Source organism: Cyprinus carpio, chromosome B22, assembly GCF_018340385.1.
Source record: "Cyprinus carpio isolate SPL01 chromosome B22, ASM1834038v1, whole genome shotgun sequence".
In the NCBI taxonomy this organism is placed as follows: Eukaryota; Metazoa; Chordata; class Actinopteri; order Cypriniformes; family Cyprinidae; genus Cyprinus; species Cyprinus carpio.
In genome coordinates, this window is record NC_056618.1 from 27,260,493 (window position 1) to 27,404,671 (window position 144,179).

Sequence of the window (144,179 nt, forward strand, 5' to 3'; positions counted from 1 at the left end):
AGATGGCCTGAGGGTCTGTTCCGATAAAGAAACAAACTCATCTACAATGCTAAATCGCCCTAAGCAATACCCCAATATTGATTTATATCAAGTACACTACTTGTGTAAGTATTAAAAGCTCACCGGACACAGTCCACATGGTGTTTTGACCAGGCCAGTGGGCTGAATTATGGGATTCACACCCCTGTAGAGCTTCATCTCCCCATCTACACTCCCCACCGTCCCCTCTTTAGCAGCGATTATGGTCATCTCCACCTTGCCGTCAAAGATCAATGTGTTTAGAATGGTCTCAATGTCCTCCATGGACAAATCCACCTGCACACAACATATTAAATCTATTCAGTTCATGTTTAAAAATCTTGTAGTGTTAAAAGTACAGTTCACCCAAAAAAAAAAAAAAAAAAACCTGAAAATATACTCAATGCTTAGGCCATTCAAGATATAGATGAGTTTGTTTCATCATCAGAACAGATTTGGAGAAAATCAGCATTGCACTATTTGCTTCACCCTCTGCAGTGAATGGGTGCCGTCAGGATGAGAGTCCAAACAGCTGATAAAAACATCACAATAATCCACAAGTAACCCACACGACTCCAGTCCATCAATTAACGTCTTGTGAAGCCAAAAGCTGTGTTTTTTTAAGAAACAAATCCATCAAGGCATTTTAAACCGTCGCTTCCGGTTTAAATACTAGTCCATAATCCATAATAACGCTTCCTCCAGTGAAACAGTCCATCCCTCTTGTGAAAAAGTCCCCGTTGTCCTTGCACATCAAAATCCACCGACATATTTTATTATAAACACTCACAACTGCTGATCCATCTGCACAAGATTCATTTTTGCCTGAACTATTCTTTATGGATATTATTCACACGCACTTTGCTGATGCCGAGCGCACAGATGTACTTCCACACTTCATGAGAGGTGGCAAATGAGCTGTTTCTTTGCACCATGGGGCTCTGCTTACTGTCTCTCGCAGCTTCAGCCTGAAAATCCACACATTTCTATTCAATTCAAAGCCTTAAATCTTCGAGATCATAAAGACGAATATGAAATATCACAATCTCACCTTACTTTGCAGGAACTTAAAGCACTGTTGGTTGAGAACCTCAACAAACTCCGACTCAAAATCCTGATCGCTGTACCAGGCGCCTCCTGTCACATATCTCCCCCTCCACATTTTACACAACATATACACCCTCCTCTAAGACCCCTAAATACAAATTACAATTTACTAACAACTTAAAAAATTAAAAAATAACGTTTGGAGATCAACTCAGCGCAACAGACTTCACTGCTTTGATGAGTTTCTTACTCTCGAGATTCTTGAGGATTTTGTTGATTTCTGTGAGTGGGAGGTTACTCTTATATCTGATGTCTCCGCTCCAAATTCCTTTATGATTTAAACAAGCATTCATCAATATAAGTAAGTGGTTTGCTGAAAGATAAAACAAAGCTAAATGAAATGTATCTTTATTCCCGGCATCTTCTATGATCTGGTAGACTAGTTTTACTTGATTGTCAGAGCCTTTAACTTTACTGTCAAAAAAGAAACAGTAGGCTATATAATTTTAATTAATACTCATATATATACTCTTTTTTTTTTATTTGCGTGTGCAAATATATGTGTGCACACATAGACTATCAGTCAAAAGTTTTTGGACTGCAAGATTTTTAATGGTTTTTAAAGAATTCTCTTCTGTTCACCAAGCCTTCATTTATTTGATCCGAAACATCACACACACAATATCTTGACTATCTTTCGCGCTCTTTTACATCAGATATTCCCAGCAGTGAATCTCGCAGAGCTTTGAAAGGCCCTTGATTCCTGTCACAACGCCTCGGCCTCGGCCTCAGTTCATCTGCTCGGCTGATGCCTCAAAAAACACGCAAGTAACGTCAATGTTTTCAAACAACCCTCACTATGACGGTGATCACTGTTAAAGGTCCACTGGTCAAAGGCTGCCCCCTACTGAAGGAGGACAGGTACAGCATATTATACACTGATAATCAGATAACCACAGCTGTCTGACAGTGCAAGTCTGCAGCCAGACCCTATTGGAAATTCTTGCTGTTTAAAAACATTTGACTGGTATGTGTATTTCTGTTCATTTGTGTTGGGCTTTATATTTTCGGTCATCTAAAAATATAAATGTAGTGTGCTCAACTAGTTTTATGTGCAACTTTTAACATATTTAAAAAGTGCTGTCACCCACCAGGAATTTATGCAAATTTCAGAATAAGAATGCCCCTCCCCCTCATTAACATCTTTTTCTGAGTAGCAATTATAAGTTAGCATATGAAGCATATCTATGGCAGGATACAACATTTTTCTTTGAGCCCCAAGTTTCCGAGTTGGGGGCGTGTCCATGAGAAAATATGTTGCACACAATGAATATAGCATTTCTATTAGTTACAGTACATTTGTTGAAATTAATCAAAACTAACTAGGTTGGATGTACGATATATTATACTACTGTGCAGTTATGATAGAATATATCACAATTCAGTGACACAGATTCAGCGCACTGAACAACAGAAAGCTGCTTTGTTTGAAATTTTGCCAAAATTTCACAATTGTGACCACATGTTAAGACTACATAAACAGCACCAACTAGAGCCTTTTGATATGTACCACCTCAACTTCCTGTTTCAATAGGAATTGCATCAATATATGAAAGAAAACTTAATCGTCATGTGTTCTTTATGTCCTTTTCAAACTGTTCTGTCACTGAAAGTTTTTATGGAACTGTATATTTGGTGTAAATTATAATATGGAGATTCAGTAAAAATATCATTGCATATATTTGGCAATGTTTGTGTAAACTGGAATGCCTTGTAATTTTGTGTTTATGCTTACAGCCCGGCCACAAAGCCAGCTCTGTGACTTGTTCTCAGTGTGGAGCTAGCATCCATCCTTATTCTACTGCGGTGGCTGTGGTGTCTTCCTGGACAGCCCACCGAGGACGCCCTCACATGTAAACCAGGGACAGGACACACAGGACGCTGATCAGGTACAGTACACAGCCTGTTTAGTGCTCATTAAAAGTGTACAGTATTATATCGTCCTCATCATCGCTCTTTCTCATACAGTCTTCAGCGTCCTGCCAGGCAGTTCAGGCACCTGAATCAACAACTGAGCTTCCAGCTGCGGGTTTGCGCATGTGTGCAGATGCACAGACGCAGACAGTGGGTCTGTTTTTCCATTCCAGCACTGAGCTGAAAAAAACAGAGCCAGCAGAGGGAGGCGGAGCTTTACAGACAGGAGCAGATGAGTGACAGGAAGCCCCTCCTCACTGCCATTAGTCCCGGTCGAGGTAGACTATTGTACAGTTAACCTTTTCCAAATAAATAAGCATGACTTCTACAGATGTTTATGTGGTGTGTGTATGATTTAGGATACTGAAGGAAGCAGCTGGATCACATTTGCGCTCATCTGCGCAGTTACACTCAGAATAATAATGAGTTTAGAGCTCTGATTGGAGAACCTCGCCTGGGCAAAGAGCAGAACTATCCACTACACGTGTATATATATATATATATATTAACGCAGTCAATGCACTGGCCGTGCCCCTTGACCCGTACATCATCTTATATTTCATACAGTTGACTGATGACAAATATGATGCAGGGCAACAACTACATAAATGCAGTTATAGCAAAAAAAATAAACCTGAATTAATATAACTCTAAAACATATATAACACCAAAACAAACAACAAACGAGAGCAGTATTACACGAGTGCTGATTTTGTTCCAAATATAACGAGTGAAAATGTGATTTTATGCAGCAGTTCAGTAAATAAGAAGTTGATATTGTGTTATATTTTAAACACAATATTGGCAATATTGTTTGCTCAATTTTTCCAACAAAATATTACCTAGAGCCACAACAGAATTGTTGTGTCTCTGAGTTTCTAAATGAATCCGCGTTTTGAACTAATCATGTGGACCAGTGATCCAAAGACCTATTCATAAAGTGAGCCGTTTACTGAATCCCTGAATGAATCAACTGTTTGAACGAATCAAATGAATGAATGACATTTATTTCCACCTGCTGGCAGATTTAGTGTCTTATTTAGAGGATAATTTCATTAAATAAAAATAATAATAACAACAAAAAACATTAAAGGGATAGTTCACCCAAAAAAAATAAAAAAAATAAAATAAATGTAATTCTGTCATAATTTTCTGTCATTTCAAACCTTTCTTTTGTGGAACATAAAATAAGGTATTTTAAAGACTGTTGATAACAAAGCTGTTTTGGTCACTAGTGACTTCCATTATATTATCAAAAATTACTGAGATGTTTTTAAATGATCTTCTTTTATGTTCCATAGTTTATGTTAGGCCATCGTACCCTAAATGCTTTATGTGTAAGGAATTTTATGTTGAATCAAATATTTCTTTCTAAAGCCACTATTTGTAATGTCTACTTGATACTTTCTCATTGAACACAAAAATAGCTTTAAATAATCTTTTGGGGTCTTTTTATTTCTTAGACAAAGAAACATTACAACAGGAATGTTAATGTCTTTCTCAGGAGTCTAAAGACAGTCTGCTTCTTAAGGAGGTGGGGCCTGAGGGGCGGGGCCAGATCTCAGCAGTGCAGCAGCTAATGGATGAGGTGAAGAACCAATCACAGCTCCAAAAACCCCACAGCAATTTAAAGGGGACCTTTTATGCTTTTTTAGTCTATATCTTTTTAAGTGTGTAGTATAGATATTTGTGCATGTAATCAATCTGCAAGTCCACTCCAAAATTAGATGATCTATCTATCCACGTCATGCTTGCCATATGCACCGGTTATTGTAAAGGGCAATTACGTTTCCAACATAAGCTATAAGTAAGGGGTTCCTCAAATCTTACCCTGGAGGGCCAATGCGCTGCAGAATTTAGCCCCAGCCCTGATCAAACTCACCTACCTGTGATTTTTTAATGATTCTGAAGACATTGATTAGCATGCTCAGGTGTGTTTGATTAGGGTTAGAGATAAACTCTGCAGGAAAGTGGATCTCGTGGGCCAGATTTGAGGATCCCTGCTATAAGTGGTAGACTGGGCCAACTGACCAATCAGAGCAGACTGGACTTTTCAGAAGGCTAGTTTTAAAGGAATCAAAACTAAAATGGAGCATTCAGATAAAGAGTGAAAACAGGTGGTGCGCACAATGTAAATTGTACAACAAAATAATGTTTTGAACATCAAATCATGTAAACATTCAAGTAGACCACTGCACAAAATTATCAACTAGTAAATGAGCTAAATAAGAGCCCTTTAAGTATAATTAATATCATTATTTTCCAAAATATTTTTCAAAGAAATATATTTTTTTCAGTAGGAATCCACGTGATTTTGCAAAAGATTTCGCAAACAGTTTTCTCAAGAAATTCAAGTAGACCCCGCAGGTCTTTTCCTTCATACATCACTAGACCTTTTTAAAGGGATAGTTCACCCAAAAATGAAAACTTTAATAACTCACCCTTGTATCGTTCCAAACCTTTAAGACCTTCATTCAGCTTCTGAACACAAGTTAAGATATTTTTGATGAAATACGTCAGCTTTCCGACCCTGCATAGACAGCAATGCAACTCCCAAGTTCAAGGCCCAGAAAGGTAGTAAGGACATCATTAAAATAGTCCATGTGACATCAGTGGTTCAACCTTAATTTTATGAGCTTGAAGGTGGTAAATCATTTACTGTCTTAGCAGGGTCAAAAAGCTCTCCGATTTCATCAAAAATATCGTAATTTGTGTTCTGAAGATGACCGAAGATTTTACGGGTATGGAACGACACGAGGGTGAGTAATTAATGACAGAATTTTCATTTTTGGGTGAACTGTCCCTTTAACTGTGAAATTTTGCCAACATTTCTCTAATGTGACCACTCTTTTAGATGTACTTGGAATCTTTTGTGTAGCTGTATATATTTATAGGTGTGTTTATAATGATGGCGTATCTCTGCAGGGTGCTGACCCAGCATGTTTGGGAAGTGATGGCCGTCCCGCTCTGGTTGCTGCAGTGCTAAACGGGCATCATGATGTCATTCCTGTGCTGGTGCAGAGAGAAGATGATGTTAACCACGCATCTGGACCGTGAGTTTGAAACAAGTTCATTTCAATTTCCTTTTGATATGTCTAGTAATAATCCGAGGCAAATTAATATTATTAATCATCTATGTTGGCCACAGGCTGAATAACACGGTGCTGCATGAGGCTGCAGCTCTGGGAAACGAAGGTCTGAGGAGCGCTGAGATACTCCTGGGGTGAGTTTCACAAACTTTAATGGTGAGAACGTTACAAAGGCATGTTTAAAAAATATCTCATTCTTGTGCAGGTGTAATGCAAGTATCAGAAAGCAGAACAATCATGGACAGACGGCGTATGATATGCTGTGGCCGCCGGGAGAAGGTCTGTGGTCTCTCTGATGGCAGCTCACATGGGACAGGATCTGCTACAGCGCCACACCAAGGCCAGGAGCCCATCTGGACTGGATACGTTCTCTTGAGACAATCCACATCTTAACCAATCCAAATCTCAACTGACATATTCAAGTGAAAGTATTGATTATTAATTATATATTTATGTCATATACATTTAAAATGCACCATGGAAGCTTGGTACCACCACAGCATAAAAAAAAAGTAATTGCAACTTTTTTTTCTCACAATTCAGACTTTTTTTCTTGCAATAAAAAAAAAACGGAATTGTAAGACAGTACTTTATATTACCTTTTTATAAACTTTTTAAATTAGTACCAAACCACAGAAAGCACTTTTGACAACGAAACATAAATAAAAAAGAAGCAACGCATTATGAAATATTTTGATATTTAATTAATAGGTGGCAACATTTTTATCTGTGCAACTGTGTGAATACAAAACAAAACAAAAAAGTGATAGAAAGACATTTTTAAACTACGAAAAACTAATTTAGCTGCGTTTATGGTGCAGAAGGAAGAGACTTTTGCTGGTGTATGTATGCAGAGAAACAAATCCTTCGCTTTGGGTTAAACATTGAACCAAATATAAAATAAATCACACTAAGCCTCAAACGATTGTGATATGATTGTGATAACACTAACAAACACTCCCTGACTGACATCTGAGTCACACGACAACAAAGTTACATGACGTACAAAACCCAAAGCTTAGGCTCCTCAGCGGCGTAAGCGCAGAAAGAATGCATGCCTGCACTCTTTGCTGTCCACCGGGTAATATTTATCATAAAAGTCCAGGATGTACTCCTCTGTCTTGAAGCCGAACTTCTGGTAGAGCAGCATGGCAGGGTTGCTCGCCGATACGTGAAGGGTCACATCCTTCCCCATGCAGGTCTACAGAGAGAAGAAAAGAAAATTCCTGTATCAACTGAAGCTTGTTAACTCAACGTGGTTGATTTATTTCTGACTCACCTGAATGAGATGGTAGATCATGAATGTGGCGATACCAGCTCGCCTCCATTCAGGATGCACCAGCAGGAAGGAGATGTAGGCCTCGTTGTATTTCACATCTGGCACCATGAAGCCAAATCCGATGACAACTTTCTTGTAAAGCACCACCACGCTGAAGTCTGGGTACTGGAGGCACTCTGATAGGTCAATACCTGATGAACAGAAGAACCTATTACTCCATCGGGACCTAGCTTCACCCAAAATCTTACACAGGATGAAAAGATGATTACCAGGCCAGAAGATGTCTTGGCACATGGAGTTGACAGAAGGGATGTGATTGGGCCGTACATAGCAGTAGTCTATAGGTGCGTCAGGTTCAGCAGCCCAATTTGGGTCCTTCTTGTGAGGATACGCACGGATCTCTGAGAGCAAACGCAGCTTCAGCGGCCGACTCTCATAGTCTCTCCTACACACAATAATACACATCATCATAAACATACACATGGGTCACCATGGGGTTTGTAAACATGGATGGTCGTACGTTAGTGTCCTCACGGCTCATAGCCACAACTTTTCCTAAACAAGTCTGTTTTGCAGCATAGCTTCCATAATATCTGATTTATTTGAACACTAGAGTATATGTGTTTACACACATTTTTAAGAAAACTTCACTTTAAAAATAGACTACTGTTCAAAGGTTTGAGGTCAAAACTTTTTTTTCTAAAGTAATACATATTACTTTCATACTTTTAATTAGCAAGAATGCATTAAATTGATCAATTGTTGCAAAAGATTACTATTTCAAATAAATGTTGTTTTGAACTTTCTATTAATTAAACATGTTTTTCAGCATTGATATTAATAACTTCAAATTACTTAAGCAGCAAATCAGCATATTAGAATGATTTCTGAAGGATCATGTGACACTGAAGACTGGAGTAACGATGCTGAAAATTCAGCTTTCTATCACAGAAATAAATTACATTTCAAAATTTACTAAAATATAAAATAGCTATTTTAACTAATTATTTAACAATATTATAATTTTTTACTGTATTTTCCCAATAAATGCAGTTTTGGTGAACTTAAATGACATCTTTCAAAAAAAAATCTTACTGACCCCAAACCTTTTAACAGTAGTGTATACTTATAAATAATATCCTAAAAATTTAATCTATAAAAATACTTTATAAATCTGAAATAAAACATGTATTTTGATAGTCTTGCCCATTTACAAAGTTTTGTTCCTGTACTACACATAGATTGTTTTGAAATTTGTATGTACCTCTTCTGGGTCAAAAGTGACCCGGAAAAACATAACATTACTTAATATCTATAATATCTATTTTATGTAAATAATAATAATAATAATAATAATAATTTCTATGATTTTTATTACTCAAACATTCATGTTATCTAATACCTAAAGTACTTAACATTCTCAGAAATTAACAAAATCCATTTCACGGACATGAAGTGTACAAAATTTTATTCATTTCAAGACAAGACCTAACACTATTTTGTCCTTTCATCTCAACTCTTATTTCAAAAGAGTAAAAATCAAATCTTGTCTTCCACCATGCATCAAATCCCAACAGCTCGTAATAGTAAGAAATGAAGTTTGTGTAAATGTTCAGAATGTGTACCTGATGTACGGCTTGAGCACTCTGGACGTGTAGGGACTCTTGATGGTCTGATCCATGCAGGCATCAGAACCCATCAGCCTGTGCCAGAACGACACTGTGTGCTGATAAAACCCCTTTCTTACAGTCACTGTTGACTGAGGAACAAAACAAAACTTTGAGTTTCTCAACAGAAGTAACAATACATACTGTAGCTACATGTTTTCTTCTGGCTTACCTGAAAGCGATCAAGTATTCGAAGGTCCTTGCTGGTGGTTCTGTATTTCTCCTCTTCGCTTCTCCTGTGGCTGGCCAAACCCCCTTGTGCCCCGTACACACCCCCCACTAGACTGAGCGTAGCGCTCACGGCCTGATCCACATCCAGCAGGGGGAGCCCTCGCTCTCTTTTCGCCTGTCGCACCAGTAGCTTGCGATGCAGTCTTTTGGCCTGTGGCGTGACGGCCAGCGCTTGCGGACACGCCTCCAGCCTGTGCAGCAGCATACGCTCCTCGTAAAGGCTGATGAACGTGTAGCGCGGGGTGGGCAAAGACACGCAGCCCTCGCCCTTATCCTGGAGAACCTTTCTCCGCTCAATCCCACGCCCCCGTCCTGCTGGCAACAAGCCTTCATCCTGGCCCTCGTCTTCCTCACCATCTCTACCCCGCTCTTCATCTTCACTCTCCAGTTCTTGTTTGATCAGCTCTGCTGGACGTATCTTTTTCCTGACCATGATGGTGCCGGTGGCCAAAGGCATGCTGGGAGGGGGAATATACTCCATTCCGGGGTCAATAACGCCCTCGCCGTCCAATTCTTCATCGTCTGATGGAAAGTAACACAATGTATGCAGTCAATAAACAAGATGCTGTGACAAAAAAACCTAATAGTTTTTCTGTTCATTACCAAATATGAATAAACTATCAATATATAAAACTATAAAAATAGGCGTGGTTGGTGGGGCGTTACTAGGTGAACTCTGAAGCGTCCAACAGCAATGTCTTTATGTGCGGCTTTTACAACGTCAACAACCGGTGAATGAAGGACATGTGATCGGAGCTGTTTTTGTTGTGTGTCTCGTGATGACGGAGATTGAATGTAAATGTACAATTTACGCGATAGAAAGAGCATGAAAATCTGACTATATCTGCTATGACAACTTTCAGTGTTACATATCATTGAAGATGAGAAAAGAACAACAGGTAGCTAAATGCTGTTATTGCTGTTTTCCATGTTTGTGGAGTAAATATTTTTACACGGCCGGGTAGCCGGTGTTTCGTATGTGTTTGGCCAATCAGCGTACACTTACGTCACTGATAGTTTCTATAGAACTGTTTTAGACCCTACTCTGAAGCAGGAGCTAATTTAGTTCCTCCAAATGGAGTTCCTAGAACTAAAACCATTCCTAGTTCCTGTTGGTGGGACCACACCAAAAAAACAGGAGCTTCTGCAATTAGTTCCAGGAAACTATGAAAAGGTTCCCTCGGTGCGAAAGCCCCTATAGGTGTTCTAGTTGGGTGCTTGGGCTTTACTAGGGAATTATGGGTGGTTACAAGAGCATTTCTAGGGTGCTCTGGTTGGTTGTTAGAATGTTGCTAGGTGGTTGCTAGGCTGTTCTGGGTGATTGTTAGGGTGTACTGAGTGGCCGTTAAATGATGTAACTTTGTGGCTGGCTCAAATGTTCCGCATGGTTATTAGACTGTTGCCAGGGTGTTCTGGGTGTTCGTTAGGATGTTGCTGTGTGATTGTTACAGTGATCTGAATGGTCATCAATAGGAAGTTGCTACAGTATGTGGTTGCCAGGGTGTTTTGTTTGGTTAGGATGTACTGAATGGTCATGTACTGAATGTTGATTGTTGAAGTGATGTGCGTGGCTGTTAGAATGTTGCAAGGATGCTTTGGATGGTAATTAGGAAGTGGTTATATGGTTGCCAGGGTGTTTTGTGTGGTTATTTAAATTCATGTTTATGCATTTGGCAATTGCTTTTAATCAGAGCAACTCTGAATTCACGGTATGCATTTTATCTGTTTTTAGATTTTAGAATCTTGCCAGAATGTTCTGAGTAGTTTGTACGGATGTAGCTATTTGGTCGCTAGGGTGTTCTGGGTGGTCATCAATAGGATGTTGCTATGTGGCTGCCAGGATGTTTTGCAGGGTTGTTAGGATGTTGCTAGAGAAGAATGGGTGGTTACAAGGGCGTTCCTAGAGTGTTCTGTGTGGTTGTTAGTATGTTGCCAGGGTGCTTTGCATGGTTGCTAGGAAGTGGCTATGTGGTTGTTAGGGTGTTTAGGTTGGTCATCAATAGGATGCTGCTATGTGGTTGCCAGGGTGTTTTGTGTGGTTATTAAAATTCATGTTTATGCATTTGGCAGTCGCTTTTAATCACAGCAACTTTTAATTCACGGAACACATTTTGTCCATTTATGAATGTTAGAATGTTGCCAGGGTGTTTTAGGCAGTTTGTACGGATGTAGCTATTTGGTCGCTAGGGTGTTCTGGGCGGTTCTTAGAATGTTGCTATGTTGCTTAGACTAGTTTATCTAATTTGATTAAAGTGAAAGTGACGTGACATTCAGCCAAGTATGGTGACCCATACTCAGAATTCGTGCTCTGCATTTAACCCATCCGAAGTGCACACACACAGAGCAGTGAACACACACACACTGTGAACACACACCCGGAGCAGTGGGCAGCCATTTTTATGCTGCGGCGCCCGGGGAGCAGTTGGGGGTTCGATGCCTTGCTCAAGGGCACCTAAGTCATGGTATTGAAGGTGGAGAGAGAACTGTACATGCACTCCCCCCACCAACAATTCCTGCCGGCCCGAGACTCGAACTCACAACCCTTCGATTGGGATCCCAAATAACAAACCAAAATCACACGAAATCCACAAACAAAAAGTTAGATTGGCCCATAAACTGCTTAGACTAGTTTATCTAATTTGATTTCTTCAAGAATACTTGTAAGTCATATGTAAGTCAGTTACAAAAAGTTAGATTGGCCCTTGAATCGAAAAAAATAAGACTGATTTCCTCTTGGATATCTGCTAGTTGGCCAAACTAGTTCTTGAGACAGTCTTAACATTGTGGCTTTATGCAACTGACCCCTGGTGTGTACATACAGACCCTCAGGGAAAGTCTATGGCATCTTTTCGCCCATTTTAGCATCTATCAGCTGGAAGTCTGATTGCCTAGAATAGTGACCATTAGTAGGTGTTTGGTCAGTTACCAAGTGCAGCATCTCACCGTGGAAAAGAGCCTGAGGGGGCATGACATCTGGGATGAGGTCGGCCTCTGACAGCAGACTGGGCGTAGCAGACTGTGAGGCGGGCGTTCCAGGGGCGGAGAAGTCGGGCGAAGGGGAGGGAGAGGGAGAGGTGAGCGGGGTTCTGTCAGAGGAACTGAGAGAGGAAAAGTCAATGACTTCACCCTTCTCCAGATACGGCTCTGACCGCCGCACACGATTGCCCAGTTTGACAGGTGTGGATGAGGCACTGCGGTCTAGAAACCCGGCCGCCTCCTTCTGCGCACGCCGGATCTCTTTAGCTTCCTGTGTTCGGGAACGCTTTTCTTTCAGCTGCATGGCATTCTCCACTGGGTTCCGACTCCCACGCTTCCTCAAACCATACACAATCACTAATACCAACAAGCAAATATTCCATTTTGAACTTAAATGTATGAGGCTTCCCAAAAATTTTAGATTTACATTTCAAATTAAGGAAAAATACTGCAGTACAAAAATGATATTTAAACACTGATACCAATAAGCCCATAGGCCATTTTGAATTTTAAAAGTATGAGGCTTCTGGTTTCATCCGCTAACAGTCATTTTAGGTATACAAAAATAATACTGCAAACGGTTATTTGATATCATCATATTTTTATGTATTAGAATCATAAACACACTGGTTTGTATCCCATAACACTTTAAAACAACTTTAATACTGCTATACTTCAATTACCTAGAAAATCTCGCACATTCACAGAAAATGGCTTACTTTCACACTGGAAAATAACGTGAATACTGCTATACTTCAATTTCATCTAAATAAATTTAAAATAATCACAGGATTTACACACTACAGTTTTTTATTATTTTAAAATCTGCTACAAATTACAACTACTACAAATTACATTAATAAATACATAATGAATAAAAAAAAAAAAAAAAAAAAGATCTGTTGGTAGTACTTCTGTTACATTGCGACTTCAACATCATTTTTTTAATATAACCTAAATCAGTTGACCACTATTCAAAACATGCCAATCCAAGCATTAATTGTAATTCAAAATATGAGTACCTTTGGCTTTAAGTGAAGCCGCAGAGCTTTTCTCCCCCTCGGGCCGTAGAGTAGGCGGCCGATTCTGGACTAGCTTCCACCAGCCAGGTTCTCCGAACTCCTGTGCTCCTGAACGGAAAAACGTCGGGCTGCCGACAGACAAACATCCTGCCACAGTGCTCCACCATGTCGACGTCTTCTTCCTAAGAGTGTATAATCATAAAACATACTTACTGGCAGCAGCTATTTGCACTAAGTGTAAATAGCATATTTTCTTAGCGATGGATGCTATTTACAAATAGCAATGGATTCTGTTTACATTATGTTAAAATAGCAGTATTTTTTAGCGATATGCTATACTAGTTAATGCAAATAGAGGCAATTATCTGCACCTCAGTATTGTAGTACATTATAAAACAGTATGCAACTATAACGTATTGAGTGTGAATTATAATTTTAATTTAAATTATTAAATGGATGCCACCTTATTTGGACAATAAAGCCCTCCCTACACCTACCCTAAACTTTATTTTCAACTTTTTGATTATTTCCTTCATTTTTATTGAAAATAAATGCTTTTTACTTTATTGAATATAAATGTAAATAGACATTCTGATACTTATTTGTCTTTTATAATCACTTTATATTGATTCTAAAACAAAATATAAGGTTTGTGATATACTTTTGATACTCAGTCTCACCTAGAACCAAGCAGGAAGGTCCAGTGCCGACTAATAAATGCACATATATCTTCCTTCCATCTGAAGTAACCTTGTCGTCCGGTGCCCTCCAAAGACAGGTTATACATGGCCAACATCACCACCTAGAAGCATAAAATCAAACAATATTGACTTTTTTTTTTTTTTGCCAGAATACAGAATTATATCACGTGTCATGTCTCTTTATTTGGATATTATGAGATTTTTAAAACAGTTTGTAAAACAGATTTTCTTCAAGGAACGATACTGAAATTTTCTTTAAGACAGCTTTTGTGTAGCTAACTAAATATGGTTTCATTTCTTTTAACTGTTCCAGGTTAAATACCTGCTGCCAGGTCAGCCTCATCCTCTCAAAACTCTCCTTCCTGTCTTCGGCGCAGTCCGAGCAGGTGAACTTGAAAAAGTTGTCTCCTTTCAAATAGCTTGGCTGCTCTCCGCGTAGCTGGCCTGAACCATACAAGGAGAAAGAAAAGAAAGACAGCTCTGGGACTAAGCACTTTTTTTTCAGACCAGTCTTTATTGAGTGAACAAATTCATCACAAGTCAGACATCAGATCTTAATCTGGTCACATGAGGGCGTATCAGACGTGCCATCCCCCGTCATTGGTCTTCTCACCAGCTGGGATCCACTTGTGGCACTTGTCACAGTAGAAGGACATATCCTCGTTCCAGCTTCCTTCTCCGTCTTCCCCGACGTCACTGTTCAGAGAGTCTCCGCTCTGGTCGTGAGACAGATCCACAGACGCCTGGTCTTCTGATTCCACAATGAGGAGAGTTTCTCCCTCCACCTCGCCCTCCTCCAGACCCTCAGAGGCTGACGTGCACATGGTCTCCTCATCCTGTGCCGCAAGAGATAAGAGGAAACCGATTACAACTAAATAAAACACAAGATGAACCTACCAGATCCAGGGCCAGCGTGAAGGACTCTCAGGACACTCTTGACAATTTAAACCATTCAACCGCAGTAAGATGCGAAAGAGAACTGAATTCAGTATTTTTTACTTGTCTTTAAAAATGTTTGAACATTCTATTAGTTACGCTAGGAAGAATATAGAATATTGAAATAGACAACTGTGAAGTTTTACAGGTATCTAAAATTTGATGCTCTTATTAATTAGAATACAAGATTACATGGGTTACAAACAATGAAAACAATAACAGTTATTTATTATTTTTTGACAGGGCCAGTGAAATTCTGGGCCAACTGAAATAAAACGTTTTATATATGTGTGTATAATATATTATATAATAAGATGCATTCATATTTAGCCATGGTGAATGATACTGAAATGGTAATTATCAAAAGTACATTTTGTTATTACTCTTACCAAAATAAACCCTGGTTTTATTGTACAAAAATTACAACACTTACGAAAATTAACCATGGTTTTATTGTAGTAAAAGTGTAGTAACTATGTTTTTTTTGTTGTTGTTGTTGATTACCATTTGTATAACCACAGTTTTACTAGAAATACCATGGTTAAACTTCGGTTAATGTAGCGAAATCATGGTTAATTTGTGGTTACCAAGGTTTAATTATTGTAACCTTTTTTGGTTTTATTTGTGGTGAAACCATGGTTAATTTTCGTAGGGGCAAAAAAATTACCAGAGTTGTGAGAGAAACCCGAGTAAACGTTATACAGCTGTAAATTAGCTGTAAATAATAATAATTAGTTTTACCGGTCGGTTTATGAACTGTGTGGTCGCGCCGCGTCTGCCTCTTGTCTGTCGCGCTCGTTCACGAGCTGTCTCGTCAGCTGGATCTGCTCCTCGAGTACGCGCAGGTTCTCGCGCTTCCGCTCCACGCGCTCCAGATCCCGCAGAACTCCGTCACGCAGCCTCTGCGAATGTGACAGATGTGTTAATTAACATCTAAACACTCCACATTTATACTACTCATACGTGCCATTTGAAGTAATAACCAAAGGCATAGCTTCTCTGTTGGGGAAAGTTACTTTTAAAAGTAATGCATTGCAATATTGCGTTACTCCCTAAAAAAGTAACTAATTACAGTAGTTACTTTTTTATGGAAAGTAACGTGTTACTTGCTTTTGAGTTACTTTAAAAAAACCATCACACCAAAACCTAACTTATCACAGAACATACATAAAAAAATTTAAATAACAAACTTAAAAGCAATATCACAACAAAAAAAAAAATAGCATGTAAATTCGCGTCTGTACAGTAAGAGGGCGCTGCTCAAACAAATTTCATAAATAATGTGACGCAGGAGAAGAAAGTTCAACACTATTTCAGCAGTAACAAAAATGTCATTAATCCGTGTATCATTCATTGTTTTTTTTATTTAATATTGAAATTAGAAAAATGAGAAAACGGCTCATTTTCCGTATTTTTTTTCCCACTGCTCATACCAAAAAAAAATTATTATAAAACAGTAGCTTGAACACTCTTATAAACTGCAACAACAGCAACTGACAGTTAAAATAATCGTTTAGTTAAAATAAACATGCTTCTCCGAACGAAAGCATTTCAGCCAAAATAACACTGTAATATATTAATATATTAAAATAACTTTAATACGTTTTTTTGTAGGATGAGACTTGATGCATTAGATAAAAACCTTAAAACACATTCTCTAGCACATCTTTTCTTGTTTTGATAGCATGCATACTGCACACTGCAGGTAAACAGTAATTAATGCATGAATAATAGTGCCTCATAAAGGCATGGTGCTCATATGGCTAGAAGGGCAAGAGTGTTTTACCTGCCTGTCCCAGTTCTGCTTGATGTGAACGCCTGCGACGGTGCTGATAGTGAGCACTACCGATACTCCCAGGACAACCTTAGAGGCCTTAGACATAGTTATTGAGCATTACTGGAAGATTTTACTGCAGCAGAATGATAGATGCTAGGGCACTTTGAAAACAGAATGGAGTAGATTCTTTTGTGGTGATTTCAGTAGGATGTCGGGCGTTTTACTGTCGCCTACCGGTCAGGAGGGAGAGCAGATTATTGCGCATGCGCAGTGCTCACATAACATCAGCAACATTGCGTGTTTTATTCATAGACAGTAAAAGAAATGGACACAGCGACCCCATTGGAACTCAATTGAGACAAGTGAAGCCCGTTTTTAGCGATTTTTAGCACTTCCGTTTCTGACGCGCAGACTCAAACTAAACTTGATGACGTCAGCAACCTGTCTGACAGATGTAAATCTTCTAGTAGCTGTGCGTGCAAACTGCCATCGTTAATCTTGCAGAGACGGAGAGCTTGAGCGGGGAGTTCTTTGGCCTGAGTGAGCAGGAGTAAGTATTCTGATTAATTATTTTGTATAGTATTTTAAAATGTAACGCCAGTACGCCATATCTCTTGACGTCTCCCCGATTGCCTGCGAGCTTCTCCTTCTGTCTGTACGGTAATTTCTCTACTGTGCGACAGAGAGTCGAGTGGTTATGACGCAATCGTTAGCCTATTTTTACAAAAACTGTTTCTACGGGGCCCTAATGTAACATAGAAGGTAATGGAGCCCTTTATACATTGTCGTGTATTTTTTAGAAATAAATAATGGACAAATGGAGTCTTTAAACGCCTCAGATGTAAAGTTATTCGCTGTCAAAGTGACGCCAAAATGAATGGGGAGTCAATGGGATGCTAACGCAAGTGAAGTTCTGCTACAAGATGGCGGCACGCAGCCGACTTCAACTTCCGGTCGACTTCCTTCCCCCCTGGTTTTATTACTTGATCGGACTGCCACGTTTAGATATTTTGCACAGACATGAATTGAAAAATGTATCACTTTGATTTTCAATGCATAGTATATAACATTACAATCCAAACATGATCAAATATTATTATGCAACATGTTTTCGGATATAAAAACGGTGATTTTGCGCGCGCGTGCACGCGTGTGAGTGTGTAAAACACCTTAACTCTTTGCGTTATAAAGGAATAATGACCAACATGGTAAAAAAAAAAAAAAAAATGTTTTTACAAATCATAGCTGATGCAAAAAATTTTCATAATATAGCCTACACATTATACATGATGCCTAATTCATAAATGTGACAAGTAGCACGGGTATATTTGTAGCAATAGCCAATAATACATTGTTTGGGTATGTTCCATGAAGATATTTTGTAAAGTTCCTATCGTAAATATATCAGCACTTAATTTGATTTGATTACGAACCTCATTTGGACAACTTTAAAGGCGATCTTCTCAATATTTAAAATTTATTTTCATTTATTTCATTTTATTTTTTGCACCCTCAGATTCCAGATTTTTAAATAGTTGTATATCAGTCAAATATTGTCCAAATTATAACAAACCATACATGAACTGAAAGCTAATTTATTCAGCTGATGATGTATAAATCTCAATTTAAAAAAAAAAAAAAGATCCTTTTGACTGGTTTTGTGGTCCAGGGTCACAAATATGGTAGTGTAGGCCTACTATCCCAAGCACAACTGTTGATTCCAGTCACTGAAAAAACTGCTTATCTTTAGTACTTTGAATATAGTCCAGCATGGTTTTATCAACTCGAAGGTTCCATGTCTGGTGTAAAGACCGATTATTGATCTGCCAACAAAAATCAATCAGGCAATTGCTTTAAAGCAAACACTTTTAAAGCAAAGATGTTGTTTTGTTAAATAAAATCTTTGCTTCCTCAGTAGGTCTTTTTTTATTTTTCATTTCCTCTCTTCCTCTTGCCTCAAGTCTGAATCCACATGTTAAGAGTTATTATGTATTCCGCTCATCATCCTGTGCCTCCTTGTTCTCTGTCCTCATCTCCTGCAGAAGTGTATTGGACTCCTCAGTGCAGAACACGATATACTGGTCAAAATTCCAGCATCTGAAGCACAGTGTGTGTGTGTGTGTGTGTGTCTATCTCTGAGTGACAACTTACACAAGGAGCAAGTTATGAATAGTTTTTTTCGGTTTTATATATATATATATATATATATATATATATATATATATATATATATAAAGCCAGGGTCGTGTGCCATTAGAAATGAATTGAGAATGTCTTTTGAATTCAAAATCAATTCCTTATTTTGAACTGAGGAAGAAAACAGGAAGCAGAATTGTAAATCAAATGTGAATTCAAGTAGAATTAAAACTGAATTAAATTCAGCTGTGAATTTCTTAAAATTCTATTACAAAGTGTTTTTTTTCTTCAGTATAAATCACCCATGAACATGTTATCATACACATGCTATTTTCAGAAATAATAGAATTAATCAATGTTTGAAATGTCAACTATGGATTTATATTTTATAATTTTTTATAAATTAACTTTGATTTTATAGATAATGTATTGATCTTTGGTGTAGGATGTACTTTGAGACAAGTCTTACATATAACTGTTGAACATTTCACAAATTATAAAAAAATGACAAGTAACATTGAATTAAATATGATTTTATTTTAGAATGTTCTAATTTACCCTTTAAAATGGACTACTGACATATTCAACCATTCTAATTTAACAACTCAAAATTAAAAAAAAAAAAAAAACTTTATCTGAAAACAATTTTGATGTCCTGTACAATTAAAATCTGTTATGATGGCTGTGTTTATAGTTTTGACATTAACAGTAATTTTTATGCCAACACAGTTTAAAGAAAAAAAAAAAAGAAAGAAAGAAACCCTGCATGCATCCCCACAATGCAACCGTCATTATGGTCAATTGTTTAACTGTGGAAAATATCTCTGTTTCTGCATCTGAGTCAGAAGGATGAACATGCACATCTGGTGTTTGGAGTAGCTCAGCTGCATGTCCTGTGGGGTTGCCATAAAGGTTTGTTTGATGGAACACCCCTCGTCAGTGACGGCTAAAGCAAACATCCAGCGTACTCCACCCCCTCACCTCCACGGCTCTGTAATTGTACTTACCGCTGCTGGCAGGTGTGGTTGTTCCCAAAGACCATAAACCAATGGGGCTCAAACAGGGAATTTGGAGCCTAAACAAATATGTTACCTTAGCATTTTCAATTTGCAAGTGTTGGCGGTGAATATAAGGAATCTTATCTCTGAAATGCGGTCATTGCATGTGTTGACACGTATTAGCATTTTGGTGTATTGAGTGGCTCCTGTCTCCATTTTTCATTTTTTGATCTGTCTTATGCCGTTTTGATGCACCGTCCCATCAACACACCTTAAAAGTAGACTTATCAGCTGGGTGCTACTCCTGTAAGAAATCAGCATAGGAATGGATGTCTCGGTACTAAGTAAACAGATTCCCTGGCTGTTTGTTGATCTGTAGACCATCCTTTTCTTCATCAGGTCTGGAAATGATGTGTGAACTGACTCCCACCTGATGAGCTACTATGTTTTACCTTGCCTCCCATTAAATAGTTTCTGAGAAAAGGAAACATTCGGTGTTGGTGTGAGTGGGTGGATGTGTACAATGTTAACAGTGTTTTAGACAAATCTTCAAAAGTTCCATGAACTGTGGAGCAAAGCTTTGGGGGAACATGGACTGATGCAAGGTTTTAATGAAAGATGATGGAATAAAACCTCTCGAGTATTATAATAAAAAAAAAATAAATACAAAATAATAACACACAAAAAGAAAAAAGCTTTCAAAAATAACACTAAAATACCACAAAAAAACCATAAAAAAAAAAAAAAACATTTTTTTTTGTCTTTCTGCTTTAATTCAATGTGCTGCTTCTTTGTAATTATTTGTGAAATTTATAAGCAATTTCTGACCACTTTTTTCAGAAGCCAGTTTGCACTTCAGATTAAGGTCTTACTCACACTTGCTATACTATATTTCTGATAATTGTGAATTTTTTGTCTCTCAATGTCACTGTAGTTCTCTGATTATATATATGGAAATCTGACTTTGTTTCTCACTATTTTGGCTATATTTCTAATTTATTTTTTACATATTTTTTGCAGTGCGACTATATCTTGCAATTGCACATTTATCGCAAAACAACTACATCTTTTTCCCCCTCATAATTGCAACTTTATTTCTCAAAGTAAGACTTTATGTCTTGCAGTTATGACTTTGTTTCTAGTAATTGTGATTTTGTATCTTACAACATGACTTTTTATTTTGCAACTGCAAATACTTCTCAAATTTCAACATTTTATCTTGAAATTGCGAATTAATTTAAAAACGGACTTTTCTCTAATTTATTCTAATTTGCCTAATTTATTCTTTGTTTTGTCATTCGCACTGTTTTGTTATTTTGACTTTCTTCTAATTTATAGTGCTGTCAAATGAATAATCGTGATTAATCGCATACAAAATAAAAGTGTTTGTTTACAAATATATGTATGTGTGCTGTTTATATTTATTATAATACGCACAAATGCATGTATATTTCAGGAAAATATGTTATGTTTATATATTTATTGTATAGCTATTTATTTATTATATAAAATATATTAATATAAATATAGAGATGTACATACATGTAAATATTTTCAAAATATATACTGTATGTGTGTATTTATATATATATATATATATATATATATATATATATATATATATATATATATATATACAAATAATAAATATACACAGAATCGCGATTAAACGTTTGACAGCGTTACTAATTTATATGTCAAAGCATCACTTTATGCTTTACAATGTGACTTTATTTTTTATTTCAAACACCACTAATAATAATAATAATCATACAAAGATATACAGTATACATTTGTTCTGAGCAAACAGATAGCAACAAAGGGCTTTATTCCAAAAACAAACAAATTAAAAACAGATATAAAAAACCAAAACCACACTTTTTTCAGTCAGATATTTCTTTTTTAAGGCCTTCCAATACACATACAGTACAACCTACATCTTAACAAACTCTAGCACTACATATTGTGAACTACTGATTTTGTAAACATTTCTTTGCCCTCAGTGTAAACTGCAGTTATCTCAGATTACTGGAACTCTTTCCAGAGCTAATAGTTGCATCACCTACACACATTTGAGAGAAACATATTGCTATTTAAGCTTTATTCAGGCTGATAGGGGAAAGATAATGGGTTTTGCAATAGCTAGGCTAGCTAGCACACTTCCCACATATCTCCCCTTCTTGTCTTGTTTAGTCAAGGCTGACAGTAAATGCTTTCTTGCACCTTAACTCAAATAATAGTGTTATTTTTTTGCTATGGCAAGCATTTAATCAACAAACGACCCTAAGTAATACTTTCGCTCCATTTGTGCTACATACATGAATGATGATGAACATGTGGTTTTGATAATTGTGCCTATAGTGGAGTATTAAATGGGGGTAAAATTAAAAAAAAAAAGTGTGATAACTAGCCCAGTCTTCCTGAAACATCACACTACCTTAGCATTACTGATGTTTCCGTATGATACCATACTGTTTTAAGGGTAATATTAGAAAATGTGTGTCTTTAATGTTTAAATAATGCTTTTAAAGTATTACATACGATATTTTTTGTGTATATTTCAAGTACTTTCATCATTCTAGATCTCACCGAATACTCACACAGTCCTCAGCGCTTCCCACCGCATGCTTTTGGATACTACGCGTGACGCGGTTGGTTTAAAGAGTGTTGATTGACAGGCGTTTATCCAATCAGATGTTAGCATGAGTTCGCGTACCGCCTTCACAGGTGGGCGCTGTGCCAACTCGCAAAAAGTGCCACGACTCCAAAAGTCAGCGGCGATTCTTTATCACTGTGAGTTTGACCGCAGGTAAGCGCACGCTTTTATCACTCTTGTGTGTTTTTTCACCACTAAAGCAGTTGTTATGTTCTCTGGCTAAAGTTTGTCAGTCTGACTGATGGTGTTGTTGAAATTATCCTTGTTTTAGGTTAGTTGTGTTTTAAAATAATTTGCATTCCTAAGTAGTTTGAAATGATCCAAAGCGGGTTTCTTCTGCGCGAGAGTATGTTTTCATTTACTTTATAGATTCAGACTTTCTTTTTATGTCTTGCTTTGCTTACTGGCTTTGTACCCTTTTGAGTACCTACAGTTAGACTTTAACCTTTTAACACTTAATAAGCCAAAATGCATGTTTACTTTTTACAAAGTTTCCTAAAACTTTAACCTTTTAACACTTAATAATCCAAAATGCATGTTTACTTTTTACAAAGTTTCCTATTGCCTTTCTATTTTTAGACTTTAACCTTTTAACACTTAATAATCCAAAATGCATGTTTACTTTTTACAAAGTTTCCTATTGCCTTTCATTCTATTCTTCATGAAAATGTATTTAATATTCTCCTTTGATCAGTGAGGCTTAAGTGGCAGAGAGGGTTAAAAAAAAGAAAAGAAAGAAGATTGTATCAAACCAAAGAAATAGTTAAGTTAAAATTGGGGGATATTAGCCCTACTTTGTTTAATAAGTTTTAAAAAGAAAGAGCAGAAGAGCTGGAATTCCTTTGGAAGTTATTATGTAACGTCAGCAATGTTCCTGAAAGGGTTAATGTCCGGCATAGGAAAGCAGCCCCCTTTCATTCAGATGTGGAGTATGTGTCCTGCATATAGGAACTCTGCATTTCCTGTCTGCCAAGTCCTCTCTCTGCTGGTTGTCACATGTGTATCCATAATTGTGTTCATTTCAGGAAAATATTTGCAGGAAAATATGGTTTTGTAATTGAGAGGGAAAAAAAGAAAAAAAAAGTTTGATGTGTTAATACAGTTTTCTATATTTTTAGCACAGCTAGATCTGAGATGATCACATTTCACAAGTGTTCACTAACAAACCAGTAGCATGACCTTTTTTTTTTTTTTTTTTTTTTTTTTTTTGGACATGCACCATGTTAATACTATGGTGTTCTTTGAAGTACCTTATGAATACCATGGTAATTGTTCAACACCATCTGATATCAACACTGTGCTATAGTTCTACCACAGGGCCTTTTGTATGCATTCCTTAAGGCTATTAAAATGAAAGAAGTTTATAAATTATAATGCTTATGTTAAGTTATATGCTGTAAAGAGTATTCCCTTTAAGCCCAGTCAGCTTTCCCCCTTACCTGAGTGCCTGAGGGAGACATTTAGAGACCCCCTCTATAGAAATTCCAGGCAAGAGTTGCACTGGCTAGTGCAAACGTGAGGTTGGGGGAAGGTTATTGTGGTCTGCTGCACACAGACATGTCCCCTGGAAACTGAATGTATGCCTTTCTGTGTAAGAGAGAGTGTTGAGGAGTGTAGTCTCGGTTGCTTGTTGTATAACCTGAACTAGTGGGCAAAAGTTATGGAGTTGCTGGCTTAAGTGAAAAGAACTTTTCTCAAAATTTGCAAGAGGAAGAGATTTTTCACATCGTCTCAAGGGCAAGGCATCATTTTTTACAGCCATTCACTCAACACTGCGCAACCATGTGGTTTTTGTATAGTTCCTTAATTATTAGTCTTCTTTTTTGTTTTTCATGTAAACATGTAAGCTGAATACATGTCCAGCCAAATGAATAACACACAGCCAAGCAGAAATTTTTGTCTTGTAGTGGACAAATATGCTTATAGGATATTTTTGTCAGTAACTGAAAGCTTTTGCTTTTTCTTGATGCTGCATCCATACATGTAGGTGGCAGTATCAAGTCCAAAAGGCCAGTGTAACAAAACTTTTATGTATCTTTCGTGTGAAAATATTCTAAATAATTCATGAAGAATATTATGTATTTATTAAAGATATCTTCAGCTGGACATAAATTAATGATTGGGGCATTTATCTGAGTGTAAATGTTAGGATACATTTTAGCATTGCTTTTTATGTCTTCCAAAAAACAAGAAGTTCTTGTGTAAAATGGTTCTTGGCACTTGTATGAAATGCTAGGATGTTGTTGTTAACATTAAAAAGTCCCTAACATTAAATAGTCCTTATTTACATATTTGTAGGATCAGGATTAGGAAGGACGGGACTGAGCAAAGATGGATGTGTACGACCCTCAAACTCTGGGAATTGTGGTGTTCGGTGGCTTCATGGTGTTCTCTGCCATTGGCATTACACTTGTGTCAACTTTTTCAATGAAGGAGACCTCTTATGAGGAAGCCCTGGCCAAACAGCGGGAAGACTCGGGCAAGATTCAACCCCAGCGCTCTGACAAGAAGAAAAAGGCATCTGAAAAGAAAAACAAGGCCAAGAAGAAGGAGGAGAAGCCAAATGGGAACCTTCCAGAACTTGAGCCTGAGCCTATCCTTGAACCTGTGGTTGAGAACAGTGAGCCCAAAGCAGTACCCCAAGTTGAACCAGAACCCCAACCTGAACCTGTGCCTGTTCCCAAGCCTGAACCTGAAGTTAAACCCAAGCCTGTTGTACCTGAACCAGCTCCTAAGATTGCTGAGTGTCCTGTCCCTCCCACTGTAAGTGCTGTGGTGGCCCCACTTGCTCCTGCCCTGAAGGAGAAGAAAAAGAAGAAGGTGGCCAAGGTGGAACTGGCCCCCGTCAAACCTGTGGAGGTCCCAGAAGTTGTAGTTAAGGTGGAGCCAGTGGTTGCAGAGGTGGCGGTGAAAGCAGCAGTCGCCCCTGAGGTTGCTGTTCCCCCTAAAACTGAAGAACCCAAAACTGAAGCTCCGACCAAGAAGAAGTCTAAGAAGAAAGCTGAGCCAGGTGAGTATCCTTTGGACATAGACATCTAGGACAGCTGTAATAGTAGATGCTCAAACTTGCACTCTTTGCAATACCCTCATCAATCTATCCTAATTTTGAATTTCTTTTAAGTCGCTTCTGTGGAAACGGTCAATGTCCCCCAGCCATCAGCATATAAAAATCTGGTCTCCAGTCTCAATAGTGCATCGTTCAGCGAGTCCGAGACCCAGAAACTCTTTGAGATCATCAGCAAGAAGGCAGGGAAGGACTCCTGGCAACTGGTAAAAAATCTACATCTGATCAACCCCTCTTCAAACCCCTAATACTTGTCTCTTTTTGTTAGCACACACATCTCTTTCATTCTTATTTGCAGGCATCTCAGAAGGGTGACCCATTGGCAGCACTGAAGAAGCAGCTGGAGGAGAAGGAAAAGCAGCTGACCGCTGAGCAGGGCAACATAGCTGCAGCCAAGACCCGTGTCAAAGAGCTTACCAAGGTGACACCTGCCAGCGTGCAGTTAAAAAAAAGAGGTTCAAACTAGTTTCTACTCAAGATTAAGCTTCAGAGCAGGGTCTTGAGTAACTGTTGAAAAAAAAATGTTGTTGGTCCTGGTGCAATCTTCTATGATGGATTGGCTATCCATCCAAGGTGTTTCCCTGCCTAGGATGCTTGAGATTATGAGACAGGCTCTGGCATCCCCACAACCCTACAAAGGACTAGCGTTCTGGAAGATGGATGGATGGAGCAATGTTCCTGTCAAACTCTAGTCGTAACAGTATTCCTGTACCATAACCATAACTACTTTAAAAACAGATATGATTATGAGATATGATTGGTTGTGATTACCCTATCCTCAACTGTAAGGCCTTAATTCTGACTCTATCCCCTCCCTATTTCGAAAATCTGATTGGTTGATAGGAATGTTGTCCTAGGACCACAAATGACATTGATCAAGAACATGTCCTATTTGCTAATTTGACATTAACCTTGAGGGTCTGGCTGGTTAACTGTATCTCCAACTCTCATTGCTCTGGCTATTAGGAGCTGAGTTCCACAAAGAGCAAGATGACATCCGTAGAGACCCGTATGAGCTCTGAGCTGAGCTCCCGTGGCCAGGAGATTGCAGCTCTTCAGGCTCGTATGCAGGCTTCCTACCAGGAGCATGTCAAGGAGACACAACAGCTCAACAGCAAGGTCAGAAGAGGTCACCAGCCTCTTACACTTTTCTTCTCACTATGTTGGGTATGTTGGCAGGTTATTGAATGTTTTGGTTGTGTGTGTGGCCACAGATCCAAAGCCTGCAAGAACAGTTAGAGAATGGACCCAATGCTCAGCTGGCCCGTCTGCAACAGGAGAACTCTATTCTCCGAGATGCACTCAACCAAGCCACTAGCCAAGCAGAAAGCAGGTATTGGACATGAAGACCCATTATAACATTGCATTGTAACCAATGAAGTGAAAACTTTGGAGGAACTCTTTCTACTCCCCTATGGACACGAAGAAGGTATACTAACAATTTCGACTGGTGGATGCCAAACTGGGTGGGGAAAATTCAATAACCTGAACAGAAAGAGCCATATCTAGGGACCAGAGACCTGAGCATGGGTTTCTTTGAATTGGAAATACACCCCAAACTAACATTTAACATGCCTCTAGGTATAAAGTGTCTTATCTAACCATTTCTTAAATGCAAAAATGGTTTTTCACGCACACAGGCAAAATGCAGAGTTGGCAAAGTTGCGTCGGGACTGTGTGCGTCTCATCCGAGAGCTGAAAGAACGCACGGCCGCTCAGCATGCTGAAGAAGAGCGCAGGAAGTCTCTGGAAACCAAGATGGCGGCTGCCGAAGAACAGTTAGTACAAACAAAAGTAAGCCCTGACCCCTGACCTCTTTCCTGTTATTTCATCTCTTTGAGGTGGTTGTGGTCTTTGTACCATGATAATTCTGGGAAGAAATTTCACCATGTATCCAACCTTTAAAAGCAATGCCTGTCTGTCTTTCTGGTGCCTTGCAATTCTCTCAGGACATTTTGTCTGTTTGTGTTTATCTGTGTGTGGGTGGGTATTTTTTTTAGGGGTTTCTTTTTTTCTTAGCTTAGCTATGTATGAAATGTAAACCCCTGTGGTTAAAACTCCCATGTTGAATGTTTAGTAATGATACATTCTTTGATATTAAATGATAGTTTACTAAAATTGAATCTGTTATAATTTACAGTTTGTTGGTTCAAATCAACATGACTTGCATTATCATATACAATGAAAGTAGATTATGAACAGTGACTGTCAGGTTCCACAAAGGACAAAAAAGCACTACATTCCAAATGAGGTTGTACAGTAGCTTTAGATTTAACTTAAATTTTGGCCTTTTAAACAAAGTATTGTATGACTGCTTTGAGGTGAACCATTCCTTTGACTACCCTCTATGTCTGTGTTTAGGCATCCCATGTGGAAGCAGAGCAGGCTCTGCAGAAGAAGTTGGATCGCATCAGTGAGGAACTCCGTGAGGCTCAGCACGGCAGCACCATTTTTCAGGCTCAAGTAGACGAAGCAAAAGAGCAAGCCAAGACTCTCACTGGTCAGTACACACAAACACACACATCTTCTTTCATTTGATTTGAATATGAGTGTTCCTTTGGCTCAGTTCCCAGATGGAAACAGTGAGTTGTAGAAGACATTAAAGTAGTCGTATCCTATTTGTAGCATTTTATGTTTTTGTAACTTCAAGGCGGAAATTACTTCTGTTTACAGAACTCCAGGAGCGAATGCGTGCCACAGAGACAGAGCTGAAAGACAGATGTGAAGAGCTGGAAATATTGAGAGCACAGCTGTCTCAGACAACAACGGTTACTGAGGAAAAGCCCTCTGTGGAGACGGAAGCAACAGCACAGGCTGAGATCCAGGTACAAATAGGCTATTTGACACTCTCTGATACGGTTACCTTTTGCAATGCACCAACACTAGGTTAATATCAGATACTGTACTGTATATAACTTTCGGAATGAAAAATAATACCATTCTTATCTCTGTTTTGATTCTGTACAGAAGGAGGTTGAACAGTTGAGGAACAGGTAATGTGAACTCTGTTTGGATTCATATGATTGAATCACTAAGTTAATGGTAACACATGAGTATTTTGATGTATTTGTTTGCAGTCTGAAAGAGAGGGAGGACCAGCTGACATCACTGGAGGTGGAGTTTAATCAGCTGAAGGAGGAGCTTGACACAGTAAAGAGAACTCAGGCTGAGGAAACTCAGAATAGGTATGGTCTTTGATGTTGAATTTAATTAATCTTCAAATTAAGATGGAATTAATCGCATCTGTTGTTACTAGAATTTCAAGTATATGTGTATATGAATTTCTCAAGTCTCTGATCCAAGCATGGACCTGTTTTTCAGGGTAAATGTGGCCGACACTGAACGGAGGGAATACACCGCAGAGATCGACCAACTTAAAACTAGGTACACAATACAGCTGATGCTTTCTTTTAGTATATTTTGTGGACAATTTGGATTTATTTATTTTTTTCCTTTTTATCCCTCAGTCTAAAAGAAAAAGAGGATTTGGTGGCATCCCTACAGACCCAGCTGGAAAAGATGGAAAGTGTGAGTGGAGCATTTAATAAATGAATAATATTTGCATGTGTGTAATACATGTTAATTGATTTATAATTGTATATCAACAGGCTGATAGAGCTGAAGCAGAGCCGCCATTTGAGAAGTAAGCAATGCTACTTCCTCCAAATTATTTCTACTATAACCAAATTTGGTTTTGATAATGACATTTGGTTTTGCGCTGTCAGTCTGGAGAAGGATGCGCGCATGATCTCACTGGAGGAGGAACTTCAACAGCTTAAAGAAGAGATGGAGAGAGTCAAGGCCAAGAGCAATGTGAGTCCATCTCTACTCTACCCTTCCATCCATACTTAACCAACTTGTCCATATCTGCCTGCCTATCCATTCACATCTAATTACCTTTCTTGTCATATCTACCCAACTCATTGGTCCATGCCTACCTCTGTCCATATCTAACCAGTCTGTCTGACCAAATCTACCCTACCTATGCATCCATATCTACCCATTCATTTCCCATATACCTATTTGCTATCCATTTCTACCTACCCACTTGTCCATTTATATGTACCTGTCCATACAATTACTTTGCTGTTTATATCTACCAAACCTGTCAGTCCTTATCTATCCAGCCTGTCTGAACATATCTACCTAGTACATCTATATAAACCTACTCATCCATCCACACCTGCCTATGTGTCCATTCATATCTACCCAAACTGTTTATATCCCTACTAGTCTATGTAAATCTACCTTTTCATATCTACCCAACTTGTCAGTTTGTCCATAGCTACCCAATTAGTAGGATGTACCTACATGTATATCCATATCTACCAACCTGTGTCTCTCCATATCTACCCAGCTGTCCATCCATCCATATCTACCAAACCCATTCATATATATCTTCTCATCATCCATATCTGCCTACTTTTGTGTCCGTCCATATCTACCCAGCCAGTCCATTCATATCTACCCAGACAGTTTATATATACCTACTTATCTATCCATTTCTACCTATTCATCCATCTAAATGTACCTACTCCATCTATAACTACCTCTCCATTCATATCTAACTACCTTACTGTTCATATCTACCCAACTCATTGGTCTGTTCATATCTACCCAGCCTGTTTGACCATATCTACCTAACTAGTTTATATGTCCCTACTTGTTCATCCATATCTACCAACCTGTGTCCCTCCATATCTACCCAGCTGTCCATCCATCCATATCTACCAAACCCATTCATATATAGCTTCTCATCCATCCATATCTGCCTACTTATGTTTCTGTCCATATCTACCCAGCCAGTCCATTCATATCTACCCAGAGAGTTTATATATACCTACTTCTCTATCCATTTCTACCTGTTCATCCATCTAAATGTATCTACTCCATCTATAACTACCTCTCCATTCATATCTAACTACCTTACTGTTCATATCTACCCAACTCATTGGTCTGTTCATATCTACCCAGCCTGTTTGACCATATCTACCCAACTAGTTTATATATACCTACTTGTTCATCCATATTTACCTACCTATTTGTCCGCCCATATCTACCCAGCCTGTCCATCCATATCTACTAAACCTTTTCTTTCTCATCCATCCATCTATATATACCAAACCTGTCCATTTCAACCCATCCTTGTCTCATCCATCTAAATCTTTCTGTCAGCCATATCTAACCACCTGTCTGTCTGCATCAACTCACCCCATCTGTCCATCCATATCTACTCACTCATCTATCTATGCCCATCACATCTGCTCTACAGATCTGTCCATATCTAACCAAAATATAACTGTCTATCTATCCCTTAATCCAGTGTTTCCCAATCCTGGACCTGGAGAACCCCCAACACTGCACATTTTTGGTGTCTCACTAATGGTGTCTCAAGGTCTTGGATTCTTCACTAATGAGCTGATGAGTTGAATCAGGTGTGTTTGAATAGGGAGACATCTAAATGTGCAGTGTTGGGGGTTCTACAGGACCAGGATTGGGGAACACTGCCTTAATCCATCCATCTCTAAATTACACCTCTATCCACATCTAATTGTGGTGTGTGTTCAGGAACTGCGTGAGAAGAACTATGCTGCAGTGGAGGCTCTGGCTGCTGCTGAGAGGCTGCGTGAAGAAAGACTGAGCCAAGCCAAGGCCGCACAGGTAACCCTGATATACTCTCACAGGATAAACACACACTTAATTGTATATCTACACAATACACAAAAACCATGAAGAATGGGGTGTTCATTATCAACAAAATGCTGTAGTTGGCAAAAACCTACCACTTTCTTGTGGCATTATTCAATTTCATTTAGTGATCAAAGGAATTTGTGTGTGTGTAGAGTGAAACTGAGCAGCAGCTGAGCTCTTTCCAGACAGACACCAGAAACGCCTTCCAGAAGCTCTTTCCTCACATCAGCATAGAAACACACCAGGTTAGAATTATAAAAGTATAACTTTTAATAGTTTTTGAGCAGGTATGGGTAATTTAACTTGAATACGTGTTTTGTAGTCAAACTGGCTGGAAGCATTCACACATGAAGCACAGAGGACTCTGACACACAGTCAGCAGAGTCCAGCAGAACAGCAGCACACAGTGTCAAGCTCAGAATCGGCGGTAAGATATTCTCTCTATGAACACAAACCTGCAATCCACGGTTTTTCCTCTTCTCATGTCTCATGTTCATATGTGTCAGGATCTGCAGCAGAAGCTCGATGTATCAGAGGAGAGCCAGAGGTCACTACAGGCCGAGTGTGAACAGTACAGATCAACTCTCAGTGAAACGGTACAGTGACGCACACATCATTTCTAGTGCTGGGCAATGATTAATCGCATCCAAAATAAACATTTTTGTGTACGTAATATATGTGTGTATATTTGTTATTGTAATATTGTAATAATATTGTTTGTTATTTTTTTTGCGTGTGTGTGTAAATGCTGTTTTATACAGGAGAGCATGTTGAAAGTTCTGCAGAAGAGTGTGGAGGACGGTGAGCTCGAGTGGAAGTCAAAGATTTCAGATGCTGAGCAGCAAAAACAGGGGGTAAGAACATCCTACACTGATTCTGGATTTGTGTGACATCCAAGTGGTTGTGCTTAAGTTATATGGATCTCCCACAGGCCCTGGATCAGGTGAAGGTCCTAGAGGAAACAATAGAGAAGATGAATGTGGAAAGACAGGACACGGATCAGGTGCATGCCTACATTTAGCACTGTTCTTCAGTTTTGGGGACTTGTTTTCGGGTTTCTGACTCATGTTGCTTTAAAACCAAATGGGTTTTCTTTCTTACAACATTTGTGGTTTCTCTGTTCTCTGCAGCTGAAGAGGCAGGTGATGCTTTTGGAAGCACAGCTGGAGAAACAACTGGAGTCCATAACCATCAGTCAAACGTATGCAGAAGAGATGTCTCAGGTAAAACCACTAACTGACTTAATAAGGTTTTTGTGTTGACCCCCCCGCCCCCCTGTTTGAAGGGAAGTGTATTTGATTAATTTTAATTTGAAATAAAAATTTATTTGAATGTTTTTTAGTTGTACATTTAACAGATTTTGTTTTAAACTATTAGAATGTAATATGGATTTAATTAGAATTTTTTTTATCACAATTTAGATTTTTCATTTTATTTTAAATTATTGTAGTTTTTTTTATGTATAATTTTATTTACACTTAATTCAATTTTGATTGATCTTGATTGATGTTGATTTAATTTTAAATGAAACAGTTAAAATTAAAACCATTTTAATTATTTAATTCCATTTTGGCTGATCTTGGTTTATTTTGAAGGGATTTTATATTTAATAAACAATTTTATTTCTTTCATTTCATTTTATTTTATTCTGATTTATTTGGGAGTATTTTTTTATTTTTTTTTTAATTACGAGTTTGTACTTTAGTTTTTTTTTCTGTATTTTCTTTTATTTTTTATTCTGAACTGAATTTAATTTCTTTTTTTTTTTTTTTTATTATATTAATGTTTAATTAAATTTAAATAAGTATTATTTGAGAAGTATTTACTGAGAAGTCTCAGTCTTATTTAAGGTGCTGTTTTTCATGGTTCGGTTATCGTTCTTTATATTCTTCTTAGCTGACGGCACTGCTATCAGAAACTCAGGTCCAGCTGGTATCAGCCAAAGCGGAGGCTCAGCAACAGAGAGCAGAACTTTCGCTGGTAAGTTTAACATCAGTTTGTCTAAGGTTGCACACGTGGCTTTCTACTTTGAGTGACCGCTGTGCGTTACAGGTCAGGCAGGAGCTACAGGAAGTGACTCTGCAAGTACAGAAACAGGAGAGTGCACAGTCAGCTCAGGTCAGTACTGCTTGTGCGTGTATTAACTGCATCTGTTTTCATTTCTCAGTGTGTGTTTTGTGTATCTTGTGTTCTTTGTCTTTCATAAAAGCCTGTTGGTGAAGGAGGGTGTAGTATGTCTTATGTATTATTTGCTGGCTGGCCTGAAAACAGCTCTCTGGCATGGTTTTTTTTTTTTTTTTTTTGTCTTGAGCGGTTAAAGTACATGCACACGTGTACATGTATATGCTGTTGTGTCCTGCTGTGTGTGTGGGTATTGTAACTGCAATCAAACTTACATCTGATACTCACCGATGTCTAACTTTACAGGTGAAAACACAGCTGGAGGAGGCAACAAATGAACTGCAGACAGAAGAGGACATTCGACAGCAGGTTGCAAGCAACTATGAACAGGTGACACATTTTAGAGGGCTGTTTGTATCTCTTCATGCTGGATGACAATATAAAAGCTAGTCCATTTAATATTAAGGACTCTAATAAACAAACAAAAAGCAAATCAATAAAAATGCCTAAAGGACCAAAATTAATAAAATTTTAAATCAAATTATCAGTTTTTGTTTTAATTTAATTTGATTAATTTAATTTCATTTTGGGTTTATTTTGAAAATTTCAGTTAGTATTATGGCCTCTAATTGAAGTTTTTCTTTTTTCTTTTCTTAATGATTTTCTTTGATATATAATTTCATTTTAATTAAAAATTGATTTTGATCTATTTCAAATAAACTAATTTGTATTAAATTAACTTGTATTTTATTTCAGTATTTTTTTTTATTTAACTGAATTTTCTTTTTTTTTTCTTTTTTTACTGTTTACTTTACATTTCAATTAATATTATGGCCTCTAATTTAGGTTATTTTTTTCTTATTGATTTTCTTTTTGATTTAATTTGTTTAATTTAAAATGAATTTAGATACTAAAATTAGATAACTTAATTTTTTATTTGAGTTTTAAGTAATTTGATTATTTTAAATTAATATTTTAATAAATTAAAATATATAAAATTAATACATTTGTTAATATTTAATAAATTGCATTTTTATTTTGGTTTGAATAATTGTATTTGTTTTTATTTCATTTCATTAATTTTATCTTAGTATATGAATTTTATTTAGTTTTTAATCAAATTTAAAGGGATTGTTCACCCAAAAATGAAAATTCTGTCATTAATTACTCACCCTTATGTCGTCCCAAACCTGTAAGACCTTTGTTTATCCTCAGAACATAAATTAAGATATTTCTGATGAAATCCAAGAGCTCTCTGACCCTCCATAGACAGCAAGGATCCTAATACGATCAAGGCTCAGAAACGTAGCAAGGACATCGTTAAATTAATCCATGTGACATCAGGGGTTCAAACATAATTTTACAAAGCTACGAGAATACTTTTTGTGCTCAAAGAAAACAAAAATAACGACTTTATTCAACAATTCGTCTCTCAGTCACCCTATAGTGCCATTTTGGAGAGTGTCCACTGAACGTAAACAGCGGATATATTGTTTATGTTCAGATCAAAGCATAAACAAAGTATCTGTATGGCGCAGCTGGCACAGAACAGCACACGTTGTTTATGTATGTGATATTCTCTAAAATGGCATTATAGGGTGACATGTAGCAGACACATTTTTTTTAATTAAGTTATTTTTGCTTTCTTTGCGCACAAAAAGTATTCTCGTAGCTTCATAAATTTACAGTTGAACCCCTGATTGTCACATGGATTATTTTAACAATCTCCTAAATGCGTTTCTGAACCTTGATCGTGTTCGGATCCTTGCTGCCTATGGAGGGTTAGAGAGCTCTCGGATTTCATCAAAAATATCTTAATTTGTGTTCTGAAGATGAACGAAGGTCTTAGGTGTTTGGAACGACATGAGGGTGAGTAATTAATGTGTTTATATATATAATTTTTTATATAATTAGCCTTTATTTAGAAATAATTTTATTTATTTTTTATTTTTTTATTTTTTTAATTAGCCTTTATTTAGAATATATGTAGATCATTATTTACAATTGTGTTTCTCCTCTCAGGCTCAGAAATGTGTCGGGGATCTCGAGGCTCAGTTAGAAGAATTGAAAGCTGCTGGAGAAGGACCAACTGAAGAGCTTAAGGTTCCTACAACACATCTTCACCATCTGAAGTTCAAACCAGCATATACAGGATCTTTGCTCTCTAACAGTATGTGTCTGTATCAGGAGAGACTGGAGAAAGAGAAGAAGCTGACACGAGACCTCGGCCAGGCAGCCACTAAACTTCAACAGCTGCTGAAGAGCACTCAAGAAGAGCTGGACAAAGAGAAAGAGACGGTGAAGAACCTGCAGGAACCGTTACACGGCAAGGTACATTAGAAACACGTTCCAAACAATCACAAATGTAGGGCTGTCAATCTTTGCCAAGCATAAATTTTGTATGGAATGTATCAGTGACATTTATATTTTTATTTCTGTAAACAGGAAGCCGAAGAGTCAAAAGAAGGGACGTCTGTTTGACAGAATAAACCCGACAACCCAAGTGCCTTAATTGTTCTTATGCATTATTTACTTTTGTATTCTCTGCTACTGTAGCGAATATGCTGACTGTTTTTAGCAAGTGAGGCTTGTTAAGTGAGGAAGCATAACAATATATTTGTTACTTTTGTCGGAGCCATCGTGAGGTGACTGAACACATCTCCTAAAGTTATCACAAAACCGCTCGCAGTGTTAAAAGAAAGCAGTGCTCAAGTGAAAGACACTTGTGCAATCGCTCTTTTTAACTTTGTTTGCATGTTCTCATGAGGGTCAAAGGAAGGAACATTTCATAATGCAGCAATGCAACACAAGCTACTACACTTTTGTAGTTGGCTGGTAACAAATGTGATTATATTATAATAAACTATATACTTTGACTTGTGGGTTGGTGTTTTCTTATAAAGTAGTTTATATTTATCAAGTAGTTTAAACTTTGGCTACTGTTGAAAAGTTTTGGGGTCAGTCAATTGTTTTTAAAGAAATTAATACTTTTTTAACAAGGTTGCATTAAATTGATTAAAAGTGACAGAAAATACATTTAAATTATTATTCTGTCATACTATTCTATTACAAATAAATGATATTTTTTAAAAGTTGTATTTGTCAAAAAAAAGAAAAAAACTACAAAAATAGGAATGTGCACAACTGTTGTCAACAACATAATTGAAAATATATTCAGATAGGATATGAATATATATTATATATATAAACTGACACCACATTTGATTAAGTAAAATATTTCAAGTAATTATATATATATATATATATATAAATAAACATAAACTGACACCACATTTGATTAAGTAAAATATTTCAAGTAATTTACTGATCTTATTTTTATTTATTTATTTATTTTTGGTTGATGTGGTTCATTACGTATGTTCCTGTTGAGGGCCGCAGTAAATATTTTTCAAGATTTCATATTCATAGGACACCAAGATGTTTAATAACATGAGTGCATGAGCACTGAGCTATAAATTGAGGTTGATGCATTATTTGTTTGCTTTAAAAGCTTACAAAAACTTACCATAAAATCCTACTAGTTACTACTATATCATATTTTTTATGTATTTTCTATGCATAACATTTATATACATTTGAAGTGTTCTATTTTTATATATATATTTTTATATATTTTATATACATTTTCAGCTCACTGCAGCATTTTTGTCATATAGTTACGTTTTATATATTATTTATTTAGAATATATTCATGGTCATGTTTAGTTTCAGTTTCATTCTCGTCGCTGATTGGATGCTGCTGTTTGACGTTGTGACGCGGCAAGATGGCTGCGCGCATAGGGCTGGTGAAACGGCTCAACTGTGTGCTTTTAAATACAAAATTAAGCGTTTTATCTGCGGGTGTAAGACGGTGCTCGGCTCTGTCGTACTCAGAATCTCATAAAGAATTCACCTCTAAAAGAGTACGGCGGAAGTTTATCGACTTTTTCAAGGAAGGTCATGAACACCGGGTTGTGTCGTCCTCCCCCGTGCGTCCAAGAGGAGACCCGAGCCTTCTGTTCGTCAACGCAGGGATGAACCAGGTGCACAGTCAACAATCACATCACATGCACGATAATGCAAACATAATAACGGAACAACCACGTCAAAGTACAACGGTTCTACTGTGTTTCTGGGCTCGTTCCATGTAGTACTAATGTATGTGTAGGGAGAAATATAAGGTTTGCGCTTTAAAATATCATATTGTGAATGGTGATAAAATCTATTTCGATTAAATGATTATATTTGCTCGTTATTATGTTCATTAAGTCTTTTGAAACAATGCCTATATTTGAACAATTTAAAACTTTGGAAAGCATAGCTATATGGGGCGGGCCATTCTACAGAATTGGTCCAAAGTCAGAGTTGGAAACGTCTTGGAAAAAAAATATATTTCCAAAAAATCTGTATGTATGCAAATTGATAATATCCGAGGTACGCATTTATAGTAATGGTGCAGTTAATTTTTGTGTTGTATTTTCAGAAAGTTTTGAAATATTTGTCTTCTCCCCAAATTTGTCACTACCGGAACAGTAATAATAATTTAATTAGAAGGGTTATATTGACCTATTAAGATTTAGCTTACATCTAGATTGTAAATATATATTTTTTGCTATTTTATTAACATTTTAGTTAATACAATTAAATATTGTAATATCTAGAGTGCAATTAATGAAATTTGTTGCATTTTGAATCCAGTTTTCTTTGTAAAAGGCAAAAAATTGAAAAGTTCAAAGTTAAGGATTCATTAACTAGCCACCAAAAACTATCATTACATCTCAGCTGATAATTCAGGATACTTTATTTGTGACGAAACATCCCATGTTTTGGTAGTGACAGCACATTTTCGATAGTGACAGTAATGCTTTGGTAGAGACCACATCACATTACAGATTTTTTACTCGCATACTAAAACACCACTACAACATACCAAAAAAATAAAAAATGCATAACTGTACTAAAAAAATTTTTTTATTTCCTCCAAATATGAGGATTATGTTTTCCCTTTTGTCACTACCAAAACAATGATGACATGTTTCGGTAGTGACAATTCTATGGGATAACAACCAAAAAAACAAACCAAATACAAACACAAAGATGTCACTGCCGAAACTCCACCAAATGTTTCAGTAGTGAATGTTTCAGTAGAGACAATTTTAGATACTTTTTAGAAGATAATTTTAGAAGCTAATTAGCACATGGTTAGCTAGCACAGTTCTGAACAGTGGTATACGTATAAAAACTAAATGTTATGGAATAACTCCCAAAAAAAGTTTGCTTTATTGCAGAGAAAAGGTGTTCGGTAGTGACCTTACACACAGATTTTTCAGACTTTTGAACACATTTACCTCAAATAGAAATAGAATAGAAAGTGCCCAATAAATGACTAAATAAAAAACAAAAATCTTAACAATATTTTAAATATTATTGTGAGTTTCAATAGATAATAGAAGGATCTTAATAAACATCTAAGATTTGAATACTTAAATGCTTTTTAAATGTGTTTTTGGGTTGTGGGACAGCAGTTTGAACCAATTCTGTAGAAAGGCCAAAATAAATAAAATAGTAGAGACTCAATGAATAGATATAATTTACTAGTCAAATATTGAAATATAGATAAACACTGTGCTTTTATTTACAGCCTGAAAAATTGTTTTAAGAAAGATTTAAGTGCTTTTTGGGGTGACTGTCTTCTGTAACAGTAATTTTGATGGTAGGTTAACATGGTCTGTGTTGTCCTGTAGTTTAAACCCATTCTCCTGGGCTGTCCGGACCCCCGCAGTGAGATGGCATCGTACCGGCGGGTGGTAAACAGTCAGAAGTGTGTCCGCGCTGGAGGCAAACACAACGACCTGGAGGATGTGGGGAAAGACGTGTACCATCACACCTTCTTTGAAATGCTGGGGAACTGGTCATTTGGTGATTACTTCAAGGTTTGGTCAATTAGTTCATTTTTTTCTTTATTATGATATCTGGATGTTTCATGCCCCCTTGGCAAAACTATTGTGTTCGTACAGTAAAGTTTGCATTCTCTTGCAAAAGTATTGCATTCCCCCCAGAAGCTTTATCATTCTTTCGCAAAAGTATTGCATTCCCCTGAGAAACTGCATTTTCTCGTAAAATGAATGCATTCCACCGAGAAACTTTTCTCTCGCAAAAAGTATTTCGTTCCCACAAGATACTTTGCATTCTCTCACAAAACATCTGTTCCCTTGCAGAACTATTGTGTTCCTCCAAGAACTCAAGCAAATGTCGTTTCTTGGAGGAAACCAATACTTTTGCATATTTTTGAATTAATTAATAATTCATATTCCAGGTGGAAGCCTGTGCAATGGCTTGGCAACTTTTAACGGAAGAGTATGGCATTCCCGCAGATCGCTTGTACGTCTCGTACTTCTCTGGAGATGTGGCAAATGGACTCCCTGCCGATGAGGAAACGCGACAAATCTGGCTCAGCATGGGGTAAGTGCAAAGCAAAGTTGACACGCATTTGTTTTCTGTTGGAGATGCACTGGATTGTTGTGACGTTCACACGCAGAGTGCGGCCGGATCACGTGTTGCCGTTCGGAATGAAGGATAACTTCTGGGAAATGGGCGAGACGGGTCCATGTGGCCCCTGCACAGAGATTCACTACGATCACGTTGGGAATCGGAACGCCTCCTCACTGGTCAACGCAGACAGTCCAGATGTAGTGGAAATTTGGAATCTAGTATTTATGCAGTATAACAGGTTAGAAAAGCTACTTCAAGGATTATTTTACTATTTATTTTAGTTTTTATAAGAAAAAATTTTGAATTAAAATTAACATTCAAACTTTAAAAATACTATTAATTTTTTCATATATATGCAGTACAGACCAAAAGTTTGGAAACATTACATATATATATATATATATATATATATATATATATATATTATATATATATATATATATATATATATATATATATATATTATTATTATTATTATTATTTTTTTGATTTTTTTCAGTTTTTAGTAATCTTGTTGTGTGCTTATGTCATTTTTATTAGATATTACCAAAATTATATTAAAAAAGACTTTGAAAAAAAAAAAAAAACTATTTAGGTTCATTTTATTTTAGTTTTAGTTCAGTTCAAAGCAAATATTTCTAATCGTCATTTAATTAAGGTTTTTCATTTATCATTTATATTAAAGTATATTTTTCATTTTTAGTAATTTTATCATGTGTTTTTGTCATTTTAATTCGTTTTTTAGTATTACTCTTTAGGTTTTAGGTTTAATATATTTTTATTTCAGTTTTAGTAATCTGGTTGTGTGCTTATGTCATTTTTATTAGTCTATTTATGTATTATTAATCAGTTCATTCTTTAATTATTAGTTTATTATTTATTTTATTTTGCTTTAATTTTTTTTTCAATCAAGGCAACATTTACTATTTTCATTTCCGAACATTTATATTAGCTTTTATTTTTATATTTTCAGTTTTTATTTAAATTTTTTAGTAATTTTATGTGCTTATGTCATTTTTGTTAGTTTATTTAGTTTTAATCTTTCATCTAATATTTATATTTTATTTCAGCTTTATTTAAATCAACAAAATGTTTTAAATAGTTGTAGTTTTAGTTTCCGATAATAATGCACACGAGTGAATATGTCACTAGTCTCTCTCTGTGATGCAGGGAGGTCAGTGGTAGCCTGCGACCTCTGCCCCAGTGCAGTGTGGATACTGGGATGGGTTTAGAGCGGCTGGTGACCATCCTGCAGGGGAAACGCTCCAACTATGACACAGATCTTTTCACACCTCTATTGACCGCCATCCACCAGGTCTCTAACCTTCATTTAAATTTTTACAGGAATAATATTGCAGGTTCAATACAAACTCAACCACATTGCCTCTATTGTTTGTGCATGCAGTGCTCTAAGGCTCCTGCATATCAAGGCAGGACTGGAGAGACTGATGTGGGTCAGGTCGACATGGCCTATCGGGTCGTGGCCGACCACATTCGGACGCTTAGTGTGTGCATCGCTGATGGAGTTTACCCAGGCATGACAGGCGCTGAGTGAGTCTGACTTCATCAAAGTACACAGAGTCATTTAAAGTATAAAATTCATGCAATATGCCCTATCTGTGATAGGCTGGTGCTGAGACGTATCTTGAGACGTGCTGTAAGGTTTTCTACAGAAGTGCTGCAGGCCCCTGAAGGTTCGCTGGCAAGTCTAGTGCCTACTGTAGCTCATATACTGGTGAGATGATTACGACCAGGTTATTACTGGTATCACTGCATTGTGTGTGATGTTTACATTGAGTTTCATATTTCCTTTGTTTTCCCTCTTTTCTCAGGGAGATGCCTATCCCGAGCTGCACACAGAGTCTGAGAGGGTAAGCGTGTTCAAAAGGAACCACAGTTTTACATTTATTATTATACATTTATTAGTAAATTCTTACAAAAATATACATTAGTGTGTTTTTAAGAAATTAATACTTTTATTTATCAAGAATACATTATACCTACCAAAAGTGAGAGTAAAGACATTTATGTTGCAAAATCAGCATATTAGAATGATTTCAGAAGGACCATGTGGCACTTGCAAAACATAAAAAAAATAACTTATAACAAAAAAAATTAGAATGATTTCAGAAGGACCATGTGGCACTTGCATCACAGGAATAAATTATGTTTTAACACAGAAAACAGTTATTTTAATTTGTAGAATTATTTTTGATCAAATAAATGTAGCCTTGGTGAGACTTTTTTCAAAAACATAAAATAAATCTTTTTGAATGGTATGTGTTTCCGTGTTCTAAAATGCAATTGAAGTAAATATTAAAGTAAAACACTAATAATTCAATAACACAAAAAGGTAATCTTTAGCAAATCTCAAAATGAAGCTTAAAATTATGACTTATGATATATAGCAATGTACCATTACACTTCAATTTAGGAAAGCTGCTAGAGCAGATACTACATTTTGTTTTCTATACATGATATGATAAACTTTGTTCTTCCTCTGTAGATCATGGATCTCATTAATCAGAATGAAGCCCAGTTCCTGTCCTCACTGAAGCAGGGCAGGAGGGTGATTGACAGGACCCTCAGCAATATGGACAAAGACTTAGCCGTTTTTCCAGGTAAAGCCTGCAAAGCTATGTAATTCGCTTTTCTTATACCTCTTTATTATCTGAGCAGGTTCATTTATTCTTATATGCTGATATTTCTCTCTGTGTGTTTTTCTTTATATTTGTTTTAATCTCTGTGTCCATTGTGTTGTTGTTTCTTTCAGCTTCAGTCGCCTGGTCGCTACATCGTAACCTGGGCTTCCCTCTAGATCTCATTGACCTGATGCTGGAGGAGAAGGGCAAGATGGTTGATAAAAAAGAGATGGCAGTGCTTGAAGATGAATATGAGAGGGTACTTGTGATAGCATTTTGTTTTCCTTAATGTAATATCTGATTTATGGATGAATAATGGGCTCATTTATTAATAAGCTCTGTTTTTTGGGATATATCTAATTTTGTGGGGGGGGTTTCCTCAGTTGAGGTCTCAGCCAGAGGAGGATGATGAAGATCGGGTTGACCAGCTGGATCTTCATAGTCTGGCGGAGCTACAAAGTCAAGGAGTTCCTCACACGGACGACTCCCCAAAATACTGTTACAGTCTGGGGACTGATGGAAAATATGGTACTGGAGGGTGAAAAGATAATGTCTGGCAGTTAAATATTTAAAACCGTGTCTTGTCCAGATGTGAGACTGAATCTTTTTATGACTGAATCTCAGTAACCGTACAGCAACATGCTAAAAAACACCAGGAACACCTCAGTAACCACACAGCAACACGCTAAAACACACTCGGAACACCTCAGTAACCGGACAGCAACACACTAAAACACACTCAGAACACCTCAGTAACCGCACATCAGCATGCTAAAACACACTCAGAACACCTCAGTAACCGCACATCAGCATGCTAAAACACACTCGGAACACCTCAGTAACCGCACAGCAACACACAAACACACTCGGAACACCTCAGTAACCGCACAGCAACACACTAAAACACACTCGGAACACCTCAGTAACTGCACAGCAGCACGCTAAAACACACTCAGAACACCTCAGTAACCGCACAGCTACACGCTAAAACACACTCAGAACACCTCAGTAACTGCACAGCAGCACGCTAAAACACACTCGAACACCTCAGTAACCGCACAGCAGCACGCTAAAACACACTCAGAACACCTCAGTAACCATACAGCAACACGCTAAAACACACTCAGAACACCTCAGTAACCGCACAGCAGCACGCTAAAAACACACTCGGAAACACCTCAGTAAAACCACACAGCAACACGCTAAACACACTCGGAACACCTCAGTAACCGCACAGCAACACGCTAAAACACACACTCGGAACACCTCAGTAACCATACAGCAACACGCTAAACACACTCGGAACACCTCAGTAACTGCACAGCAGCACACTAAAACACACTCGGAACACCTCAGTAACCGCACAGCAACACGCTAAAACACACTCAGAACACCTCAGTAACCATACAGCAACACGCTAAAACACACTCAGAACACCTCAGTAACCGCACAGCAGCACGCTAAAACACACTCGGAACACCTCAGTAACCGCACAGCAACACGCTAAAACACACTCGGAACACCTCAGTAACCGTACAGCAACATGCTAAAAAACACTCGGAAACACCTCAGTAACCGCACAGCAACACGCTAAAACACACTCGGAACACCTCAGTAAACCGCACAGCAACACGCTAAAACACACTCAGAACACCTCAGTAACCATACAGCAACACGCTAAAACACACTCGGAACACCTCAGTAACCATACAGCAACACGCTAAAACACACTCGGAACCACCTCAGTAACCGCACAGCAACACGCTAAAACACACTCAGAACACCTCAGTAACCGCACAGCAGCACGCTAAAACACACTCGGAACACCTCAGTAACCGCACAGCAACACACTAAAACACACTCAGAACACCTCAGTAACTGCACAACAGCATGCTAAAACACACTCAGAACACCTCAGTAACCATACAGCGACACGCTAAAACACACTCGGAACACCTCAGTAACCGCACAGCTACACGCTAAAACACACTCGGAACACCTCAGTAACCGCACAGCAACACACTAAAACACACTCGGAACACCTCAGTAACCGCACAGCAACACACTAAAACACACTCAGGACACCTCAGTAACCGCACAGCAACACGCTAAAACACACTCGGAACACCTCAGTAACCGCACAGCAACACACGCTAAAACACACTCGGAACACCTCAGTAACCATACAGCAACACGCTAAAACACACTCGGAACACCTCAGTAACCATACAGCAACACGCTAAAACACACTCGGAACACCTCAGTAACCATACAGCAACACGCTAAAACACACTCGGAACACCTCAGTAACCGCACAGCAACACGCTAAAACACACTCGGAACACCTCAGTAACCGCACAGCAACACGCTAAAACACACTCGGAACACCTCAGTAACCATACAGCAACACGCTAAAACACACTCGGAACACCTCAGTAACCGCACAGCAACACGCTAAAACACACTCAGAACACCTCAGTAACCGCACAGCAGCACGCTAAAACACACTCGGAACACCTCAGTAACCGCACAGCAACACACTAAAACACACTCAGAACACCTCAGTAACCGCACAACAGCATGCTAAAACACACTCACTCAGAACACCTCAGTAACCATACAGCGACACGCTAAAACACACTCGGAACACCTCAGTAACCGCACAGCTACACGCTAAAACACACTCGGAACACCTCAGTAACCGCACAGCAGCACGCTAAAACACACTCGGAACACCTCAGTAACCGCACAACAACACGCTATAAAACACTCAGAACACCTCAGTAACCGCACAGCAACACGCTAAAACACACTCGGAACACCTCAGTAACCACACAGCATCACGCTATAAAACACTCAGAACACCTCGTAACCTCACAGCAACACGTTAAAACACACTCGGAACACGCGAACACCTCAGTAACCGCACAACAACACGCTATAAAACACTCAGAACACCTCAGTAACCGCACAGCAACACGCTAAAACACACTCGGAACACCTCAGTAACAGCACAGCAACACGCTAAAACACACTCGGAACACCTCAGTAACAGCACAGCAACACGCTAAAACACACTCGGAAAACCTCAGTAACCGCACAGCAACATGCTAAAAAACACTCGGAACACCTCAGTAACAGCACAGCAACACGCTAAAACACACTCGGAACACCTCTGTAACAGCACAGAAACACGCTAAAACACACTCAGAACACCTCAGTAACCGCACAGCAACACGCTAAAACACACTCGGAACACCTCTGTAACAGCACAGAAACACGCTAAAACACACTCGGAACACCTCAGTAACCGCACAGCAACACGCTAAAACACACTCGGAACACCTCTGTAACAGCACAGAAACACGCTATAAAACACTCAGAACACCTCAGTAACAGCACAGCAACACGCTAAAACACACTCGGAACACCTCAGTAACAGCACAGCAACACGCTAAAACACACTCGGAACACCTCTGTAACAGCACAGAAACACGCTATAAAACACTCAGAACACCTCAGTAACCGCACAGCAACATGCTAAAACACATTTGGAACACCTCAGTAATCTAAGAAACAACATGCACACTTTCACTCAGAACACCATAGCAACTCTAACACTCAAAAACACACAGAACACCTTTTTCCTAAATTAAACAATCAGTCATAACACCTTAGCAATCAAATAGCAATGTTACAAAATAATCCAAACACCAAAAATATTAAGAAAACATCTCAATAATTGTATAACAACATACTAAATCACTTAGCATAGCAACACCCTGGCAGCCACTATTGGTGCTTTTCCACTGCATGGTATGGCACGGCACGGTCAGTTCAGTACGGTTCACTTTTGGGGGGTTTTACACTCTGTACAGTACCTGGTACCTGGTAATTTTTTCAGTAACACCTCAGTTGAGGAAGTACAGCTGTTACTCTCGTTGATAGCCGAGAAGCAGATCCAGCAAGAGCTTGATGGGGCGACGCGGAATGAAAAAGTTTTTCAGGACTTGTGGCAGTAGAGCCGGTGCAACTATGACATGTGAATAATCCTGCCCACTCTAAAGCAGTACTAAACTGCTGTGGAAATGCAAACTGTGCTGAGCTGTGCCGAGCCATACCACGCAGTGGAAAAGCACCATATGTAGCTAGGTTGAGCAGGATTTGGACCAGTGAGCTAGCATTTCAGGTGGTTAGAACAAAAACTATCATTAATATGAAAGTGATAGGATTTATTGCTTATCACTTAATGGCATCACAACTGGTTTGGACACCGTATAAGACTGAATGAGGATCCTGACCCATTTTTCTCTGTCAGTGTTTCAGCCTTGCAGAGCGTCAGTCCTGGCACTCTACTGTGATGGGTCTTTGGTTTCAGAGGTGAGTGAGGGTCAGCGCTGTGGTGTGATTCTGGACCAAACCAGCTTTTACGCAGAGCAGGGTGGACAGGCGCATGACCAGGGTTACTTCACCAAGGATGGACTGCAGGTTATTGATCACATTCCATCTGAGATGTCTTATTTTTATGTATAAGCACAAGATTCACCATTGTGGTTATTCTTTGCAGGATGTGCTGTTCCCTGTAAAGTCTGTCCGTCTGGCTGGGGGTTATGTGGTACATCAGGTCACAGCAGCAGAGACTTTGAGAACTGGAGACCAAGTGCAACTTAATTTGGATGAGGTGGGAGTAGTAGGAGCAAATGTACCAACACCATGTTAATACATAATGCAGATACCTTACAGTAAGTCTTGCATCTCCAACTCTAGGCTAACCGTATGGGCTGCATGGTCAAGCACACGGCCACACACTTGCTAAACTTCGCTCTGCGAGAGTTGCTAGGTCCTTCTGTTAGCCAGCGAGGATCTCACTGCACCGCCAACCGGCTCCGCTTTGACTTCAGTGTGAAGGTACAATGGCTAAGTGACTGTCTTGGTGATTTAATGATTTCCAAAATGTTTAAAACATGTGTATTTGCTTGTTTAAAGGGCTCCCTGAGTGTGTCAGATCTACAGCAAGTTGAGGAGTTGGTCCAGGACATCATTCATCAAAATGCAGAGGTGTATGTAGAGGAGATCCCCCTGTCCAAAGCTAAACAGATTACGGGTCTGAGAACAATAGATGAGGTAAATGAGGATGACTCAGTATCACTTTCTCATTTCCAATACTGCAAATACAAAACCAATTCAACCAAAAATCATATCCATATCAAACCAATATTGAATATTAGATTGTAGTATCCCTAGAGATATATATATTTTCAGGGTGTAAAATGGGGAGTATATATATAGATATATATATATATATATATATATATATATATATATAATATATATATATATGCTCCTGAAGTATTCAGGGTGTAAAATGGGGAGTCCAGTCCTGCTCCTGGAGACCCAACATCTAGGGATGTCCTGATCAAGTTCATTGTGTCCCCGATCTGATCCAAGTCATTTATTATTGAGTATCTGCCAATACTGAGTCACCATCCTATACCTATACCCACATAATCCAATGTACACAACTTACCAATCCAATGTATACAAGCACATACAGAGAGTTCTGCATGGGCTCAAATGTAAAAAAGGGGCATCTGTAACTAAGGAGTAGTTCTGATTTAACAATTACACTTACTACAGTGGTTTTTTAACAGGTTCCTGGAGCCCAGCCTGATTTAGGCCATCATCTATTTAGTAGAGACTCTGCTATATAAAATAGAAGCAGAAAAACAATAGTGGAGATAAGGTTAAAATAGATGAACCTTGTGATGTTAGAATGGCAGTCCTTCAGTCAAGTCATCTACACATGACAGTTGACATGAAACAAACTATCGGACATCCAATACCAAACACCAATAACTTATAAAAATTGCTTAATCGGAAACCCTGAAACTGATCCTTGAGATCAGCTTGGGACATCCCTACCAACACACTTGCTTAAAACATTCTAGTCCTGAAGTCCAGAAAATCATGATCCTGAAGTCTTTCACTTGCTGGTTCAGGTGTTTTTAAGTAGGACTTGAAATAAGCTCTACACCAGGGATAGGCAACTCTGGTCCTGGAGGGCCACTGTCCTGCAGAGTTTAGCTCCAACCCTAATTAAACACACCTGAACAAGGCAATCAGTGTTTTCGGGATTACTAGATAGATACAGGCAGCTGAGTTTTTATGAGGGCTGAAGCTAAACTCTGCAGGATAGTGGCCCTCCAGGACCGGAGTTGCCTATCCCTGCTCTACACTATATTGGCCTTTTAGGAGCAGAATTAGGCAACCCTGATTTAAAATAAATGGACTATGATTTTCCACTCCAAAGTTCTGGTCCTGTTCCCCCCAGTCGAAAAGGACATTTTGGTACCCTGCACCCTGTTGGTGGAAGCAGTCTTTATGTGAAGTTTTGATCTGTTTTTGTTTTAGGTGTATCCAGACCCAGTGCGAGTAGTGTCTGTGGCCGTGCCTGTTTCAGATCTGCTTAACTCAAACAGCACTGAACAAGCTTCAGTGGAGCTTTGCTGTGGCACGTAAGGTTCTTCCGAAACTGCTGGAACCCTTTGGAAACAAGGGTAGCCTGCCCTATTCCTGGAGAGCTACTTCTTCCTGCATTTCCAGCTTTGCTCCAACACACCTGCCTGTAGTTTTAAAAATATAGTAATAAAGTCCAGAACATTTTGTTTAGCTGGTTCAGGTGTGCTTGGCTTGGGTTAGCATTACACTCTGCAGGATAATAGCCCTCCAGGAACAGAGTTGGCAACCTGTCCTTTGGGCAAACCACCAAAACATTTGGCTTTTTCCAAGCTGAAGCCTAGGTCACCAATATATTGTTGTTTTTATCAGGCATTTATTGAGGACGGGAGCAATTAGGGACTTTGTTATTGTGTCTGAGCGACAGATGGTGAAAGGCATTAGCCGTATCATTGCCGTTACTGGAGATGAAGCCAAAAAGGTTTGAAAATCAAAATCTGCTTTTGCGTACCAGTTCGATATCTGTGATACTAACTGTTCCTGTGATGCAGGCTCGTGAGACGGCCCAAGACATGCAAGAGGAGTTGGAGTCTCTGGCGGTCCAGGTAGGAGCTGCAAGCTCCCTGTCTATACCAGCAGCACAGAGGCTCTCTAAAGAAGTTGGCCTCCTAATGAATGTACGTAGCTCTCCATAACTTCTTGTCTTCATGGCAGATTCAGTTTGTGATGTATGAAATTCATTGGTCTATATACTATGTGTGATGTGATTTAGGTAGTTGATATCACACCTATCCCACAATGGCAGAGGCGAGAGTTGCAGACTCGGCTGAAAGCAATGCAGAAGACTAGCAACAATACCATCAGAAAATTGGAGATCAAAGAGGTAGACATGTCTATAGGCTAAAAATTCAGTCTATAGCCCTATTCGGACGGGACTGGTTTTCTAAACTATGTTTGAGCTTCGATTTTTAACACCTGACGTCTGTCATTTTCATGTACTAATTCAGATGGGACTAACATCTCCATGATTATTAGGTGTGAGGGTCTGTTTTGTACATCTGGGCATTGCAGAGATCACACAAGGCGCGTTTCCATTACCCTTCAATTTGCGCAAATTGAAATTGCGAATTGAAAATACACCTAATAGAAATGTGTCAATTTCGCAAAAACGCCCATATATGGCAAAAAAGTTTTTACGCTCGCATGAGGTGGTTTTTCAGGCAATGCTAATAATAATAATAATGATTCGCAAAACTGCAATGGAAACCTGTAATATTTTTTCGCATTTACAGGTCACATGGCTTGTGTAAAAAGTCATATGGTCATTCTTCAATGTCCTATAACCTCCAAGAAACACTTCATACGGGGCTGCTCTCCAGTATAAGGGGCTTTCCCTACCATTAATGCTTAGACAATTTACACTGCACACGTCTGCGGTGCAGTGTTGCTCTGATACGGCCACTGAAGCTGATTGCGACCACTCTAGTCAATTCTTGTATTTATTCCAGCCGTGCCATGCATGTTTCTGAAGCGGCGCTCTGTGCTGCTTCTGTAAAGATACACACATACGCCTCCTTTGAATAAATATAGCCAAAATGCGTCAAAATCCCACCAAAATCTGTTGCCACGACTTATCGCGAGAGGCAAAAGTTTACGTTTTAGTCACATAACATTGGTTAATGGAAACGCTGTCATTTCGTAAAACTTTTTATCAACATTTATAAATTATCGCCAAAGTTTTGTGCAAATCTGTAAAGGAAACGCACCTACAGTCTGTATGCGTGCATTGCGTATAATTTGGATTGATTACTATTACTATTGATATGTTTAATTTTCATAAAGGTACATATGTAATTAAAACTATGTAATTGAGTGCAGGAATGATATTACAGTCGATATTATAGTCTTAACAGTTTAAGTTACGTGATTTGACTCTTGATATTTATTATATTAATTTTTATTTATTTTTTTTGCTGGGAGGCAAACATATAAAAAATGTGTTCGGTAAGAGCGTCTACGATAGTGAACAAATTTTGAAAAAAATTATATTGTTGGTAATCACAGACATTTGCATTCGGACTGGATTATAGTTTTCTCAGAGGATCACTGAGTTTGCTGAAAAACAGTGGGTAATTTGCTCTCGAATTATTACAGGGGTTGTATGAGAAAAAAACACAGACGTGGCAGATTCATACAGGATTAAAATCGCAAAATACGTCTGTGAAACAAAAATTTCTTTAATGACCCCCTGTAAAACTAGTCCCATCCGAATAGGGCTTATGATGCCCAGAGTTGAGTATAACGTGTTACATGTATACATGTTACTGTATTCAAATTACTTTTCCTGGTAACGCAGTAATGTAATGCATTACATTTTAGGTTAATGTAATTTGATTACAGTTACTAATACAGTGTACTAGTAAATAAAACTAAAATTGTTATAAAAATGCAGTGTTAAGAAAAAGAGATGCTGGGTAGTCATTCTTGTCACATCTGCTTTCTGAGGTTTTGTTGATGTAATCAGTTGTTTTTTTTTTCTGCTTCAGGCTGCCTTGAAAGCCAAAGAGCTGCTGGTCAAACACTCTAATAAACCTGTGGTGGTGGACTTGATCCATACGGACTCAATATCGGTAATTACTACGTTTTGTGGTGATGTTTGATGAATGTATTTGTGTCAAATGTAAACAATTTGTATACATGCGATCTTGTTTAGGTGCTGATGAAGACTGTGCTCCAGCTGAGCAAGAGTACTCCAGACTCCATGGTTATGTTGTTGTCTCACCTGCAGTTCTCAGGGAAGGTGCTTTGTGCCTGCCAAGTACCTAAGGTACAGCACACATAAAATTTCACAACTATGATATAATTATCAACAGGTATGTGATTGTCTTCATACTCTCTTCCTAGGGCTCTGCCAGTGGGTCAGCACTTAAATGGGCTCATTCTGTGTGTGCACGCTTGGGAGGAAATGCTGACGGCTCAACCGATGTGGCTAAAGGCGAAGGAAAAGCTGCCAAACTCACAGATATTACAGACATCTTGCACTGGGCTGAAGAGTTTGCCCAAAACAAAATCCGAAAGGCATCCTGAACAAACTAATCTTGGATACCACAATGGATATGCTTCATCAAAATGGTTAAATCAATCAAAAATATACTTTATGTTCCTTTGTTTTAAAAGGTTGGGATTGTGAAATTTTGTGAAAGATTGTAAAAGTTATTTATTGCTCTGTTTTGGGTACACTATAACAGAAGGTTTGGTTAAAGAAAATGATATTAAATTCAAGGAATGCCATTGCTTTGTTAACAATTTATAATTATTAATACATGATTGATATAATTTCTAATCTGTCTGATTGTGTCAGTTATATGTTACAGTCATGGTGTTTGAAATACTGTAGAAGCCAGGTTCACAGAGCCACACCCCCACCCTCCTGCTATAGCCACATTCACCTTAAAATCACAACAACTACATTGAGCAACCAGAGGGTGATAAAAGAGCTCTAGTTTTGTTTAGTTTATTTTGCACAAGAATAAGAAAAATACAATTAAAAATAAAACAATCCCTATACAGTACTATATGCAGGGAGAGGCAGAAACCCCTAAGGGCTTATTGAGAGACTCTACCTAAATAATAAAGAAAACACAAATAACTTATGAAATTAAAGAAAGAGCTAAATTACAAAACCCCCATAAATGTTAATGACTACAAATTGATTACATATGTCAAAAATGAAGTTTGATCAGGTTGCAATCCTATGCTTCTGAAGGATTAGAAAAGAGTAGTAGGAGAAGTACTCACCCAAACTACATTACAATATGAAAAATACAGATAAAATAAGTTATAGTAAAGCGTAAGAATTTTTTTTTTTAAAGTTTACATTTTAGTGCCCACAAAACACTGTTGTGTAAGTGATCAGCCAAAATATTATTAAATATTATTAATAAAATATTATTATTATTTTTTATAGATAAGACCAGTGTCATGTAAACACCTTTAGTTTTCACTCTTTCTGTAGGTGCATGCCACACTCTTCACATCTGATAATTTATCAGTTTCTCATAGTCCCACCAATAATGTTATCTTTACGACATCAGGACATACAGTAACTACTTAAGATTTGTATGAAGAAGTATGAACTGGTTATCCCAGTGGAACAAAGTCTCAGCAATGAATCCGAACTGTCTACCAATGAAATCACACCACCAACACATTACCTGTACAGCAGTACATTTTTTACAATATTTATTATAACCTTTCAATGTTATTTCATGTTAGCTCAACTTCTTTGTTAGTTTTTGTTAGCTCAAGTAGCCTACTTATATTAACAAATACAACTTTTAATAATTTATTAGTAAATGTTGAAAATTAATGCTTTAGAAGTATTGTGTACACTTATGTACACTACTGTAAAAATAAAGCTTCCAAAAGAGACTTCCACTTTCCTTGAAGAAGAAATATATACAGTATATCCTATATTAAGCGGGTAAAATACCTTCCTCGGCTGTGTTTGGGATCATTGTCTTGCTGATCACTGTCAATGCTTCCTTTGGCCAATTTACTTGTGTGATGGAAATATTTCATGCCAAAAGACAACACCAAGTCATTAAAAATGTAAAGGTTCAAAGATATAAATATGCTGAGGATGAAGCCTACTAGTATGAATAGATGCTCATGAAACTCCAAAAGACAACACCAAGTCATTAAAAATGTATAGGGGCCTTGTTAGGGTTGAAAGAGATAATGGGAATATCATATTTATTCTCCCACAATTCTGAAAAAAATAAAACAGCTGAACAAAATAGCATGTAATTTACTAGAGGTTCTGAAAAAATGCTAATTTCCGCAGTCTATTTATAATATATATTAAATATACAACGAATTGTTAAAAATGTAAGTTGAATGAATGATTCAATAACTTACTAAAGATAGCTTCATTTCCTGAATGAAAGCGTATTTTTTGTCTATTTTGATCGCTACTGTAGACAACAGTGTTTATATTCAAACTATAACACTTTTATCCTAGTACGTCGGTGATTATTTTGCATGTTTGTAACACAGAAATAACGATACAAAAGTCTTTGTAAATATGTTTCACATAACTGCCCTTTCTCATTGGCACTGCGAATGCAGATTTGAATGTTATATTCCCAACATACTAAAAAAATCAATTAACAATTAAATAATCTGACAGAACAAAACAAGACCAAAAACTATATAATCAAAAAACTAAATCATAAAACGAAGGCTTCAAGGTGCGTTTAGTGAAGGTAAGCGGTAAATCTACCACAGTCAGCAGCACACTGCAGTCGGGCCAGCCTCCACTTTAAGAAAACACGGTCATTTTAGCCGCCACGTTATTTTGTGGTGGGCGCAGATACTAGGCTCGTTACGCAAATAATACGAAAAAACACAGATCAGACGAAAAGTGATCTTTGGCTTTCATTTATGGAGCCACTTTCTCTGTCAATGACGAATGAATGAATGAATTAAAAAAAGGTCTGATATTAATGACATAAATAAATTTCAAAAGGTCTATAATAAATAAACAATAAAAAAACTCTGATAACATGAAAATTAATTTGATGAGTTATATTACATGTAGAATCGTCTGATGAGAAAAAACAAAATAAAAGCCTTTTAAAAACTTGCAAAAAAATTTTTTTTTCTTTAAATTCACATTTAAAGAAATAAAAAGTTATAAAAAGACAACAAGGAGTTTTCATTTTAGAGCTATTCAAAATTAAAGACAAAACTTCCATATATGAGTTTTTTAGCTTTTATTTTGTAATTAAACATCAGATCATCCTGAAATGGGCTGAGTGACACCCTGGGGTAGTGGGCTGTCAATCTGAATTGAAACTGGTTTGTGAAACAGGGAGTTTTCTTTTTAGAGCTATCTGAAATCAAAGACAAACTGGTCATATATGAGGACATCAGTCCTGACACTGGGGGGAATGACATCCTGGAGTGCTGTACTGTTTATCTAAAGTGAAGCTTTTTTGGGGAGGAACAGGGAGTTTTCTTTTTATAACTATGTGAATTTACAAATAATTCTAATAAGTTTTTTAAAAAGCTTTTATTTTGTTATTTCTCATCAGACAGCTGTTTTCATATTACTTGGAAATTCTACATAATACAACTCGGCAAATAAATTTTCATGTTATCAGACCGTTTTTTAAAACTTATTTATTTATCATTCATATCAGACCTTTTTAAATTAATTAATTAATAAATATATTTATTTATTTAATATAAGACCCTTTTTTAAACAAATATATATACTAAGCGGAGGCTGGCCTGACCGCAGTAGCAGCACAGACTGCTTTTCATCACGGACAGGTGGATTTCTAGCACTTGGAAAATAAATTAAAATTTCTAAAAACATTTTATTTTTGAGGTGAATGGTCCCCAAGCTCCCTGTCGCAACGCCACTGTTGCTATATGCTATGTGTCATATTTTAAGTGAACAGATTGAAGAGTGAAACTGAGAAAGGGGAGGGAGACTAGTACTGTTTTACAGTATTCCATAAACACACATGTACGTCAAACTTTTTTTTTTATTCTATGCTGAACTTTTTTTTTTTTTTTTTAATGTGGGGTGACAAATGCATTTCGAACAACCACCTCTCAAGTTAAAATGTTCAGTTTAAAATGACTAATATGCATTCAAACATGGTTATCAAATTTAATTTACTTCCAATTACTTAAGTTATATTAAATAATACTTGATTATTATAAAGCTTCCAAAAGAGACTTCCACTTTCCTTGAAGAAGAAATATATACAGTATATCCTATATTAAGCGGGTAAAATACCTTCCTCGGCTGTGTTTGGGATCATTGTCTTGCTGATCACTGTCAATGCTTCCTTTAGGCAATTTACTTGTGTGATGGAAATATTTCATGTAATGGCCTCAGTAGGAGTGAAAAGGGTATGTTCAACATAGAATGTTGCACATGCTGAGGATGAAGCCTACTAGTATGAATAGATGCTCATGAAACTCCAAAAGACAACACCAAGTCATTAAAAATGTATAGGGGCCTTGTTAGGGTTGAAAGAGATAATGGGAATATCATATTATTCTCCCACAATTCTGAAAAAAATAAAACAGCTGAACAAAATAGCATGTAATTTACTAGAAATTCTCAAAAAAATGCTCATTTCCGCAGTCTATTTATAATATATATTAAATATACAACGAATTGTTAAAAATGTAAGTTGAATGAATGATTCAATAACTTGCTCATAATAGCTTCATTCCTGAATGAAAGCGTATTTTTCTATTTTGATCGCTACTGTAGACAACAGTGTTTATATTCAAACTATAACACTTTTATCCTAGTACGTCGGTGATTATTTGCATGTTTGTAACACAGAAATAACGATACAAAAGTCTTTGTAAATATGTTTCACATAACTGCCCTTTCTCATTGGCACTGCGAATGCAGATTTGAATGTTATATTGTGATCATACTCAAGCTGTCATTTAGGAATGAGATCATGTGGGTGACTGAATCGTGTTCGCGATCTGGCTATTTAAATATCCAAATCATAAAACGAAGGCTTCAAGGTGCGTTTAGTGAAGGTAAGCGGTAATCTACCACAGCCAGCAGCACACTGCAGTCAGGCCAGCCTCCACTTTAAGAAAACACGGTCATTTTAGCCGCAACGTTATTTTGTGGTGGGCGCAGATACTAGGCTCGTTACGGTAATATTGTGTAAAAACCATAGACTGTAAAAAAAAACCCAGATCAGACGAAAAGTGATCTTTGGCTTTCATTTATGGAGCCACTTTCTCTGTCAATGACGAATGAATGAATGAATTAAAAAAGGTCTGATATTAATGACATAAATAAATTTCAAAAGGTCTATAAATAAATAAACAATAAAAAAACTCTGATAACATGAAAATTAATTTGATGAGTTATATTACATGTAGAATCGTCTGATGAGAAAAAACAAAATAAAAGCCTTTTAAAAACTTGCAAAAAATTTTTTTTTTCTTTAAATTCACATAGTTAAAAAAAGACAACAGGGAGTTTCCATTTTAGAGCTATTCAAAATTAAAGACAAAACTTCCATACATGAGTTTTTTAGCTTTTATTTTGTAATTAAACATCAGATCATCCTGAAATGGGCTGAGTGACACCCTGGGGTAGTGGGCTGTCAATCTGAATTGAAACTGGTTTGTGAAAACAGGGAGTTTTCTTTTTAGAGCTATCTGAAATCAAAGACAAACTGGTCATATATGAGGACATCAGTCCTGACACTGGGGGGAATGACATCCTGGAGTGCTGTACTGTTTTATCTAAAGTGAAGCTTTTTTGGGGAGGAACAGGGAGTTTTCTTTTTATAACTATGTGAATTTACAAATAATTCTAATAAGTTTTTAAAAAGCTTTTATTTTGTTATTTCTCATCAGACAGCTGTTTTCATATTACTTGGAAATTCTACATAATATAACTCCACAAATAAATTTTCATGTTATCAGACCGTTTTTTAAAACTTATTTATTTATCATTCATATCAGACATTTTTAAATTAATTAATTAATAAATATATTTATTTATTTAATATAAGACCCTTTTTTAAACAAATATATATACTAAGCTGAGGCTGGCCTGACCGCAGTAGCAGCACAGACTGCTTTTCATCACGGACAGGTGGATTTCTAGCACTTGGAAAATAAATTAAAATTTCTAAAACATTTTATTTTTGAGGTGAATGGTCCCCAAGCTCCCTGTCGCAACGCCACTGTTGCTATATGCTATGTGTCATATTTTAAGTGAACAGATTGAAGAGTGAAACTGAGAAAGGGGAGGGAGACTAGTACTGTTTTACAGTATTCCATAAACACACATGTACGTCAAACTTTTTTTTTTATTCTATGCTGAACTTTTTTTTTTTTTTTTTAATGTGGGGTGACAAATGCATTTCGAACAACCACCTCTCAAGTTAAAATGTTCAGTTAAAATGACTAATATGCATTCAAACATGGTTATCAAATTTAATTTACTTCCAATTACTTAAGTTATATTAAATAATACTTGATTATTATAAAGCTTGACTGACTGATGTTAAAAGTGTATTTAAAAAAACTGCTCCATTTTACAAATATTATATATATATATATATATATATATTAGTCTGTTCTAATGTAAATAAAATAATGTAAATGTAAATAATATTGGTATATGAGAGAAAACTGACTGCTAAAATAAAAAGTAATTTTGTAAAAATGAAAATAAAAGATAATAAAAGTAATCAGCCTTTAATTATGTTTTTGAGAGTGTATCTATTAGTTAATCTATAAGCAACCCCACTGGTGCTCTGCTGCAGAGCAGGCCTGTGAGAATAAATGTGTGAGTGTTATCTATGGTTTCTGTTCCTCTTATTTTTCTGACAGCGTAGAGCACAAGATATCAGAACGGAGGTGTGAAACCAACCAGAAAATATGATTTTTACAAATTTTACAAATAACAATTATTACAAATTTCAACAGTTGTTGCCCATGAATCCATATATATATATATGGTTTCTGTTCCTCTTATTTTTCTAACAGTGTAGAGCACAAGATATCAGAACTTGAATATCATGTGAAACCAACCAGAAAATATTATTTTGTCAACATTTGAATGGATTAATGCAACAATTGAATAATAATAAAAAAAATCTTAATTTAAACAATTATTACAAATTTCAACAGTTGTTGAAATTGCCCATGAATCCAAATATAAAAGTAGCTAAATATTATATCTGAAAGACTTATTAAATGTACCATTTTTAATTTATGGATCCATAAATTTGATATATAATGTGACAATGCAGTTGAATGAGGATAGCAAAGTAAACCCACTAAAGGAGGTAGAGCGCTTTCATATTTAGCTGTGGAATAACATTCGTGACCCAGTTCAGGGCTCAGACACACTCGAGTTATATCAGATTAGCGATTTGTTTGAAATGTTCTGAACAGAAGCTAATGATTCTCTTTGTTCTGTGTTGCATCTGGGGTCTGAAGAGCCTCAAGTGTGTGCATAATAGTTCATAATATTTCTGCTACAAAGGATACATGAAACAGAATCTTTGAAAATCAACATTTGTCTTTGTTCGGTTATCTAGTCAATACTGCTAAGATTAAAAAAAAAATACTATTTATTAAATACTTTTTACCATGATACTGTCAATACAGTCAGAATATGTCCAATATAACCAAGTTACCCACAATCTGAACACTTTCAACAATCAAACCGCTTACACTTTTTTTGAGCTTAATTGGCAGCTGCTAGTTTCTGTTTTGTTCACCTCAGTCAACTCCAAGGTAGTGAAAAGCATAGAAATAGGAATGAAGTAAAATGAATACATTCGAATTTCCATATCTGTTAAAAAAGCTTCCTTCACCATTCTTTCAAACATATCAGTTCACTCTGTGTTTTAAGGTAGACATGTGCTGAGAAGGAAATGCGGTAAGACACAACTGCAACAGGAAGTGTGCTTACTTTGCTCAACTCATCTCTGACATTTACAAGAAATTTTTAGCCCCCCTAGTCAGCTCATAGGAAGGCACTTATCTTGGCGTTGTGCAATATCATGCAATAAAGTAGCAGTTTCCTCAGGAACAAACCTCAATGGTGGCAACTGCCATGATTAGGCATAATCTAACATTTAATATCATCAGCTGCCAATATATATTCAAGATTTATTTATACAGAAGCCAAGTAGAGCTTACTCCTCTTGTGGGTCTTTCTCTTCCTTTTCTCAGTATTTTTCATAATTTAGCCCCACCCCGGTTAAATGATTAAGAGAAGTAACAAAGAAGCTCAGGTAATTTAGGGCAAAACAACTGACTCATCTGTCATTGGTTCTTTAGATAAGAAGTCAAACACGCAGTAATGGCGATCGAATGCATACGGAAGAGGTACGTTCACTCCTGTCTTTTTTATATGCGGCTTAACCTCTGATTTTCATACGAAGACTCATTCAGTAGGGCATGTGTTTTCATATGTTGTGTTTAGGCAACAGTTCATTTTATAGTGTTAGACTGTGTTGATATCTTACTGACCAAAAATGTTAGATCAAGTCATCATGTCGGAAATGATAAATCCAATACCTTTCAGAACACATTTTGGATGGTACACAAAACTGGGTAACACTAAGTATTGTTTGATACCCAAAATGGTATTAACAATCTTTTATCAACATTGTGCTGTGATGTTAAAAACCTTGAAGTTAGGGCAGTCGTCTTCTCTGGTAATGGTGAAGACAAATATCCCTTGGAACCACACAATCATAAGTGAAAGAGCAGGGAAAGGAAATAGATCACATAATTCATAAGCATAATAAAAAGAAAAGAATGATTATATGGTTAAATGCTAAATGATATAAATGTATAAAACAAAGATGTATATGATGAAAGTTTTGATGTTATGTGTTATGCAGTTCTTCTTTTACTATGAAAAAAACAGTTTAGCAGATGGTTAAGCAATATTACCTAATAAAAACCAGTCACTCAGAGTCTACACAAAATCAGTACGAGTTCAAGTGCACTGTTACTGTATTCAAGGGTGTAAAAAGTAATCAAAAATTATACTCAAGTGAAAGTACAAGTATCATGGCCAAAAACATACTTGAGAAAAGAAAAAAAAGGTTAAATTTTACTCAAGTATTAAAAAAGTAGAGGTAACCTAGCAAAAAATCATACTGAACCATAATCTCAATGCAGAGTGAAATTAATAAACAGTAACAATGTTGACTTTTTGAAAAAGCTACTTTTTTTGTTGTTGTTGTTGTTGTTGTCTACTCGGCTCCCCCTCTGTAACAATAATTTTTCTTTCAATTGTTTATTTGGGGCTTTTATTTTTTTCTCAGCAGATATTGATATATAATTATTTATGAATAATTAGATTAATTAATGAGCAAATCATGTACTTATTTATACTAAATAATAATTAACTGACAGTCCTAATTGTTACTCAATTTCCAGGTAAGAATTATCACTAAACTTTATGTACAATTAATTTAACACATGCTCATCAAAACAAAACAAAAATAATGAATAAACTTAGCTACCTTAATATGCTTCATCACATTTGATGGCAAAGAAATTTTGAAGCCAGACATTTACACGATGAAAGTTATATTCGGAGCTAAAATGGATGTGCTTGATGCATGACAACAAGCCTCATTAGCATGCATGTTTGAGCTTCCATGTTCCATATTTAATGTTAGATAATATAAAAATGCAAAAAAAAAAAAAAGTACTTTTCAAGTTGAAATAAAGTCTTAAGGAGTAAAAAGTGCTGTTTATCTATTTCCATTTAGTCATTTATCTGAAATTTTTATCCAAAGCTATTTACAAATGAGGATAGGCTGCAAGTGTTAGAGCAGGGGCCGGTAACCTTTTCAGCATGACGTGCCATTTTGAATTTTTCTGGTTAACCACTGTGCCAATTCTCACACTTTAACAGAATAGCTGTTAACAGGCTGAGTGACTATGAGAAGTTAATAACTCAAAATGTACAGTCGTGGCCAAAAGTTTTGAGAATTACATAAATATTAGTTTTCAAAAAGTTTGCTGCTAAACTGCTTTTAGATCTTTGTTTCAGTTGTTTCTGTGATGTACTGAAATATAATTACAAGCACTTCATACGCTTCTATCGACAATTACATGACATTTATGCAAAGAGTCAGTATTTGCATTGTTGGCCCTTCTTTTTCAGGACCTCTGCAAATCGACTGGGCATGCTCTCAATCAACTTCTGGGCCAAATCCTGACTGATAGCAACCCATTCTTTCATAATAACTTCTTGGAGTTTGTCAGAATTAGTGGGTTTTGTTTGTCCACCCGCCTCTTGAGGATTGACCACAAGTTCTCAATGGGATTAAGATCTGGGAGTTTCCAGGCCATGGACCCAAAATTTCAACATTCTGGTCCCCGAGCCACTTAGTTATCACTTTTGCCTTATGGCACGGTGCTCCATCGTGCAGGAAAATGCATTGTTCTTCACCAAACTGTTGTTGGGTTGTTGGAAGAAGTTGCTGTTGGAGGGTGTTTTGGTACCATTCTTTATTCATGGCTGTGTTTTTGGGCAGAATTGTGAGTGAGCCCACTCCCTTGGATGAGAAGCAACCCCACACATGAATGGTGTCAGGATGCTTTACTGTTGGCATGACACAGGACTGATGGTAGCGCTCACCTTTTCTTCTCCGGACAAGCCTTTTTCCAGATGCCCCAAACAATCGGAAAGGGGCTTCATCGGAGAATATGACTTTGCCCCAGTCCTCCTTTTTTTTGGAGAGAAGTGGCTTCTTTGCTGCCCTTCTTGACACCAGGCCATCTTCCAAAAGTCTTCGCCTCACTGTGCGTGCAGATGCGCTCACACCTGCCTGCTGCCATTCCTGAGCAAGCTCTGCACTGGTGGCACTCCGATCCCACAGCTAAATCCTCTTTAGGAGACGATCCTAGCACTTGCTGGACTTTCTTGGACGCCCTGAAGCCTTCTTTACAAGAATTGAACCTCTTTCCTTGAAGTTCTTTATGAACCTATAAATTGTTGATTTAGGTGCAATCTTAGTAGCCACAATATCCTTGCCTGTGAAGCCATTTTTATGCAACAAAATGATGGCTGCACGCGTTTCTTTGCAGATCACCATGGTTAACAATGGAAGAACAATGATTTCAAGCATCACCCTCCTTTTAACATGTCAAGTCTGCAATTCTAACCCAATCAGCCTGACACAATGATCTCCAGCCTTGTGCTCGTCAACATTCTCACCTGAGTTAACAAGATGATTACTAAAATGATCTCAGCAGGTCCTTTAATGACAGCAATGAAATTCAGTGGAAAGGTTTTTTTTGGGATTAAGTTAATTTTCATGGCAAAAAAGGACTATGCAATTTATCTGATCACTCTTCATAACATTCTGGAGTATATGCAAATTGCTATTATAAAAACTTAAGCAGCAACTTTTCCAATTTCCAATATTTATGTAATTCTCAAAACTTTTGGCCACGACTGTACATCAGTATGCAGTTTTCCCTATTGCTCGCATGTCAGCGATTATCCCTCTGCATGCCACTGTTGGCACGCGTGCCGTAGGTTGCCGACCCCTGTGTTAGAGAGTCAAGTGTTTTTGTTTTTTAATAAAAAAGAAAACAAATAGATAAAACAGAATTAGAACAGAGAATGCTATAGTTAGAGTGTCAAATAAAGATGGAAGAGATGTGTTTTTAGCTGATTCTTGAAGATGGCTAAGGACTCAGCTGCTCGGATTGATCTGGGCAGGTCATTCCACCAGGAAGGAACAGTTAATTTAAAAGTCTGTGAAAGTGATTTTGTGCCTCTTTGGCATGGCACAATAATGCGCCGTTCACTTGCAGAACACAAGCTTATAGAGGGCACATAAGTCTGAAGTAGGGAATTTAGGTAAAGGGGTGCAGAGCCAGTGGTAGGTTTGTAGGCACACATTAATGCCTTGAATTTTATGCGAGCAGGCCAGTGCAAACTGATAAACAGAGATGTGACATGCGTTCTTTTTCGGCTCATTAAAGATTAATCTTGCAGCCGCATTCTGGATTAATTGTAGAGGTATGATAGAACATTGCATTAGTCCAGCCTGGATAGAGCAAGAGCTTGAACAAGGAGTTGTGTTGCGTGTTTTGAAAGAAAAGGCCTGATCTTCCTAATGTTGTATAAAGCAAATCTGCAGGAACGGGGAGTTTTAGCAACATGGTCTGAGAAAGTCAGCTGATCACCAATCATAGCTTCAAGGTTTCTGGCTGTTTTTGAAGGAGTTTTTGTTGATGTGTCTAACTAGATTGTGAAATTATGATGAAGTTATGGGCTTGTTGAAATCACAGGCAGTTCTGTGTAGGCAAGGTTGAGCTGAAGGTTATGGTCCTTCATCCAGCATAAAATGTCTTTTAAACATGCTGAGATGCGAGCAGTTGTCGTCAGATCATCAGGATGGAATGAAAGGTAGAGTTGAGTGTCATCAGCATAGCAGTGATATGAAAAGCCATGTTTCTGAATGACAGAACTTAAAGGGTTAGTTCACCCAAATATTAAAATTATGTCATTAATGACTCACCCTCATGTCGTTTCAAACCCGTAAGACCTCCGTTCATCTTCGGAACACAGTTTAAGATATTTTAGATTTAGTCCGAGAGCTTTCTGATTCTCCATTGAGAATGTATGTACGGTATACTGTCCACGTCCAGAAAGGTAATAAAAACATCTTCAAAGTAGTCCATGTGACATCAGAGGGTCCGTTAGAACTCCGGGATATTGGTTTATTTTGACTCAGAGGGAGTGTCAGCCACATTAAAAAAGTTAACAGCTTAAGTCATTTGTGGATTAATGCTTATTGTAGACACGAACCGTTTCAAACGATTCAGTTCGATTTGGTGAACTGGTTCAAGAAGATCCGGTTACATCGAGTGATTCGTTCGCAAACCGGATATCACTAAACTGCAGTGCTGTGAACGCGCTCACAACAGACACGGAAGAGAAGACAATGCTGAATAAAGTTGTAGTTATTTTGTAGTTATTGCTATTTTTGGACCAAAATGTATTTTCGATGCTTCAAAAAATTCTAACGGACCCTCTGATGTCACATGGACTACTTTGATGATGTTTTTATTACCTTTCTGGACGTGGACAGTATACCGTACATACATTCTCAATGGAGGGGCTGAAAGCTCTCGGACTAAATTTAAAATATCTTAAACTGTGATGAACGGAGATGAACGGAGGTCTTACGGGTTTGGAACGACATGAGGGTGAGTCATTAATGACATAATTTCAAAATTAACCTTAAAAAAACCACTAAAAACTCTATGTAGACAGAGAAGAGAAGTGGTCCAAGAGCTGAGCCCTGAGGCACCCCAGTAGTTAGATGTTGCGACTTGGACACCTCTCCCCTCCAAGATACTTTGAAGGACCTATCTGATAGGTAAGACACAAACCACTGGGGTGCGGTTCTTGAGATGCCCTTTGCCAATAGGGTTGACAGGAGAATCTGGTGTTTAACCATGTCAAAAGTAGCGGACAGGTCCAGCAAGATAAATATTGAAGATTTGGAAGCCACTTTTGCCAGTCTTAGGGCTTCTCCAACCGAGAGCAAGGCAGTCTCAGTTGAATGTCCACTTCTGAAGCCAGACTGCTTGCTGTCGAGGAGTTGGTTCTGTGTGAGAAAGGCAGAAACTTTGTTGAACATAACACCAGGAAACCGGTCTGTAGTTCTCTAAAAGAGTTGAGTTAAGAGTGGGTTTCTTAATTAGTGGGGTTACGAGGCTGTTTAAATGTTGAAGGAAAAACATCAGTGTGGAGGGATATGTTAATGATGTGAGTGAGTGTGGGTACAACTGCAGGAGAAATGGCTTGAAGGAGATTAAATGAAATAGGATCATGCAGACATGTAGTAGGATGATTGGAAAGGATGAGTTTAGAGACTTCTGCCACAATTTTAGGGGAAGGAAGTGAAGATGATTCTATAGTAGACAGCTGGGAGGGTGAGAGATTATATGTTGTGTCAGGAGGATCTATGAGGTTAAGCGTGAGGAGGAAGTGATATGAGGAGTGCAGAGAAGTAACTAGCACATGATTAGTGGATCAGTTTTGTGTGTCAGGAAAGTCCAGTTGGTTACATCTTTCCTTCAGAAATGTAATCTATCAGTTTTATTTTTTCCATTTAAATTTTCTGGATTCAGTTTTTTTTTCTATTTTAATGTTAATTAAAACAGATTAGTTTTAATATGAATTCATATTAAGTAACTGAACTCAAGAAACTTATAGAATTTAACAGCAATTTATTAAAAGTTTAACAAACGTTACATTTTTGTAATATTTTATTTTTTCTCAAATTTAGTTCTATTTTTACCAAATTTGTTAAGTAAATATGTTTTCCATTAATTTTCTGGATTCCATTTTAATTGTTTCATAAAATTTTCATAACCAAAAGCATCACTAATTAATTGATTTTATTAAAAAAAATATACATTATTTTATATATTTATTTCAGAAATATTGTGTATTTACATGTTTTTTTTCTGGTAAATAAATTCTGTTGAAAAAAATTTTATGCTAAATATTATTTAAAAAATAATGCTTTAATAATAATTTTATTAGTAGTAGTAGTACTAGCACTACATTGAACGCCTCATGAAATCAAAATGTACACTGTCTACTTTGTTAGCACACTGACTTTTGATTTATTCATTCAAAATTTTGCAAATTCTGTGACATTCGGTATTATAGAGTAAATTCCATTTTTATGACTGGATTATATAAAGGTATAAAATGCACACTTTAGGAGTAAATAATATAGAAAAGTGTACCTCTTGAAAAGGTACCGCCCCAGTGACAGATTTTGGACCATTTTTTCTGAGTGCATGGACATATTTAATATTTCTAAGTGATCTCTCCAATTTATTTATTCACAAAGTACACTTAATTTGTTTATTGTCTTTTTAACATGTATTTCACTCTTTCCAGCTTTCATTTCAGTCGTTTCATTTTGTTATGTGCTTTTGCCATTATTATTATTTTTTATTTTAATATTTCTGCTTAGCTTCAATTTTTTTTATTTTACAGTAGTTTCAGTTTCAGCTTCAACTTTAGCTTTATCTTATTTTAAGTCAGATGCCAAGACAAAATTTGTAATTATACAGTATGTATGTATGTGTGTGTGTGTGTGTGTGTGTGTGTGTGTGTGTGTGTATATAATTTTTATTTTATTTTTTTCAGTTCATTCAGGCAAAGTCCAAGTCAGATTATTTTGTATTTTAACCTTTCTGTTTCTCTTTCTTTTCTCTCAGGTGCTGCTTGGCTCAACGGAGGGTTTTTAAGGGTCATATCAAACCAGGCTTTGTTGTGCTGGTCACATTGACATTATTTTTGTCTATTATTGCTTATATTTACATGCCAGTCACTCTCCCTCTCTCCTGGTTTAACAATGCAAACCAAACTAAATTATATAATGTGGTGCATGAGGGCTTGTCTGGCAAAAGAAATTTCTGGAATTTTCTAACTGAACAAGCTATTGAGAAAAAACCCATTGTATCCATTAGAACAGAAGACATTTCAATTTACCAATATGCAGCACATCCACACAACTATCATTTCATCCTGGATGAACCTGATAAATGTAAGCAGGATCCATTCCTGGTCTTTATGGTCCCTGTGGCCCCCCATCAGCTGGACGCTCGTAACGCCATCCGGAGCACATGGGGGAATGAGAGCTCAGTGCAGGGAAAAGCAGTGCTGACTCTGTTCTTGGGGTTGACTGGAGGAGCTGAAGCTCAACAGCAGCTGGAGGAAGAGAGTCGACAACACAGAGATTTACTGCAGAGCAACTTTGTGGACTCCTACTTCAATCTGACCATAAAGACCATGGTGATCATGGACTGGCTGGCCACTCGCTGCCCTCAAGCAACTTATGTTATGAAGATTGATTCTGACATGTACATAAACCTGGAGAACCTGATGACCCTACTGTTGTCACCCAACACACCCAGACAGAACTACATCACAGGGTATTTGATGTGGGACCGGCCTGTTATCAGAGACAAAAGCTCTAAATGGTACGTTCCAGAAGAGCTGTACCCCGAATCGATATACCCCACATATGTGCTTGGAATGGGATATGTTTTCTCCAATGATCTTCCTCCTAAAATAGTGAAGGCTTCAGAAGCCGTAAAGCCCTTTAACATAGAAGACGCGTATGTGGGCGCTTGTCTGAAACAGTTGGTCATAAATCCCTCTGGCGCTCCAGATCCTTCTCAGTTTCACACCTATGTGAATGATCGTGAAAGTATTGACCTTTCCAAGCTCATTACAGCAATCGCGGGGTCACCGGAGAAGGTAATAGAGTTCTGGCAAAATGTGAAAGGACACAAATGAACAGATAAACAGACGTCATAGAGTGGTGGAACTATGATTCACTCATGATTTTTTTTTTTTTACTGTTACGTTTCTTAAAAAAGAGTGCTGCTAACAAGTTGCTTAATGGGACTTCAGGTGCTGTCGGAGTAATTAATCGTCATCACACCGAACAGTTTATCAATTTACAGTATTTTCCAGTCGCAGTGTAGAATAACCACTTTCCCGCATTTTATATTGTTGTTCGACAATGTTTTTTTGTTTTGCCCTGAAATGCAACACACGTCTTCAGATGGAAGATGATCGTTTTATCGCTTTCCTACTGATGCGGAGACTGGGTTCATATGGTAAACTCATATATTACGATTATTCCATGTAAACACCACATTTACTGGCTTAGTCACAGTGAAAGTGAAACTTTAACGATGCATAGTGCTTTAAAGCCACGTTCAGTTTAAATGTTTACGGCCACATGAAAATCATACAGATCAAATATATTCATAAAATCAAAGAAAAAATAACAAAATAACAACTCACCCAAACAAACAAAAAAAGCTGAAACGTGGTACTTTATTCACTAAAATAAGTTAAATCTGACCATATCCAAAAACTTGCTCACTCTGCTGTTATTTAATAGATTAAATGCATTAGAATTTTATTGAATAGTTTATGGAGACACGTTTTTAATTAAAATATTCATATTAATTGAGGATTTATTGACTTGTAATGCACATTATTTCGAAATGTACAGAAATACGTGCTTTCATATGTCCTTTAATTATGATTATTACATTTATTCACTATACTATTTATTATTAAAGTCTCATTTAAGTTTTAGTTTGGTTCTAGTTTTGTATTTATTCCAGTTTATATAATTCACATACAGAGTAAATCCTTTTCTCTGAACAGGTTAAAAATAAGTTTGAAACAGTTGTGGGAAGTGTGGTGGTGGTGACGCTGAAGTCGAGCGACCGTGGTGCTGTAGTTCATTTATAGCCTAAGTTTAGCTTTTAAGTTCTGGCGCTTTTATTTAGGCTTCAAAATTCATCAAAGTTATATTATTTTGTGAAGATTACCTTGATGGACAAAACGTGTAAATTTCATGAACTATGGTTGAACACGGAGCTTATTTTTTGCGATAATCCACCAGTGTCATACTAACAGGCGATCCGCCTACAGAGTGACGTCATAGTTCCCCCACTCTTTGCAACGTGTGTGTGGTTTTACATTTTAAATGGTTTATAGACCAGAAAGCTTGCAAAGAAAAAGAGTGCTCATAACCACTAAAAAGCTGCCGCTCTTTGATTAGTGAGTGTATACACGATGTATTATAACCTGATTATAACAAACATCGTGCCGCAAACCAACATGTGCTTTAATAATGTGATATTGTTCATGTTCTTGTTCATGATGAAATATTGTTGTAATTAATTTATAGCAAACAAGGTGACCCGTTGAATTCATTTTGGGTGTTTGAATGTAGTTTTAGTCCAGTGCCTGTATATAAGATTAGTATTGACCAAGTTCAGAGGCTGTCATGTGTGGATCAACTTATGTTGTGTATTTTCAACAGTTTCAATATGAAAAATAACTTTCATATTGATTCAATGGATTTATTGCATTTTGGGAAAAAAATATAAAATTTTATAATAAATCAAAAATCTGGATTAAAATTTTTAATGTTATCATAACCTAAAGATGCTATGTGAAAGTTTGAAGCAGAAAACAGTAAAAGAACTGTGGAATGGATTTATAGCGTTTTGGAACCAAACTCTTCATATATATATATATATATACAGTACAGGTCAAAAGTTTGGAAACATTACTATTTTTAATGTTTTTGAAAGAAGTCTCTTCTGCTCATCAAGCCTGCATTTATTTGATCAAAAATACAGAAAAAACAGTAATATTGTGAAATATTATTACAACTTAAAATAATAGTTTTCTATGTGAATATACTTTAAAAAAAATAATTTATTCCTGTGATGCAAAGCTGAATTTTCAGCACCATTACTCCAGCCTTCAGTGTCACATGTAACATCCAGTCTATCACATGATCATTTAGAAATCATTATAATATTCTGATTTATTATGAGTGTTGGAAACAGTTCTGCTGTCTAATATATTTGATGAATAAAAGGTTAAAAAGAACTCCATTTATTCAAAATAAAATAAAAAAATTCTAATAATATATATTCTAATAATATATTTTCTTTACTGTCACTTTTTATCAATTTAACATATCCTTGCTGAATAAAAGTATTGATTTTATTTAAAAAAAAGAAAAAAAAAATTACTGACCCCAAATTACTGACCAGTAGTGTATATTGTTATTACAAAAAATTTATATTTTAAAAACATAGCTTCTTTTTTTATTTTTTTAACTTTTTATTCATCAAAGTATCCTAAAAAAGTATCACATGTTCTGAAAAAATATTAAGCAGCAGAACTGTTTCCAACTTTGATAATGAATCATCATTATCTCTAAAAAAACGGCTGGGTTATTTTTTAACCCAAAATGCTGGGCTGAGTCTGTTGGGTCATTTTGTTGGGTTATTTTATTATTTTTTAAACACACTTTTGGGTAGTTTCAATTTACCAGGTGTTGAGTTAAACCTGCTGGGTTGCAACGCTGGGTTGTTTCAGGCCAGCGCTGGGTTATTTAACGCGCCTTGAAGATGTTTAAATCGCTCCCCAACTGTCATTTTGGAAGGACAACGGGGCAAAGCCACTGGTTTCAACTGTTTTAAGGTAAGTTTATTTAATGTTTTCGTTAATAATTATTTTAAATTGGCAGAATTATAACTTTTTTTTTTTGCGGCAACAATACTGTTAAACTTCTACAGGCCAACATTATGTTAAATGACGAACAGTTTACCTCAAACGGCCATTCTACGTGTACTCGCATAATCGTGTTAAAGTTTCTGAGACGACAGATTAATACAGTTTTATTAAGTATCAGACAGTGACGTAAAGCTGAAATATGTGAATATCTGTGAAAACAGAGGAAAGAGTCGTTTCTGACACTGAAAAGCGAATTTAAAATTTAAGTGAGTCAAATGAGTTAAAATAAGTGAATATAACTTTCTGATCTCATACAAATGCCTGCAGTTGTCCATATCGACATGTAAATCATACAAATTACGTACAATGTCGCTGGACCGCAGGTCTAAAAGAACCGACGATCCGGTTCAAATAAACCGGTTCTTCAATTCTCGGACAAAGTGATTCCCGGGAAAGAATCGACGTCTCAGGGCCTCGATACATTTCAAAGTGCGCGCACGCACAGCGAGTGACGTAGCCGCGTTAGTGAGGTGATTTTTGATGCTTGTGTGTTTTAAAGTCTTTTTACATACGTAAATAAAGGTTTTTGGTAAGTCATAATTCAACATGTTGTTTTTTCTTGTCAGAAGAGAACATGGATACATTTGTGAGAGAAAAAAACTCGTTGAGTGCAGTCTTATCGAGAAGTCTAACGGTAAGTTCATGTTTATTATACATTTAACATACATAATTGTTTGTCTGTGAAAATCAACTAACTCTTGCGTAACTTAAACGCACATATAATTTTGTTTCGTGCTATAGTTAAAGCTGCACTTTGTAACTTTGTGTTCAGAATGTACATAATTTATAAAGAGCGAATTCATCATATACCCATTTTTCCAGATCGTGTTTTTGACTTGTCCTTAATCACTTTGGTAACGTTACACCTATAACTGTTTATATATGGACTATTTAAAAGCTGCGGAGTAACCCAGTGCCTGCGTGACTTGTCATAGAAATTTCTGTGTGACTATGCAGTGTGATCTCACATATCTGTGTGCCAGTGACTGTGCATGTGTGTTTCGATATAGCCAGCATATTAATATAAAACTGTGATTATACTGACTGGAACATCCTATTGATTACACAGTTTGAAAGCACACCTTTCAGCCAATCACTATAGCATATTCAGCTTCTGTAGACCTACTCATAGGTGAATCATTGCTATTAAAACAATCTGTATTTTGTTTAATTTATTTTATAGGTTGGAACAAACATGGAATTCCTTAACCGAGCAGAGTCCACAAAACCCCATCCATTTGTCATGAGGATTTGAAAATGCCAGCAGATCTATCAGACATTGATCATAATCAATGGACAGGTAAGGACATTCTGGACAATTTTCAAAAGGAATTGCAAATTGTATATTTAATTGCATTTTCCCACATGTGTTGAAAAGCATTTGAATTTCAGATGCCTTACACGGAAACCTGTCAATCCGTGTCAGGGGTGGGACTATACTATGGGGTGTGTTTGTATTGGGAGATATTTTGTAGTTTTTACCCCAAATCTCTCACTGTTTGCGTTCTGATGCACGTCAGCAAAACAACATTGCAGGTCTACACTTATTTGCCTATACATCTTACCCTATATTTTATTCCTCAGGTGAAAAGCATTTGGTTAATATTTGGTTAAAAACACAGGTTCCATGTGAGGCATTGGAAATTCAGATGCTAAAGTAATTGCGATTCCATTTGAGTTTTGGCATGTTACATGTGCGACACATTGAAAAAAACAGACGTGGTAATTAATAACACCCGATGTACTTGTTCTTCTGATGAATCTATGCTAACATTAGTCTGTTTCATTCTTATTCCAAGGTCACCGTAGCCACCCGGATTCAGTCTGTATTCAGATCAGATGGTGGATCAGCACCTAGAGATGACCTCTACAGCCCTGAATGTCAGCGGAGACCAGGACTACTAGATGAGCTGCAGAGACAGATCCCCAGCAAAGACCTTGTCTCCTAGACGGCCATCGGAACAAGACAGCGGGAACCAGATGAGTCCTCTGCACAATCAAACTCTGCTGCAGCCTGTAATTGAACTGCTGGTTTCGTCTGGTCAGAGGAGAACTGATCCCCCGACTGAGCCTGGTTTCTCTCCAAGCTTTTTTTCTCCATTCTGTCACCGATGGAGTTTTGGTTCCTTGCTGCTGTCGCCTCTGGCTTGCTTAGTTGGGGACACTTAATATCCAGCGATATCGTCGACTTGATTGCACAGCTGGACGATAAATCACTGAATCAATGATGAACTGACTTTAACTGAAAATGGAGTGTTTACTGTTGTCCTTTTGCATTATTACACACTATTTTCCTATTTAATACTGTAAAGCTGCTTTACCGCTGTATTTTTTCAATATGACAGGCTCATTACTCATAATACATGGAAAATACAGTTGCAAATGGACTTTGCTTTTCCATTTGAAATTTGGCAGTCACTGTGCATTCATGAAAACACAAACAGTAATGCAATATTTGCAATTGTGTTTGGATTATATCACAATTTGTCACATGTGGAAAACAGCAATTGAAAATATAATTTGCAATTCCTTCTTAAAATTGTCCATCCATAGACAGGCTCTATAGCAGAGTACACTGCTCTCAGCTGTAGATCTTCACTTCAAAGCTTTCTAAGTGTTTGACAATAGTTAATGCAAAAATGAAAATTCTGTCATTAATTACTCACCCTGGTCTGAAAGCTCTCGGATTTCATCAAAACTATCTTAACTTGTGTTCTGTAGATAAACAAAGGTCTTACGGGTTTGTAACGACATGAGGGTGAGTAATAAATTACAGAATTCTCATTTTTGGGTGAACTATACCTTTACTACCCCAAGCAGTGCACATCTACCTAGGAATCTTACTTGATATAAATTTTAGGACATCTTTAAATGATTTTGCATTCTCTGTCTTTTTAAATTTAATTGTCAATGTCATTTCACTGTGTATTTAAATAGTTAAACATGTCAAAATGTAATAGTTAAACAGCTAGACATGGGTCATTCAGAACTAATTTTAACTGTATTACTGTATTTCTGTGATTTTTGCATTTGCTGGAAACAAAAAAAGAAAAAGAAAATTGCATGTCGTTTGTCATTGGTACAAATTTTGACACATTTGTGAATGTCAGATTGCATTAAAAATATTTTTTAGCAGTCTAAATAACCTGTATTCTTCATTATTTATTAATCCATGATTGTCTTGTTAAGCATAAGGGAAATTATGAGAATAACCCAGCAAGAATAACCCAGAACCACAAAAATGCAAACACACAAATGGTAAAAATGGCTATATCTTGGGTTTTCTCAACAACCCAGCCTGCTGGGTTAAAATGTGTAAACCAGCATGCTGGGTTACTTTAACCCCAGCACGTGTTCTGTCCAATATTTACCCAGCGCTGGGTTGCCAATTGATTTATTTTTAACCCAGCCATTTTTAGAGTATATAAGAATGATTTCTAAAGGATCATGTGATAATGATGCTAAAAATCCAGCTTTGCATCACAGAAATAAATGATAATTTAAAGTATAATAAATTTAAAAACAATTATTTTAAATTGTAATAATATATCACAATATTAAATTTTTTTCTGTATTTTTGATCAAATAAATGCAGGCTTGATGAGCAGAAGAAACTTCTTTCAAAAACATTAAAAATATAATGTTTCTAAACTTTTGACCTGTACTGTATACACACACACACAAACATACACACATATATACATATAGTGCCTTGAGAAAGAATGCCTGTCAATGTATGTATTTATACCTCCTTGCACCCTGTTCACACCAGTGGCGATTTCTTTAAGACTGCAAGGGAAGCTCGGCTTCCCTTATAATGTCACAAAATTAATGGTCAAATATGTACTATTGTATTAACATTTTATTGACTAAAAATGCGTTAGAAAACGTTCATCTCAAAGACGAGCTCGTTCAGAATCAGTTACATATAGCAGGTCGGCTGACTCGATTTCCTTCTCATACATTCCCGCAGCGTCACAGTGCATTTCCCTATTGAAGCCCAGCGTCCATTGACTTCAATGGGGCTGCTTTGAACGGTTTTTTTCAGCGCTTCGAAACTAGACGGTCATTGGATAAACGCTGCGATTATGTCCCGCCCACGGACGCTCAGCGTCTCTGGGGGTGAATGGGGAGTGGGCTGGCCCGGACTCCGAGCTTCTGCGTGATGATTGGAGGGTCTGTCGAAAGACTGCATCTCCTTTTGACTGACAGCGATTCTGTACTATAAGGAATCACTGAAGCTATTCGCGCTCAGTCCCATCGCGGATTTCTCAAGTTCAGTCGAAATAAAAACTGCTGCAACCTATTTCTTTGATATTTGCTTGGCGAAATTGCTTGATTTTCATCATACATTTCACACAATTATACACCACATTCCTTGTTTCAGTTTTACAGAGTTTAATGCATTTTGCATTTGTCAAAGAGAAGAGGTCAGAGGGGGCTTTCCAAGCCATTTATGCCAAAACAGCAGATCTCACATCAGACCCACGAGATGAGCCCATGAGAAAGCGCCGTCTGACCCAATTGCAGGATCCCCAACTGCGATACAGAAATCTGTACATGGCCATCCTTGATAACATCTTGGAGCAGATTCCTCGACGTTTTTCAAATTTGGAAAGCATGCTCTTCTTAGAATTAGTCAATCCTGCACTTACTCCCCATTTCTCTGTCAGTCAAGACATGGGAAAAAAGTAACTCAGATATTTCCTACTTCTTAGAATTAGTCAATCTTGCACTTACTCCCCATTTCTCTGTCAGTCAAGACATGGGAAAAAAGTAACTCAGATATTTCCTACTAAATTAAAAAGTAATGCAAAAAAATATAATGTTTAAAATTATATGTGTATTTGCATATTGTTACATTTTGGTCCATTGCATATTATTAACTTTCTATTTTATTAACATTAAATTGTAAGCATCAGTATCATGCTTGGTGTGTGTTTTATAAGTAGCTACTGAACAAATAGAGCCATGTTAAGCAAAAACAAAAAAAAATGCAGGACATGTGAAAATACCACCACAACATATCATATCTATCACCTTAACACCAAAACACATCAGAACATTATATATATACGGAAGTTCTAAGCGGCCATGCATTATAATTTTTTTCCTTTTTGTTTTCTCGTTATAACGACTTAATTTTCTCGTTATCTCGACATAACGAAGTTCGTTTTCTCGTTATAACGACTTAATTTTCTCGTTATCTCGACATAACGAAGTTCGTTTTCTCGTTATAACGACTTAATTTTCTCGTTATCTCGACATAACGAAGTTCGTTTTCTCGTTATAACGACTTAATTTTCTCGTTATCTCGACATAACGAAGTTCGTTTTCTCGTTATAACGACTTAATTTTCTCTAAGAATTTACAAAACTGCGCCAGCAGGTGGCAGTATAGACCTGAATATAACTGATGGGGTGTTGTATACTATCCACTTTACTGTACGCGGACCTTCCTCGTGATCGCTATAATTTGTGCAGTCTTGTTTATTACTGACATTTAATTAATTCATAAATGTTAAATGCTTGAATCAGTATGAATATTTTGTTTATTAAGTTCCTGCTAGATGCATGAGTTTCACCAACGCATTCTGTTTCATCAATAACTGCTTATCAAAACCAAGGTTGACATCACTGTATTCTGTTTGCACCAATATATATTATATTTGTGCTTCTTTTAGGCTCATAATTAATTTAAATTTAATTTTAATTTAATGATTAGGTAGTTAATAAGCGGAGATGTTCTGTTTATCTACAGTAGGACGGGATTTAACGATGTAGGCTGATGTGCTTCTTTTCCTTATTACTAATCTTTATTGTTAACCATATTGATGAGAAATGTGATGTATATGTAAAATCCATAGGCTAATTTAATTCAGTTTTGTTCTGTAATGTTGTAATGGGTTTTTTTTACACACACACATACATTACACGTACAGATGAACGCTCTTTTCAAACAGAAGCTTATAACACACATGATATCTGCCACATAATGACTACTACAAATTACAAATTATATATAATTTTATTTCATATAAAGGGAAAATTAAAAGTGAGTTTAATCCAAGCAGCTCTAATGGCGCGGTGTTGCCATTTAAACATGTGAATTACAAAAACAAAACGTACATTGTACTGTCTCTGGAAAAAATCAACAGTGATTGATCAGCCTTTATTTATACAGTATTGTAGACGTTATTATTACCTAGGCGAAGCAAAATTTGCTGAAATATAGGCTACAGTAAGAGCGCCTGCATGGCTGTCCATCAGATGCCTGTCAAAGTTGAGTTCGTTACTATAGCAACAGTAAAACTTTCATGTCGTTATAACGAGAAAACAAACTTTCATTATGTCGAGATAACGAGAAAATTAAGTCGTTATAACGAGAAAACGAACTTCGTTATGTCGAGATAACGAGAAAATTAAGTCGTTATAACGAGAAAACGAACTTCGTTATGTCGAGATAACGAGAAAATTAAGTCGTTATAACTATAAAACAAAAATAAAAAAAAGCTATAATGCAACACCACTTATAACATCCGTAGATATGACCACCACATCAGAACTATCACTGTACATCGACATGACATACATCCTCCTAGGCAATCATATCCCCAAAATACCATCTGAACAGGTGAGTAACATTTCTGCAGCTTTTGTTCCGATTAAATAAAAACAAGTCACGTTACAGACCTTTAGCTCTAACAATCACTCATTCACAAAAGCAGAATTGCACTCTCTCTTTCTCTCTCTCGTAGCTAGCAGAAAAAAAGTGTAATTTACCTCACTGGGCATAGCAACATGAGAAAAATAAAACGACAAAGTCGATCATCACTATCTGAAGCTACCTACTGTGCTACTGAACCATAGACTGTATAAAAACATGTCTTCTTCTTCTATTGAGATTTATTGGCGGTTGGCAAACAATTTTTGGTACATTACCCCCACCATCTGGTATGGAGTGTGGACAAGAATGTCGTGTTTAGCCTGTACATTGTTTATATATATATATATATATATATATATATATATATATATATATATATATATATATATATATATATATATATATATATATAAACCAATATCCTTTCACTTAAACTGGTTTCTCTAGGATATTGAAACAATATATTATAACACATGCATGTATCTTTTGACTCTTTCCTATTGAATCAAATCGTATTTTTCTCTCTCCCAATTTTTGGATTTAAATATCTCAGTTCTGTTTCATATTTCTGACAGTACATCATAACATGTTCTATTGTCTCTGCCCACAGAAATCCCATCTTGAACAAGGTTTCATTTAGCCCTTAGCCTCGATATTATAATTTCTTCTCTCCTATTCCTCCCTGTATCTGAAATGTCTTAACTGTTCTGCAGAAAAACTAAACATCCCTGTTTCAGTCTTCATAGGCTTCTTAATCAAATCTCAGAGTTGTTGCCCTTTTTTGACTGAAGGCTGTGCGCAGTTCGACGCAGTTTTAGTTTTGACAACACGTGATTCACCAAACGCTAACAATAATTGCAGACAGTTAATAACTTTACCAATTAAACAAAGGATGAAGTTTAAATTCTAAGCAATTGTTGTAAAAACAAGCTACAAACAGGCTACGTTGACAACCCTATATCTTATCAGATTCTACAAATATGCATTGTTTTGACACTGTTTAAGTTAATGTTTAACAGTGAAACTTCTTTACCTTTTCAAAAAATAATCCAGTAAACAAGCTGCAATTTAGGAGTGTGCACTTACATATTTTAATATTCAGCGTACCTTCACTTTTTCTTGCACACCGCCACTGCTCACGTTTCGGTACTTTACCCCTCTGAGTCAAAGCTTTTAATTACGCTATAAAAATAAACTATACAAATCACACTACTCAGAAGGGGGCACTACAGGATCGAATAACATCTTATCTCGACAAATCACGTGAATGCCAACAATTGCTGAATCTGATATGGCATTGTGAGTAGAGTAGGTATTTATTTGGATTAAGTACTTACTTTGTGACCTCTAAAAAGGACATTTTATATACAGTAGTATGATTGTGTGTGGTATGATTGTAATCTAGACATAGGCCTACTAAATTTTGCTTGGTTATCAGTATCACGTGATCTACCAGTTGCATCGCATCACTGCCATTCACAAATGCTCTCCCTTGGACTCACGGGATAGTTAAGTGTCTATCTTATGCTCATGTAACCGAGCGCTACTCTGCGATCACACTAATTTCGGACTACACCACAGAAATAACTGAACACAGCAACACAAGTTCATGGCCCATAAATGAAGGAAGAACAGAGACATGAAAGTTCAACACTTTTATTAATAAGCAGTAGGCATTATTTAGATGGATGATCAACTTTAACATAGTATTAAAAAAGAGGGAATCACACTTTAAAAGATCTGGGCTTTAGGCCAATTATTAAAATCATAACCCACCATTCTTAAAATATAGGGTTACCAAGCCTGGAGGAAGGGGAGAATCACGGGGCCATAGATCCCCAGACGTAAGAGCACACACCACACATGCACTGATATACAAATCAATAACCAACAGCTTAAAGGGTGTAGTGAATAATGCAAATAGCGTTACACTCTTAACTCAATACTCATGCAGTGCCGTAAATCTCACACCACCATGCAGTGAAGACAGGGAAACCCGGATGACCCCAGAGGAAAGCCCTCCATGCAGGCTGGTTCCTACAACACAGAGAATTAAATTAACCCAAAAACGGCTGGCAAAAACTAGACTCAGCTAGCAAAAACAATTCAACATTACCAGCAAAATTTACAGCAATACAAAAATCATCAGAACCATAAATATGATCCAAGATGGTGGCGCGACGCAGCAGACCAAAACAAGCAGATAAACACCCGGAAACACATCTATGATCGACAGAGCCTTTTGGAAATCGGCAGTGTGTACAAACAACAGCTTTCGCAAGACAAAACTCAAAACCTAAGACTCGCCTGTCTGCTGCTGAAGCCGAACCTCCAGACCGCGGCCTCGCCTACTGACGCTACCCGCACAAAATGGCGACACCGGCGGTGTGAGAGGGGACAGAAGCGCGGCAAGCATGGAGGCACACGAACTAGGCTAAGGGCCAACTCCACTAGATCAGCGATTCCATGACTCATGCTCTCAAACGTTCGCTCTCTGGAAAATAAACTGGACTTAATTCAACTCAGTCGGTCTACACAGCATGAGACAAGGGATTGTTGTGTGTTTGTTTTCACAGAAACATGGCTAAACGACAATTTCTCAGACTCTGCTATTCAGCTACATGGACTTGCCTGCTATTGAGGGGACAGAGACAAAGAACTGTCTGGTAAAGCTCGCGGAGGAGGTTTATGTGTGTACGTCAACAAAGAGTGGTGTAATAATGCTGTGGTAGTGACAAAACACTGTTCATCGCTGGTGGAGTTTATGTTTGTGAAGTGTCAACCGTTCTATCTGACGGAAAGACTGTGCTGTACAGCTGACAGATGTCCTAACAGATATCTTCAACACCTCGCTGAGTAGGGCTGGGAAAATAAATCGATGTATCGCAAATCGAGAAATGATCCAGCAACGATTCTGAGATTTTCCGAATGCATCGCGATTCTTTCTTGAATCGATTCTGAGCATCGGTTGAACATCAGATGGCACACCATGCTTTAGAAACAACCATACTCTGCTTGTTTCCAAATCCTTACACACACTTGAACCTAAAATAATAATTCATAAAATTCAAAAAGGTTGAAGCGAATTACAAAGGTGTTCACAGTGGGCTGTGTTTACATTAATCTCGTGTCATAAAAGCATTCTAAACTGAGGTGAAATTACATGATATGCCGAATGCACTAGTGCTTTTTAGCCCTCTTCTTCATGAGCATTTGAGTGTGCAGATAAAAACTTTAGAGCACCAGCTGCTGTTAAAATCTAAGCTCAGAATCGATTCCAGAGGAATCGTGATGCATTCTGAAAATCTAATCGCTGAGCCAGGCAGTCGTTCCCACATGTCTCAAATCCACAACCATCATACCGGTACCAAAAAAATCACCTGTGTCCTGTCTAAACGACTACCGTCCCATAGCGCTGACTCCAATCATGATGAAGTGCTTTGAGAGGTTAGTCATGCAAAACATCAAAACCAGCCTCCCCAACACACTTGATCCGCTTTTGTTTGCATACCGTCCAAACCGCTCTACAGATGATGCAATCTCCTCCACCCTCCACCTGGCTCTTACCCACCATGAAAATAAAGACTCCTATGTTAGAATGCTGTTCATCGACTTCAGCTCAGCATTCAACACAATAATACCACAACAGCTCATAAACAAACTAAACCTGCTGGGCCTTAACAATTCCCTCTGTAATTGGATCCTGGACTTTCTAACTGGAAGACCTCAGTCAGTCCGTGTCGGCCACAACACCTCAAGCACTAACACACAGAGCACAGGTGCCCCACAAGGCTGTGTGCTCAGCCCACTGCTCTTCACGCTGCTAACCCACGACTGCTCTGCCAAGTTCAGCTCCAACCACATCAAGTTTGCGGATGACACAACTGTGACAGCAACAGCGATGAAACACACTACAGAGAGGAAGTGGCACAACTGGCTGAATGGTGTGGCACTAACAACCTGTCCCATAATGTGAGTAAGATAAAGAAGGTTGTGATGGACTCCATGAGAAACTCCGTTGACCACCCCCCAGTGACCATCGACAGCTCAACTGTGGAGAGAGTCAGCAGCACTAAATTCCTGGGGGTGAACATCACAGAGGATCTCACCTGGACCACCAACACCATGTCACTCTCCAAGAAGGCACAACAGCGCCTACACTTTCTCCGCTGGCTGAAAAGAGCAAGTCTCCCTCCACCCATCCTCACCACATTCTACAGGGGAACCATTGAGAGCATGCTGACCAGCTGCATCACTGTCTGGCACGGGAACTGTAGTGCAGCAGACCGCAAGACCATCCAGCGCACAGCTGCAAAGATCCTCGGTGCACCTCTCCCCTCCATCCTGGACATTTTCCTTACACGATGCACCAGCAAAGCCAACATTATCGTGAAGGACCCCACCATCCCTCCCACAGTCTCTTCCAGCTCCTACCATCAGGAAGACGGTACTGGAACTTCAGAGCCCGCTCCACCAGACTGCTCAACTGCCCCCCCCCCCCCCCACCACCAAATAATACCACACCACAGAAAAACTGTCTGAAACAACAATTTTTTTTTCATGTGAAATTTTTCTCTATGCACACTAGACACTTTTCTCACACACTGCTGTGTGATCATACAGGTGCATCTCAATAAATTAGAACGTCGTGGAAAAGTTCGTTTATTTCAGTAATTCTACTCAAATTGTGAAACTCGTGTATTAAATAAATTCAATGCACACTGACTGAAGTAGTTTAAGTCTTTGGTTCTTTTAATTGTGATGATTTTGGCTCACATTTAACAAAAACCCACCAATTCAATATCTCAACAAATTAGAATACTTCATAAGACCAAAAAAAAAAAAAAATTAGTGAATTCTTGGCTTGCTGGAAAGTATGTTCATTTACTGCACATGTACTCAAAACTTGTTTGGGGCTTCTTTTGCTTTAATTACTGCCTCAATTCGGCGTGGCATGGAGGTGATCAGTTTGTGGCACTGATGAGGTGGTATGGAAGCCCAGGTTTCTTTGACAGTGGCCTTCAGCTCATCTGCATTTTTTGGTCTCTTGTTTCTCATTTTCCTTGACAATACCCCATAGATTCTCTATGGGGTTCAGGTCCGGTGAGTTTGCTGGCCAGTCAAGCACACCAATACCATGGTCATTTAACCAACTTTTGGAGCTTTAGGCAGTGTGGGCAGGTGCCAAATCCTGCTGGAAAATGGAATCAGCATCTTCAAAAAGCTGGTCAGCAGAAGGAAGCATGAAGTACTCCAAAATTTTTGGTAAACATGTGCAGTGACTTTGGTTTTCAAAAAACACAATGGACCAACACCAGCAGATTACATTGCAACCCAAATCATCACAAACTGTGGAAACTTAACACTGGAATTCAAGCAACTTTTTTTCCCCATTTCAGTCTATGTATAGGTAAACATTTATATATAGTATTTAAAGTCAAAATCTGTCAGTAGGTTAGTTGTGTATAGGTATAGTATTATGTGAAGCATTCATATAGTCTGTATTTTTTGGCATATGTATAGGTAAACATTTATATATAGTATATTTATAGTCAAAATCTGACAGTAGGTTAGTTGTGTATAGGTATAGTATTATGTGAAGCATTTGTATAGTCTGCATTTTTTAGCATATGTATAGGTAAACATTTAAATATAGAATATTTATAGTCAAAATCTGACAGTAGGTTAGTTGTTTATAGGTTTTACCATTTTACTTCATTGATGTATGTCTGTATTTATGTAGCACCGTGGTCCTGTGAGGCACGACATTTCATTCCACTGTATGTCCACACATGTAGCGGAATGACAATAAAGCTCAACTTGAACTTGAACTTGAACTTGAACTTAAACTGAAAAAAAAAAAATCATAAACAAAACAGCAGGTCCTAGACATCAGAGATCCATATGCAAAGAGCTCCACAAAGAAAGATCTGTCAAGTAAAGAAAACAAAATGTAAATACAAAATACAAATGCCTTTACCAACCAACACACCATCCTTATTATTAACTCTGTCACAATCACTCAAAGCTTTACATCACCCGAAAAAAAAAAAATACATTCATTAATTACTCACCCTCATGTCGTTCCAAACCCGTAAGACCTCTGTTCATCTTCGGAACACAAATTAAGATATTTTTGATGCATTCTGACAGCTCTCTGACCCTCCATAGACAGCAAGGGTCCTAACACGAAATACGAAACGTAGCAAGGAGATCGGTAAAATAATCCATGTGATATCAGGGGTTCAGCCTTAATATTATGAAGCAATGAGAATACTTTTTATTGCGAAAAAAAAAAAGACTTTATTCAGCAATTCGTCTCCTCCGTGTCACCCTAACCTTACGAAAAAGAAATTTATTCAGGTGTGCTATTAATATACTTCTTTTAAACTTTTATGTACTCCTCTTTATATAATTCTTTTTTAAACACTTTAATGTGGGAAAGTTTCATAAAAAATATTTAATAGGAGAAAATTATTGGTTTATTGGTAAAAACTTTTGCATTTTTAACACACTCTGTTAGCTTAGATAATTTAGAAGTTTCACCTGGTCTCGTTGAGATATATAGTTGAGTATAATCAGCATAACAGTGGAAACTAATCCCTTATTTTCTAATGATATTACCAAGGGGCAATATGTATATTGAAAATAGCAGAGGACCTAGGACAGATCCTTGTGGCACTCCATATTTTACTGGTGATAAATGAGATGATTCCCCATTTAAATAAACAAAGTTGTAGTGATCAGACAGGTAGGATCTAAACCATCTTAAAGCCTGCCCTTGGATACCTGTATAGTTTTGTAATCTATCTATGAGTATGTTGTGATCTATGAAATTCACGTAACAACTCTTTCAGTAATTTAGTGGGTACAGGATCTAATAAACATGTTGTTGGTTTAGATGCAGTGATACGTTTATTAGCTCTTCCTGTCCTATAGTTGTAAAGCACTGCAGTTTATCTTTGGGTGCGATTGATAAAACTGAAGTATTAGACGCTGTAGAATCTACATTTGTTATTGTATTTCTGATGTTATCTATTTTATTAGTGAAGAAATTCATAAAGTCATTACTATTTAACTGTGAGGGAATATTTAGATTGGGTGGTGTCTGTTTATTTGTTAATCTAGCCACCGTGCTAAATAAAAACCTTGGATTGTTTTGGTTATTTTCTATGAGTTTGTGGATATGCTCGGCCCTGGCAGTTTTTAGAGCCTGTCTATAGCTAGACATACTGTTTTTCCATGCAATTCTAAAAACTTAGTTTTTCTCCATCTGCGCTCAAGACTAAGAGTTTCTTTCTTGAGAGAGTGGGTATTACTGTTGTACCATGACACAGTACATTTTTCTCTAACCTTTTTCAATTTGATGGGTGCAACAGCTTCTAATGTATTAGAGAAGATAGTGCCAGTCATTTCGTCTAGCTCATGTGTATTTATGGGTACACATAGCAGTTGAGATAAATCAGGCAGGTTATTTGTGAATCTGTCTTTGGTGGCTGGAACAATAGTTCTGCCTGGACGATAACACGAAGCCATATAGTTAATATCATCAATATGCAGAATGCACGATAAAAGGAAATGGTCAGTAACATCATCACTTTGAGGTATGATAACAATATCAGTAAGATCGATTCCATGCAATATGTGACATTTTGCTTTACTTCAAAACAGTTTATTAAGTCAGTAAACGCAAGTCCTAATGCTTCATTTGTATTATCAACGTGAATGTTAAAATTAGCACTTTATCAGCGGTAACCAACAGGTCTGAGAGGAAATCTCCAAATTCTTTTAGGAATTCTGTATATGGCCCTGGTGGTCTATACACAGTAGCCAGAGCAAGAGATACGATAGATTTCTTTTGCATATCTGACAGTGTAACATTAAGCAGAAGTATTTTGAATGATTTAACCCTGTATCCTGTTTTCTGGGTAACATTGAGAATATCACCGTAAATTGTTGCAACACCTCCACCTTGACCAGTCTGATGGGGCTCATGTTTATAACAGTAGTTTGGTGGAGTAGACTCATTTAGACCAATATAATCATTTGGTTTTAGCCAGGTTTCAGTCAAGCAGAGTACATCAAAACTATTATCTGTGATCATTTCATTTACAATAACTGCTTTGAGTGATCTAATGTTTATGAGCCCAAACTTTAGAAATTGTTTTTGTTCATGTATTTCATGTTTTTCTGGTTTATTCATGATAAGATTTTTTCTAGATCCATTAAATTTATATTTTAATAGAGCAAAGCGGTTCTGTGTGGAGATCTCGAAGACTGGAGGGCGAGAGGTCGTCGCCCGGGACCTGGCTCGTGTCCTCCACTGCGAATGCACCCAGGGTCCGTGGTGTCCCGGCGCCGGAGTGAAGGACATCTGGGCAGATCACATGCTGGGTGCACCAGGCCTGTGCAGAGAAACACACAGGGTAGAGGTGGTGGGACTGTTAGCAGTGCGCTGTATACTTATCACGGACTTGTGAGCGTCAGTCCGGGAGGTTCCCAGCGCAGCTCTCCGCTCTCTCAGCTGGGCCAGCCTCTGCCTCTGCTTCTCCTCGGCCTCCACCAAATGAAGCTCGAACGTGTCATGACCTGCACTCAAAGGTAGACATACATCCGCCATTAAAGCAAGTAACAGTGAGTAAAGCAATGGTAATGTGGGAGAACAGAGTATTAGCAATGCACGCGGGTTTAGCGACAACCACGCTGGCTATGCTAATGGGCTATAAGCTACTAGTGGACTCGGGAAATCAAAATAAAACTAATAACAACAAGCCCCTATTATTTTTTTTGTAGAATAATACAAAATCACATGCAATAAAAACCAAAATAAACGTGTATAAAAGTATAAAATAGATTTCAAGAATAAAAAATAGACGATAAAGAAATAACATGACGGAGCTCAAACTAGAGGCATACGGCAGCAACAAACAACATGGATCAGCATACTCAGTACAAAGACCCTCAAGTGAGGGGAGTTATTGAAAGCTCGACCTGAAGAGCGACCATCAAGTAGGCCCACAAGAGCCTAATAACCTAAAACAGCCACAGAACTCTGTAGAGAGAACACTAGGAACGGAATCTCAGCATAGTGAACGCTGACAAAGAACTTGAGTACATACCTCTACTCTAGTAGTTCCGCGAATGCAAACAGCGACATATTAACAGCATATTAACAGCATATTATAGTGTATATATGTGTGTAGTTCTGTTTGCATTCATGCATCAATAATGCATGATTTTATGTTGTCATGGCTTTGCAATCAAAAAATGTCGTTATAATGGAAGTAAATGGGGCAAAAACAGCCACGAACAGTAAATGAGGGAGAAAAAATTAAAAAAGTCATTTTGTGTGTTTTTACCCCCAAATCAGTGACATCATTTATGAACTTGGCAATTAAAGAGTAAAAATCTTGTTTAGTTTTTTTTTTAAACATTTAGTAGTTTTGATCAGGACTGAGGTTGATTAAAAGATTTATGCAAAAAAATGTGAAAAAAAAGAAAATTATCTGATACATTTTTACAGCAGTTTAATTTAGTGGACATTTTCATCCCAAACATAACGAAAGGGTAGTGAATTTGAACAATGCACAAGAGTTAAATTACCTTATTCTTGATAACTGAATACAGAATATTTATTCTCACATTGAAACATTCAAAATGCCGCTATGTATTTAGCATTGGTACAACTAAACTAAATGTTGAACTTTTGCACATTTATGAAACATTTTTAAGATTAAAAAAAAAGACAAAAATGTTTTGTATTCTGTAATTTGTATTTAATTATTTTCCTATTGCTTGCTACTAGGTTAATATAGAGGAGTTTTAGTATGAAGTTTGATTCTGACATAACTGTATGACCCTCCCTTTGGCACCCAACACACCCAGACAGAACTACATCACAAGTCATTTAATATGGAACCGGCCTGTTGTCAGAGACAAAAACTCTAAATTGTATGTCTCAGAGGAGCTGTACCCTTAATCAAAATACCCCACGTACTGTTACGGAAGTAGACTCGGAACACAGAGATGGCAGTACCGCATGTTTATTGACAACACCGTAAGCACAGCAGGCAATAATTAGAGTAACTGAAGCAAAATACTGATACTGAGAGGATACTGATGTCAGTCTTTGCCTTACAGAGCCAGGAAATCGTGGACGAGCAGATGGAGGAGTGAAGCACACACACACGTAAACACTTGCAGGTCAATAATGAAGGCACAGAGACGATGGAAGACTAGGAGAACACACTGGTGAATAACAGGAGGTAGGTAACGAATTTACACAGGAGAATAATCTTGGAGTAATCGTTGGAGAGGTAGGGAACGAGTCCTTTACGTGTTAACGAGATGCTACGTGGAAAGCTGTCGACTTTACTTCATCAACTTTAATTCATTAACTATAAAAGGTGCACGACAAAACCAGTTCTTTTACTAACGAGATGCGCATTAAATATCGGCCAATATTTATCGTGCACCCCTAGTATTGTGATGTATTTCCAACTAAAACAAAATTGATTTTAGTCAATCACAGCAAACTTACCAGTTAAAGGGGAGTGGTTAAGGATATCCTGCCCAAGCCGTCAGCAACACCATTTCAGAGCATAGGGAAATGTTAAGATTTGGAAGATTACCAAAGCAAACAATTTATTCACTGGGTTAATTTGCTCACATTATTTGTTCACCTAAAAATTAGCTATGTGTGCTTACAAAGTAAATAGTGTAAATGTTTGATTTCAGATTTACTAAAAAGGTTAAATCAGTGTGTGTCCACAGTCCCATAAAAGTGTTGATAAGAGTGAAATGTTCTGCAGGTGATATATGTAAAGGCCAGGAGTCGGGACGCACCAAGCCGACAATCGGCCGTCGGTGAGCATCTGTCTGGGTTCAGTATAATAACTATGGTAAAGTTTTCTTGTCTGAATCACGTGTGTTAACATTCGTAAACAAAGAGGAGGCACTATCAGTCTAGTGCAGAGAAGTGGAAAAGAAGAAAGAAAGTGAGCAAGATTAAGGTATGTTGTGGATTTTTAAAGTATATTGTTGAATTGGCAGTTACTGGCAAGTCTTATCGAATTAATTCGCATTTTGCGAGCACTTTGAGACGCTGTGCCAGTGTAATAACTGTGTCATCTACAGTACAGTAATAATCATGAATGGTATTGCTATTGTGAACTTTTCCTTTTATGAATTTGCATGCAGGGTCAAGACCAGGAAGATATGTTGGTATAGCAATGAGCAAATTTACACCTCAATGTTATTTTTGCAACACAAATGCAAATTGTTTTTTAACTAGAAAACTGAGGAACAGTATCAGGTATTAAGTGAAAGGTTGTCAGGTATGTGGTATGAAATAACCATGCTGAGCACAGTGAAAAGGTGAGTGCATTTTATAATGCTTCTTTCTGGATTTTGTGCATATCCTTTACAATTTAAGGCAGAATATTTTTCTGACATGAAACAGCTTCAGAACGCCTCTAGAAATGGATTTTGCATTGGTGCAACTAAAAAGTTATAATGTTGAACAATCACATTCATGAAACATTCTTAAGAATAAACTAAATTTTGTAAAGAATAAAGATAAGAAAGTTTTGTATTTCAGAAAAGAATGTTCTCCTCTATTTTCCTAAGAGTGTTATGCTTGCTGCGAGGTTAACAGATCTATACATTTATTGGTATAAGATAGCCTGTCACTTTATTCCTAAAGAATATATATATATATCGAGGATCAAAAAAAAAAAAAAGGATCACATTAAAAAAAACAAACATAAACTTCTTATAATTTATCCCCAGGACTTTTTCCTTACAATGATTTTTGAGAATCTGACTTCAGATAGAACTACATGAAAAATACTTTGAGATCTCTTGGTTTATTTAAAAAAAATGGAAGGAATATTAAACTGCTGTTATTACATTTGAATGAGTTTTGACAGTTTGAATGAACTGATATCATGCATACACTGCATTCTTGCTTATAGTACATAGCTCTTAGAGAACAAAATGTAGCCTAAATATAATTGCAATATACTGTAACATAATTATGACAATGAATGTCAAAAGTATGTACATTTTAGTTGCAGTGCAACTCAAAGTAAAACATTCCAAGATTACAATAAAAATAAAAGTAGATTAGAATTATGAAGTTATGATGTATAAATGAATTAAATTATTTGCTAAAAAATACAAATAAATACATTAAGTATAAAACTATAATTATGATGTTTATTTAGTCTCTTATGTAGAACATCTTATATTTTTCTTTATCTTTTTTTACAGATACATAAATGGTCTCATCTTGCTTACATTGACTTTCTCCTTGTATGTCATCCTTTACAATTTTGAACTCTGTGTCAAGCCTGCTAAGCCCTCTGAAACCTTTAATAATGTTGTAACTCAAAAAAGTTCCTATTATATGACTGCATCACCATCTGTGACCAAACACATTTCACCACATTATCATGTAGCTCATCCACTCAATTATCATTTCATCCTGAACGAACCCGATAAATGTAGTCAGTGGAATCCGTTTCTGGTCTTTATGGTCCCTGTGGCCCCCCATCAGCTGGAGGCTCGTAATGCCATCCGGAGCACATGGGGGAATGAGAGCTCAGTGCAGGGAAAAGCAGTGCTGACTCTGTTCTTGGTGGGTTTGACTGGAGGAGCTGAAGCTCAACAGCAGCTGGAGGAAGAGAGTCGACAACACAGAGATTTAGTGCAGAGCAACTTTGTGGACTCCTACTTCAATCTGACCATAAAGACCATGGTGATCATGGACTGGCTGGCCACTCGTTGCCCTCAAGCAACTTATGTTATGAAGGTTGATTCTGACACGTACATAAACCTGGAGAACCTGATGAGCCTCTTACTGTCACCCAACACACCCAGACAGAACTACATCACAGGCCATTTGATGTGGAACCAAAATGTCGTTAGAAACAAAAAATCTAAGTGGTTTGTCTCACAGGAGCTGTACCCTGAAACGAAATACCCCACATATGTGCAGGGAGCAGGATATGTTTTCTCCAATGACCTGCCAGAAAAAATAGTGGAAATTTCCAAGGAAGTAAAACCCTTTAAAATAGAAGACGCATATGTGGGTGCTTGTCTGAAACGATTAGGCTTTGCACCCTCATCTCCCCCAGACCCTTCACAGTTTAGACTCCATATGATACAATATAAGCGAGAGGATTTTCTCAGGATTATTTCAGTGATAGTGGGATCTCCACAGCAGATACTGAATATCTGGAAGGATGTAAAGAGGCCCACATAAAAGAACATGACCAGAAACAAACAAAAATAAAAAAAATACAAAATTTCAGTTTAAAAACAAGTAATGTTTCGCTGCATCAAAACAACGCCGCAGGACCAGTGAATCCTGATACTTAAATGGATTACTTTTATGGGCCAAGTCTGTTCAAAAACACAAAGCATGGTTCTACTAATGAAATGGACCGTCATAGTTCAAAAAGATAATTTTCTGGTCCTTGAATCTGATTGGCTGAGAGGAGTGTGGTATTCAAGTGATATCAGAGCTTTAATCATTGTTTGCAGTATTTCCCACAGCGAGTGTCACAGCAGAAGCCCAAACAGCTATATTTTTATAAATAATACTGTTATTATATTATAGAATGTAGTTTTAAGAGTTGTTTCGCATGCACTTCTTTTAGAACCTACTCTGTTGTAGGAGCTAATTTGCATGTAGTTCCCCCAAATGGAGTTCCGAGAACTACATACAAATACAATGCAAACACGCCAAAGAGCATGAACTTCCGCCAATAGTTCTAGGAAGCTATGAAAAGGTTCCTCCGTTGTGAATGTGCCTTATTTCAGGTAGATTTGTGAAGTATGGATCCACACACTCTAATGGCTAATATTACCCATCCACTACGCTTTGGCAAAGGATTTGGTTCAGAACTACAAACATGAAAAAAAAATACAAACACTGGTCATTAACATTGAAATGAATCATTATGCAGCGAATATGAGGAGAGTTATCCGCATGAAAGACCTGCGGCTGGCAGATCAGCGTGCTTCTTTTCTCTCCAATATGGTAGAAAGTTAAATTAAATGAAATGTGGAGGGTGACAAGATGATTGATAGGTCAGTTTACAGTGACAGTATGTGTGTAACAGGTGCAACAGAGCGTCCCCAAAAACACACAACAAAAATATGTAATATTACTTCACAAAACTTACCACATATTCTAATACCCAATTAAAATAAATCACATTTCTCAGCAACAAAAGAAGCACACCATACTTCCTGCCAATCATGACTTTGAATTACAAACCACACCTCTTTTAAGACAACCTGACAGCGGTCATACACACGTGACCATGTGAAACAACATGACATCATATTACTGTCATGCCCCTGGACTCGTGTTGTATTTTCCCAGGTGTGCTGTGTTCCCTTTAATTAGTCATTCCTTGCACCTGTGTCTTCCCAATTATCCTGTGTTCATAAGCCCCAGTCCTTTCAGTTTGCATTTGTCGGTTATACTTGTTGAATGTTCTCCTTGTTCACTGTTTCCTGTGGATTATGAGGAAGGAAGTAGTTCTGCACAAAAAAGGTTTTTAAAAACACCGTTGTTGTTTTTTGTCATGCATTTACACACTTGTGCAATCTAACTGTTGCATAAATGCAATATAACATTTGTAGCCATGCTATATGTCTGTATACCGGAATAATAACACAAAAAACAACATAATACTAATTACATGAAATATCTCAAACAAAAAAACAACAAAAAAAAAAAATGCATAATTTATTATAATAGTAAGTACATGTAATATGTTTAACAATGACACATTAAAATAAAATGTTACTGAAAAATATATATTTTAAATATATAGGAACATAATTTGTCAAGATTAAGAATGGTTTAAAAACTGGTTCATTTTTTTTAAGACTGAAAGAATGGCTCATTCCTTTTTTATGAATGTAAATGGTCATGTGCATCTTAAAGCAACATAGACTTTGAGCACCATATTTGGTAGTGCATAATTAGAGTTCTTTACATGCTCTTTGTGTGTCACTATTGTGCTGACTCTTTGTGAGACTTAAAACCAATTAGTATATTTGTTTTCCAGAAATGAAACAGTCCCATCTGGTTATTCCTGTTCATTTTATCTCGCTTGCATTTTATATCCATTATATGAAAAATCTTCCATTGTTTGTTTGGAGTTGGTCAGTAAAATCAGTACAATAATATGACTAGCAGTTATCAGGCCTGTTGGTCCTTTTTTTTTAATGTTAGCATTATCTGCTGCATTATGGTATCAAATTACAGATAGTATTGAGTATGTTTACATATAACTGTAAACAAACAACTGACTCCTAAAACAACCATCTTATAATGAAAATATAAAGCATGTTTTAAAGGTGTCATATGATGTTGCTTAAAAGAACATTTTGTGTGTTTGGTGTAATGAAATGTATTTATGCGGTTTAAGGTTAAAAACACATTATTTTCCACATACTGTACATTATTGTTTCTCCTCTATGCCCCTCCTTTCTGAAATGCATCAATTTTTACAAAGCTTATTGGTCTGAAAAGCGAGGTGTGCTGTGATTGGCCAGCTATTCAGTGCGTTGTGATTGGCCCAATACCTCAAGCATGTGACGGAAATGTTACACCCCTCAACATACACTCTCAGAAAAAAAAGGTACAAAAGCTGTCACTGCCTGGGGCGGTACTTTTTAAAAAGGCACACCTTTGTACCTAAAGAGTCCATATTGGTACTTTAAAGATACATATTAGTACCTAAAGTGTACAAATTTGTACCTAAAATGTACAAAAGTGTCGGTCTGGACTCCGCTTCATTCACCGTGAAAGCCGATCCGGCGATCCACAGCACGAAGTTCATGTATTTCCTCAGCGACCAGCACGGATCAGCTCTAGGCATGACAAAGCGAATAACGTCCTCTTTTGGAAGACCAAACAAACTAGTTTCGCTTACACAATGAAACACACAGCATCTCCACAACATGGCGGCACGGCAACAACAGTACTACAGCGAGAATAAAAGTTACGCCTTCTTTTTTTGTGTGAACATTTGGATGGCGTTATGCAAATCTTCCCACATAGTGACATAGAGATGTGGGGGCGTGTTATAATGAGCCATTTTAGGGGGGTGTGGTTGACGCTTAACTTTTATAAAGAATATCTCTTTGTATTTGAGACTTTAGTCTTTGCAACTTTACAGATCTTCTTTATGCACCAAGAGCTTGTAACACTCCAGAGAGAAAGGAAAAATTGAAATCGCATCATATGACCCCTTTAAAACAATAGTTCCCCTGAAAATTCAGTTCTTATTTACTCATCCTCATGTTGTTTCCAACCTGTATGACCTTCTGTGGAACAAAGAATTTGTTTTGATGAATATCAGGTTGCGTGAATCCAATATAATGGAATTATGGAATGGAAAAATAATGACTCAAATGAATTTTTAATACACCACCAAAGAGTGTAAGCAAAAGCAACCATGTGGCGAAACAAACAAACAAAAAACTATTTCACAGCATATCTGTGGTTACTTACACTTGTGCGTGCTTACATGTAAAATATATACACTCCTGTTACTTATAATTGAAACTACTTTGTGTTCAATAAAAAATTGCTAAATTAAAATTAGCCTTAGCAACACAGTTGCTGAACATATTGTCACAACTTAATTGTTTTCAGTCCACTTAAATATGTACAAAAAATGTTAATTATTTTGGGTTGGGACTATGAATCATTTTTTTACATTGAAACTGCATGGGTGGATTCTGCACTGCTACGACAACAACAATATAAAAAATATTGTGTATTGCCTACATACATACAATTTATCAAGCGTTTGTGGTACTTTTTTTTTTCAGCAGTGAGAAGTGAATAAACCATGAACACACACCCGGAGCAGTGGGCAGCTATATATCCAGCGCCCGGGGAGCAACTGGGGGTTCAGTGCCTTACTCAAGGGCACTTCAGCCATGGGTATTGAAGGTGGAAGAGAGCGCTGGTTATTCACTCCCTCCCACCTACAACTCCTGCCAGCACCGAGACTCGAACCTGCGACCTCCGGGTTACAAGTCCAACTCTATAACCATTAGTCTACAGCTGCCCCCACACAGAGGAGCCAAAACAGAGTTTGCACACACAGAGCCCAAAACAACCAGAAATGCTGGTTTCACAACATTGTTTCTGCATTTGCACATCCTCTTGTGCTAACCCTACGTGAACAAAAGCTTTAGTATAGACAGAAACTGGTAATGAATAAATCTCCAGGCATCAGTGTAAATAAACCGAAAATAAATATGGCAGGTTCCCAGGAGATGAGCGAGCGTCATTGTTTAAGTACATTGTTCAAGGAAACATTATTCCATTCATTATATTGACCTTCAAAGTTTAAGGTTTTTTTTTTTTTTTTTTTTTTTTTTACCTCATTTCCTGTAAGAGTCAAATTCATTCTGACAATAAAAGGGCTCCTGGAAAATGTGTAGCTATTATGTTACTCACAGCAACAAAACAAACCCTCATAATGAGGACAATACCTTAGAGAGGATGTCCCATAGGTTTCTGATGTGTGTAGTTTTAGGCTATATATCTATCTATCTATGATACATACAAAATGAGTATCATTAAAGAAGGATACGTTTTGGTTGTGGGTTTGTTCACCTGTACATCACGGTGCAAAAACTTTTTCTTTCCAGCTCCACCCCCAGTTAACCTGTTGCTAGGTATGAGAGACAGGTTTTTCAGCAGGGAATACGTGAAGCAGTAAGATCATATCTGAACTCCCAGAATGGCTACTAAACACATTTGGCAAAGGTAAGCAATTTCTTCCTTTATTATTTTTTTTGCCTCATGTTATTTACGTACAAAATCTTATTTCAGTCTTAGTAACTTGATGTGCTTTGAAATTAACCTGACAAATCAAATTAGAACAATTAGCTGTGCTAATAATGAGCATATCTGCATTAATTAGAAGGTGATCAGCTGTAATACTCAGATGTTTTGTTCAGTGTCCTTCAGTTTGTAATAGAAAAGGGAAACTGAAAGACGAATGTAAGATGATACAGAGGAAGAAGAAATTTATTATTAAAGCAGGGAACAAAGTAACACGTCGGGACTTGAGACTTCATAACAAAACTGGCAGTCAAATTGTAAGAGTGTATGTTGTAAGTTGCACGTTATAGTTAAGAAATGCGTTTTAATTGTATCTTAAATATATTTCAAGTTGGCTGGTTTTCCAGGAAATTAAAAATAAATTATAACTGCGCACTCGCTTAAGTATGGAGTTTTCTTTTATTATCCAGGAAATTAAACACGAATGCAAGACACCTGCAAAGTGCAAACATAGTCTAGATAACATCTTGATTCAAGTTCCCTTGTTAAACATTAGGGCCTTTCCAGAACTAAATGTACAGTACTGGGACGATTTTGCGCGCACGGTTTCCCCAGTACCATTTAAAGGGTTGCATTCGCACCGAGAGTGTGTGCTAGGATGTGACGTAAACAGGTGTTGTACCGAAAACGGACTCCCCGGACAAATCGCAATCGCCTTCGCGTGCACGCGCGTCACACTGTTGAACGCAGCGCTTGCAGTTAAACCTTCAGCGGTTTATTATAAGCCTTTTATTGATCATTTTTTCCACAGTTGGCACGAAGAACCAACATAGAAGCGTTGTCTGATTAACAAGCAGCTAACGGATGCAAAAACGCCAACTGGAGAAGGTCGTCAACGGAATTAAACCGCAATTTCAAAAGTAAAAGAGCAAATTTTATTCTGAAATTATTAACTGCACCAACTTTATCTCGCAATGCTTTCCCCATAAAACCTGCTTTTCATTGTCATTTAAATTTATATTTAATCACATTTAGTTTGTTAAACTAGGATTAAGTAGGCCTAATAATAATATCTAGGGCATTATTATTATTATTATTATTATTATTATTATTATTATTATTATCAAGCAATATTTATTGTACGATCAGTATTTAATTTTTGACAGTGCCTTTGCATTTGTGTACTGGTCTGTGTCTCATTTTACTGTGTTTTTTGTTGTGCTTCTGCATTAATGTTGTTCTATCGTATAGTACTTTTATGTTCTAGTAAATTTTGTCTAATCTCCTTTTACTTTATGTTTAATTATGTTTGTTTTGTTGCCCCTTTGTCCTTGAAGAACGTTGTTTGATTTCACTGTGTACTGTACAAACTGTTTATGGTTGAAATGATTATTAAAACTTATTTGACAAAATTACCACGCATTGCCAAAGTATGACCCAAACAAAACCTTTATTTCTCCAAATAGGGTTCCTTGAGGAACCATTATAGCCTTTGCAGTTCGTGCAGGAACTCATGGGATCCTTGAAGCACTTTGTTTTCAGTTCTGAGGTTTTGGAGTCACCCTTTCATTGCACTGAAACCTCAAAGTGGTCCGGAGGTTCCTGGAGGAACTCACATTTTTAAAAAAGGGTTATTATAAGATCTGTTAACATTGAAGTGGTTCTGGATGATCTCACTTGTAAAAGCCAGCATCTGGAAGAACCCAGAGATTCATGTGACAAAAAAAAATAAATATGACTTATTATTATTATTAATATTATTAATATTTACTTTATTGGAATGTGATGGAATGTAATGACTTTTGTGGCACTTGCCATGTGAAAACAAATAACTTGTATGATTAGAAAAAAACTAAATGGTTGTAAAAATTGTCACACTTGTTCTGCTCACAGTCAGAATTGGCCATCATAACATAAATAAATAAATAAAAATAAAATAACAAAAGGAAATACAAAATCTACAAATCAGCCACAGTATATCCTACTAAACTAAAATTTTACAAGTATTTCTGAAAACACTGTTCTCAGCAATAGGGAATATATACATATACTGCAGGCATCCAGTGGCTACACCATGTTATTACAAATTATTTTATTTATTTATTTCCTTCAGTTTGCACTTTTATCTGTTTCCATTTGTTGGATTTTACATTAGTTCGTTGTATTACCTAAATACTGCAATAACTATATATATATATATATATGAAATAGACTAAATGTTAAATCATTTGAAGGTGGATAGTTTACCCTGAAACTTTAAAGCAAACATTAAAAATATTATTGAACTAAATATGACTCAACACATTGATTTCATTAAAAATACGCTAATTATAACAATCCGTACAAGAGTAATATTTAAAAAAAAAAATATTTCCCTAATGAAATAAGTTTAAATTATTCAGAAATAATTGTTCAGCTGTCGTCAAGAAGAAGAAAATGCATGAGGGCTGGCGTCCTCGCGCTCCTGCTGTTTTCTCGCGCGCGTGCCTGGGAGAGCGATTTCAAATACAAAGAAGTAACGGCTGCTTTCCTCAAAGAAACAACCGCTGCGCGAGGTGAGTAAAGGCTCCAAAACAAATACACATATTTACTATTTGTACACTATTTCCTAAACTGAAACGCTTAACTGTATGTTTTTATTTTAAAATGTTTGTTTTAACCATTAATTTAATAGCCGCGATGCAAACGGATCTAATGAACTTTGTGGGACAAAATGGAGACTAACGTTACAATCACAAGGTCGCAAATAATAATTTTGAGTCCGCTTTACTCATTATGTTCACTTTTAGTCATTGTAACTCTCTTCTTTTACTTTTCTAAATTATTTGTTGTCGTTTACGTTTGTTAAATAGCTAGTTACACATCCACGTTACATGTAACGTTAGGCTATCTAGTAAGTTATTAGCCTGTTTTTCTAGTCATTTACACATAATTTAAATAAAACTGTTTTTTATCATTTCTCTCCTTAGAACATCCAGTATACACGAGTTCTCTTAAAATCTCAAAGGGTTCACAGAGCACCACTATGTAAGTATTTATTTGTTTATTTGACATTGAAATAACTGAAATAGTGTTTCAGCTTGGCCTAATCCAAAATTATATATGACTGTATACACTGCTACACTGAACTGAATGAAACAGTTAAAAAATGATCCATGTGTTCTTTTTTATTCAGCAGTTAATGAAGAAATGTGTTCTGCGTGTGTTTCATGAATATGGCTCTGTAGTGGACACCTCAGATGTGAGGCAGTGAGTTGCTGATGTCTGTTGCTGTCTGTACCAAAAACAAAAAAAACAAAGACCTACCCATCTTTTCAAGGTGTGTAAATAAGTGAACAATTGCAGAGACACGCCAGAAACCCTTCTAAAACATTCAACTATTCATAGTTTATTAACGGTTCTTTTGATTTCTTATTTCTTTTATTATCTTCTGAGAAATCCTAGCCTTGCCCTACCTGTTACTTGATGATCCTGCTGTGCTGGACTGTATATAATAAATGAGGTAAGTCTGAGTTTGTGCATGTGTGTATACATACATAGTGTACACACACACACACACATTACATATGCTGTGTGTGTTATTGTAATAGACATTGTGCATTTAATTAGTCCACAACCATTGATCAATGCACTAATATGACAAAAAAATGCCTGTGGTTGTGTTACTCGTTTTTAAGATACTTTGAAAAAGGCCTGTGCTAAATGAATAAATGTAAATATTTTTTTATTTAATTTTAGGTAAATCTTTATTTTTTTTCCTTTGATTGAAAGTTGTGAAAATGCTATCGTAGAGTTTTTCTTTTGCTATTTGAGCAAATGAGAATGCAAAAAATATATATTTGTGGTACTCTCCCATTCATTGCTCTCGAAGTTTACCCAACTATGACAACTTCCGCTGCTGAGTAACCCGGAAATGTGAAAAAGGTTAATTAACCTACATACAGCTATCTCGAGGCTTACCAATTTCTTAAAATGTTGTGTGTGAATTCTCCCAATCAGTGACCTCCATTTAGAATAGGAAAGAAAATATTACTATTGATTGCACTGTACATCAAATTTTAATTAAATTTTTAATTGAATTTATTAATTTAAATTGTATTTTTTTTAGGTACATGAAATGTTTTTTAAAGTTCTAAGATATTTGAGTCACATTTATTTGTTTACAGTTTGTTAAGGTGTAAATGTTTTATTTTTTGTTTATAACAGTATTAACACTGATTTTTCCATGAATGGCGTTGTGATGTGCAGTATTGACTATTTAAGGTGATTATTTATTTGAAACTATGGATATTGTTGTTGTTTATCAATAAACAATGTTTTACATGCATTTGTTTTAGTTTTTCAGTTTTTTTTTTTAATTATTAAAAATGTCAATAGCAGGAAAAAGCACCCAAGGTGGTTCCTGACCATTCTTAATAAAAGGGTTCCTCCAGGAACCGTTGAAAGTTCCTCAGAGAACCACCTCTTTTAGAACGGTGACTAGAGGCTCTACAGAGGGTTCCGCCGGTGTGGCAGAGTGAAGAACCCCAAAAGGTGCCTCCATGAACCTTTAGTTTTTACAGTGTATACTGCTGATTTAAAAAAAAACTTTATTTCACTAAAAAAGCTGCATAAGGCCAGATTAATGAGGCCAACCACCAATACGACCCAAAAATAAATACAAAACCAGTATTAATTTAATGAAAACAAGTGAGCAAAAAGACAAAAACAAAAAAACCTGTGGAAATTATACTCCCCCCCACTAATACAGGTTTACAAGGTCACAGAGAAACCAGATTTACAGGTACTGATTCACAGGTATTTTGAGATCACATCTCCCTTTTCGCACACTAAAGAAAACTATCTAATTAATCTTTTCTCAGAAAACTAGTTAATTAATCTTTTCTTTTTCTTCAAAGGTTTAAAACATCTTTATGGTTACAATTGGCAAGGTGTATTTGTCACTTCAAGCTGGAAAAGGCTCAAAAAAGAACTTAATTAGGTGTTGGCGTGCTGTCTGAAGCAAATGTATGTTCTCTGTGGAAGATATTTGTTCATTATTTTAACTGCTAATGCCATTTGTTGAATAAATGCAAACGTGTTTCTACAACAGGTGCCTGTACAGAGGTTGGAGTCTCATCTGCAGAGCCGAATAGAGAGGCTGGGTGGCCATTATTTGGAGACAGTTCTGTAAAACTTAGCGGAGAGCAGGTAGCCATGGGCTGAAGATAGAGCTAAATAAGCAGCTGAGTGGAGAGGGAGCATTGCCACCAGGTAGAGACCGTACGGTGCAGCTAATTGGAGAGGCAGAGGAGATTTGAGTTTCTTGGACTTTGAAGGGTTTCTGGTTGTCTTTACCATTGAGTGTCTTTACCTAGTGGTTAGAGAGTTTGACTCCTAACCCTACGGTTGTGGGTTCGAGTCTCGGGCCGGCAATACCACGACTGAGGTGCCCGTGAGCAAGGCACCGAACCCCCAACTGCTCCCTGGGCACTGCAGCATAAATGGCTACCCACTGCTCCGGGTGTGTGATCACGGTGTGTGTGTGTGTTCACTGCTGTGTGTGTGCACTTTGGATGGGTTAAATGCAGAGCACGAATTCTGAGTTTGGGTCACCATACTTTGCTGTATGTCACATCACTTTCACTTCACTTCACTTCACTTCACTTCATGAAAGTGTAGGGAAATAATTTACCTTAGGTTTACCACCTTTCCACTGCTGACTACTCACTTGTTTGTCTCCACTCTTTTTTGATAGATGATTGACAGTTTTTACATTAAAAAAAAAAAGTTTTAATGTTACCCACAGCTTTGCATAAGACTTCACTAAACCTTACTGCTGATTCTGTCACTACTTCCAGTTAATGTTTCTTCCACACTTTGGTCATCTAGAAAAAAATGTTTTATGATGACACTAACATAGGCTGCATAGGCTATGTTGTAAGTTAACATTAGTAATATTTTCATAAATAATTAGTGTTTTTGAATTTTTGGTTACGCCATATTATTCTGGAATCCTTTGCCTGATCTTTTATAAGCTTGAAGAGGGCTCTGGAAACAAAACACAGAACTTGTTATAACATTCTGTCTGACAGTAGAACATGGTTTTACACTTTGCATGCAACTTTTTTTTTTAGAACGGGTTGGCTACATATCAGTAGCCATTATACAGTCATTCTTCAAAATCACACTCACCCTGCCAAACCTGTCCTGCTGAAGCTACAGTCAAATGTTTTTGCATACACAGTCTGTAGGGCAAGATGTGATAGCAGTATAAATTTGCTTTCTCTGTGACCTTGTTAACCTGTATTAGTGGGGGTGTACTCTGAAATTTATGTTCTAATGCCATGTAGCCTTGAAAAATTATCAGTCTACAAAAAAATCGCTTGATATTCTATATTATCATCAAATATTGGATTCAATCTTTTTGTTCACTTGTTTTCATTAAATTAATACTGGTTTTGTATTTATTTTTGGGTCTTATTGGTGGTTGGCCTCATCGATCTGGCGTTATCCAACTTTTTTAGTGAAATTTTTATCACTAAAAAAGTTTTACCGTTTATCATAATAGTGTACTTTAATGTTTTACCAGGACATTTGTTTTGAAATGTTGAACTTTTTTTTTTCCTTACAAAATGGCACAAAGTCACACTTGTGGTGTTCCCCGTCAAAAAATGGCCGGCCTACGGATATTGCTTAAAAATCTCCCAATATGCTACATTATCATCAAATATTGGATTCTATCTTTTTGTCAACTTGTTTGCTTTAAATTTAGGACTGGTTTTGTATTTATTTATTTTTTTGGTCATGTTGCTCATATGCCCCATTAATCATAAAGAAAATATGAAAATTTTCCAAAATAACTGAGAAGTAGTTATGCCATGTGTGAGCCAAGTCAGTAAGTTTCAGTCCAGTGTAATAACATTAACTAGTATTTTCAGGAAAAAGAAAACCCTTTTGACCCAAACACAAGAGATAATTTATAATAATAATAATTATTATTATTATTTTCAGTCTTCAGGAATGAAAGCAACGGGATTGTACTTTTTAAATCAACAGTATAGGGTCATCAAATTATTTTAATAGTAAAATAAAGTCATACTTTGGCAAATAATTTTCAAATTCACAAACAATTTTTAAAAAAAATTTCAACAATAAACACAACCAAAAACACACAGTGAAATCAAACAACGTTCAAATAAAAAAACGTTCTTCCAGGACAAAGGGATCTAAATTCATCTAAATTCATCCTAGTTTAACAAACTAAATGTGATTAAATATAAATTTAAATGACAATGAAAAGCAGGTTTTATGGGGAAAGCATTGCGAGATGATAAAGTTGGTGCAGTTAATAATTTCAGAATAAAATTTTCACTTTTACTTTGAAAATTGCGGTTTAATTCCGTTGACGACCTTCTCCAGTTGGCGTTTTTGCATCCGTTAGCTGCTTGTTAATCAGACAACGCTTCTATGTTGGTTCTTCGTGCCAACTGTGGAAAAAAATGCTCAATAAAAGGCTTATAATAAACCGCTGAAGGTTTAACTGCAAGCGCTGCGTTCAACTGTGTGATGTGCGTGCACGCGAAGGCGAGTGCGATTTGTCCGGGGAGTCCGTTTTCGGTACAACACCTGTTGACAGCGATGTCATTTGTGCACGTCGTTCAACAACGAGAACAAAGAACAACATTAACAACAGGAGGATGGAGGACGCTGTGATCGGAGCTGTGTTTTTGTTGTGTCTCGTGGGTTTCACAATAATGGACATGGAATTTCGACGTATACGTAAAGCGATTGAAAGAACGGAAAGGAGGACTAACGATCTCCAACGACAACTGGCAGTGCTACATTTGCTACAAGTGCCTGCACTTCAGCGTCTCTATATTTATTGCTGTTTGTCATACTTGCTAAATAAGTTGACACAATGTTTACAGTATGTTTAACACAGCGTTTTAAATCATGGCGGGTGAGGGCGTTTGCGTACGCGTCTGGCCAATCAATGTCTACTTATGTCACGGGTAGCACCAGTTGTGCTGGTTAAACCCTGCTCCGGAGTAGGAGATAATTTGATTCTCGAAAAAGGCAGTCCGGTACTAAAAAAAACGCCCAAAAGTGGGTAGTTCCACAATTAGTTCTGGTACTATGAAAAGGTTCCTGCGGTGCGAAAGGCCCTATTGTTCCACATTGTTTCACTTAAAGAGAAATAGCACTTACAGCATTCAAAATGCCTAACTGTCAAAATATGTACTGCATTTGATAAAGAACTTGTTTCTCAACCATAATTTATGTATGTAATGTAATTTATAAATGATATATAATTTTTAGATTTATAAATTTATAATAATAGAAATTTTGACATGTAACCTACAAAGCCAAATGCTTTCTCCCACCATTAACGAATATGACGACTAGCCTAGCGTCAACTAATAGCCTAACATGTTTATCAGATGCCTACTTCAGAATGGTGGCAAAACAGGCCATATGGGAATTTGTAGACTAAAATCTACAAACAAATGACTCTTATCATCCGGTTTCTTTTATGAAACTTTTAAAAAGGCTCATGTGATACTTTTGCGTTTTCTCACCGAATACTCGAACGAATACTTCAATAATTTAACTCTCTGAATCAGTCAAAGCGCATACATCTGACTTACTGAACTGAGCTATACGCCATCTTCAATTCATGTCTATGAAAACTTAAGCACATGTACTGTAGGCCTAGCTAAAGTTCACCCTAAAAAGGTTTCACATTTCAACTGTTTTTTTTTTTTTTCACCATGAAATGCATTTTTGACCCGTTTCTCTTTTTTTCTCTGCAGTTTGGCTCAAGATAGTGGTCTATTTATGTGTCACATCAAAAAGACATTTATTCTGCTGCTCACAGTAGCATTTTTATTGTCTGCTGTTGCTTATGTCTTTGATTTCTCTTTTGAGACAACTCAGAGGTTCTCTCAAGCCTGGTTGAATAAAATCATGAATCAGACTCATTATAAGGTAATTAAAAGCACTTCGGCTAATCGTACTCAAAAGGATGTATTAGCACCTTTGCCCAATCAACAAATCCAACCAAGAGGTACGGCTATCTATCATCATGTGGCTCATCCAAGCAACTATCATTTCATCCTGGATGAACCTGATAAATGTAAGCAGGATCCATTCCTGGTCTTTATGGTCCCTGTGGCCCCCCATCAGCTGGACGCTCGTAACGCCATCCGGAAGCACACATGGGGGAATGAGAGCTCAGTGCAGGGAAAAGCAGTGCTGACTCTGTTCTTGGTGGGTTTGACTGGAGGAGCTGAAGCTCAACAGCAGCTGGAGGAAGAGAGTCGACAACACAGAGATTTAGTGCAGAGCAACTTTGTGGACTCCTACTTCAATCTGACCATAAAGACCATGGTGATCATGGACTGGCTGGCCACTCGTTGCCCTCAAGCAGCTTATGCTATGAAGGTTGATTCTGATATGTACATAAACCTGGAGAACATGATGACCCTCCTGTTGTCACCCAACACACCCAGACAGAACTACATCACAGGGTATTTGATGTGGGACCGGCCTGTTATCAGAGACAAAAACTCTAAATGGTACGTGGCAGAGGAATTGTACCCTGAACCAAAATACCCCACGTACCTGCTGGGAATGGGATATGTTTTCTCCAATGACCTGCCAGAAAAAATAGTTGAGGCTTCCAAGGAAGTAAAGCCCTTTAACATAGAAGATGCATATGTGGGCGCTTGTCTGAAACTGTTGGGTGTGGCACCCTCATCTCCCCCAGACCCTTCACAGTTTAGAGCCTATCTGGGACAATATAATCGAGAAGATTTTCTAAGAGTTATTACAACAATCCTGGGATCCCCACAGCAGCTAAGAGACATTTGGAAGGATGTAAAGAGGCCCACATAAAAGTACTGGAGCACAAACCAAAAAAAAAAGAAAGAAATTTCTGTTTTAAAAGAGAAGTCTATTTAAGGCCTCATTAAATTAACATTTTTTAAATATCTGAAAGCTGAGACTGGGACATGCTGACTCTATTTAGACGGGGCCAGGGGATCGTCTGAGGAGCCACTCACGCAAAACACACTCCTGTGGAAGAACTTCTTGAGACACATTTTTAAAGTTTAATTTTTTTTTACCAGGAAACAGTGTTTTAAAAACACAGCACTCTGCCTGAGGCGCAAATATCAAAGAAATCAGCAACGTTTGTTTACTCAGAAAAATAAAAGAACAAAAATGATTGTGTAATATTACAATAACCTTTCATAGGCTGTATTACAACTTTTAAGTTTAAATGTATAGTTTTATGAAATTAACACAAAAGTATATACTGTATGTATACATACACAAAGATAAATTCAACATAACAGTTTTAACTGAAAGGTTGAACTGTGTTTGAAAAGCAAAAATATTGTTTCCATAAATCTCTGTTGGGGCAGGTTGTCAACTGGTGTCATATTTACCTTGTATATTGAAACTGTAAACCAATTACCATTTCTGTTGGCCATAACAAGGGTTTGATTTATGTACATTGTTTTTCATTTTTATTGTTTCATGGGTTACTATGTTTCATAACTTATGAAACTTAAGGTGCTATATATATATATATATATATATATATATATATATATATATATATATATATATATATATATATATATGTGTTTGTGTACTGTGGGTTTCATTTTACTTTTAAGGTTCATATTCTTAAATAATGATCTCTCCCTTGCTTTTATTTTTGCTTTGGATAAAACTGTGCTAGAAATGTTGTGATGCACTATTCTCAACTGTAGCCTCTCACACATGATATTATGCAAATCAGGATACACCCAGTTTTGACAGTGCTACATGTAATATGAATTAGATTACCTCTACAAGGTACACAGCTGGTAATATGAACACATAGTTCTACATTTCTAAGCGTTGTAATACTATATGAGATGTTTCATCTAATCAGTAACTAATAATTTTGGGCAGAAAAACTTCCTGTTTGAGTGGGCGGCAGGCCAACTCGTTACCCTGGTTTCCTCCAAAAAAAGCTAAAGCATTTCTCCATTGGCTTTGGGATTACTCCAGGAAATAAACTCTATGACCAACAAAAGTTTATGATTCTTAGACATTTTATCAATATAATCTTTACAAATCAACACAACCTTTATGAATTTTGAAGCCTAAAATAAAATCACTAGCCACTTTCTAGACTGCAAGCTTTCTCAGTAATGATCCTTTTCTAAAGATATATAGCTCCATCAAGTGGTCAGATCACACAACATCCTATGGGCCTCTTTTATGACACACCAGCATAAATGAATTACGTGATTTGCATTGGAATGTGTCCTGCATACTCCAAACGATCTCCGATGGTTAAAGTTTTACTTTTTTGTTTTGTCAGAAATAGCAATGTATTAAGACATTCATGTTTAAATGCTGCACCCTGCTGATGACTGTTACGAATTACTGTTCGGTCAGTGAATCGAGATGAGCTGTTTACATAATAAATTAGATTATGACCCACAATAAAGCACTGATTACTTGAAACTTTTAATAGGTTTAACTGAACCTAGATAGCCAACGTACATCTGCAAGATGTTTGTTAAAGATAACTTGATCTGGAAAGCATCTGCTGTGTACAAGCATCTGGCAGACGTCTGTAAGATGTCAGTTTTGCATACATTCTAAACCATAAACATCTTAAAAACATCTAAACGTCTATTTGATGACAATAATCATTAGGATATTAACTAAAGTTCATCTTCCATGAAGATATTTTATACATTTCGTACTGTAAATATATCAAAACTTAATTTTTGATTGGTAATATGCACTGATAAGAACTACATTTGGACAACTTTAAAGGCGATTTTCTCAATATTTGGATTTTTTTGCACCGTCAGATTCCAGATTTTAAACCATACATTGTGATTTTTTTTAATGGTTTATTGTTTAAATGTTTTTTTTTTTTTTGTGATCAAAGCTGAATTTTCAGCATCATTAATGAAAATCCCCCTCAGCATCCCCCATGTGCTCAAACCATACATCAATGGAAAGCTAATTTATTCAGATTTCAGATGATGTATAAATCTCAGTTTCAAAAAACTGACACAAATTTACCGTCCCTTCCATAGACACTGCATTATAAACACCCTCGCATTTTGATTTGATGCAAAGATGATATAATACAGTTCACTGTAATACTGTAAATACATTTAAAAAAAATCTAAATACAAAAAACTTATGATGATGTTGATACATGTCATCATAGTCTTGTGAAAAGGGTCCATTGCTTTTTACTGTGTATTTGTATGAGTGGTCCATCATCTCCCTTTAGCTGTCTCAGGACGGAATGAACCCTTGTTGATTAAGATCAACTTTAAAGAAGAAATCAGTCTTGGAAATACTGTTCTCAATTAAACCAGTGAGAAAAATCTTGTCTTGAGAATTTCTCCACACTAGGACAGTGCGAAAGTAGCGTTTGTGTTTTAAGTTTGGACCTTTGAACTTTCCGGTGTCACTTTACATTTTACATCTGACAAAAACATCAGAATTTATGTTTTCATAAACAACCAGCATCTCTGTTGTGACTCTTCATAAACTTTTTCCCCATCACAAACAAGCATCAGAAGCAAAAACTCAGTGTTGTTTTTGAATCACACCCAAGCCTTCAAAACTTTAAGCTTTAAAAAAATAACCCAAAGGTCTTTATTAATTTCTACTTAATCAAGCCAGTATGTCAACACACAGACTTCAAAGGAGGTGTGAAATGCTTGCTAAAATTCAAGTGCTAAAACATCTAAAACCTGTTTGATATAAATCATGCTTGTTTAGCCTACTGAGACCTTAGTTCTGTTTTAGCCATTTAGGATTTTTGTGCCAGATCTAAGAGTACATTGTGTGTATTTGTGTGTACTCCCTGTTGAAAAGAAAAAAAAAAAGAAAAAAAAAAACACAAATGCTGGTTAGGTATGTTTGAAGCTTGGCTGCTGGTCATGAGCTGTTTTAAGCTGGTTCTTAGCTGGTCATGTGCTGGTCCTAAGCAACTAGCTCCTGCTCAGGACCAGCTTAAACCAGCTCATGACCAGCAGCCATGCTTCAAACATACCTAACCAGCAGCTCGATTTTTCAACAGGGCTTGTGCATTTATTCATTGAATTTTGCAGTCCAATCCAAACCACAAGTATTAACAGAACATTCCACTCACGCACACACAGGCAAACATATATGACAAACATACAGGTCCTTCTCAATAAATTAGAATGTCGAGGCAAAGTTAGTTTATTTCAGTAATTCAACTCAAATTGTGAAACTCATGTATTAAGTAAATTCAATGCACACAGACTGAAGTAGTTTAAGTCTTTGGTTCTTTTAATTGTGATGTTTTGGCTTCCATTTAACAAAAACCCACCAATACACAAATTAGAATATGGTGACATGCTAATCATCTAATCAATTAAAAACACCTGCAAAGGTTTCCTGAGCCTTCAAAATGATCTCTGACAATCATTGACACCCTTCACAAGGAGTGTAATTCACAAAAATTAATTGCCAATAAGCTGGCTGTTCACAGAGTGCTGTATCCAAGCATGTCAACAGAAAGTTGAATGGAAGGAAAAAGTGTGGAAAAAAAAAAATGCACAACCAACCAAGAGAACCGCAGCCTTATGAGGATTGTCAAGCAAAATTGATTCAAGAATTTTAGAGAACTTCACAAAGAATGGACTGAGGCTGGGTTCAAGGCATCAAGAGCCACCACACACAGAAGTGTCAAGGAATTTGGCTACAGTTGTAGTATTCCTCTTGTTAAGCCACTCCTGTACCACAGACAACATCAGAGGCGTCTTACCTGGGCTAAGGAGAAGAAGAACTGGACTGTTGCCATTGATCCAAAGTCCTCTTTTCAGATGAGAGCAAATTTTGTATTTCATTTGGAAACCAAGGCCCTAGAGTCTGGAGGAATGGTGAAGTTCATAACCCAAGTTGCTTGAAGTGTTAAGTCCAGTGTTAAGTTTCCATAGTCTGTGATGATTTAGGGTGCAATGTCATCTGCTGGTGTTGCTCCATTGTGTTTTTTGAAAACCAAAGTCACTGCAACCGTTTACCAAGAAATTTTGGAGCACTTCATGCTTCCTTCTGCTGATCAGATTTCTGAGATGCTGATTTCGTTTTCCAGCAGGATTTGGAACCTGCCCACACTCAAAAAAACAAAAAAATTTTTAAAAAACAACATTGTTTTTGTACTCTACACTCCCCCAAAAACACAACACACCAAAACCACATAGAAAATATAAGATACATTCAAAAGAAAAAAAAGAAAAAAAAAAACAAAAAAATGCAGATGAGCTGAAGGCCACCGTCAAAGAAACCTACAGTAAATGAACATACTTTCCAGAAGGCCAACAATTTTTTTAATCTGTCTTATGAAGTATTCTAATTTGTTGAGAAATTGGTGGGTTTTTGTTAAATGTGAGCCAAAATCATCACTATTAAAAGAACCAAAGACTTAATCAACTAAGTTTCACAATTTGAGTTGAATTGCTGAAATAAATGAACTTTTCCTCAACATTCTAATTTATTGAGAAGCACCTGTATATATGCTATATATATATAAACATTGTAAATTAAAGTAGACCCAGTAGAAAACCAAACTGATCTCAGACCTGAAGATAAAATATTTACTCAAGATGTCTTTTCACTCTTTGCTACTGACAGGCAGCAGAAGGGTTAGAGATTCCATAAAGACTGTGGGTTCCCATGGCAAGCGACGAGGATATGTACATTGGATCTGTGGGAACGAAGGTTACCCTGAGGTCACAGGCTGGGGTGGGGGGTGTTGGTTGTGGCTGTGTCATCATCATCATCATCAGCAGTTGTGTGCTCATGGACAGTGCGTACACTCAGGGGCACACTGGGGCTAAAAAGTTGCCATGGACATTTTGGCACAGAGTGGCCCACCACACCATAAACCCACCAGCTCATTACAGATATTTTTAACACCACTTACTGATATACAAATACAAACAATACAGACATTTAAAAAAATATATATTATTAATATCAATAACATTAATGAATGACTGTCATACCTCTTTACATTATGATTTGTCTTTCCTGACGTACTGTATATGGCAATGGGTAAATAATATTTTTACACATCGTTTACATATAATGCTCTGCTCTAGAAGACTTGGAATGTAGTGTAGAATGTGGACTGTTTTTATTGTACCTTTCAATTGCTTTTTTTATGAAGAATTTTATAATGATGAAAAATATGGTAAACTGTAATATGTTTAATATATAGAGTTACAATTTAGAATAGCAGAATTTTCTATGCAAATATAGTAAACCATTTATTTATGTGATCAAAGCTGAATTTTCAGCATAATTACTCCAGTCTTCAGTGGCGCATAATCCTTCAGAAATCATTCTAATATTCTGATTTGCTCGAAAAACATTTCTGATTATTATCATTGTTGAAAACAGTTGTGCTGCTTCATATTTTTGTGGAAAATGTAATACTTCACTTTTTTTTTTTTTATATACGACCAACACTGCACTGTGAAATTTTTAAGATCAGAATAGTTGAGTTACGGGATCAAGAAAGGGTTAACTGACAAAAGCTAAACTGTGAAACTTTACCAAATCAGAATATTGAAGCCAAGCACTCAAGGAAACGTATAACAAACAAAACTTTATTGTAAAACAAAGTGTAATAGTGTATATGTGAATGCGCAAATGCGCAAATGCGACTGTCCAGATCTTAAAAACGCCAAAGCGCAGTGCCCTTAACGCACATTAAATACACACTATCTCGAATACCGGTCCGGAGCGGTATTCAAGGCTTAGTGTATCCCATCATGCATCATGTTGTGGAAATAAATTGCAAGGCTTTTTGCCAAGATCACGAGAGGTAACGGAAGCCTGTACATTGTAAGTTAAATATTAATAATAATTAGGTATTACATATAAAGTGGTAGTAAAACAAAGTGCTACATGTTTTATTGGTGCAAAGGTGAGTAGCCTATATTTATTCTGTACATCATTTGCAACTGCTTTTTATCACTTAATTAGAAGCACCAGAAATTAAAGTGTGTCCCATCAGGTAATGAAAAGTTATACACACATTTATGGTCTTCATCCTCACTTGAACACTTGGGCCAAATACAGGAAATACGTCATATAAGTAGTCAAGTGATCAAGTGCAAAGAACGCAAGTGTGGGTATTTGGGCAAGGCATTACAAATGTTGTGCACACCGCTACGCAAAATGAGTTCGCGCGCACTCAAAGCGAACTACCTGCAACACCGCGATGACGTCATATTTGTTGCGCGCACCCAAGCAAACTTGCGGACGCTTCGAGTATAAATCAGCCTAAACACGGCCATGTGAAAAAATGCGATTATGATAGTTTTCACAAATCGAGCTCGACCTTAAACAATGTTTTTGTATTCCAGCAGTCTGCGTGATTATTGGTAAAACACGTTAAACATGAAGACCGCCTTTCTTTCACATTCCTTACTGGCGGACTTACCAAGGGGTTTACGGACAAGAGCTTTTCTGTGAAAAAATTAACAGATCAGGCTGATGAAGATAACACTGGTTTCATAAGAGACGCTACGAAAAAAAAAAAAAAAAAAAAAAAACCTTATTTCGGCCTGAAGAGAGTTCATGTAAAAAAATAAGTGTAATTTTAACTGTACAAGTTTGTAAAAACGCTACGGAAAAAAACTGTTAATAGGTTAACAGTAAGTTCCCGTACTATATACAGTATGTTAAAGTTCCAAAACAGATTTTAATAGCAGTGTGCGTTGTTGAATTTACTGGTTTACATTCAAATTTTCTTGTTTGTAAATTACCGTTTTATACTGTAAAATTTACAGTTTTGGCTGTAAATGTGTTTACAGTTTTCTGTATTTTTTACAAAATTATCCTGGCAACCACATCTGCCAAAATTATTTTGTAAAAACTACATTTTTTTTTTTTTTTTTTTTTTTTTACAGTGGACACAATGTAGTACTCAATAAAATAATATATAAACTTCAATAGCAAACTACAATATAGCTCCAAAATATTAAAGCATAAATAATTTAGTAATATAAGCATTTAACCAAGCACATTTTACCAATTCCTGACCACATCCATTATTATTTATAATAATTTATATGTGAGATATGCTGTTGGATCTGGTGTAACAATGGAGTACAGGAGCAGGGAAACTCTCCAGAGATGTAACAGGCTGTGTTTAGATGCGTGGGAAAGTGTGTGCGTGTGCTTGTGCAGATAAGGCTCTGAGTAGTATTGAGTAGTGTGAAAAGCATGTGTGTGTGAGAGAGAGAGTATGTGAATGTGTTAGATCCGTTTGCTGTGTTTTAGCCAGGTGGTTCTATCATTACACATGCTCTTCTATTAATACAGCAGAGGGGAGACGTTTACAGTCAAGATAGTTACACGCTGGACTAAACTGAACCCAGACAGACGGGCAAACAGAGAGAGGGAGACGGGTTCACAAACAGAAAAAAAGAGTGAAAACAGGAATGGGAGTCTTAACATCAAGCATGGGTTGGATCTACCCCCCCCCCTTTTTTTTGTTCAAATAGGTGTATTCTATTTATTTATTAAATTGTTTGGTCGGTTGGTTGGTTTAGCCTCATTTGCCCTCTTCCCAGCATGCACCAGGGTATAAACAATTAATCCAGCTGTATTGTTTGACCATTTTGTTCACTCATTTTCTCATCACATTTAGTAACTTACTGCCTTGTCATGTCAATATGAGTTTGTTCCTCTATTTTGGTCAGATTTAAGAAAATTAAATGGAATTATTAAGATTATTATTAAAATGTTTTTGAAAGAAGTCTCTTATGTCCACCAAGGCTGCATTTATTTGATTGAACACAGTAAAAACAGCAGTAGTGTGAAATATTATTACAATTTAAAATAACTGTTTTCTATTTTAATATTATTAAATGTGATATATTCCTGTGATTGCCAAGCTGAATTACTCCAGTCTTCAGTGTATTCACATGATCCTTCAGAAAGCATTCTAATATGCCGATTTGCTAATATATATATCTAACATGCTAATTTATGCTTTATTAAAAACACATTTATTATAAAATAGCATGTATTAAAATGTTATCTAATGTATGTTATCAAAACCTTTTTACAGTGTACTGTAGTACAAAATGGAAGTGTGTGATAAAGAAAGCATTATCACTCTCAGAGAAAGTGTGCGTGCGTGTGTGTGTGTGTGTGTGTGTGTGTGTGTGTGTGTGTGTGTGTGTGTGTGACCCTCAGAGTTCTGGCTGCCTGACCTTCTCTATCTGATAAGTGAGTAAAGTAAACATAAAGGAGAAGAAGGGTAAAACAATTGTGGGGGAGAAATGGAAGCTAATAATGAGAATTAAAGGAGAGCAGGAAGTGTGTGAGGCTGTGAGCTGATTTGTTGGTTTCTAACAGGGGTATCTGGCCAAGGACCAGATGCTGTTTAACAGGCTCCCCTGAGGAACATGAACCAATACACACAAACACACACAAACAGAGCTGCAAGCTGCAGGCCAGATTCCATTCAGCAATTTCACTTTTTCCATGAGAAAAAAACAAAACAAAACAATTTAGCACCAAACAAAAGCTGGTGGTGTGAAATTAATTTAAGAGTAACTTACACTGTAGAAATACAGTGCGTCCAGAAAACTCACAAACATTTCAAACTAGCATTAGCAACAGCTGTTTACTACAACAGCTACAATAATAATAATAACAAAAAAACACCAAAAAAATCAATTACAAAAAAAAAAACTAAAAAAAGCAACTTACCAAACAAAATACAGACAATATGTCCATTCCATTTTTAAATATGTTTGCATCAATTCTGCTACAGCTGAGAGGACAAATAGGTTGACTGCGGATTTGAGGAAAGGAGAGAAGGAGGAGAGAGCGAGGGATTACACAGAGTCAAGTCATTTCCGCTATGCTGAGGGGTCTGGCAGAGGTCAAAGACTTCAACAGTGTTCCTGGACTTTTAATATTAAGAGTTACACTACAGAGACACAGACAGAGACATATTGTGTGTCTAAACAAATGGCCACACTTTGAGTTTGAACCCGTGTTTCAGACCTTTTGCACAGTATATATCATATCTGATCAGTTGATGGCGCTAAAAAACAGTTTTTAAAAGACTGCACCCTGTGTGTCTATATACAGATATTAGCCTATATTTTTTTCTATATATTACCTTCAAAAGTATATCAATAAAAAATTTTAGAAAATATTAATAAAAAAGTACAATAAACTTTCCAAAAATCACAGTATAGACATTTATAAGGTTAGTAAAGATTTTAAATAAATGTTTTATGAACATTCTAATATTCAAAGAATACTGGAAAAACAAAAATACGAAGCAGCACAATTGTTTTTAACATTGATAATAATAAGAAATTGGTTCGGTCATAAATGTAGCCTTGGTAAATTCATTCAAAGATGTAAAAACTTTTTTTAACCATAGTGTATATTTATACATATATTTATTAATAATATAAACATAATTCTTACTTTTCACCTAAATTTAACATACTATTAGAAAACTTAGATATTTTTACTTGAAAAAAAAAAGAAGACAAAAATACTGGTTAAGAAATCCCAAAATGCATATTACAAGTGTTTAATTTAGTACCAGAAATTATTGTTAAAATGTGTTGTTTTATTCAAAAATACTTGATTATTATTAAGTATTATTTAGTTAGTGCCTATATAGAGTGTTCCAAATCAGTGGATTCTAAGACTTTAATCATGGTGTAATTTTACATATATATATATATATATATATATATATATATATATATATATATATATATATATATATATATATATATATATATATATATATATATATATACAGGTCCTTCTAAAAAAATATTGTGAAAAAGTTCATTATTTTACATAATGTAATGATAAAAATTAAACTTTCATATATTTTAGATTCATTGCACACCAACTGAAATATTTCAGGTCTTTTATTGTTTTAATACTGATGATTTTGGCATACAGCTCATGAAAACCCCAAAATTCCTATCTCAAAAAAATTAGCATATCATGAAAAGGTTCTCTAAACCAGCTATTAACCTAATCATCTGAATCAACTAATTAACTCTAAACACCTGCAAAAGATTCCTGAGGCTTTTAAAATCTCCCAGCCTGGTTCATTACTCAAAACCGCAATCATAGGTAAGAGGTTAAACCCAGAAGGCCATCATTGACACACTCAAGCGAGAGGGTAAGACACAGAAAGAAATTTCTGAACGAATAGGCTGTTCCCAGAGTGCTGTATCAAGGCACCTCAGTGGGAAGTCTGTGGGAAGGAAAAAGTGTGGCAAAAAAACGCTGCACAACTAGAAGAGGTGACCGGACCCTGAGGAAGATTGTGGAGAAGGACCGATTCCAGACCTTGGGGGGACCTACGGAAGCAGTGGACTGAGTCTGGAGTAGGAACATCCAGAGCCACCGTGCACAGGCGTGTGCTTTTGAACCAGAAACAGCGGCAGAAGCGCCTGACCTGGGCTACAGAGAAGCAGCACTGGACTGTTGCTCAGTGGTCCAAAGTACTTTTTTCGGATGAAAGCAAATTTTGCATGTCATTCGGAAATCAAGGTGCCAGAGTCTGGAGGAAGACTGGGGAGAAGGAAATGCCAAAATGCCTGAAGTCCAGTGTCAAGTACCCACAGTCAGTGATGGTCTGGGGTGCCGTGTCAGCTGCTGGTGTTGGTCCACTGTGTGTTATCAAGGGCAGGGTCAATGCAGCTAGCTATCAGGAGATTTTGGAGCACTTCATGCTTCCATCTGCTGAAAAGCTTTATGGAGATGAAGATTTCGTTTTTCAGCACGACCTGGCACCTGCTCACAGTGCCAAAAACCACTGGTAAATGGTTTTTTTTTACTGACCATGGTATTACTGTGCTCAATTGGCCTGCCAACTCTCCTGACCTGAACCCCATAGAGAATCTGTGGGATATTGTGAAGAGAAAGTTGAGAGACGCAAGACCCAACACTCTGGATGAGCTTAAGGCCGCTATCGAAGCATCCTGAGCCTCCATAACACCTCAGCAGTGCCACAGGCTGATTGCCTCCATGCCACGCCGCATTGAAGCAGTCATTTCTGCAAAAGGATTCCTGACCAAGTATTGAATGCATAACTGAACATAATTATTTGAAGGTTGACTTTTTTTGCATTAAAAACACTTTTCTTTTATTGGTCGGATGAAATATGCTAATTTTTTGAGATAGGAATTTGGGGTTTTCATGAGCTGTATGCCAAAATCATCAGTATTAAAACAATAAAAGACCTGAAATATTTCAGTTGGTGTGCAATGAATCTAAAATATATGAAAGTTTAATTTTTATCATTACATTATGGAAAATAATGAACTGTGTTATAGTGTTATAATTTCAGCTAGTTACTTGTAGTAACTTAATTTATTTATATATATATATATATATATATATATATATATATATATATATATATATATTTTTTTCAAAATAACTGGCTATATTATATTAATCATATTAAGGCCTATATTTCCTATCTTTTTCATTCATATAACTCATATATGAATTCTGGAAACACAGGAAATGCAATCCATTCCTCCTCTGTCACAACTAACTAAACTCAAAATAACTGGCTATATAGGATTTGGATATCTTGGATGGAGTATGTGAGTGCTGCACACTTGCATGTGAGTGGGTTCATGACACGCATGCATAAACTGTGAGGACAATTTATAATTACTGTACACTTTTGCCAAAGGCTAGTTGAAAAGTTCAGCACACTTATTCATTCAGTTACATGAAGCAGAGCTGCTTTAATACATAACAATACACTCATACTTAGGCTTAAGAGCTGAGTTTTATGTTTGGCCGACATTGTCAAAGTCATCTCATAAATATCCCAGTGGAACAAACAGAGAGCAAAACTGTTGAGTCACAGGGCTAAAGCTAAAAATCCCCTTTAAGAATCAAAGCTTCATGGACAAAGTCTATAACTCACAAACCCAAAGTGTACACATCAATTTAGTGCATAAAAACATTCAAAGGGAGGAGAGAACTTCATCTCTTGAAAACAACTTAAAACTGCTATGCATTCCAATAGTCATGCATCTCACATTACCAGCTATCAGCACTGTACCATTCTAACTTAAAGTGTTTCTTACATCACTGTTTGCTAAATACAGCATTGTGATGTTGCATTAAAAGATATTTGTCAAGTTCAAGTCCTGGTTGGGCATTTGGCACTGGTGTCTCAGTGCTACTTTGGGTGAATGTTGGAAGTACAGTGACACCATTGATGATTTCCCAAAACACAAGCTATAAATAACTGTTTTCACACTAATACAACTAAGTGACAGATTTTCGAGCTTAACGTGACAAGTAAACATCCAAGCAAAATGCTTTAAAAAAAAGAAAACCTAAGCGAGAACAACAAAAGTAGGCTACCATGTAAACAATTTCCTAAGATAGCCTACTGCTACTTTTGTAACTGTTTTAAAAATCAAAAGAGAAAATGACTACATTTTTACTGTAAAAAACAACAACAACAACAAAAAAACATTTAGCCTACACTAAAGGATCTGTTCATTTGATCGTTGTTCGGTTAATTTTCGCGGGCGAAATTTCACTGCGTGAGGGAGAAATATTTCCTCACAGATTTTGCCGTGAATTATCAGCATTGAACAGAATAAGCTGCTTGTTTTGAAACCCTTACGAAAATTAACCATGTTTTTTTTTTTTTTTTTAAGTTTAATAATAGCAAAAACAAAAGGTAGGTAGCTAATTCATATGCAAAACAAAACAAAAACATGGTTATTACACTTTCACAATAAGAAAAGTGATTGAGGGATGTTGTGTGAGCTGTGCTTCATACATTTATGCTACATAATGACAGTAAACGATGACAAGTTTTGCCCGCGAAATAATGTGACCGCACCTTAAAGAAATATTCCATTACAAACTGCCTACTGCATACGCAGATATGCAGGCTACACTGCATATTTCTAGCATATTATATTATTGGGCACATACCCCTTGTCACCACAGCCTGGCGACGGAGAGTTGAGTCAAGCCTGAGGAGTTTTGCTCCTCCTTCCTAAAACTCTGGAGGTGTTGCGCTCCTGCCACTCAGTAAAAACACCACCGTGTTCCTAAAGTTCAGACGTCTGGTTGGACGCAACCTGTGCGGGACGGGGAGGCTCCGTATGTGCGCTTTATGGTGATGTGTGTCAGAGCTTGCCTTCAGGAGAAATTATTCCTTCCTAATGAATGACCGTACAAGAGTCTTGAAAGTCATTATTTTACTACGCTACGTGGTCTCTTGTGGATAAAACAACGCACGTTTGCTTCCCATTTCGCATTTTACAGGTAAGCACTGCAATTATTTATAGATGCTCGCTGAATATGACAGAATGTAAACTTGAAAAAATATTTAATGTAGGCTATCTTTATGGGTTCTCTAATAGATCAATATGGGCTGCACGAAACATTTCAGTGTGTTACACTGGAAATAATAATATGGAATTCATTTTTAATTCTGAAACTTTTGTTAAGGCTACTTTTGTTGCGAAAATAAATGTTGACAGTGAGTAACAGTGTTTGAAAGTTTCTTACCTGGTCTCATGAGCTTTCAAAGTGGCTTCACTAAAGCACGTCTGTTTTAAAATTATGCGCTTCGTACCAGGTAACCCAAGTCGATATATCATGTTGTGCAAGAACTGCTTGGTCGGTAATACATTGTTGTGAATTAAAGTAGGCTACGTTCCTCTATCTCATTATCCCTCATAATAATCACAAACACAATGAAACATGACGAATGCATGCAAATCTTAATAGTGAGTCAGGAAGTTATAAGAATGTGAGAAAAAACACTTTTATATTAGGCTATATTATATTACATACATGCACTACATTACATATTTATTACTTTATGTTATATGTGCAAATATGGTGGTGTGTTTTGTGGCTGACTTCCCTAATTACGGTTTGAGTGGTTGTACCTATGTGCATGTGTGAACAGATTGCAAAAACACCACTTTGTGATTTTAACCACATAGTTAGATTAAACATTAGTCACGTTCTCCTGAGGAGATAACCACAACAGTTCTGTTCATTATCGGTCGGTACATCTACAAAACAAAGTGATATCAATCTACATCACTTTTAGATAGCACAGATAGACTATATCACATAAACAGTGCTGGGACGCCACAAGACAGCATTGCGCAAGACCATCAGCAGCATCATAGCAAAGTATCATAACATCTTTTTTTGTTATAAATTTAAGTTATATAAAAGGGTTAAAAAGTGCATGGGGTGTAAAGTAGATTATGCTCAGTCATTCTGGCTTTTAAACCCATTATCTGTGTTGCTTCAAAGACACCTCAACAGTTGAGAAGAAAAGTTTTGTGGAGGACTCTATTAAGAAGTACTTTACAGCAAGGGTTGAGTGACATGCTGAGGTTTTGGCCATTCATTTTAGTGATTCTGAATAGTTCTGGTAATCCTCCTCAGCTGTGTGCCACATTTCATTGCTCAGTGGTTGGTTAGAAGTCTGAAGGAGATGCTGAAATGCTCATAACCTTTAAATACCCAGTAGATTATCACAACATAAGAGGTGTAGCATCTGTGAATTGGGTTTTAGTACACAGTCTTAAAAATGAAGGTTCCAAAAGGTTGTTGTTTTTTTTTCGCAACAATACCAAATAACTTTTTTTTTGGTTTCCCAAAGAACCTCCAAGTGAATAGTTCTTAAAAGAACCACTTTTCTTAGTGTGAAGAACATTTTAATAATCTGAAGAATCTTTTGTGCAGTGGAGAGGTCCCATGGTTAGTGAAGATTCTTAATGGAACCTGTTTTTTAAGAGTGCACGCTCTCTAAAGAGGACTTTAACTTTTTAATCTTTAGCATGTCCTTTAGAAAACCATATTTTGCTGGCAGGAACTCAGAAACCAATATGCTGGTCTAAAGATCCTATAAAACTCTTTCAATCATCGACCATCAAAACCATATAAGCATCTCAATAACTTAATATACACTTCTGGAAGAGTTAAGAACGCTTTGAAGAACCTTTATTTTTTGGCTGTGTGCAGAAGTTAAGAAGATTGTATAAGCACACATTCGCACTGCACTCAACTGACCCTTTGAGCAGAAAACCCAAGATAGCATTTGCTTGTTTAGTGAGATATTGTTTATGAATGACGTCAAAGCAGACCAAGAACCCAGCTGCGAGTAAAATCTGATCCGTCATTAGTAATCTGGGCTGCATTCCTTATGTAATGTGTGATAATAACTGTAGTAGGCATGTTAACACATTCTTCTCGTTTTTGTTCGGTCACAGAGACTTAGAGATCAGCTGGCAGGCTGCCAGTCATCGTTTGGGAGAGGCAAACACGAAGGGGGCACTTAGGCTACGAAGGAGGGATGAGCGTATGAGAAAAGCAAAGACAGAGATATAGAAGGAGCTCAAGCAAAAAGCACAGGCAAACATTCCTGACGCGGTGTCTCAGCAATTTAATTAAAGGGACTAGTGGGATGTTATAGTGGGCATTTGGAGGTGAAGGCTTAACCCCCCCTGGCCAGGCTTGGACTAATCTCAAGGGTCAGCTAATAAGTGCTCGGGTCATGCCACCATGACAACTAAATAGGGGAGTATCTCAAAAGGAGCTTCCCAGTAATAGTTAATAACTGCATGATGGACGTTAAGACACAGCGAGCAGGAATAAGTGTGTGCAGATGCTAAGTGAAGAATGGCTTTAATTAGTCTGCGGTAGAGTCAAGTGTCTGACATCTGAAGATTATTTAGTTGAAAACACTTTGATTGTAAAAATTGGGCCTTTTGTGTCTTGAGTGTGACTCTGGCTGTTGTTAAAGGTCAGATGGAAACTCTAGAAACACGTCACTTCTTGTTTGGATTATACTGATCACTCAAAATCACAAAAATCTGTTGCAGTGGTGACTGCCAAAGCATGAGCCCTCCTACTAAGACTGGGATTTGATTTTCTTTTGGTTTCTTCTTCCTTGAAGTGTTGGGTAAACAAAGAGTTGCAATACAGGAACATTAAGCATGAAACAATGGGACAACATTCAACCTTGCTAGTGTTGGAGAGCTCGGAACAAGTTCAGTGTGTTTTTCCTAGCCCTTGTATGTTCTTTTTATTATTATAAGTTCTTTTTATGCTTTTAGCTACTGTTTGAGTTTGAAGTTTTCTTCAATAACTAAACTTGGTCCTAACTTAGGCTAAACTTAGGACCAGGAGTGTTGGAAATAACTAACTAAAAGTAGTAATTGGGCTTCACAGGCTGATCATTACCATGTTTTAGATTGTTGTGTTTTTTAATTGTAATTAATATATATAAATGTTAGAAAATGTAGTTTAATTTAATATAAATCCATCTTAAATGTAAGCTTCCCCACTACTGCTGACAAGAGATAAGCAAGACTGGTGAAGAAAAGCTGAAGTACTGTATTATCTCATGATGTGGCTTTTAGGATTTATTTTATGTATGTTCTGCCATGGTGTCCACGTGTAAAAACAGAGTTTAGATTGTAGCCCTGCTGTGTGTGTGATCATGAGCAGAGTGAAGGCAAGAGCCAATGCCAAGAGAAACAAAGAAAAATAAACACACACAGATAAAGCATAACAGAGGTCAGCACAATGTTAGAAATAAGCATTAACAAGACTGGATGCTATGCTAAAATACTTTCTTAATATGCAGAGACAGATTTACAAAAGCCATTTGTAGATTGAATCCCCTGAGAAGTTTTTTTTTTTGCACATCCCGACCCACAGCACATAGCAACACTAGCTCAACCAATAGTGTGAGTTTAAGGGTGGAGCTATCTATTTATTCAACCAATAGAAGATAAAAGCAGAAACCTGTTTGAAAACAATCATTGTTTGCAGTTTTTGAGGAGGAAATTATGCAATTTACCTTTAAGGGTACATAGCTCTGCAAGCAAAACATCTCCCAGGTGCACTGAGAACATCTTCCACTCTTTTTTAAATCTTTTTTCTTTCTGAATGTGAACTGTAACATCTTGTTATTCGCTTGAGGACAGAGTTATGGCCTTTGGCTGAGTCTGTTGGGTGGTGTTCAGGTTTTCACAAGTTAAGAACAGCAAACATCCGTCTGCCGTCCTTCAAACGCGGTTACTCAGGAGAATGCTGTTTGATCAAAGGGATCTGCTTCTATGATTACTTTGGCTGCTGCACGAGTTATAGTAAAGCTGCAACAGTGAGTTATAATAAAAAAATAATAAACATGCACATGACTGGTAAAGAAGATGCTCAAAAATATGTACTGCTTTCAAAAAGTCATTAAGCTTTTTTATGCATTAAATTGATCAAAAGTGACTAACTATACACTTAAAAGGTTTCAAAACACTTCTACTTCAAATAAATGCTTTTCTTTTTTTTCTACTCATCAGAGATTCCTGAATAAATGTATCACAGTGACAATGAAGTCTGAAGTAATGGGTGCAGGAAATTTAGCTTTGGATCACAGGAATAAATTACATGTTAAGTATATATTAAAATAGAAAAGAGTCATTTTTAATTGTAAATATATTTCTTCACAATATAACTCTCTTTACTTTATTTTTTATCAAATAAAGGCAGCATTGGTGAGCATAACATACCTCTTTCAAAAATATAAAAAAATCGTATAAGCTAAAAAAAAAAACTTTCATGGATAGATGAATCAAAAATGTCAATTCTATCAAAAAATAAGAAACTTCTTTAAAACTTATTTTGTGTCCAGTGTTGTCCAAACAACATTGGACCCCACTGACTTTAATTGTATGAAGAAAAAAGCTCATTTTGTGTTCCACAGAAGAAAGACAGTGATATTATGAGTACATGATGACAGAATTATCCTTTTGAGATGTAAGTGACATCTATTATGAATGGCTAATCCCTCTGTATATTCACACGGCAAAGCCACAAAACTAACTTGAGAATACTGGTAGAGTCACACTGAGGTCACTTGTACACTTTAATCGATCAGTGCCACAACTGAATGGTCTCAAAACAAATTCATCAGCAGACTGCCAGGACAGGATCAGATAAGCCTTTCAACACACACACACACATACACACACATACATTGTATCGGACTGTCTTTCATTGCTTTTCAGCGAGCTGCAACAGCACACAAACAGATCAGTGTGCTGGAGAGTGACAGAGAACTTCCCTATAGCATTAAGTTACTTTAGCCACACTTACACCATGTCTACACATTACAAGCAACAGCTACATCATTCAAAGGAGGTAAATGTTCTCCCAGGGAGCCCCAATGTCACCGTGCATGGTACAAACACGTCGGGACAGGCAGAGAAATTGATTTGGTCTTGTTCCAACATACCTCAACATCACTGGAGTTGAACTGAGTCTGGTATCACATTCGTTTATTTGTTTTAATGGGCTGTCTGTTGTAAACAGATCTGCTTTGTAATTCAGGACTGAGGTGTTGAGTTCTAACCAGAGCTTCTGTTGATTTTGTAGTATTTTGGTATTTGGTTTGTTGCCGCTTTGTTTTAAAGGCATTTGAGTTTTGTGTAAAGAGCATCCTTTGTTTCAGTGGAAGCAAGAACATCTGACCTTTTCGACAAAGGAGACCATATGCACAGTATCACAAATGTGATTATTTGATTAATGGCCTAGAAATTGAGCAGAATCGTACAGTTTATCAGATTTGAGATTTGGTCTGAGAGACTGAAGTCTTTAGAGCCCCTGAAACAGAAAACACTCAAGCTGACACAGCTGGTCAGAAGACAGGACACCCCCTGTGGGGCAAGAAGGGGGCGGTGGGGTGATTTGTTCCAGCACGTCCCAGCCACGAGTTCTCTCCCTTTTGCACTCCGTTCAATTAAATTTCTTTCAACTACAGGCACACTTAATTCATATTCAGATTTACATTAAAGGTTATAGCTCACCTAAAAAATGCTGAAAATGTATCCAAGATGTAGAAGAGTTTGTTTCTTCATCAGAACAGATTTGGAGAAATTTAGCATTACATCACTTGTAATGAACCTCTGCTGTCCTCTCATATCAAAATGCATCAACTGTTTTCTTTGTAAACAGTACTTGATCTGTGCATATTTCTCTCCTGATTCAGACAGGCTGATGTTTTCACTGGATAAAGCAATATTATGTATAGAGGACTGTCTATTTTTGCTGGAAGCAACAGTTTGAAGTTAAAAACATCTTAATGATGAATTTGTTTCTTACAAACATGCAGCTTTTTCTCTTCAAAAAGATATTTATTGATGGATTATTGTGCTATTTTTATCGGCTGTTTGGACTCTCATTCTGACGGCACCCATTCACTGCAGAGGATAGCAGGTTCACATTTAATTCATATTCAAATTCAAATTAATTCCATGTACATAACTAGCATGACATTCCATGCAATATATATATACACACACACACACACTGTAAAAACTGCTGGGTTGAAAACAACGCAATTTGGTGGGTTGCTTTTTTATGGTTTAAAATGACTACATTGCTAGGCTAAAATGAACCCAAATCGAGCTAGGCATTAAACCTACAAATCTTGTTCATTTTAAAATCACTTTTACACACAAAGAATAACTATCAAAAGGTAAATATTTATTAAAAACAAGAGAAAAAGTCAAAAAGTAACATGCATGTAAGAAGAAATACAGAAAAGTATGGCATTAACAGCTACAGAGTTTATAAATAAAGCATTTGTTGAATATAACTTTTAAGATCAAATTTGACTTTTTTGGTAGATTTTATATATTGTAGAAATATATACAAAAACACTATTATACAATAATTGTAAAATTAGTTAAGTTCTTTACAAACTATTCTGGCATGAGAGTACACAAATAAAGCACAACATTAACACTGATATTATAACATTTAACAGACGCATGCGTGTGTGAAAGAATGTGAGCATGTGTATGAATTGTTTCTACTAAACAGCACAGAACAAGCATTTAACATTTTGTTTTTTTTCAAATTATATACTTACAGTATGTTTCATAGTCCATGAATACAGATCATGCATCACTGTCAACTTTCATGATCTCTTTAGCATAACTGATGTAGTCATGAAGAAGCCCCATCAGCACATGTGACATCTTCTACATCACCCAGGGCAGCGTCCTCCTTTAAAACCACTGCTGCATCAGTTTAGGGGAAAGGACATTCTCTTCTCTGACCAGCATTCATCCCAGTCACCGCCTGCTCTTCATCAGTGGCCTACAAAGAGAAACACTTTTGAAAAAAGAAAACATTTAATTAAACTATCCATTTTCAGATAGAGGTGTATTCACATCAGTAAGGATAGGTAAATAATCACTTTGTGTGGTTGTTTAATGTCTCTGTCTACCACAGCGCTCTAGAATATATTGCTTTCAGAAAGCTAATTCTTTACTGAAACATTAAAACAGACATGACATTCACATACCTCACAAATGTTCATGTACGTGGAGGTCTGCTCTTCAAAGGGTTAGTTCACCAAAAAATGAAAATGGTCATAATTTACTCTCCCCCATGTTGTTCCAGACCCATACAAACTCTGCTAATTTTTGGAACACAAATAAATATATTTAATATTCTCTCAATTTTTGTCCTCGATTGCTAGTCTGGGAGACCAATATTTTCTTCTGAACAGACATGTTCGCTATCATAAAATTAAGATTTATTCATATATAAATATCGGAATGGATTACTTCTACAATAACTCTGTATTTATGAGGCTCGAAAATACAGATTATCTAGACTCTCAATGGATTAACAAACAATTATGAGAAAATTAAAAATATATTCATTTGTGCTGTAAAGACAGACAAAAGTCTTATAGGTTTGGAATGACACGAGGGCAAGTAAATTATTTTTTGCGTGAACTATTCCTTTAAGAAAGGAAGACCAAGAATGATGAAAGTTGGTTTCCAAAGTTGGTTCTGCAATGAAGAACACAGACATCAATGGTTTTCATGAAATATGAGCACGTAATCATGCTTTTGCTGCATCAAAATGTGAAGTAAACAGGCAGGAGACAACAATAAAAATTTATTTTCTAAAAATAACTTACATAAATCTCAAAAGAATGATGCTCTCCTATATCTCTGGCTTTCAACATCTACAAAAACAAAAAACAAACATTCTTTTACTCTTAGTAAAAAAAAAAATAAATAAAATAAAATAAAAACTGATAACATGGAATTATGAGGTTCACTGTCTTTACCTCTCTTCTGAAGCTGAGAAAATTGAGTTCTGCAAAGGAAAAAGGGACATCAATGGTTTAAATAAAATATGAGCACGTAATCACAATGTTGTTGCATCAAAATGTGAAGTAAACAGGCAGGACACAACAGAAACATTTATTTTCTAAAAATAACTCACATCAGTCTCAAAAGTATGAAGTTGTCTTGTCTCTGGCTTTCAACATCTACAAAAACAAACATTCTTTTAGTCTTAGTAAAAAAAAGTGATAACATGATGGAATTATGATGTATATGTTACTTGCCTTAAAACCGTCTTTCCCTCTCTTCTGAAGAAGCTGAGAACACCGCCCCCTCCTCACAAAAGCTGTCTTCTGTGTAATGTTAGTTAACTCCCGACACGAACAAGTCTGAAATATTACATGCAAAACATTACTTTTAACAATTACCACTTCAACAGCCTCAAAATAATCATGCTAGTCTTTATTACATAAGAAAACTAACGTACATTCAGTTTAACCGCTAACCATAAGAAAACTAACGTACATTCAGTTTAACCGCTAAAAATAAGATAACAAATTAACATGAGTGTAACCGTAACCATAACCGTCTATTAATACCTCAAAAAGTGCAGATATTGTAAAATCTTATGTAAATATGACATAAGACACTCACGCACGTTATATTAAAAGTACCTCTTCCGTTCAGTAAAAGAGGCCGTTAAGACCTTCATTTTTTAGGCAAAAGCCGTGTCCATGTATTTTTCAATATAAGCTCTTTTATTTCCGCCTTTCATGAAACCTCAAAATACTCCCGGACATAAACAATTTTGAATCTTTACTTACCATAATGTCTTTCACTCACTTCTCACTTCTTTCACGCTGAGAAAATGGCGGCTTCTCGCACTGTCGTCGCCTCATGCTAACGTGACGTTCCTCCCCTCCACCACCTCCTTCCAACAACAACACTCAACAAAAAAAAAGCTTAGATAAAACAACCCAACGTCCTACCCAACGGTCTCAACCCAGGGTTTTTTAGAGTGTGTGTGTGTCTGTGTGTGTGTGTGTATATATATATATATTTATATATTTAATTGACATTTTCACAATATTTTTTAACTTAATTCAGGCTAATTCAAAACTCATATATATATGATTTGATTTTGTTCAAGAAAAATATTTAATTGACATTTTCACAATATTTTTTAACTTAATTCAGGCTAATTCACTTCTCGTTTACATTCATCAGTTTCATATTCAAATTCAAATGAATGTTATCCATGCAGTCATTTTTATAGTTAACTCTGATGTCATTGTTTTTCTCTTTATCTAGCTCAGTTCAATTCAATTGAACTTAAGGTTCACATTCAATTCATATTCAAATTTAAACAAATTTGGTGTAGCCTAAAACAGCTTTTTCCATGAAATAGTTGGTTTAATTTTGGTTTAGTTTATAGTTTATCACTCATTCTCTTTCTCTGGCATGGATGCTTTCCACACCTGTGCAGTGCGAGTAAACATCTGCTGGACTCTTTGACTGCAGATCAGTTTTAAACATCATTTAACGCTCAAGGCTTTGACTGGTGACTGACACTAGCGCCTGAAATCTGTGTACTTGTGTATGAGTCATAGCATTAAGATCTATGGCGTCAGGCCAGCAATGTTTTGACACCTATTATGTGTTACGTAGTACACAGAATAACAATAAAGAGTGTGTTAACTTGAATAACTTGCTGCTGAATGTGTTTAGCAGGTGTACAAATGTTCACCTCAGTCAGATAAATATTCTTATATGGTGTGTGTGTGTGTTTGTTTTTCTTTGAGAGATGTCAAGGTGAAAGCTGTTATGATTAACTCTATTACACACAGATTAGGTCTGAAGGTAAGCCAGGAAAACAGAGCTTAAAACTACAAGGAACCTGTCCTGAACCAACTAAACCTGCACAGAGAGAGAGAGACAGAGAGAGAGAGAGAGAGAGAAAGAGACATGTATAGACAAGTACAAACAGTTCTCTCTCACTCTTCATTTGTCACAACGCAATTCAAGTGCAGTTTGCCCTTTGTAAACAGATCAATGATTGATTGCACATTTTATTGGTACAGTTTGATATATATATAACATTTTGTTTGATAAAAAAATATATTAAGTATTGAATGTTAAGGAAAAACAAATTTTATATTCATATAAAATTCATGTTAATATATAATGTATTTAATGTTAATGAAGAATTTTAATGTGTATTTGGAAGTTTTAATGAGTGTTTAATAACTGAATGCGGATCATTGAAAGGATATTAATATTTGAAGCCTATTTTCCAAGTTATTTTGCATGAAGTTACAATTAATAGGCTTTCAAGTTTCAAAAGAAATAGATAGCATCATAAAAGTTGTTCATATAACTCATTACAGTCGAATTGGAGCATTTCATAACCATAACATTAAGACATGCTTTTGGAAAATATAACTTTATTCTTATAATAAAATAAAAATGTAATTTAACTACTCCATAGCAAATTACTTCTTAGCCCAATGGAATATGAAAATAAAATCTAAACAAGTCTTAATATCTGTATGCAAATGTGTTTCTGAACTAGCTTACATTCATCGTGTTTTATGGATGAGTGTAAAAAAACCTGTACTTTTTGTAGTGTGTATTCATAAAGAGAGAGGCACAGAGCAAATATGAATCATGCACACACAATGCCATGGCTTCAGATTATGCCACCTAACAGCATGCTAGTCATAGCAGCAACATATTACAGGCAACCAAGTAGCAAACGCGCTGACCTTTCAAATGCAGCCCTTCAGAAAGAAATGTGCAACACAAAAGGATGCTAAGAACACCAAATGACATCTTTCATAATAAACACACCCATCTTAAAATGCTTCTCGTGCCAGACATGCTACAGTTTCCAGGCATATTTTTCACCACAGTAGGTAGGTAGATAGATAGATAGATAGATAGATAGATAGATAGATAGATAGATAGGCACCTTTGTAACAGTATATGACAGGCTGGCGTGTGTCAGCAGCATGTGTAAGTTGGTCTTCTTTGGTCTTTAGTCTTGTTAGGTTTCTCACGTTTCACACAGAAATGCGGTGTCTCCGCCGATGTGCATGGCTAGCAGGTGTGCACATGCACACAGAGTAGATTGTAACTTGAACTGCCTGCAGGCCCGAAGCAAAGTTGGGGGAGGAGGGTCTACCTTTATTGCACTTAGTCTGGTTTAAGCCACTCTCCGCCTTTTTAGTGTCTTTGAGAGAGTGTTTGTCTGGAGGGCTTGAAGTGTGTGTGTGTTTGTATTAATGTTTTGGGTGAAACTACTTCTTAAGTGGAGCTAATTATGGTTATTTAATAATAGTCCAAAGAAATCGGGACCTAAAATTTGAGTTCTTGACATTGTAACATTAATAAATGTTATTTGCGCCTTTAAATTTCTACTGCACAAACAGAGAAAACAGAGCAAAAGCACTCGAGTAAAAAAGGTAGGAAAACGTAAACACCCATAATGCACTGGGCTCAATGATTTTAAAGACTGTCAGTGAGCAGGGATACAAAAAAAGCCCCGGAGTTGTTGAAAGTCCACTGCATGATGTGTTTAACGGACTTTTGCTGACAAATAAGCAGTGATATCTTGGTGTAGGTACCTTTGAAAGACAATAAACATAGTTTATTTACCCCTCACAAAAATTAACCATGGTTTTACTGTAGTAAATGTGTTGTAACCATGTTTTTTGGCGTATTGATTACCATTTGTACAACCACCAATGTTTTTATTTTTTGCCATTTTTGGCTTTTTATTAGGATAGGAGAGTATTGTAGACAGGAAGTGAAGTGAGAGAGAAAGGGGGGACAGGATCAGGAAAGGACGCCAAGCGGCATTTAAGTATCCTGAGCGTAAAGTAAGCTTTGTCAGAACCATAGCCTTGTAGGCAGCAGATCAAACATGAAGGCACAACTGCACCTGCACCGATAGCATGAGTCCCAGCTAAAGGTACTTTCCTTCCTCTGTTCTCTTCTCACCTCTCCCACTGTTTCCTGTCTATCTTCCTACTGTCCTGCCTATTAAAGGTAAAAAAACAAAAAAATGTAACCGAAAAAAAGAAAGAAAGAGTAACCTAAGCAATAAAAATCTAAGCAATAAAACATGATATAAAAAATGTCTTAAAAAAGCAATTACATAAAAACAAAATACAAAACTTCCAACTTCCAACCAGCCTATCAATTATATTTGAACAACAACTAACTCACCTGAACTTAGTTATATTTTTCCAAAAGAATTTCAGGAGAAACATCTGAGACACTGTTGATACTAAAATGAGAAATATATGAGAATCACAACTAAGTCTCCTGAACTTAGGAAGAACAAACTCTAAGCAATATTTTTTTTTTCCTCTGGGAATACAAAGCTGGTTTAAAATCAGTGAACTTACCCTTTAAAGTTTTTTTTTTCTCACAACCTTAGGTTTACTCTAAAACATTTTAGCTCATTCTCAAAACCTTAGGTTTACTCTAAAACATTTAAACACATACTTAAGTTTCACAAAATAATATTCTTGCTATTTTACATTAACATATTAATTTTTTTATTATTTTTTTTTAGTAATTTAGCATTCATGGTGTTATTGCACAAGATTCACAAAATGTTATTCTTGCTATTTTTCATGAACATTTATTTTTTAAAATATTATTTGTATAATATTTTATTTTATTGTATTTATTTTATTAATTATATACTTGTAATATAAAATACAGAAAATATTGCAATAATCATATTACTATGACCTCTTAAACGACTTTCCTTTTCTGCTGATGTCATCAAGGCCGTGCATGTTATCAGGTAATATAAAAGAGCCAAAATGCTTATGGTACTATAATGCCACTTTTCATGATCCAATCAATTCCTAATGGTTTAAATCCATCCAGAAAAGATGGGTTGCAAATACTAAAAATTGTTGACATACAGTAAGCTAGCGCTATAACATTAACGTAGATAGCAGAGCTCAGATTATTTGTATTGCATTTAGTCTCATTGATGTCTAAGGGAGAAAGAGATAAGATACTGTAGCGGTCTAATTTGATTTAAGTGCTAGTCGAGGACAGCTGAGACTTGGCTCTGGCTCTGCTTTAGAAGCTTCTGTTGTGGTTGAAGTGAAGCATGAGGAAAATCACAGTTGCCCTGATGAATCTGTTTTGTATTTTAAATCAGCCCCATGTTCATGAGCTTGATTCAAGCATGCGTAAACACAAACAGGTATGGGCACACTCGTACAGAATCCACATTTAACTGCACATGCCTGTTTCTCTTTTGGTTTCCATCCCTGAAATCCTCCCCCTACCCTAATCCCAAAACAGTTTCTTACTGGGAGTGCGCTGTCACCCGGAGAGACCGTTCCAATGCATTCTGGGTAACACAGTGCAGCTGTGCTTAGGAGCTGCTGACGGAAATGTGTATTTATCTGTGTGTCAGTATGTGTGTGTATGGCTGAGTAATCTCAGGAAAGTAGCATTACAAGTATGTTATTTAAAGAAACACACATTCACACCTCTATCTACTAGTAAATGTGAGTGAGTGAAACTGTGAGTGTTTGGGTGTGTGTCCCACATTTTAACAAGAGGTCAACTGCCAAGCTACTATTTAGAAAAAAGTAATTACACTACAACTACTAAGAATAAGTAGGTGGTTAAATTGCAAACTACTAGAATTACGTAGTTAACTACACTAATACCAAAAATATTTAGCTATACTATAAGCTACTAACAAATTTGTAGCTAAATATAGCAGGCTTGTTTTGTTTCTAATTGAATCAGCCGTTTTTAATGAATCATTTGATTTGAACGATTCAATAAATCATTGATCAAAACAGGGGCTTGCTTCCACCTACTGGTGGTTTTATTGTCATCATTATTTATCCATGACAGGCCTAAACCAGCCATGGTTTTAGCACAAAAGCACAAAATATTGTTTAATTATCAATATTGACCAAAATTTATCCATTTCAGGCCCAATAAGGGATAAAAAAGTATTAAAATAATAGTTCAATAAGGATATTTTTCATCGAATAAAAACCTTTTTAAAAATTAGACAAATTTTGTAATCATTATGTAAAATTAGCTACAGGACCCACATAACCACTCCCCAAACCCAAATACTATCCCCCCTGAATTTTTTTACATTTCGACCACTGGATATACAGATATAGAGTATTTAACTGTAACTGGACTAGGCTAACTAACAACTAACTACTAACTACCAACACCCCTATTTCATTATTTTGGTTAAAAATGTTCATTAACAGCAGTATTTAACATAATACTTAACATTTAGATAAAAAGCTGGGACATCTGGACAACGTTTAAATTGAATCAGAAAATTATATTTATACTGGTTAGTTTAAAAGAATGAACTGAATCATTCATGATGTGTTCCAAGTGCTAGAGTAAGTCCATATCTTTTGTTTGAAAAAGTAAACAACTTTCGGCTATTCAACTTTTCGGTTTCGGCTATATTTATTTAGAACTCCGGCATTCAAAAGCAGTTTTTAAAGGAAGGATAAAGGATGAAAAGGAATGAGTGAAAAACAAAACCCACACAAATACTCTGTAAACAGGGTCATTCACGGTATCTCATATTGTGTCTTTCCAGTCTTGTTTTATCCCCCTTTCCAAGTCCTCTCTCTCATCACTCACTAATTAAAAAAACATTCTTATAATAATAAAACATAATTATAACAAAAAAAAAAACAAAAAAATGTCAAAATTAACGTCATAATAATAACAATTAATAATAACAAAATAATCATCTACTCATTCAGCTAGGCATTCATTCATCATTCATGGCTTATAAATAAAACAACGCTGAGCCAAACCCAGAGGGAGTGTGTGTCTGTGTGTGTTGGAGTGATACCTGTGTGGTAATTTTTGGGTGTGTGTAAGCATGCTGGTGTTCACATGTCTGTCGAAAGGCTAAAAGAGTGCCGTAAATCATCAGACTGACTTAATGTCAAAAGGATAGTTCACCCAAAAATTCAAATTACCCCATGATTTACTCACCCTCAAGCCAGGTGTATATGACTTTCTTATTTCAGATGAATACAATCGGAGTTATATAAAAAAAATGCCCTGGCTCTTCCAAGCATTATATAATGGCAGTGAATGGCGTTTAAGATTTTAAAGTGCAATAAGAGTGCATAAATCCATCATAAGAAAGTGCTCCACACAGCTCCGGGGGGTTAATAAAGGCCCTATGAAGCAAATCAATGCAATTTTGTAAGAAAAATATTCAGATTTATAACTCTATAAACCGTAATCTCTAGCTTCTGCTAACTGTGGTGTTCCAGTGGATGACTTAGTACATAGGCATATGAATTTGTTCTAAGTGTGTTTATATAGAGAAACCAAATCTAGATAAAAATGAAAAATAAAAACAATATATATATATATATATACACACACACACAAAAAAAAAAACAATATATATATATATATACACACACACACACACACACATATATACTGTATATATATATTTTTTTCTCTCCATACAATTAAAAACAAACAAAGTTGTTTGTAATTAAATCAGTGACTAAGACTAAGATCACTCTGATGTGTGACCTACGAAGAAAACAAAAGTCTTGATGACATTCAGCTCTGTTTCACCTGTGACCTCCTTCTGCACCTCATGCCATCCCCGTCAAACCTGTTTTCATGCAATCAGTTCTGACAGAAGATTGGCAAAGAAGTACATGAACCCTGAAACAAATAAAGAAAGAGTGAGAGAGAGAAATGTCAAACCCTTAGGAGGCCCCATGCCTTCCTGTGATGAAGATAGATTTTTAGGTTTATTGCAAAATTCCTTTCATGCCGGTGGGATTGAGCATATGCCAGAGAAGAAAGGGGGAATGAAAGGAGGGTGAGAGAAGACAGGAGAGAAAAGACGGGAAGGTAGAAACCCCCTTTAAAGAAAGCTCTAGATTCTGTTCAAAAGTCAAGCATCCTGCAGAGAGTCCAAACACATTATATAGCAAGAAGGAAGGTGGAATGGAAAGCCAAAACATACAAGAGATGTTTAAAACTGCAGCTGAAAGTACAGTGCCTAAAATATCAAAGACAAAATATATATCAAATAAGCTGGAGAGGGAAACCAAATGATGAATTATGACTAAGATGAAACAGTAGAATAATTACAGTTTTAATAATTGGACCAAATTGAATCATAGGGCAAACTCATACATACTCACTCTCTCTCCTATCCCTCCAGGAAAGTCGAGCTTAAGCTGTTTACCTTAAGCCCGGGACACACCAAGCCAACTTCAAAAAAAATTAGAATATAAAAAAGCCGACAGTGTTGTCACCTCACGTCGGCAGCGTTGGATCAAAAAGCTGCACTCATACACACCCCACAGACTACAGCCGACAGTAACCTAACACGTGTGTTCTACGCATGTGTGAGAGGAATTAACTGTCTATATCAGCAGCTATCGATACCTATATATTCGTCATTCAAAAGGAGAAACTGAAACAAACAAATACGATAAAAACTCAAATAAACTAAATCATATAATAAAGCAACGAAAACATACCATTTTGAATATCAATTACGTTGATAACTTTAATCATTTTAAGCGGCTCATGTTGTTATGAAAACATTCGCATGTTAGAATGATTGGGAAAGATCACGTAACATTTAAACAGCCTTCTGTCTGTACCGCCTTCATTTATGTGCTTGTTTTCACCACTTTCGCTTCAATTCTGGGGCACTGACTCGTTTGCTAAATTGAACATCCAATCAGAGCTCTCACTCAAACATGTTGAATCGGGCGAAATGCCATCGACGTGAGCCCGAAGAGAGCCGACGAGTGGAACACACCAAACAAACTAGCCCAAACGTTGACTTGGTGTGTCCAGGCCTTTAAGAACATAGTAGCTAGTTTCTAGCTGATCCCAGCTGGCAATCAGCTAGTAGACCAACTTATACCAGCAACAAACTAGCTGGTCAAGCTGATTTTTGGAAAGTGATGCCTGGTCGACCAGCCAATGACTAGCGTGGACCAGCTAATAAGTAGATATCATGTTCAAACAGGCTTCTTCTATCAGATCAGATTAAAACAAAACAGAGTGAGAAACTATAATCACAAGCTTTCCTAATAACCAAGCCATTGCCCTTCAACAGGAGGAGGGAACGAAGGGGCAGAGAAAAAGATAAATGGTTGATGTGAGAAAAAGAAGCTAACAAAAGGAAACTCGGACAGAAAACAAGGATGAAAAGAGTGAGCGTACCTGCCAAACAAATGGTTGTTCAGCTCCCTCAATAGACTGGCCCTTTAGCAGCCAGGACTCTTGTTGGAACAGTAAACTATTCTTTGTACTCACAAACATACACATTGTTATATCAGCAGTGGAGAAGATGGCAGAGGCTTGGCCTAGGCCTTTGTTCACTAGAAAATCAAAGAGATTGTTGAACAATCACCAAAAAGGGATACACACAATATAACACAAGGACTTTCATTGAAAGTTAAGGGGCACCACTTAAGCTAGCAATTATTTGCACGTTTAGAAAGCTACTTATGTTTAGACAATATAAGTTGTGTCAATGAAGAATCTCCAGGTTTGTGTGTGCTGGGCTTTGAAACGCTGGGTGGGCTGCTCTGAGGACATATTTTGGGATGAGGTCTAAACTCTCTGAGAAGACCTCATTAAGCAAACAGTGGAAAGAGTGAAACTGAGTGCAAGGCAGGTCAACAGACATTCGGTCAGCTGGGCCATATACCACAGCCATTGTTGGATGATCACAGAAAATGTTGAAGGAAAATAAAGACAAAGTTTTTTAGCCACACAATGAAACAACCTTCAATAATAGTGCAGAGAGTCATGCACCTATTTATTCATCTTAACTAAGGAGGCATCAGTGACTAACTCAGAACTGACTCAAAAACACTTTACAAACTTTCTGCCACAGCATTTCAAACCAAGCTTCTTTTTTTACCTGCAGTATTTGTGTAATTTAAATATCATAAAGTTACATTGGGCATGACAATTGTGGTCATCACAACTGGATGATAGCCCTGTAGGATGGTTGTTTTGTTTTCTCTGTGTAAGGATGGAGTTTTAAAGCCTTGACAAAAGCTTCAAGTGTGCCATTTTCTCTTTGCAAGCCATATAAAGGAATTGTTCAAAACTGGTTTTGGTTCAGGACCCAAATTTTACATTTTGCATAGTCCCAAAAGAATACCAAAATGGTTTAGCAAGGAGAACCATCTGAACATCAAACACTGAAATGTTTATTATTAATATTACCATGATCTGCATAGGTCAGGGGTGTCCAGCCTTGCTACTTGAGGGCCCCAATCTGCTCCATCTATGAAAGCTTATAGTAGAGGCCCTTAAAACAAAACCTTGATTTGCTGTTTCAGGTGTGTTTAATTAGGGTTGGAGTTAAAATCTTCAGGACTGGACAGGACAGTAGTCCTCCAGGAGTAGGACTGGACACCCATGTCAAAGGCCCAATAATGTGCAAACTCATATATACAATACAAGATCATCTATGTAAGTTTTGACATTGGGTTTCTGTTTTTTTTTTCTATTGCAGGATTCAATCACAAAGGCTAGGCAGTGATCAATGATGCGGCCATTATCTCCCCTGTTTCATCTCATTTTGTTTCACTTACTCTGTGGATCTCTGACCAGCAGATGTCCTCAAGATTGCACTTGCAACCCCATTGGTGCTATCTTCTGCGTCCAGCAGAACTTGAGCAACATGCCTCGTGGCCTCCCCTCGTCCACAAAGAACCTGTACGTCTTTCAGAACAACCTCAACACATTGCAGCAGCAGGACTTTACAGAGCTTGGCGAGCTTAGAATGCTGGACTTGAGTCAGAATGCCCTCGGTGAAATCCCTGATGGGGTGTTCAGCCCACTCTCCTCTCTAAACAACCTTGATCTCTCTTCAAACCACATCACCCACATTTCCAAAGACAGCTTTGCTGGACTGGTCAACCTGGAAAGGCTGTATCTCTACAGCAACCGCATTCAGAGCATTCACCCAGCTGCATTTGAGGGACTAGACAACCTACTGGAGCTGAAACTACAGGGGAATCAGATTAGTGTGTTGCCAGCTTTGCAACTGCCCAAGTTGCTCCACTTGGACCTTAGTTATAATAGTATCCCACCTATTGGACCTAAAGATTTACAGACACCACACCTTGAGTCTCTTAAAATAGCTGGACTGCGGCTGACCAGTCTGGATGAGGAGCTGCTAAGCAGCCTGGTGAACCTACATGTTCTGGATGTTTCCCAGAACCTGCTTGTAGAGATTCAACCTGCACTGAAGGCAATGGGGGGCCTACGAAACCTAAATTTAACTGGTAATCCCTTGGGATCCATAAAACGAGAAGACTTCCGAAATTTGGTTAATTTGCTAGAGCTTGACTTGAGCAACATTAATTTGCAAGGCTTCCCCGAGGGCTTCTTCAACCTTTTCCCCAAACTTGAGAAGCTCACTGCGGCAGAAAACCCCTTTAACTGCCTCTGCCCACTGGCCTGGTTTCCAGCATGGGTAAAGGATGCTCAAATAGAACTGCTGAGAATGGAGGAGACTCGTTGCCACTTTCCACCAATAAACTCAGGAAAGTTTTTAGCAAAGTTGGAGCATAAAGATTTTGGCTGTCCCACTACGACCATTGTGTTAACAAGTGCAGGGACAAGCAGTACTACAAGCAAGCCCATAAACTCCACCACACCATCAGACACAACACACGCCATTCCCCCGGTGCCACCAAGTGAGATGCCCTCAGCAGAAACAGACAGCTTCCCTCTTTCCCAGACCACTGCCTTCCCCAGAGAAATCATAGAAGATTCTGAAGAAGAGGACATTATATGCCCCTCCAATATCTGTCTAAATGGGGGAACATGTGTATTTGACTCAAATGGGGCAGTTGTTTGCCTGTGTCCACCTTCAATGTCAGGACTCTACTGTGAGATTCAAAATCCAAGCTTCTTTCCTCCACCTTCGCCAAGAGTTTCTATCGAGACCATTGCTACAGTCCACCCCAACACAATCAGCTCCCTTCACATAACCAGCACTTCCATTTCATTAGACCTTCACCGTTACATCCAAACACGACCACACATCCGAGGAATCCGTCTGACCTACAGAAACTTGTCAGGCCCCGACCGACGGCCACTACAGCTGAATGTGCCTCCAACTTACCCTGAATACACGCTTAGAGGGCTGCAGCCAAATAGCACCTATTCTGTATGTGCTAGTCCTCTGGGAGAGCCTGTCCATGTCTCGGTTAGTGCCTGCATGGAGGCTCGCACTACAGGAATCTCACACTCCTCCCACGTGCCAAGTTTTAACAAGACTGAACCTTCTTCCTCTCTCATACCCATCGTGGCAGCTGTGGCAGTGGTGATGGTTGTGGCCATTGTAGCTACTGTGGTGGTTACCCGTCACAGGAGGAGATCCAAGGCTCCAGTAGATATGGACTTACATGAGACATCTCCTCTGGAGTTAGAGGGAGTAAAAACCAGTCCAGAGAATGGTCTGACACATCCGAAACAACCCGACATCACCCCTTGCCCATCTTTAGTGCAAAATACCATTGAATACGAGGCACCTTTAATACAAGGACAGTGTCCAGCCAACAATAATGTAGCTTGTACAAAACCTTTGTATGTGTAAAAACCATATTGCGCTATTCATACCTCCAGCCCACAGAGGGCAATGTGCTCCATGACTCCTGCAGGCGGGTGCGATGTAGACACTAGATAGACTCTGGTGGGTTGGTGAACATTTTAATGCATCCCAGCCAACTGACTGCCAGTATTTAAACCAGGTGCATTTGCCATCAACATTTTTACAGATGCCTTAAAGTGCCCTTTATAACCATAAATATCAGACTCTATCAAGAATTTCTCTCTGAGAAGTGGCCAGACATTACTGAACACAGTTTGATAGACTGGAAAACAGGTTTCTTTAAAGGTTGCTCATTAATTGTGTAGCTGGCTCTGGAGTCAGCTACACGAGTCAGCCTGGACGCCTGGACTTTTTTTGTCCAGAAACAAATTGCACTGATCAGAGACACTGGGACTGTGCCTAAGAGGTGCCTAGAGAAGCTGAAAGTGATCAGCCTCTTAAAAGATGCTTCAAACAGGTTTTAAACATCCCTCTGTTCCTCTACCCCATCTGTCCTGCACAGGAGATTATTTACTGTGAGAAAAAACCCCCAAAACAAAACAAAAAAAAAAACATGAAGAGACATTTTCTTACATTGTCTAGTTTACGCTGTTATGTTCAAGCTGTGTTATTATGTTTTTGTATTTTTAAAGGAACAGTTCACCAAGAATAAATTCTGGTATTGACTTGCCCTCATGTCATTCCAAACCAATTGTCTTCCATGAATAAAAAAAAAAACTAAATTTTGTAGAAAGAAACTCACATGAGTTTGGGAAGAGTTTATGAGAGTAAATGAAATCTAAATTTTTGGGTGAACAATTTTTTTTAAAGTGCCAATTCTGTGTCGCTTTTTGTGTTTAGTTGTTGTGTTTGTTTTGACTTGTAAACATGAGACTGTAGCAAACATTCTTTCTCCTCTCACTTGAGTGCAACAAGTTAAAATGCTTTTACTTGTAAATGTAAACAAACTCACTTTACATGAGTGAAGTCTTCATCCTGCGTCTGACAAAGAAACACTTTGCAAGACTATAAACACCGCAGCCATTTTTGACCTCAAACTAATTTTACACATTAACAAACACACTAGTACTATTTAATGATATGGATAACAAACGCTTTTAACAAAGGTGTTTTTTTAAGTGACAGCTTTCTAAAAATGTCCTGTACTCATGCTTCATGGGCGCCAAACACAAGCTAGGGGAAGTCTTCAAAGCCAGTTTTTTTTTTTCTATTTGTTGCCAAGCTGAATGCAGATGGCTTTGCTCATTTGTTTCAAGCAGACTATGAAAACTAACAAAAGCTTCCTTGGTAGAGTGATGGTATCAGGTGCTAATACCATGGTACTTGCATATATACCAGGGTACGGAATGATTAAAAAATACTATGCCAAAAAAATATTTTTCAACTTGATTTTAATTTTTAATTTAATTTGTTAAGCTGAATTAATCAGCTTCCCCATGAATCGTCATTAAGTGTTTACGTCAGAAAATAATATAACAAGACCCATGTACAACAAGACTGAGTTTTTCTGTGTGAAAGTGCAAATGTGTTTAAGCCAAAAGTGTCATTGTGGAATTGCATGTTTATGAGCATTATCAGCGCAGTAAAGTTGTGTTAAGAGAAATGGAGCCAGTAATCTAATCCAAAGTGAGGAAAGGTCAACTGTCAAATTCTCCCCACTCTCAGCAGCCCCTTTTTTTAGCCCTGCACCACATATTTGTGACCGTATGAAGTGTGTGCGTTGAAGATGTCAGCATCTAGCACATCTAAATGTTTGAACTGGAAAGAGGAACTGCTTTAAACAGCATGAGGGACTTTTAAATATTTTAAAAATGTTCAAAACCGCTTTCAAGTCTCATGCTCGCTTTGGATGCTTGTTGTTTCTCTCTTTTATTGTGCACAAAGCCAAGTCTTCTCTCTCTTTTTTTTTGTATGTAAAAATGTGTACTTTTTGGAAGAAAAATGTGACATCTGTTGAGAAAATAAAATGGAAAAAACACTCTTCTGTGACTGTTACTCCCTACCAAAATGTTATGCTTGTACTCTGTAATTAAAACAGCATGTCCACAAAGCTAGAATTTAATCTAACTTTGCTGAACTGGGGGGTATTCCAGAAAGCAGGTTATGTGACATACCCGGGTATGTTTAAGAGTAAGTAAGCGGATAACCTCAACTTTCGGTTCCAAAAAAGGAGGTAACTTTCAGGGTATGTTAGTAGTCATAGCAACACACTCTCTGAACTTAACCAGGGTTAGTTCACTTCAGCGAGCCTTCAGTGGGCGTGACAGATAGCGCACAACATTATATAATATGTAATATAGCCTGTTTTTATATATATATATATATATATATATATATATATATATATATATATATATGATATGTTAATGAGGAAGCGCTAATATAAGTAATAAATAAGGTAATATATTATTCTAATATGATTGTTTCTTTTATTGGCATATATAAGAGTTATCTGTATAAATTATAAAACACTATGACAAGGTAATTTTTAACTTATATTTAATTATTTATTTTATTTATTACATGTTATATTATCAAAAAAAACAATATAATTCACATTCTCAAGGATTAAAGATTAAATGGAAAAAAAAAAATATTGCACTAATATATAATTAGCATAAAACAAACAATATAATTCACATTCTCAAGGATTAAAGATTAAATGGAAAAAAAAAAATATTGCACAGCCATCAGTTAGGTGGCGATATGCACTAAGCATGTAAACAACTAATGAACAAAAGAAGAAGAAAGAAACAGCTTGGCACGCTTTTTCTTAGCGTCTGTTTCCATAGTAACTCGACGATTCGTCGCCCCTTTGAGAATGTCTCGAGTCTTAACCAGAAACATACTACAACCCTATTCTGGATTTTGAGTTTTTGGAACCACATACCTCGAGTAAGCAAGGTGTGGGGTTAATCAACCGAGATTTGAGGGTTTAGTTCACGGTAAGTTAACCCTGCTTTCTGGAATACACCCCTGTTCTGGATTTTGAGGTTTAATCCTAGATTTCGAGGCTTTAGTTTAAAATCAATACAAACATTTCAAAAACTTTTCAGGATTTATCTAAAAATGGAGCGAAATTCAGCCACAACATTCAATATTTTCTAATACAGTGTTGTATGTTTCTTCATTACATGGCACTTTAGAATAAATGATTTTGAGTCTATATTTGCAACTATTACAAATATCAACAATCAAACAAACATGAATAACAACAAACAATATATTTACATAAACTAATCATCAACAATATAATTAATTAATTTAAATACAATTAAAATATTTTAAAATAAACATAACCAATATTTATAAATACTGTAAAAATGTGAGGTTAATTATTACTTCATGATAGATTTATTAACTAATGTTGATAAATTGAACTTTATAGCAAAGGAATTTAAAAATGTCTATTTTCTAGTGCTGTCAAACGATTAATCACGATTAATCGCATCCGAAATAAAAGTTTTTGTTTACATAATATTTTCCAAATATATACAGTATGTGTGTGTATAGATGTATACATAATAAATAAACACAGTACACATACACATATTATGTAAACAAAAACTTTTATTTTGAATGCGATTAATTGCGATTAATCATTTGACAGCACTATATTTTCTTTTTGTTTATTTGCTAAATGGATGTAAAAAGTGTGATTATATGTGGCCAAGAGTTTTTTAATGGCAAAAATCCTCTTCACCTCTTCGCTTCACTACACTCCTTCACACTGAGGTCCTAATCATCCTGTCAGGGTTTGTTTTGTCATAATGACCTGCAAAGAAAAGCAACAAGAGGAAAAGCACAGCTAATGGCCTCCACGTCTTGTTTTGTTCATGCCTAAAAATGAAGGAATGAAGTAATTGAACGGGCAGGCATTGAAACGCTCCTTCCAGAAACGCAGTGTATTGTATGTTATGGCAGAATGACAATGTTTCAACAAGACTTGAGGACTTTAGCAATAGTTTCAACTGTATAAGTTGAATCCAAGACCAAGAGTTTGAGATGAAATAAAGACAGAGACAATAATGTTTCTGGAGCAGAACATGCAGTTCATTCATAGCACACTTGTGTGGATGTATGTCACAGCACACTGCGAAACTGTCCCAATGGACGCTATTCAAAATGAGCCTTAAATCACTTAAAAAACTAAACGCAGCAGCACGTCTAATGTGGTTCCCATTATACAGTGCTCAGTAGGGAAAACGAGAAAAGATGAAGGAATTTTATTTATTTGAAAAAGCTGGCGCTGATAATACAGGGTCAGGGTTGCAGGGGGTCACAACGTGGAGGAAGGTAGAAAAAAGGAGGTGCGTGGAGTGTAAAGAGGTATGGGGAGGTGGGGGATGGATGAAATTTGAGTTGAGACTGATGGTTGGGTCTGATAATGGCTGAAACGGGCCCCTCGTTCAGCGGCCCCCTCCTGCACTCATATACAGGTCAGCGCTGGCAGATATACAGCATCAAATTCTTCACTTCTCCTAGTAAATTTGAGGTTAGAGGGGGAAAGAGAGAGTGGAAGATGAAAACGACGAATGAATCAGGTTGCGTGGACCATTAACTGTAAAGACAGATAAGATAAAATGGACTTAAATGCTAAATTGCCGGTGACTATCAAAGATACAACAACAGTATATGAAAAACAGCTTTAGCAAAGCTTGATGGAGCTAAAGACTGACGGAGCAATACTCTTATGAGCTTCAGGTGACCTGAGTTTGAGTCCCAACTTGAGGTCCTTTGCCTGTCCTTTTCCCTCTTCTTCTCCCTGTTGTTTCTTTCCCACCTACACTGTCCTAAGGCCCAAAATATCCATCCCATAACAATGAACTGGAGATTTCTGTGAATAGTGTGATTTTCAGTAAAATGCACTCATGAATCAGGGTTATTATCATTAACTAAAACTAAAACCATAAACTGAAAGATATATATATATATATATATATATATATATATATATAATATTGAAGTTTTGTCTGCCACTTTAAATGCTCAAGATCTTTAAAATCATGTGGATTCTGATTGGTTTGTCTATTTGTCTGCCACTTTACATGCTCAAGATCTTTAAAATCATGTGGATTCTGATTCGTTTG

General features: G+C 36.8%; 9 protein-coding genes, 3 long non-coding RNA genes and 1 pseudogene across 12 annotated transcripts; 9 read left to right on the forward strand and 4 right to left on the reverse strand.

Moving 5' to 3' along the window:
* LOC109046981 overlaps positions 1–2,916 on the reverse strand; it is a 3,322-nt pseudogene extending 406 nt beyond the window's left edge.
* A 2,845-nt stretch (positions 2,917–5,761) lies between these two features.
* Positions 5,762–6,622, forward strand: LOC109046985 (double zinc ribbon and ankyrin repeat-containing protein 1-like). Its single transcript, XM_019064743.2, has 5 exons — positions 5,762–5,798; positions 5,894–5,895; positions 5,965–6,092; positions 6,188–6,262; positions 6,334–6,622. Exons 1-5 carry the CDS (start codon positions 5,762–5,764, stop codon positions 6,422–6,424), a joined length of 333 nt encoding a protein of 110 aa, XP_018920288.1. The 3' UTR covers positions 6,425–6,622.
* Positions 6,623–6,809: 187 nt separating this feature from the next.
* Positions 6,810–15,386, reverse strand: LOC109046675 (cysteine-rich protein 2-binding protein-like). Its single transcript, XM_042749562.1, is given in 11 exon segments — positions 6,810–7,329; positions 7,408–7,598; positions 7,677–7,852; positions 9,033–9,166; positions 9,247–9,827; positions 12,249–12,638; positions 13,250–13,485; positions 13,984–14,105; positions 14,327–14,448; positions 14,618–14,875; positions 15,374–15,386. Coding segments are annotated over 11 exon segments (2,397 nt in total). The 3' UTR covers positions 6,810–7,155.
* A 261-nt stretch (positions 15,387–15,647) lies between these two features.
* LOC109046681 (protein PET117 homolog, mitochondrial-like) lies at positions 15,648–16,932 on the reverse strand. Its single transcript, XM_019064460.2, has 2 exons — positions 16,727–16,932; positions 15,648–15,842 (listed from the first exon to the last, which is right to left on the reverse strand). Exons 1-2 carry the CDS (start codon positions 16,820–16,822, stop codon positions 15,690–15,692), a joined length of 249 nt encoding a protein of 82 aa, XP_018920005.1. The 5' UTR covers positions 16,823–16,932; the 3' UTR covers positions 15,648–15,689.
* A 5,604-nt stretch (positions 16,933–22,536) lies between these two features.
* Positions 22,537–36,259, forward strand: LOC109081045 (ribosome-binding protein 1-like). Its single transcript, XM_042749391.1, has 28 exons — positions 22,537–22,660; positions 24,806–25,517; positions 25,629–25,777; positions 25,870–25,992; positions 26,538–26,690; positions 26,786–26,904; positions 27,212–27,365; positions 27,933–28,071; positions 28,245–28,396; positions 28,539–28,564; positions 28,649–28,756; positions 28,893–28,955; positions 29,039–29,099; positions 29,180–29,214; positions 29,297–29,384; positions 31,140–31,232; positions 31,415–31,507; positions 31,585–31,689; positions 31,769–31,858; positions 32,024–32,116; positions 32,194–32,265; positions 32,393–32,485; positions 33,159–33,242; positions 33,315–33,380; positions 33,690–33,773; positions 35,406–35,486; positions 35,571–35,714; positions 35,829–36,259. The coding sequence occupies exons 2-28, from the start codon at positions 24,839–24,841 to the stop codon at positions 35,862–35,864; spliced, it is 3,183 nt and encodes a 1,060-aa protein (XP_042605325.1). The 5' UTR covers positions 22,537–22,660; positions 24,806–24,838; the 3' UTR covers positions 35,865–36,259.
* An 854-nt stretch (positions 36,260–37,113) lies between these two features.
* On the forward strand, positions 37,114–52,311 carry LOC109081022 (alanine--tRNA ligase, mitochondrial-like). The gene is made up of 22 exons (XM_042749222.1): positions 37,114–37,426; positions 39,128–39,316; positions 39,700–39,845; positions 39,922–40,113; positions 41,046–41,190; positions 41,281–41,426; positions 41,502–41,610; positions 41,708–41,746; positions 42,382–42,496; positions 42,649–42,776; positions 42,901–43,045; positions 46,836–47,005; positions 47,085–47,198; positions 47,285–47,425; positions 47,504–47,641; positions 48,929–49,032; positions 49,346–49,454; positions 49,525–49,650; positions 49,746–49,856; positions 51,520–51,603; positions 51,687–51,800; positions 51,878–52,311. Exons 1-22 carry the CDS (start codon positions 37,169–37,171, stop codon positions 52,058–52,060), a joined length of 3,006 nt encoding a protein of 1,001 aa, XP_042605156.1. The 5' UTR covers positions 37,114–37,168; the 3' UTR covers positions 52,061–52,311.
* Positions 52,312–59,438: 7,127 nt separating this feature from the next.
* Positions 59,439–68,343, forward strand: LOC109081037 (beta-1,3-galactosyltransferase 2-like). Its single transcript, XM_042749213.1, has 2 exons — positions 59,439–59,887; positions 66,788–68,343. The coding sequence occupies exons 1-2, from the start codon at positions 59,862–59,864 to the stop codon at positions 67,869–67,871; spliced, it is 1,110 nt and encodes a 369-aa protein (XP_042605147.1). The 5' UTR covers positions 59,439–59,861; the 3' UTR covers positions 67,872–68,343.
* Positions 64,817–78,587, reverse strand: LOC122141541. Its single transcript, XR_006157893.1, has 3 exons — positions 78,468–78,587; positions 67,062–67,280; positions 64,817–65,154 (listed from the first exon to the last, which is right to left on the reverse strand). It is a non-coding gene; the product is annotated as an uncharacterized LOC122141541 (long non-coding RNA).
* Positions 78,588–85,827: 7,240 nt separating this feature from the next.
* On the forward strand, positions 85,828–88,367 carry LOC122141784. Its single transcript, XR_006158100.1, has 3 exons — positions 85,828–85,961; positions 87,501–87,625; positions 88,172–88,367. It is a non-coding gene; the product is annotated as an uncharacterized LOC122141784 (long non-coding RNA).
* Positions 88,368–89,575: 1,208 nt separating this feature from the next.
* LOC109046662 (beta-1,3-galactosyltransferase 2-like) lies at positions 89,576–91,513 on the forward strand. Its single transcript, XM_019064434.2, has one exon. It carries the CDS (start codon positions 89,770–89,772, stop codon positions 90,625–90,627), a length of 858 nt encoding a protein of 285 aa, XP_018919979.2. The 5' UTR covers positions 89,576–89,769; the 3' UTR covers positions 90,628–91,513.
* Positions 91,514–95,004: 3,491 nt separating this feature from the next.
* On the forward strand, positions 95,005–105,086 carry LOC109046658 (beta-1,3-galactosyltransferase 1-like). Its single transcript, XM_019064428.2, has 2 exons — positions 95,005–95,172; positions 103,986–105,086. The coding sequence occupies exons 1-2, from the start codon at positions 95,147–95,149 to the stop codon at positions 105,067–105,069; spliced, it is 1,110 nt and encodes a 369-aa protein (XP_018919973.2). The 5' UTR covers positions 95,005–95,146; the 3' UTR covers positions 105,070–105,086.
* LOC109046659 lies at positions 96,938–99,362 on the forward strand. The gene is made up of 4 exons (XR_002010583.2): positions 96,938–97,745; positions 98,160–98,217; positions 98,366–98,509; positions 98,626–99,362. It is a non-coding gene; the product is annotated as an uncharacterized LOC109046659 (long non-coding RNA).
* A 13,142-nt stretch (positions 105,087–118,228) lies between the features above and the next one.
* Positions 118,229–141,067, forward strand: LOC109046656 (vasorin-like). The gene is made up of 2 exons (XM_019064427.2): positions 118,229–118,560; positions 136,981–141,067. The coding sequence occupies exon 2, from the start codon at positions 137,011–137,013 to the stop codon at positions 139,072–139,074; it is 2,064 nt and encodes a 687-aa protein (XP_018919972.2). The 5' UTR covers positions 118,229–118,560; positions 136,981–137,010; the 3' UTR covers positions 139,075–141,067.
* The last annotated feature ends 3,112 nt before the right edge of the window (positions 141,068–144,179 follow it).

Excerpts from the sequence above, each read along its gene's own strand:
- LOC109046985 (XM_019064743.2), top strand. The coding sequence starts at position 5,762 with ATGACCGAAGATTTTACGGGTATGGAACGACACGAGG. Across the intron at positions 6,093-6,187 it reads GTTAACCACGCATCTGGACC|GCTGAATAACACGGTGCTGC; the intron begins GTGAGTTTGAAA and ends TGTTGGCCACAG. Across the intron at positions 6,263-6,333 it reads AGCGCTGAGATACTCCTGGG|GTGTAATGCAAGTATCAGAA; the intron begins GTGAGTTTCACA and ends ATTCTTGTGCAG.
- LOC109046681 (XM_019064460.2), bottom strand. The coding sequence starts at position 16,822 with ATGTCTAAGGCCTCTAAGGTTGTCCTGGGAGTATCGGTAGTGCTCACT. Across the intron at positions 15,843-16,726 it reads AGCAGAACTGGGACAGGCAG|AGGCTGCGTGACGGAGTTCT; the intron begins GTAAAACACTCT and ends TCACATTCGCAG.
- LOC109081045 (XM_042749391.1), top strand. The coding sequence starts at position 24,839 with ATGGATGTGTACGACCCTCAAACTCTGGGAATTGTGGTGTTCGGTGGC. Across the intron at positions 27,366-27,932 it reads AACAGTTAGTACAAACAAAA|GCATCCCATGTGGAAGCAGA; the intron begins GTAAGCCCTGAC and ends GTCTGTGTTTAG. Across the intron at positions 28,397-28,538 it reads CAGCACAGGCTGAGATCCAG|AAGGAGGTTGAACAGTTGAG; the intron begins GTACAAATAGGC and ends GATTCTGTACAG.
- LOC109081022 (XM_042749222.1), top strand. The coding sequence starts at position 37,169 with ATGGCTGCGCGCATAGGGCTGGTGAAACGGCTCAACTGTGTGCTTTTA. Across the intron at positions 40,114-41,045 it reads GTATTTATGCAGTATAACAG|GGAGGTCAGTGGTAGCCTGC; the intron begins GTTAGAAAAGCT and ends TCTGTGATGCAG. Across the intron at positions 41,747-42,381 it reads TGCACACAGAGTCTGAGAGG|ATCATGGATCTCATTAATCA; the intron begins GTAAGCGTGTTC and ends CTTCCTCTGTAG.
- LOC109081037 (XM_042749213.1), top strand. The coding sequence starts at position 59,862 with ATGGCGATCGAATGCATACGGAAGAG. Across the intron at positions 59,888-66,787 it reads ATCGAATGCATACGGAAGAG|GTGCTGCTTGGCTCAACGGA; the intron begins GTACGTTCACTC and ends CTTTTCTCTCAG.
- LOC109046662 (XM_019064434.2), top strand. The coding sequence starts at position 89,770 with ATGACTGCATCACCATCTGTGACCAAACACATTTCACCACATTATCAT.
- LOC109046658 (XM_019064428.2), top strand. The coding sequence starts at position 95,147 with ATGGCTACTAAACACATTTGGCAAAG. Across the intron at positions 95,173-103,985 it reads ACTAAACACATTTGGCAAAG|TTTGGCTCAAGATAGTGGTC; the intron begins GTAAGCAATTTC and ends TTTTCTCTGCAG.
- LOC109046656 (XM_019064427.2), top strand. The coding sequence starts at position 137,011 with ATGATGCGGCCATTATCTCCCCTGTTTCATCTCATTTTGTTTCACTTA.